At 46.9% G+C, this 108,991-nt stretch overlaps 2 protein-coding genes across 2 annotated transcripts; one reads left to right on the top strand and one right to left on the bottom strand.

The window, feature by feature from the left end:
* Positions 1–3,278: 3,278 nt before the first annotated feature.
* Positions 3,279–4,761, bottom strand: SNRPF (small nuclear ribonucleoprotein polypeptide F). Its single transcript, XM_082491083.1, has 4 exons — positions 4,641–4,761; positions 4,349–4,474; positions 4,013–4,077; positions 3,279–3,441 (listed from the first exon to the last, which is right to left on the bottom strand). Exons 1-4 carry the CDS (start codon positions 4,641–4,643, stop codon positions 3,375–3,377), a joined length of 261 nt encoding a protein of 86 aa, XP_082347209.1. The 5' UTR covers positions 4,644–4,761; the 3' UTR covers positions 3,279–3,374.
* A 43,044-nt stretch (positions 4,762–47,805) lies between these two features.
* On the top strand, positions 47,806–96,593 carry NTN4 (netrin 4). The gene is made up of 10 exons (XM_082498362.1): positions 47,806–47,889; positions 51,498–52,027; positions 69,833–70,120; positions 79,382–79,508; positions 80,836–81,024; positions 87,141–87,357; positions 88,071–88,183; positions 89,344–89,412; positions 91,193–91,363; positions 94,843–96,593. Exons 1-10 carry the CDS (start codon positions 47,817–47,819, stop codon positions 94,977–94,979), a joined length of 1,914 nt encoding a protein of 637 aa, XP_082354488.1. The 5' UTR covers positions 47,806–47,816; the 3' UTR covers positions 94,980–96,593.
* The last annotated feature ends 12,398 nt before the right edge of the window (positions 96,594–108,991 follow it).

Below are 108,991 nucleotides of genomic sequence, written 5' to 3'. Positions count from 1 at the left end.
CACAGAAAGCTACTGATCTTACTTGGCCTTTTAGAAACACAGCAGTCTGTGCAGATTTCTTTCTTTCCATGGCTTGTCCTTCAGGGGATAGTGAAAAAAAATTTGGAACTGTATCCACCTTTAAATGGACTGCTAGACTTTGTGATAAACTATAATTTTTCTTCCTATCTGTACACTACAGCTACTACAGTCTGCTTCTAAAGAAATGTAGAATTTTAGTATGAAAATGAATGAATGAAAGGCAGAGTGCCTGCAGGGTTCTACTGCATTTGGTGGCCAGGTAGCAGACCTGAGATCATGGAATCACGGAGTTTCAGAGTTGGAAGGGACCTCTAGACATCATCTAGTCCAACTCCCCTGCTAAAGCAGGACTGCCCACAGCACATTACTCAGGACTGCATCCAGGCAGTCTTGAAAATCTTCAGGGGACTCCACAACCTCCCTGGGCAGCCTGTGCCAGTGCTTTGTCACCTGAACCGTAAAGAAGTTTTTTCGTGTATTTGAACGGAACTTCCTATGTTCTAACTTGTGCCCATTGCCCCTCATCCTGTCACTGGGAACCATTGAAAAGAGCCTGGCTCCATCCTCCTTCAACCCACCCTTTAGATACTTGTAAGCATGAATAAGGTCTCCCCTCAGCCTTCTCTTCTCCAGGCTAAAGAGTCCCAGCTCTCTCAGCCTTTCCTCATAAGGGAGATGCTCTAATCCCTTAATCATCTTAGTTGCCCTTCACTGGAGTCGCTCCAGCAGTTCCCTGTCCTTCTTGAACTGAGGAGCCCAAAACTGGACACAGTATTCCAGTTGTGGCCTCACCAGTGCAGAGTAGAAGGGGAGAATGACCTCCCTCGACCTACTGGCCACACTCTTCCCTATGCAGCCTTCCATTGGCCTTTTTGGCAACAAGGGCACGTTGCTGGCTCATGGATAATTTACTATCTACCAGGACCCCCAGATCCTTCTCCTCAGAACTACTTCCCAGCAGGTCCGCCCCTAACCTATACTGGTGCTTTGCAAGTGCTGCACGCAGCAATTTCTGTGGTGTCATTTACCGGTAAACGACCAGCCCTAGCTGAGTTTTTGTGGAATTGCGCTCATGACTGACCCATCTCCGAGACTTCCACTTTAAATACCTCAGAACACCGATGGTTTTCTATAGGTGACAAATAATAAGTGTTTAACCTGAAAGATAAACTCATTTGTGAATATCCTGAGGTGTGAGGTTGAGTTTATAGACGTCCTTCGTGTTGATGCCTTATTTCAGAATCCTTCGTATCAAACTGCTCCCGGGAGCGATGCAGAGACGGTGCTGGCACAGAGCTGGTGCTGAGGTCTCCTTGGTGTCCCCAGCACAACACTGGCAGGACCCAAGCCACACTCCGCTTTCAGTGGTTTACTGAAAGCTCATACACAGCACTCTGGAGGTGTTTAAACCCAAGATGGGAAGCTGGCAGTAATACTGGGCTTTTTCCCTAATTATCTTGTCATCACATACCTCCTCTCCTTAGGCAAACCGAATAAGCTAATGACACAACCTGTGGCACGTTGAAAGCTTCTGGAAAACAACTTTTTTCCGCACCATCTCAGCCTTGTGTGCAACTTGCCTGTATGAACCCTGTCGGGGTAGGGGCTAGAGGCTGCAAAGAGCAGAAAAGGGTCCCTTCCTCTCCCTTTTCCACCCTTCAACCATGTCTAAGGCAGGCCAGGACCACAGGAATTTTTATCTTTTGTGAAGCTCCACAATTGAGATCACAGAGATAAAGGAGAAATTTTATTCTCCCCATGTGTAAAACAGGGATAATACTTCTGTATTTGACAACAGTACTGTTGTAAGCAATCACTGATGAGAAAAGGGTCAAAGTAACAACGGTTGTAATTTACGTTCACAAAGTGTACCTCTAGCTGCCGGGGTTCTGGTTTGCAGAACACCTCACCAAACCACATCTTACAGGTAGTGATTCTTGGCTCCATCAGAACCTCAAACAGGGAGCCTCAGACCAGCAGCACTGGCAAAGCAACAACCTTTCATTAAGACATGCCGACAGGTAAGGGACATTCAGTTATTCACAATGTTTAAGAATAAACATTTGAAAACATAGTTGTTGTCTTCCTGCCAAAACTTTCAACATCCTGCACGCCTGTTAACAAAGAGAGACTTTCTTTTTATGACAGACTGGGAAAGTGCAATCCCATTTTGCAGTGTGTTGTTTTAACTCTATTAATGCCACTGAAGTCTATGGACCTCTACAGCTGTCAGGAGGCTTTTGTTTTTGTGGATATTGGCTACAAAGTTGATACAAACCTGTCCTTCCTTAATACCAATTGTACAGCCACACTTCAAGCTTTGTGACTCAAAGCAGCAGAATATTTCTTAGCGACACAGGGGTATAACAGATCTCCACATCTCACTTGCAGTTAAGTCTTCACAACTATTTCCAAGTAGTTTACAAACAGGTGTAAAGCCTAAGTGTATTTAAGTAGTAACTACATACAGTTTGTGAACTCTACAGACTGCCATATCTTCCTGTGTTTCAGATGGGAAGATAACTGCTATTTTGTCCAGAGCCTTTAGCCATTAAAGCAGAAAAGACAGTGAAGAATGAGGTTCCTACAAAACCTGAAGATGAATTAGTTTTTCTGCTTAGAGGTGAAACTTAGCTTCTACTGAAACAAGGCTACAAAGCATTACAGCTGCATCCTCTTAATTAATTGATTCAGAGCTGAAGGAATCATTACCAAATCAGCAGCAGTCTGCAGTAAACACATCAGGGTTATTTTTTAAAAGCTTTTCTGTTGTTCATTCCACAGTCTATATTATCATCATTAGGGAGAGAAAAAGCTATTCTTGCAGCTCCTTCAATCTGCTCCGGGATGCAGCTTAGAATGACACAAGAAACTCACATACAGGGCATGACACATTCTTCACTTTCTATTACACGCTAGTCTGCATTCTGTATGACTACCTGATGGCAAAGCACTGATACTGATGCTAAACTGTGCTGATACATGAATGAACCATCTATTTTCTTTTGGAGTACGCAACTTGGAAGATTTAATTTATTCCAGAAATCACTTAAATTCAGCTTTTTCCCTTGTCAATAACGGTATTTGTTGACACTGGTAGTATTTAAAAGTGGGGGGGGCTGCTTCTTTGTTTTTAAATATTCGCTTCTTATTCTGATATTTTCAGTTTTAAATTGAAATAGTTGCCTATTCCTCCAGCATTAGGTTTTTTTGGACTCCAATAAAAGATTAAAGACCTTCCCAAGAGTTAACTTCCCCATATTAAAATACAATGGGAAAAAAAGTAAACACATTATTACAAAATTATGAAAAAAAAAGAAAAAAAAGAGTTTATTTCCAGAAATACAAAACACCTATTCTCTCATTTCTCCATCTTCTTCTTCTTCTTCCACACCTCTAATGTACAAAACATTATTGCACCTGTAAATAGAAACAGAGTTCCGTTAAATGTGGTTTAATTTTCCACTCCTCATATGCACTATTTAAAGCATTTTCCTGCTTGAGTGTAGCCTGACAACAGCCGAATTCCACATAAATTGCTGCTGTTGAGCTTGTGCACCTTTCCACAAAGTTAATAACAACTGCAAAACCCTCAAGTTTATAAAAGCAGTCACTGGTCGACAATGCAGTACAATACATTTTTACTCTTAGTTTAAGTTACGGTCAAGTTTAATTTCCAAGCATGCAAAATGTTTTCAGTAGCGACACACTAATATACTCTATTAACGCCAGGGGATTAATAAATGTACAATAATCTGGAAAGTTAAAGTATTTAGTTACCTGAAATAGGGATTGTAAATTTACAATACAATATATTGTAAATATTTCAAAATTCGTTTTTTCTCCCCTCAGAAGGGATCTCATAGCCTTCACATAGGAGTTATGTTAACGTTTAGCATCTTAGACAAGAAACACAGCACGTAGCAATACAAGTTCTAGTACAAGTGATGATTTAAAACAACCCTGCCTCTGCCATAAATGTCTTAATTACCTTATCAAAACTTCACCCAGGTGTCCAGACAACGCACCATCTATATACTCCTCTGTGTTTGCAAGCTTGAGAAGAAAAATCAACAAAACTCAGAACGATTATAACAAAAGAAACTTCCCAACGTGCATGGCGGTTCTGCCCCGCAGCCCACCACCTGCCTGCAGCGACCGGGGGAGGCTGAGCGGCCCCGCTCCCACCGGCGAGGCACCGCCGAACCTTCAAAAGCGCCCCTCCTTGCCCCCCCCGGCCCCCCGGGGCCGAGGCTTGGCGCCACCCCCGCCCCAGACGCCTCACCAGGAACCCCGCGGTGGTTCCTGCCCCTCCGCCGACCCTCACCTGCATGTTCATGTAGCCGTCGACGGAGACGAGATAGCCCTTGTACTCCATCCCCCACTTCAGCTTCACCATCACCGGCTTCCCCGTTAGCCCGTTCAGGAAGGGCTTGGGGTTGAGGGGCAGGCTCTGCCGGGGAAAGTACCGGGTCAGCGCGGTCGGTCGGTCGGTCGGCCGGCCGGCCGGCCTGCCTGCCCGCCCGCCCGCCCCCTCCCGCTCCGCCCCGCTGCCTCAGGACCGTTAACAGCCGCGGCTCCCGCTGTCCGCGTGCCCCCCCCCCGCCCCTTTCCCTCACCATGGCGGCGCAGCGCGCAGCAGCGCGAGGAACACAAGTCCAGGCGGGAACCCCTCGTGCACGGCGCAGACGGCGAGAGAATGGGAGGCAGCGCCGCTCCGGCTTCCACTTCCGGGGGCGCCACTCTCACCTCTGACCCCTCACTCCCGCCGAGCCGCACTTTCAATAGGTTGGGGCGCCTCTACGCGCCAGGCGAAAAGCTAGGCTGCCCATTGGCTGGGTGGTGCCGAGAGAGCCCTCTCTTATTGGTCGAACTGGCCGCCCTCCCCCCTTTTCCAGCCAATCATTCGTTCCGCGGGGTGGGGGTAGTGCTACTGTCCCCGGGTGCCTGGGGCCGACATGGCGGCGGGGGACCGGCTTCATGAGCACCTGAAGATCGTAGGCCTTTCCCTCCCTCCCGGCTTGCGACCTCCTCGCCACCCCCCAGCCCCGCAGGCCCCACGGGGCAGGTTTCGCTCCCCTCAGGCCGGCAGCCAGCTTATTTTGCCTTGAAAGTCGGACGGGCAGAGCAGCAGCTGCCTTCCCGGCCCAGGACGGACGCCTCACTTCGGAGCGATCCTGTGTGTGTCCTTCGCAGCCGGGTGTTGCTTGCCTTTCACCTCGGGATTTACCAGCTTTGAGGCGCGTGTTCAGCTCAGCAGCGGTTAGCATGTCGGTGTTTGCGTCTCTCTCGATGCGGGTAGATCTCCACGGGGTGGCAGTGCAGAACGCGTACGACGGCTGTGGCACATAACGGGAGGCCTCTGACAAACTCATCGGATGTTACCTGCGAGCCTTGCAGGCGGTGAAAGTGTGGCGACACCGATTCGTGTTTAAGAATAAATTTGCGGACCAGTACGTTTTCGTTACTCCACACGCATGGATAGAAAACCCCAGAGTTTATAAGACACGTAAGCGATGTCCTTGCCAATGCGTGAGTGCTCTACTCAGTCTCAGTTGACTCCCAGGCAAAGAAGTTGCCAGAGCTTTTCTTGACTGTAGAGAACATCAGCCTGTTCACACTCATGAAACGTCATCCCTGCTGTAGCTTGTAATTTGTGACGCTTAACGTTTGACAGGCAAATGTGTTGAACCAATGTTTGTACTATTTACGAATTTCTCAAATCTACACTGTCTTCTACTACTCTATGTGCAAAGTCATCAAATGCCACAATGTATGTATATGTTCCTGCATACAGCATATTCTTTTCATCTTTAATGTATTGGATGCTGAATGTGGAAAACACACATTCAGGGACTAATCTCTCTGTAACAGATTTTTTTGGTGCACTTTACCTTCCAAAGGTCAGTCTACTGTCCTAGTGTTGAAAACAAAGACATCATCACCAGCTTAAATCTGAATGTTTAATGCTGTTGACTCAAAAACCTATCTTTTCTGGATCAGACTGTCCTCACACACAGTGGTTCTGGTACCTTTAAGGATGGATAGGAGTGAATGAGAGTTGGAACTGTAATTCTTTTTAACTAGCGTGTATCAAAAGTGCACTCATACTTGTTTCCATGATCATCAGAAATGGGTGTGGTTTTCTTTTAGGGTGTATTGGATGGGCAGCAGAGACAATATAAAAATTATGCTAATAGTTTTTCTGATAGCAAGACGCACTATGGGCCAGCCGAAAGAGTAACTAAGTTGCAAGATTTCTGTAAGGAAGTCTGTGTTGAGCTTGTATAGGAAAAGTGTGAACACAATGGGAAATGGTATATATAGCAAAATTTTTCATGCCACTTAGAGTAAATAATAGCTGCTTTCAAGTGATAATATGTACAGTGTGGCAGAACACAATGAGCTTAGCGTGAGTGTCTTGGATAAAATCATACTGTGGGAGTAATTTTTGCACTTTTCTGATAATTGCCAAGGATAAATATGTATATCTGTGAATAGCAATGTAACAAGTTTGGTATGTTATCTGTAAACAGTATTTCTTATTTTTACATATTGAACCAGTTTTGATCACAGTGTCTCCTACTCATGTTGGGAAAACTTTTTGTGTACGAAGAAATACAGGAGCATTTACATTCAGCTTTTAATACACTCTCTTCCTCTGACAGATGAGCAAATACTCCAGCCCTGTTGTTATAAAGTTATCAAAACCCAGAAGAATTTCCCAGGGTCATAGATATCAGCATAGAAGTTAGAGAGGGGGAGTGCTTGAATTCTAGTTTCATAATCAGTGTGTGAATTCACGCATCAGTAATCTCATCAGCTGTAGACTGGGTCTGCAGCAATTTTGTGTGACGGTAGGGTAGGAAGGACTACTGAAAGCACAGAATGCGTGACTACATCTGATGTAGTTAACTGGATAACTTGGTTAATCAGGAAACGAATTAGCTTTTGCTTTTTTTTCCCCCTCTGAGGAATCTGCTGTTTACCTTGTTGACTGAATCATTCTGACTCAGAGACAGTTTGCTTACGCGGGTCTTCTCCTGACCTTCAGCACAGGGGTGAAGTTCACCTTTTGTCCTCTTTGTATTTCCCTGTGTAATAGGGGAAGTAATCATTTGCATTCTTTTCTGCTTTTGGGTCAGGGTATTTAGGCTGCTGCTCAACAGGAAATGAACAGGAAAGAGTTTTTGTCATAGATTAATCCAAACCTTAGATCTTGGGTGGATTAATAGGATTTTCTCTTATGGCTCAGGGGTGGGAATTTAACATGACTGCCTGCACTGTCTTCCTAAGGGAAGACATTAAGCAGCTGGACATCTGATGGCAGCAGCATTTCTGGTGGAGGGACTCATTAGATGGCGTTATCTGTGTAAGTGCAAATGCTTACTGACATCATTAACACACCATGTCACCATAATGCCAGGCAGAGACGGCTAGCGCCTATACCCTCACATCGCTGAGAGAAAGCTGAGCTGCCCAAAAATACCTCCCGATTGAGCCGAGTTTGCTGATAGGAACTCCCTGCAACAACCCCCCCTTCTGCCTCCCATAAACACATTTCTTAAGGAAAATTTTGGAGCTGCCCCATGTTCCAGCTTCTGGGTGGTACATTTAGTGACCATCCCGTGCCTCTTCCTAGCAATATCCCAGTGTAAACGGGGTTTTGATCTGCTGCACTCTTCTCCCACATCCAGCGAGTTACTTCTGATACCACACACTTCATCTCCATCGGAGTAGTACCAGCTTCAACTTTGCCATCACACCAAAGACACCATGAGGTGGGCACCGGTTTCAATCAGAGAACTTAAAGCAGCCATGAAGGCACAGCCCTGAATTAAGAGTGGGGAGAACTGAGTTAACAAAAAGTTCCACCAGGAGACAGTACCTTCAAAGGACAGGTTTGCATCAAAACAAATCCAGTGTAGCAGCACAGAGTTAGCCCTGCTATGCGATGGATAAACCTCAGCTTCTGGTTCTGTTGGGTTCATAATTGACAAAGCCATGGAAGAACCCGTTGCTCTCCCCGTATGAACCTTTCCCAGGTGAAGAGGTACCACCCTCCTTCCCCCCCCTTGCCAGAGTCCCAGACCGCAGTGTCTGGTTCTTGAAAGTATTAGGTGATATGATGGCTTGGTCTAAGCTAGACAGTTGTTAAGTAGCCTTGTGCAGAGCAGGAGTTGATTTCTGACAAGCTCCCTTTTCTAACTACTTGGAGATGCAGTGGTTTATGACTCTCATGGGCCTAGAAGGATTTTGAGGCTGTGTACACCCTTGGAGACTTTTGCTGCTCTAGCAATACTGCTAAAATGTGAAGAGGATCTAGGACTCAGGCCAAATTTTGCCATGAAATAAACTTGGTTTTCCTTCAGCAATAGGCATAATGGAAGATTTGCCATTATAAATCGTACTGTAATGGAAAATTTGCTCACACCCACAAATTTTCTGTAGAAAGTATCTGATCAAATTTCATCTACAAATCTTTTCCAATAAGAATTACAAATTTTTTGTATGTCCAAAAAATCTGTATCGGTTATCAGCTCTTGGTGACTTGGGAACTGCTGTGGCAGTATGTATGGATTGTTGATAGTCCTCACACAAGGTATAATCCTGACCTTCTGATGCTTTTCCAGAATAAACCATTTTCTCTTCAAACAGTATTTTCACAGCGTTCTCTACCTGTAAAACATCTTTCCTCTCTCTATTGATGATTTGTTATTTTAATAGCAGCATCTTTGATCATATCTCCATGAATGAGGTAATAACCATCCACCACAGACCTTCACCATGGATAAGAACTGGAATCCCTGGAGGTATTTAAAGGACGTGTAGACATGGGGCTTAGGGACATGGTTTAGTGGTGGACTTGGTAGTGTTAGGTTAATGGCTGGATTCATTGATCTTAAGGGTCTTTTGCAACCTAAACGATTCTATGATTCTATGGTTTTATGATCCAGTAGGTAGTGACATCAGGCTCCAGAAGAAGAGAGGTCTTTAATTTCTCTCTGACATCCTAGGATCATCAACCGAACCAAAGCCAAGCCGTGCTGTAGAGGTGGGTATAGAGAATCCAAGTGCCAGGGGCCACAAAACTGATCAACCTCTTTCAGGTTTGATCCAGCTGACATGCCTCTTTCTGCATGCTGCCACATTCACATTTCGGTGCATGTCTGTAGCCTAGAATAGATGTTTGGTCTTGCTGAACAACGCTTGGAGCTAGCTGAATGGAAGGACACAAGGGAACCATAAAATCCAAGGGAGACTTACCGTCAGCCCTGCGTGCCTGGAAGTGGCTGGCCTACCAATGTGAGGAAACACAAGCGAGATGCAAAAGTCTGTTTGGGGTGGACTTGCCCAGTGAGCACACATGGTGCAGTGAAGGACTCCCAATGCAGGAGCCAGGGGTGAGCCTGGAAAAAAGGGAACATGGTCACAGTGTCTCTTCTCAAGTGGAGGATTTATGTGCAGTTTCAGATCAACGCAATGCCTTTTGCCTGCAGAGTGGTGTTGGTATGAAATGAGATTTGGGGGGTGGTAGGTAGATGCTATCAAAAGCCCAGGTCTTGATGGAGTCACAAAAATTTTTTGTGCCCCACCCCCCACCCCAAGGTTTGCCAGAGTGGCCCTGCTGTGAACCTGTCACCAGGCTGGGCTGTGCCAGCGAGAAGGGGCATGGGATGGGTATTGTACAGAAATTACAGGAACATTAAAGCCTCCCTTTATGCATATTGAAAACCTTTATTTGTTTGTGCAAATAGTATTCATGCAAATTATGCAGCTACACTAATGGGAGGCCCTTTAAGAATGTGTCTCTGAAAACACAGGCTCCTTTGCCAAGAAATAATGGGACTTCCTTAATTATCAGCTCTTATCTTCTGGTTTTGGCAAACTTTTGTTGCTTTATGTTGTTTCTTTTATACTTTGACATTAATGAATTGGAATTGAAATTTTGTGCTGAGGAAAACAGTGATCTGTATAAATAATAAAATGGCATTTTGTGTGTGTCAAAAAGAGGGGGGATCAAGCATTGTACAGAAGGAATTTGGAAACTGTGCTTTCACACAAACATCTTAATGGAAACTAATAGCTGGCTCCAAATCACAGAAGTGGTTCAAGAGTTGGTGTTTTGAGAAATCTGTCTGAGCAGAGCTCATAAAGTCTGGCTGGTGGTGGAGGCTCTCCATGTTAGGTGGCAAGCTGTATTTTAAGAGGAGCTTGTCTGCTTCTCTTGTCCCTCTGCTTCCAGCCATAGATGACATTCCAGTGATGGTGGTACAAACCTAACGACAGTTTCTAAACTTTAATTGTCCTTTATTCATGCTGAAGCCCTCTCAGACAAACGGTTACCCTGACAAACAGAGGAAAGTAATTTTTAACAGTGAATCTTATGGGTCAAAAGAGAAGAAGGAGTGTTTAGGCAATGGCGCCTGAACACCCTACATGGGTCACCAGGAGATCACTGGTAAAGAGAGAATACATGTTGTACAAGAGGTTCCCTCATTGTTTCAGAGAAAGAGCAAAAGGAAACTAGCTGTTGAGGAGAAAGTAAGAGAGAGAAACACTGCTGGGTTAAAAGAAGGAGCTAAATCCAGGACTCCTGAACTTCTTAGAAAACTCTGTCTGAGCCCAAGCAATATTCTGGAGAGATGAGGCACAGAAATAGGGCCCCAGGCCCCAAAGAAACCAGTGACTCATGAGGGCTGACTGGCAGCTGTAGGAACAAGTATGTCCTGAACTCCCTCCATTACACTGTGAGGCACTGAAAGTGCGCTGTGGTTTTATTAATTTGGCCAGATACATGTATTTTTGTGATAGCCAAAGGGGAGAGTGACTTGAGGTTGGAGCCTCTGCAAAATCTGCTGGGCTATTTGCTGTTTGCACCTCTCCCAGGGGAGCCAGAGCTGATCCTGGGGCAGCTGGGCCAGAAAGTCTCATTTCCAGGAAGGGGCTGCAGACAGAAAAAATCCCCAACCCCCCGTGCTCTGAAAGTGTTCCAGAGGCGATGTCTGCATTTCGTGTTTTACTTGAACCTGAGCCCAGGGCCCACATCTCAGCTGGGAGACAGCAATCACTGCCCTGCATCTGAGACCAGTGACTTCTGCCTCTCCATTAAACTTGTGGTCCTTTTGTGGGGACCTCTCCAGGACCAGGGAGTGGCAAAGGTCTGCTGAAAGTCAAACCTATGCGTACAAACCTTCCTCATGGAGCAGAGTGGAGGAGAAGCTTTTGTGCAGCCAGATCCTGGTCAGCTACCAGAACCTCTGAGCATCTTATTGCATGCCTGAAACAGGCAGGAGTCCAAGCTTGTGTAGGTGGGCAAGCTTTTCTCAGACACCACAAACCCCATAGGGTTAGCCTATCCGAAATAGGAAGGGTTACAGGGACCAGGAATCACCTGTGGGGGTGGTCAGTGGGTTAGGACCAGACACACAAAAGACTGCAGCGTGCTCAAGGCAGAAGTAACTGGAAATCCCATGGTTCAACAAACATCATCTGATACAAATCCAGGAGAGAGAGAGAAAGCATGGCTGTAGCTGTTTATGCTGGTTTTCTGCCAACCATTCCCAAATTACCAGTGCCCTGACTTTCATACTTCTTGGGGCAGTGCCCGGCTGTATGTGCTGGATGCAGTGCCTGTCTTCAAAATGCTTTAAGAGTTCAGTAAGTTGGAGTTTTGGCCAGCCAACTTTGCACTGCATTGTGTCAACGGCAATGGTGCTCTCTGGGAGCAGCTCTACCTGCTTCATTTCTAACCAGAAGGCCATTGATGTCCTGGTGTTCCCTTGGCACAAGTGCTTTCTGTAACGCTTTAGATTGCTATTTAGTTTGCTGTTTCTGCCTTCGTTTTGCTGAGTACTCTGTTAGATCGGTTATACAACTGTTACTTTTTTTTCCCAAAGAGCACAGAGGATGGGAGCTGGCCCCTCTTTTTGCCCAGCAGATGGTTCTGAGGAGGCCCCTGATGTACTGTGGGCTTCCCTGCTCGCGCACCAAGAGCCTAGAGAGCCTCAACAAGCAGTTTCAGTGCTCCCAATGGTGCACTGACAATATCTGATGCTCCTCACATGTCCTAGGTGACCTGGCCCTACTGCCACACCACTCCCTTCATGTCCTTTTCCATTCTTTACAGTCTTATGGCAGCCACTATCGCCTGTCTGTCCTGAGGCATGGGTGGCCTCAGCAGTGTAGCGATTTGTCTCCATTTGGTGCCTTGCTTCTCCAGACCAATGTCTTCTCTGTGGCAATTTACACCACAGGTAATGGGAAGGGTCGAGTGGGTAAGCAGAGGGTGTTCTTGTAGTAGGACCCAGAGGGGGTGATCAATAGAAGAACCCCTTTTCTGCTCAGGAATGCACTGACAAAACACACTTGCAAGGTCACGTACTGGCCAGGGGAGTGAAGAGGAGATCAGGCCCTGACCATATTGTTTACAGCAATGCAGGACAGAGATACTTAAGCTAGTTTGGGTAATAAAAACAATAGAAAAAAGCCTGCTTCTCTGCCAACAAACATAATCTGATGTCTGAGCTGGCTTGCTCTGACCAGCATGTGCAACTACGATAATTTGGTGGATTAGGGTATGTTCAAGGGTTAGACTGTGGCTGCATGTCCATAGATTTTCACAAGCATAGCAAAAGGTGTACCCTTAACAAAGACCATTTATTGCAACACTCAAGTCTTTGCTCCAAAGCTCATCACCATTTTTTTTCCAGAAAGAGCACGGTTTGGGGTTTTGGGTTTTGTTTTGTTTTGTGTTTGTTTTTTTTTTTTTTTTTAAATAAGGAAAAGGAACCTATTTTTTTTTCCCAAGCACCATTCTTGGAAACGACATTCTTGGCTGAAATTTTCTTGAAAAATATCAGCTTGGTGCAGATATTTCCTGCTTCCAGGAAAGCTTTTCTAGAGATCTGCCTCCTGTAAATGTTTATACAAACAGATAAAGGCTGCCAAAGTCATAAGCCACTAAGAAAGAGGAGCTTAGAGTGGAAAACAGTGAAACCTTAATAATAGCATTGCCAACTTCACTTAATAAGCAGATGCATTCAATATGGATTTATATAATAAACACTAGCTTAGATATTAAACCATTGTACCATTTTTTTGCTACGCAATAAACAAAGATTTAGCATATCCATGCACAATGTGGAGTATTTTCTGGCAAATGTTGTATACCTAAAATTATCGTTAAGGTTGTTTATCAGTTGTAGGTTGCAATGGACTGATATTGATGTTCCTTTCATGTGATGCTTCACATAAGGCAAGTGGCTACTTGTTTTGACAGATTGTAAAAGATACGTAATTAGAAGGGGAGAGGGGCTAGTTCATACCTGTGACACTTTATGGGTTTACATGCTTCTGTGAATTGGACATAAAACACTTCAGCTCATCTGCGGTTTTGTGGGTTCTTGCTTTAAACGCTCAAGAAGAAGCTCTTATCATTTTTTATCTCTGGGAAAGGAGATCTAGAGGATTAAATGATGCAATTAAAGATTTATTTAACAACTGATATCAAATCCACAGCTAAACAGTCTTGTCTAAGTTTAATTCGCAGTCCTATCATGTTGAAACCCCAAGAATTTTAATGGAGGTATGATTTTACGTTAAGTAGTTGATAAGATGATTCATGATAGAGTCAAGTGGATGGCAATTCCCATGTCCCTCTGAACTGGGCTGTCCGAGGAGCAGCACGGTCGCGGCAGCAGGTGACCAGCACTGGGACACCAGCTCCCACTGGAAGATCTGGCAGATACTTTACCCATCCAGAAGATAAGAGTGGCTGGAAACCTGACTGCCATGATATTTGTTCATCATTTAATAATTCACTGAATTTAGGTCTGCGGAGGAACTTTCCCACAGGCCATGTTGACAATGACCTTTATAATACGTCTCTGCTTTTCGTGGTGTTTGGGGAGCAGAACTTACCAGACTTAAGAACCTGTATTTTGTGAGGTATCTTTGAGGCTATGTATAACTGTTCTCCATTCCTCTAATACATTATTCATACAATAGTTTTTCTTTATGGGTCCATTACTTGCAGTGCTAAAATTGACAGAATTTCAGGGAGTGTATTCTGAAAATAAAAAGTTCATCTGCATGAAACTGATTTTTTTTTTCCTCTGAATAGTCAACACCAGTAAATTAAGTATAGATGGAAAATACTGCAGAGCAGTGTTTCTGATGCTGAGCAAATATATGAGTATATAATAGCTTATACAAATGAAAAATACCACCTTTTTGACGTTGCCAAGTTTACGCCAGCCTCAGCTAATGGGCTAAAAGGTGCAAGCTAAGCACATCGATTGGAGCGGTAATGTCTTTAGCAAATGAGGGAAATTGAATACCCTTTGCCTGCATAACCTTTGCCTTCACTGGTTTTGCTTTATTCACATTTGGAAGTACACATCATCTCCAAGTGTGTTTAAATAGCAGCAGGATGGAAGTAATGACTGTGCTTTCAAGGGCAGAATGCCCCCGAGTTCCATGGGAACTGGATGCTAAATTATACTAAAAATTCATGGAGCACACATGACTCAGAGTTGAGTCGTGCATCTGAAATGTTGTAATGAAAAGCATAGCTTTATTGTTTGTTTTATTTTACTTATAGACAAGGCAAATCCATTTTATATCTTTTTAAAATATGGTTTACTTCCCATATTTTCTCTGGTTTAATATTCATATGTGTATTTCATATATATGTGATACCACAAAACAGTGCAGACAATACTATGCATATTAATCTATATTTCTCTGCTACATATGTATATATGCTCTATTTTATTTACTAGCAACCATTTTATTTCAGACATCAGAAAAATGCGGGATTCCGCTGTGTCTGAGAGCACTGATTACATTCACAATGGTGAACAGATTAACCATTTAGTTGCAGGTATCAAGGTTGTCACTCAAACTGGCAGCACCTCAGAATAGCTAAAGCTTATCAAAAATTGTCTGGATTGGAAATGACAGCCATACATGCATGAATGCGTCTGTATGGCTGGATGATTGTTGAAGTGTGAAGTGAAGAAGTTCACTTCAGTTTATTTTTTATCATAATTACTGTATTTCATGAGGGAACGTTGACTTGCCACTTGATAAATACAAGGGGGAACAGAAAGAAACTTCATTCTCTTATCATCTTTGTCTCCCAAAGGTCACCACATTTGAACAAAGCGTATTTATTTCATTCCTTATGCATTTACGTAGCCATTTACTGTACTCTGTATAAGTGAAGCAGAATAATTTTTTGCGAGACTAATTAAAAGTTGCATGGTAGAAAATGTTTTTGTGATCACACCACCGTAACGAAATTGAGCTGTCTTTACTGACGTGTGCTCCATTTACTGTTTTTTTTTAAACATATTTCCCACACTTCCAGCAGATTGTTGTTTTTTAAGAGCAAAAACATGGTAAAGTTTTTCATCCTAAGCAAAGTAATATCCTCAAGGAACATATTTAGGAAAAAAATTGTGGCAATTTTTCTCATCTTTGTTCTGTTTGTTGTGCGGCTTTATACTGCTTCCTAGCTCTAGAGTGTCTTAGAAAACTTCCATGTCAAATCAAGAAGAGCCAACTTGCCCCCGACTTGATAGGATTGACACATAAAGTTTATTTGTCTCCATCCAAGTGGCGTTAAAGTCTCCTTCAGTCCCAGCATAAAGTACCAACCTGGTAATTTTACCATGTTCTACATTTCGGATCCCATGTGGAGTAAACATTTAGTGAATGGAAGAAGCCATTAATTTAGTTCTGTGAATTAATTGTAGAGTGTTAATGGACTTGAGTATTGCACTGAGAAAGCCTGGAGGTTTTTGACAGATGGACAAATGCAGGCTTTTATTAAAAAAAAAAAAAAAAATAAATTAATTCCCCCAAGTTAGCTCAAACCACAGTTAATTTTTCCCAAAGACTGCCATAGACGGGGACAGGACTTAGTTCTGTGGCTGATGTTTTTGAGGACAAAATGGTCTACTGAAAGGGGAAGGTACAGTTTTAACTGGCACAGCTCCTCAAGGTGCCCGTTTGGCTTCCACAGAGAATTTGGGAGGTTTTCTTTTTCAGGTGTTATGCACCTAATTAAAATGGAAGAATTAATACTGTCTGGGTGTACACTCAAAGGCAACTGCTGTATCTGAACTGGCCAGTAGATAAAGCATTAATAAGAGCAGAAGTTCATGCTATGCCCTGAAAGACTAAAACATGTGACAGCTTTGATGCACTCTGTCATTATAGGTGTGGGGTCAGGGAATGGTCTTACCACTACTACTGGTCCAGCAAGTGGCCTTCAGCGAGGTCTGAAACTCCTTTTTGCAAAGCAGGGACATTTTTTGCTATTCTGACCATCATCGCATGATTTTATTGATGTTATGATGGCACCTAGAAGGCTTATGCAAGATTGAGGCTCTGCTGTGTGGAGCACCCGACAACCGTGAAGGCGGTGCCCTGCAGAAACACCAAACCGTGGGTGGGGAAAAGGAAGCATCACTGAAAAGGTGGAGAATGCGGGCAAGAAAGGTAACACTTAATGCTCTACCTGCTGTTCAGGAAGTGAAAAAGACATTGCCACAATATATCAGTTTTTGTTGCAAAACTGTGACTGTCTAAAGCACAAAGCCATACATATATTTTTCCCTTCTCAGTGGCTGACCACAAGAGGGAGGGCAAAATGCCTCCCTTTCCAAATGCGTGCAAATGGCTCTGAGATATGGATAGATATGGGATTGTCAACTTCAATTAGTTGGTGAAATGACCTACTGTACTTCTCTTCTATAGGTATTACAAAAGCCGTTCCGCCCATGAATTAGGCGTCGGTGAGAAGCTGAATTTAAGCCCACTATTGTATGGGAATGTCCACTCCGCTTTGCCACACTAAAGACATTCAGGCAGGCAGAACACCCTCCGCCGACTCATTAGGGCATACATTAGAGGCAAACTCGCTGCGCTCGCCATGAACCCATAGCGCTCTCGTGAATGGTAGCCCTTGGTGGACGCTTGCAGGGCAAGCCGGTTCCCACAGCACCCCGCTGATCCCCTGTGAACAGATTCGCAGCTCCCCGCTGGCTGCAGAAATGGATTGCTTGCCCCATCCTCACCCGCCACTGACAGCCCTCATAATAATAACCTGCCCAGGAGGCGAGGGACGGGGACGGGTTTCTGACAACTCATTAGCCTGAGATGCGTTCGGTTCCTGCCAGGGATCACCACCACCACCACAGAGGGAGCAGGACGATGCCGGGCAACACCGGTCAGACCCTTTTCGGGGCCATCCTTTCCCGAAACAGTTACTTTTGTCCTCAGAAAGGAGCACCGGCGGAGTGTGGTGCCGCGAAGTATCCTGAGGGGGGAAAAAACAGAAAAATTGGCAGTGCAAGAAGTGCTGATGAGGAAAATGAGACCAGCAGGGGGTCGTATGATACTACAATGAAACCACAGCTGCTCAGAGGGATGGGAGGCCGCCCTCAGCTTAGGCACACATGCACACATCCTCCGACCTCGAGGCAGCAGTTCAGTTCTGAGGCCTTGGGTCGGATCTCTGTAGTGTTCTCTGTCTTCTTCCTGTGGCTTCACCAGGACATCACGATGAAGGTATCAGTCTGGGAAAAGAAATCAAGAAAAGAGCTGGGAAGACTCTCTTAAATATTGCTTTTCGCCATTCTCTGCAGTTTGTCTTTTAAAATCCAGGTGCACTGAACTACCCTGCGATTTTTTGGCCCAGTTGAAGACTACACATGAGAGTCTGCCTGCTCCCCTGTGTTACTGGAGTGGTACACAGGGCACTTCCGAGTCTGGCAGAAACAGTCGTGAGGCATAACTGGTCTCTGAAAACCACCAACTAGAAGTTCCTCAGGCTGGTTCAGCAGGAGGGGATGTGGAAGGCTGTCCACGAAGAGCCATTCTTTTCTGGCTGTCATGGAATGTTGTTGGCTTACCTCCGACTTGGAAAGTGATGCTTGCAAAGGAGAGATCTTCACTCAAAACACCCAAGAAGAGCCATGTGGAGTAGATTGGTCACTACAGGCAAGAGATGCCCTTGCTTCTAATGGGATGGGAGCAAGACATGTGGAATCTTAAAGGAGGACACATATTTCACCTTTTACTTTCTTTGCTTTGATATCTTATTTGATATCAGAGGCAATTTTCTATGCAAACCGAAACCCTGGACTGCATGTCCTCTGATGTTTTCAAGTTTAATCATTAGACTCAGAAAGAGCAAACCAGTTGATTTATAAGGCCTTTGTCTGTCTGCATACTGGTAGACAATGAAAAATTAATGAGTTTTCTACACGTTTTTGTGCAGAAACAAGAAACGGCTTCACTAAGAGAAGTAATTTTCAGCACTACCGCAGAGAAATGCCATCTGCAAGGAATGGAGACAGTCACTCTAAAGCAAATGCCAGCAACACCCAATTTGACAGCAAAGAAAGTAAAAACCAATTCAGGCCATAAATAAGTAAATAAATAAAAGGAATCATCACAGTGTGTTGTTCCCATAGCTCAGCTGCTTTGGAAATAAGAATGAAGACTTTCTGAACCACAGCTCTCAAAGTACTTGAGTGTTGTGGTCAGGGAAGGCTCACGGCTATTGCTAAAGTTTTGGGGGGATGTAAAATCACAAAGAAACAACTTCTGTTTCAGAAGGGAGGGAAATGGGAAGGGGTGAATCCACATGCAGTGGTCTAAAACTGTGTTATTTTCTTGTTTCGGTCTTCTAAGCAGTCTGTCTTGTAGGCAGGACATAAACTATGGACATGCAGAGATATTCCAGGCACACTGGAGACATTCCAAACCTGCTAATAGTCCCCCTTAGTCATGGAAGCCACAACACAAAGTAAATCATATTGAATGTTTTTAACAACTTTGTTAATGAACTGGAAAGGGAGGAGCATGTCAATGACATTAGTAGAAAATGTTAAATTTGAATGTGCTGCAGGCAAAAAAATTTCTCAAAGGCAAATGTGGAGATTAAAATGACCAAGTAGAATTGATACAGAGTCATTCAATTTTGGGAACTATAACTGTTGAAAAGGAAGTCAAAAATATAGATGTAGGTTTTACATTGGTCCTCACAACACGTGCAGTCTGTCCAGGCAGCCAAAGGAACTGACCTCCTGTAAAAATAGAGGCCCAGCAGATGTACATCATGGTGACATCACCTGCTGGCAAGTGACAGCTGGTACTGTCCCGCTGGCCTAAAATGTAGCTATTGATGGAAAAAGGTGAGAAGAGAGAAAAAGAAATTAAATTAATCCAAATGAAAAGGCTGGCTGACATGGTCTAAGGCTGCGGTGAGATACAGCTAAGTAAACAAGGCATGTGTTGTTCTCAGACTGTCTTGAGAAAGACATGAAAAAACCTGTAGAAGCCATCCTGCATGGGATTCTCAAACAGGAGAGCAAAGAAATGTCTGTGGATGTGGATGCGTACTTTGTCAAAGGCAGGGAAAGTCAGGCCCTGCTGTTAGGATAAACCACGGAAGTATCTTGTCCTTCCCACCAGGAAGGCTCAGCTGCTAGAGGGAGAAACTCTGACTTTGTGAAGAAGGAACTATGATCAGCGGGGTAGGCAGGACTGCAGCCAGTGGTCTGTACACACTAAAATGGTCTTGGGAGGGAGGCAGCCATGTACAGCTCAGAGGCTTTCCTCTGCAAACCTTCCTCTGGGGGATTCGCCAATGACACCAGTGTCCAGTTTTCTGGAGCAGATTCATATTCCTGAATTACCTTTAAGCATACAGTACAAAGCAGAGAACAAGCTTTATTATCTATTTCCAAGGAACTCTGGCTTACCAAACTAATATCAAAGAAGCTTTCTCCAAGTACTAAAAACTTGCTCGTGCAGAAAAAAAATGCATGACTGGAAATGCACATTCTTTTGAATTTATTTTTCTCAAAGTGTTTTGTAAGTAATGATCTTCTTAGGTGTGGAAATTTCCTCTAGGGTGGAAAATAGTGATCTTCCTGGAGATGACTGTGTATTTTTGAATTGCCTTCAAATTTGAAAGTGGTTGCACTCTTGCTAAAGGCTGCTGTTTGAAGTGGTTGCTGCACTTGCGCATGGATGGACTCCAGCTGATGGTGCCACATCTTCCAACAGTACATCCATAACTAGAAAAAACGTGCTTTGCTTCCATGTTCATTTTCAGCACTGAATTTAAAATGGGCTCAAAAGGACCATCAAAAAAGGAAAGACAAAACTTGACTGACTAAGCCAAAAGAGACATAGTCCAAAGGAACAAAGATTTCAGCGTTGCATCTCAGAGCCACTAACAGAGCTGTGCTGGTTGCAGCCCCCCAGTGACACATACATCTTAAAATCTCAAATGAAATATCTGCACTAATGTTATCCTCGCTGTGATCCAGTCCACGAATTTGCAAGTGATGTGGAGTCCAATGTTTGAAGCCAAAAGTGCCTGGTGAAATGCAGTAGTCTGGAGGGAAGCGAGTCAGCAGGAATCCACAGAGGAGGAGGAGCCTTTAGAAGAGACTAATGCTAAGGGCCACCACCTCTGTGAATGCAACAAACAGCGGCTCATCTGATATTCCTCCGGGCAAAGGAGGGAGCTGATGTTACTTTTCCTAGTGTGTGAACAGCTCCACTTTCTGGGTGTGCGTTCGTATGGAAGTATGTAAGACAAGGAAAAAATGGTTTCACATGAATCTTCCCACTTTATGATATGGAGGCTATATATAAAATGTATTTTAATACTGTTTGGAAAGGCTTTACAGCAAGCCATTTTGATGTGTTCCACTGAAACTACTTTTCAATGGGAAAACAAACATGTAAAGAAAAAAAGAGAATGTTTTGCAAACTCTCCAGAAGATGTTTTTGGCTTTTGTACAGTTCCTTCCAAGCCCATTAAGCACTCTTTCCCAAAGTCAAAGCACTTCTTTCACTGCAGCAGGCTGAATGAGTTCAGGAAAGTGGCCGGCCCTAAGTTCTTGGTGCCATTTCTGACCTCTCTTATAATATTTTAGATACCTCAGATATTTCTCCGTCAAGCTCTCTGAAAGCAAGGACTGTTAAATCACATCTGTAAACCGAAGCATGGAGAATTCTTTACGTGTGTAAAATTCCTTCTCATTATATAGAGAGAAATAGTTTACAGACTGCTCTAAGTACAAGGCAAATAACTCACCAGAACAATAGGAATAATATATACAAGCCTCTTAGCCTTGATGATCTTGTTTGGCAACACATGTCTGAATGGCTTGACTGGATTACTTGAAAGTAACTAAATTAAATACTGTCTTTTGTTCATCAGCTGGGAGATTTCTTCTAAGCACTCTACTCCAGTCCTGAAACGTCTGCAGATAAATGAGAGAAAGAAAAGAAGGCAAAATAGCACATAAAGGGGATTTAACTCTCTTAAACAGAAATGCAAATGAAGGGATTCTGGCGAGCTTGGGAGATCCCCACTCAGGGAGATCGATGCTGGAGACTGGACAGGAATTATATGAACATACATTTCTAGGAGCATCCATGTCACTCAGAGCTGCAAAACTAGCAGGGGGGCATCCATGGTCATAATCAGAAGACACAATAAATTATCATTTAGTACTTATACAAGAAAATGTCAAAAGATCACATCAGAATCTCATGTGCAAGGCTGAATTTACACATGTGAAGATACTCTCTTGGAAAGCTAGTCACCTCCTGAAAGCTTGAATTTCTCTCATGAAACTATACTTGAGATATATGGAACATACTGAGCTGTTCACATACGTTGGTGCGTGGGCTTGAGTGCTGACTGACATATTTTCAAACATATCAAGCTCCATGTATTCTTTGTGCACTCCTGCTGAGACAGCAAATCCCTGGATAAATGCTTGCGCCACATCCCTGAGTGGAAGGCTCCCGCATTTTATTTTCTCCAGTCCTCCCTGCATCGTGTCTGTACCCTGGTCAGAGGCAACGCTGCTCCAAGCCCTGTGGTTGCCCAGCCCGTGATCTCTCAGGTCCAGCAACAGAAGATCTGGATCCAGGAGAACAGCCAGAGTGCTGTGTCACAGCCATGGGGTAAACCTCACAAGGTCTTTTTCCTGGGCACTTCCTTTGTTTTCCACCTGCAAGTTTTGCGCGGGTGGATTTTGCCAGCTCCCTCCACGGGCCCTGGATTTCCTGACCTCCCTCTCAAGCAGGGAGGTTGGACCATGCTGCACCTTCCCAGGCTGCTCCATAGCACTGGCTGCTCCATAGCACTGGCCGCTCGTTACTGCAAACGTGCGACGCCATCCCACTGGCACATATTTCTGAGCGGGACGGCCAGGCCTGTGCTCCCTCCCCGCTGCAGCTGAGTGCCACTGCCCTCCCGGGCACGGCAGCCCACCTGCAAGTGCTGACGCCCATCGCGGGACCCCAGGCACGCCATGTTCTTACATGCTCAGAGGTAAGATGTTGAAAGGTGTGTTTTTAGAGTTACTAGCCATTTTTGTCTGAAGCATCTGCTCCGCTGCGTGCTTTCTTGCTGTCTGTTATTCCCTCAAACAAGGAGGAAGCCAAGGTTTTGCGAGCCAAGTCTAATCCTGTTTACACGATGCTTTTAACTCCCATATTACTAGTTCAAAGCGCGTGTCCAAATTTAGAAGCAAGAATAACACAACCTCAGGCTTTGCACTCATCAGATCTCACTAATTAAGCATGTTCAGGCCTGGTCAGTACTGGATGGAAAGTTGTCAAAAAATTATCTGCCTTAGCTAGGAGTGGCCTCAGAGACTGCAGGTGATGCACTTCTCTCGGTAATCAACTACTGTCACCACCACGCTTAGCTCGGCAGTTTTGAATGTCTGGAGCAGAGTGTGATTTAATTACATGCACAGCACTTCATACTCGTTTTTCCACGCAGAAAGGGAAAACCAGCCTGATTTTGAAGACCAGCCCAGGGCTACTTGGCATTTAAATCCCCAAATTCCTGTCCAGAGGACAGAGAAGGATTTTGATGCTGCAGAACATGTGTGCTGGCCATCTGCACAGTGCCATCTCCTCGTGCCATCCCCTGAATACATAATGAAAATGCTGACGGTTCAGGCTGGGCTGGTGCAGATGCTCGTTTATCATCAGTAAAATACTGAAATATTTTTTGCTAGAGGAAGGATGTTGATTGAGGTATCAAGCTCCAAAGAGAACGATTCTCTTCTTTGCTGTATTCTTTGTCCTGCTTATCTGTCTGATCCCTACACTCATCCGGCCATGTTGTTGTTAACACACTTCTCACGTTTGAGTGAAACTCAGCCTCTGTTAAAATGGCTAGTGTGAGACCCACGAATGACCCGTATAAGACTTCAGTATGAACCAGATTTATCACTTCATAGCAGATGATAGCTGAGTTTAGCCCTAGAAAAGGTTTTGCAAACAGCTTAGGGATGGTCATTACAACACAAGTGGTTGTAATAAACCACTTTATGTAGAAGACACTATTTTGCCAATGACAAACGCTCTACAATTGGAGAAGGGTTAGTACATATATATGCAAAACTTTACAGCAGACTTTCTGCTACAAAGTTTCAACAACCCTCTAACTCCCTAGCTATGTTGCAAACACGAGGCTCAGCCCATCAGGTGGCAGAAATACCTACAAGGTCCATCATCTTTGCCACAGAATCAACGTCTGGTCCAAAGCAAGCCAGGATCAATGTCTTGAAGTCATGATGTGCTTCTGATTTCACCTGAATTGTACGAAAGTTAAAAAGAGACAGAAGGTAAAGGGACAATTTACAGATTTGAACCAAAGAAGATTCCTGCCTACAACAGGGTACTATCTTTTAACTCTTTGTTAAGAAACTTTGTCACATTCATCACACCTTTTGAGAGTGTCAACCAGTTTGGCTTTTCAATAGCCAATAAACAGCAAAAGTAATTTTTTTTTAATACAAAGTGAAAATCAAGGTGCTTTTTGCAAACAGTGTCTAATTCTTTTTGTATAATGCTGTCAGATTTAGAAATATGAGTGTTCCCCTTGCAGCTAATTTCTAATTCTAGGTGGGCAGGAACTATCGGTATGTTTTAATTTGAACATAAAAAAAGCTCTCTCTTCTTTGTTAGTTGTCTGCATAATCAGCACAGCTTTGCTCGTGTTTCTCATTGTTTACTGTGAGTTCTAGGACATCTGATTGAACAAGATGGTGTGCTAGCAGTGAAGTGTAATGACAGATCCATCTGCAAGGCGGTAGTCTGATATTATTCCACTATTTCCATTTCTACTTTTCTCCAGTAAGAAAGTACTCATCCAAAACCTGAGTGCCTTTGCAATTGTCAATGACTAATTAACAATTTAAATGCCCAGCCTTTCTCAAGGCACATAGCTTTGAGAGCAAAGGGCCATTTTAGCTTCTAAGGTGAGTAATTCTATAGGCCTGGGGGGAAAGCAAGAAAAGGAAGAAGAAGGTCTTAGTGGTATTGGGAGTTTGCCACTGCAGTTGTAAACTAGCTTTGCTATTTCCCTGGCATACCAGGATTTCAGCAATAACCCCATACAAAGCAGGTATGGAAACATCTTCACTGCTGCGGGGGAAGAAAGTCTCGGTGGGGGAAGGTACCATACACCTTCATTCCTTCCAAACAGAGACATCATCATGTTTCTTGTAAGGTATCAAACTATCACCTTTAAAGGGGGTTGGGCTTGGGGATAACTTTTCCGGTGTGGGTCCCTCCTTCTCCTCTGCTCTGTCTGTGCGCCTTTCGGTAGAAACTGCTTAATCTGACGAGCCTTGCTGTGAATCCTTGCTGTGAATCCTTGCTGTGAATCCTTGCTGTGAATCCTTGCTGTGAATCCTTGCTGCGCCAGGGAAGCAGCACCCTGTCACCATGGGATGTCACCAGCACTGTGGGATGCCCCAGCATGTTTTCAACCCACAGGAGGGAGGTGCACATGCCGGAGGACTCCCGCGCCCTGGCCCCCACTCCACCCCCTCAGGTGGACTCCCCCAGCCTCTCAGCCCACCACACATGCCGTCTCCTTTTGTATACCTGTCAGTCAGGATAACGTCCTTGACCAGGCAAATCGCAGCCACTTTTCAGCTGGAAACAATGCTCGAGCCACAACACGGCATTGTGCTCAAAGCGGATTACACAAGCAGGGCTGTCTGCCTGGCATGATATTATTATATCAATAAGACTTTTCTTTCTCCCAGAAAACGTAAGCTCTGTCATCTTTTAACAAAGAAACCCAATGCCAACCTGCTGCCAGCCGGCACTTTTAGCAAAACACTGCTGCTTTTCTTGGAAAGCGCTAACAACTATGGCTTGTTCGTGACAAAAGCGTCAGGGGCTCTGGCGGGGAGAGAGGGGAGAACTTCGTCACTGGTCTGGATTCCTCTTTCCAAATCTGGTGGTAAGCAAATGAAAAAAAGGGTTCGTGTGAGCAAAACCCTGCCCTGATGCAAACCCCTGCCCTGATGCAAACCCCTGCCCTGATGCAAAACCCCTGAGTGTCGGTAGAAAGCCCCAGCCAGTGGGTGCGTGCAGTGGAGATGGCCCGTGGATGGGAGGGGTTTACATCCCTGCGGCATCAGCGGGGTCCGTGTCTGGTGCTGATGGTGAGGCAGGAGGAAGAGGAGGAGGTCAGCAGTTGTAGCAGCAGAAAAATAGCACTTGCCAAGAAATATCTTTTGCTGTTTCAGGGCTGTGTTTCTTGCCACTCCCAAATGCTGTGGAGACTTCACTGTTGGCTGATGGGGGGTCAGTGACAGCCAAAATATCCCCCCAGGTCAGCTTATTCCTCTCAGTCCTTGGGTTTGTTACATTCAATGACTTCTAGATGCATTTTTCTCCCTGAAGAAATGTTGTACCACCATTGCCTTGCACGTTCTGTTATCTCTGGCTCAATCTGGGCTATTTATTTCTCATGACTATTCCAATCAAGTTTCAGAGGCCTTGATTCCTGTAAAATGGCATGAAAAGGCTGTAGCTGCTGTGCCTACTGATTGTGCATTAAAACAAACATGATTCCATCTGGTTACATCAATCTGTCATGTTCGCCCATCTGTGGTTTTGCCTGCCAGTTAAATTCATTTATCAGTAGAATAAATCCCTTTAAAAAAAAAAGGGAAAGGGAAAGTGAGGCCATTTGTTGGGTTGAGTTTAGTTTAATTTGAGATGCCTGCCTGAATCTACCCAAGGAAATTTGTGAGCAGCATTCCCAGCCCACGCTGGGAAATGTGCCTGTCTTCACAGATATGGGATGTGTCTGTCTGCTTGCACAGGAGGGCCGGAAGACAAACCAGATACGTGCCCAGGTATTGCAGGAAGATAGTCCGAGGGATGGTCTGGTCATATTTGTCTTTGTGCACGTCAGGAGAAACCCTACTGAAATCAGTGCATGGCATTGATATAAAACTAGCATATGCCTCATCAGGAGGCAGTGTGTTCAAAAATGTAAGTCACCCTAGGTCCCATTTTCAAAAGTGACCCAGTAGAAGAGCCAAGATTTACTGGTGCCTATCAGCATCTGTAAATACATATGTACACAGTATAGAATCTATGCTCTTTAGTGTAGGTTTTTCCTGTCTTTCTCTGTTGTTCATCTATGGGTTGTATTTCCAGAGAATAATCCTCTCCCCATTTGAAATGATCTAATCCTAAATCTTGCAGTCCCTGCTGGCCTGGTAGTCTTTCCATCTCCTTCACCAACTTGAATCTTCTCTGTACTGCTCCTTGTACAAGGTGAGGCCACTGGCATTTCCTAATTTGATGGTCATTTGCCACCTTCTGTGTGGTACCTACTCTCCTTGGGTCAGTGTTTGCTGTTTGCACACCTTCCAATGCAGATAGAAAGGGGCTTGGAGCCTTCACACAAGCCAGAAGTCCTCATTGCCTTGAGATGGAGCATATGCATGATGCAGATGAGCACTGGTTCTCCTGTGCGTCCCCGTCTGGCAGCAGTGCTTGTAGCATCCCCAGGCACACACCACCTTCCAGATGTGAAGAGGTGACCCAGAGCTGGGCCAGAGATGCTGGATGTAATGCTGGAATATATTGCTGAGCATGTTAAAAACGTGAATAAGCCAGTCAGCTGTAGTTCATTACCACCTTAGTCATTACTTTGCAAATATTTGGACTTCTGCCAGAATTCATCAACATATTTCTGGATTCCAGGAGTGTCAAGAATTCATACCAGCTGTTCATTAGTCACTGCTCACCACTCAACTTGCTCATGCTAGGAAATGTCGGTGTTTGCTTAGGGAATCAGAAACCACACTGGCTCACCCGCCAGGCACCCCGGTCACAAAGGTTCATTAGTGGAACATGGTAGCCAAAGTTTTGTGGGACATCCATAGCTGAAAAATTATTTGCCCAGATAGTCAGCTAATGTTTAAAAAAAAACTCAAACGTTTCAGAGTCCTTTCCCAAAACAACATACTCTCTGCTGCGTGACTGCCCTGAGTGGCTCTGACCAGGGGATCTGCAGAGGGCTGGTACTAGGCTCCTGCCTGTCACTTAATTGCTGCTCAAGCCTTTTTGAGTGGCTACATGGTATTTCAGGGGTATTTCAGGGTCTAAAGTCCACATTGAACAAGGCTCTGGAGCAGAGCCCCAGAATCAGCTCCTGCTTCATTGCATTGCTGCTTCTGGCTCTGTCTCATGAAGTGACCTGACAGCCTCACCCAAGTTCACTTGTCCCTCCTTGAAGATGAGGCTCATATGCTGAGGTGGCTCTGAGCAGGAGCCAGCTGCTTCTTGGCAAGGACTCCCATTTGATCAGACCATCCTCAAAGCTTACCATCAAGCAGTCATGGGCCCAGTGCTCTTTGAAATGAGAAGGGAGAAGAGGTGAAGCAACATGATCAAAACAGGGTTCTCAGTCCACTGCAGAAGTACATCAAAGTCCCCAGTATGAGACTTGATGTGCAAGCCTTGCACTGACATATTCTCCAAAGACTTGTACACTCCTGCAAGGCTTTTCTTGAAACTGAAGAGGCTGCAGCAGCTTCTCCTTTCATGATATGATCCAAAACAAGTAAATGGCCACCTCCCAGGAACTCTGCTGTGTGCAGCTTAGCCACAGCTGCTGCCCGCCTTGAGTCACCGCAGAGTGGTAACGTCAGCTGGGACATGGCCTCTCCCGTCAGGTGGTCCTGGATGGATTCCATCTTCAAAGACAGCCCTTCACTGGCTTTGTTTAATGCCAGTGTCTCCTTTCTCCTGTTTCACATGCTCCTTCAGTGTCACAGACCAAAGTGCATGGCCCTGGCTTAACACTGAGCACTGCCCAGGGGAATAAACCGTAGCGAAAGGGCACGTGGCCCAGCTCAGCTTCCTTACCTTTGCTTTGGGCATCTGTGGGCCAGTGGGATGGCACCTTCTGCTCTAGGCCTCCCAAGGTTGTACAAGAGGGAGGGTGACTTCTAGGAGATCTCTTTATATTATGAGAATCTGCTGCAACAGGCAGCATTACCCAGTTCTGGTATTTTGGATTGGATGTTTGTAGATGTTGGTCGTTTACAAGGGGCGGATTTGGCTCTGGACGGAATGTCCCCAGCATCTAGAAATCTTTTCCATAAGCTTGTTCATGCCCATCTTTGCTAAAAGATCTCAAGTGGGAAATTACTGAGGAGAAACTAAATGGAAAATGTGGAGTCCAGAGTACTAAATATTTGTGCAGATGAAAGGAAATTGCCTCTATTACAGGGAGATAAAGAAGATACAAACATAGAATTTAACTAAATGGTTGATTTTCTCCAGTCAGTCAAAAGGGAAGCTTTAATTTCCATAGAAAGGACAAAAGAAAGAAAAAAAGCACAGCCCAAGGGAAGGGAGGAAAGAAAGACATTAAAAAACATAAGACAGTATTTCCCATTATGAAAGGGGCTTTTTGGAGGCATAATACTCAGAACTACATTATTACAAGATTTCTTGTGATTTATGACAAATCTTATAGCTGACAGAAAATACTTGACATAATTCAGTTAATATTACAAAAGGTCTTTGGAACAAGCTAGCACAAGCTTTAAACTTTTAACTTAAGATAAATTAAAATTCTTACACCAAGAGCCCGTAAAGACAGCGCATGTCCCAGCAACATCATGAATGTTACGGTTGTTATGTGGACATATGCAAAGTGGTTGCTGGGTTTTGGGGACTGTGCTTCAGTATTCATTTTTAGAATAATCTTGAAAATTAACTAGGCAAAAGAAACCCAAACGTGTTTCATATACACTCTTGCTTGCAAAAACACAAGCAATCATTGCTGCTCACTGTATACTAAAATCTGCTGTCAGACAGTTCACTGTCAATCCCACCGGACATTGCTTTTTACAAAACACAGAGCTTCTGTGCGTAGGAGGCCACAATAAACCCACATAATTACTTACTGAAAAAAACATTGTCCCAAGATAGAAAATATAAATCACTGCACTGAAGATGAAGACGGGGGACTAACCCTTCACAACTGCAATCTAATGAGTCACTGCTGACCTTTCTCCAGACTCTGTTTTGAACCTGTGCTCTTAGTTCTGCCTCTGCCTTCCTTTGCAGACTGGGAGAATTTGATTACTTTCATTGTGTCTGCATTCCTGTTCATAAAATGTATAAAAAATAGTCTGTCACACATCTCTCTTGCCTTTCAAATTTTGCTCAGATTTAGTGATGTATTGCTGCAGCAACAGGGAACATGCTGTATGTTAAATAAAGCAGCAGATAAAAATTAGTAGTACTTTCTGTTGGAACATTTTAGAACAGAAATGGCTTAAAAAACATTGTTTCAGACAAGTATAATTTTTTTGTTGTTTAAGCCCTTATAGAAAAAAACAAGTGACTTTCATTTTGGCCTCTTCCTTCTCTCTGGCCTTTGTACACTAGAAAGGAGAAATAAAGACAATAGGATAAGGGAGATACTTCAGTTTAGATAAGTAAACGTGAAGGCAATATTGCTTTACCCACTGGAGGATGGGAGGAGAAAGAAAAATGCCCCCTTTAATTCCTTTTAAACCATATCAAACTCCCAAACTTGTTCTGCTTCCATCCAATCTGGAAAGGGAATTCATGGCTTGACATGTGTTTGGAAATTGGAAATTACTTTATTATTAAAATCAGAGACCTTTCAAACACATCAACATGTTTTTATCGAAAGAAAAATCCTTTTTCATCTGACCTCATTAGACACCAGTGTGACATGGAAGTCCTCTGTTATATACATGTGTTAAGCTGGTGGCTTCATGCTTTTTTCCATTCTCCCTTTCATCTCCTTCTTCTCTCCTTTGTTCTTCGGTGGGTTTCTGAACGGCAGCTTGTTTTTCTTGGCTGCCTCTCAGGAACATCAGTCGACATTGGATCACTGGATCTCATCTTCTTTGATTTCAAACCTATTTTAAACCCATTAAAAATCTGAACCATTTGTCCTGTGGTGTTCCCACTCCTGCCTGGTTTCCAGAAGCTCAGACATATTTAGGCAGGGGCAGTAAGGTGCCAAAATACCTCCCATTTGGTGGTCTAAGGTTTGTCCTGGCTGTCCCTTCCCCTGCAGGGTGCAGTGCTGCAAGTGCTGCAGTTACACAAGGTTGCTGGAGCCCATGGCTGAACCCTGGTGTGAAAAAGGGACCTGGTGGCACCCCGTGTCCCTGCCAGGGTTGTTAGAAACCCCCTCCCCAAAGCAGCAGGTTCCCGGGGAGGGGGGGGCAGTTTGGGGACAGATAGGGTTCAAAGCTGTTGTTTCAGTCTATAGACTCCTGTAGACATTTCTGTCCAGGTACCTACAGGGGTGTTAACATATCACTGGCCTATAGGAGCTATGGGAACACGTTCCCACCACTTGGATCTGCAGTGGTCCATGTGGGACATGGGGAGAATTTTGTTATCCCCTTGCACTTGGGAAATCCTCCCCTTGCCAACGGCGAGGTAAAGCCCTGGCTGTCAGGCTGTTTCCCTGCTATACTTCTGACAGCTTGCGTCCACGGCTCTGCCCAAGTCTCACAGGCACTCCAGCTGTTAGAAATATCTAAATTTATCCTTTATGAAATGTGAATAAGTGGCTTCTTATCGGCTTGTATCTTTCCAGATGTTTGGGGATCTCATCTGTCAGGAATGTATTTAGAATTTTGTCTGAAGCCAAAATCGCAAAGCTATAAAAAATATTCCCAGCCTTACTAACTCCTGGATCATTCTGAATTTTCCTCTTAAGCATTGCTTATCTCTCTTCATGCTTTTCCAGTGCTTTCTGTTTTTAAACTGAGGAAGAACATTATCTCAGTCATAATTCAGTCATTCAGTGTCCCATCTCTGAGAATGGCCGAGACCTGGTGAAGAGCCAACTAAGCCCAGAATGGAAAACTATGAAATGATTTGACCATAGTTAGAGATATTCCCCAGCGTTTAGTATCTGCTCTGTGTCTTAAAAAAGTTTTTGATCCTGCCTAAAGCTACAGACTCTTCATTCATATGCAACTATGTAAGTGTTTATTTGCTTGCCTTAAAAATCTTAGCTCTGCAGGTCAGCACATTCTGGTTTGTGGTCTGTAAAGATATAGAAACTGGAGATGTAAAAAGGAGCCTCTCTTCTGTCTCACTCTCTGAGTGCTGTGATATTGCTATATTATCCATTATTATGTTTTTTAATGGACCTGGAAAACCCCTAAACTTCTCTCATTTCTTCTTTCATTTCATTTTTCCTGGCATTCGGTTATGATTTTCTTTTGCTCACTGTACTGCCTCGAACAACCATATCATGACTCATATACCATCAGTATACCATCAGTATTTCTCTCCAGTTGTTGGTCAGCCAGATCAGACTTGGTTCTCTGTCCATCTAGCAGAGGTCTGTCCTCCCCCTTTCATTCCTCCTGCTCTCATACAGATTCCATTCAGCATATCAGCATCTTTCCAACCTTCCCAAGGTGGTGAACAGCCCTTTAGATCCTGTCTAAGGAGTTTTTCTAGTACAGAAGAGGTCTTAGGGCATAAAGAACATTAATTCATTGCTTGTGTTGTCAGTGGGCAGTGAGCCCAATCCCCCTCACTCAAGCTGACGGACCAGGATTGAAAGGCTTAGTGAGTAGGAATGCAGTTTCCACTGGGACCAGGGCCACAAATAGACAGAAGCGTTGCAAATCTGAGCGTCCTGTCATCTGCTTTTTTGGCATCTTGCCATCTTCTTGTCTGTATTGTCCTGAGTGAGCTGTCTATGCTCCCTGTAAGGGGTTGGAGAGCACTGGGTGCCTGGCAATGGGACTACAGGGTCAGGGCATTAGAGATCCAGGACATGAGCAGGTCATGCTAGATGGATCAGTAGATCAGAGCAGCATCTACCCTATGCACGTCCAAGGTTTTTTCTTTGCACTGTAATGTCCCTGTCATGTATGTGGCTTATAGCTGCCCAAAGGACTGGTCGTTCGTGTGATCCCGTATGCGCCCCTGGGTGCTGGAGGACTGCTGATGCTCACCTGGAGCAGAGCCTCCGGTTTAGTAGCTTTCAAAGAAAATCTTGTTCTCGTGTGACAGAACTGCTCTGCAAATCCAACCAGTGAGCAATAAGTGGAAATTATCAGAGAATTTGTTTACAAACTGCACTACTACTCCTGCAGTGCCAAGACATCTTTGTCTTTCAGAGATTTTACGGGCATAAAGGTGGAAACATGCCACTGCATAGCTGGACTTCGTTGTTTTCAGATGCTAAACATAACAGTTACTTTGTCACTGCGGTACTGTCCTGTGAAGGAGGGATTTCAAGGCTATCAATGGACACTTTCCAAAAGGTCTAGGCTTGTTTTATAAAGACAAAGCATAAAGAGTGATTGTCTCACATTTTTTAGTTCCGCAGATCACTTGGCATTTGGACTCATGCTTTGCAGCACGAAGTAAGAAATGTTATAATGACCCTGAAAAGTATGGTCTGCCATGCTTGAACATTTCCTTTATTACTTGATTGTATGATATTCCTTAGGGGTAATTTCTTACACTAATTTGGTAGAAAAGGTACCAGCAGAAGGGGAATGAGGGAAGAGAAAGGGATGGGGATGCAGAGGACAGGGATGAATGATCAGATCAGGGATGAGAAGACAGATCTTAGGTGTAAGCTACAGGGGTGGGATTGGTTTTGTCAACCGGAGGGAATTAAAGACCATGATGACAGGAAGTAAAAGATGGATCTAGGCTGCAACAGGGAAAAGCAGAGAAAGTTTGAGACTCCAGAAGAGCTGATAGTAAGGAAAAAAACAAGAAGAGGAGATAGAAAGGAAAGCTCATTTATTTTTATTTTCCAGCCCAAACAGACCTTTTTTTTTTTTCTCCTTATAGTATATGATACATGTTTCAGCTGATCAGTTTAGGACAAGGAGAAAAAAAAAAATCCCTGTCAAAGCTTTCATTCACTGAAAGGCACAGTTTGGAGTAGCTGAAAAGTTTTGTCAATTAAGCACATAGATTTGCCTATAACAAGAAATAATGATTTGGAAATGCTGAAATAAACCTTTTCATAGTCTCCACAGCAACTTTTATTACTCATTTGTGATAAAGGCAAAAGTTTACAGTCAAGCAGTAACAGTATCAACACTGACTGCTACTGGTGTCATCCCAGTTGAAATAGCAGTGCATCCAGGATGCATCCTTCAGGATGCGGGAGACCTTGGTTCAGGCCCTTTCTCTACCTGCAGAGATTCACACGTGTCTCCTACCACACTGCTCTGGGTTTTGGTGGGTGTTTTGGGGTGTGCTGCTTTTGCTTGCTTCTGCTGACACTGTGCCTCTTTGCGTATACATTTGCTTTGTACTTGGATATATATCGTTGTAGAGATGGACTGTTCTTCCTAGTGTGGTACCCAAAGCACCAGGTGTTGAAGCCATCCTCTCATGCACAATCTCTCTGCTGCAGCAGGCTGTGAAATTTGCTGAGGAAATCTAAATAAGCAAGAAAAAACACTGAGAACTATTCAGCCTACAACAGCTGGTTGGTTAGGATGTTTTCCTGAGAAGGACGTTTAATTCTGCCCAGGACTCAAACCAATATTATCCTATTTGTGGGTGAGAACACCTTTCATTCCTTCAGCAGCTATGGGTGGGTACTTGATGTTTCAGTATGCTGAAAACAGCAAATAGCAAAACTTTCAGGGACCATAGCCAGTAACAATATCTAAAGATATGAAGAAAGGTGCTCCAAAAATCAATGATGTTCAGATTTTCATTTCAGGAATAAGAAACTGGTATGATTAGCATTCTTTTTAACATGTGGTTATCCAAGAAGAAAACAACTACATTTCTGATCAGATGATGAACGGAAAAAGCAGCTACTGACTCAGTCAGGAAAAAGCAGCTACTGACTCGGTCCTAGGTAGTGGTTTTGATTTTCTTGAAAATGATGCTTCCGTGGCCTTCAAGTGCTACAGAAGCACCCCTGACCTTCAGTGATTTCAGGGGCTCGCCATTTAAATGGCTTGGAAATCCATGAGGATTGACAGTGTAATGTCTGCCAAGGACCTTTAGCAGCCTCAGTAAATGAATGAGCTGGATCTCCCCAAACTAAGCATCGAAAGCAATCACACCTTAAAGGGCAGCTGTGCCAGCTGAACCCAAGCAGAGACCTCACCTAAGGCTTAACAGCAAACTTGGCAGGGAACCAAGTCAAGAGCAACAGCAAAAAGAGAGCAACCCCCACCCCCCATTTTTGGCATGTCTCATTCTAAGTGTACATAGCAACTCAAACTCCTTCTTCAAAAATACTGCAAAAATGTCCCAGTTCCCCGTGGAATTAACATACCCTTATGAGCAAGAGTGTCAGGCCTCTTTATAAAATGGTCTCCATTGGTACAAACTAAGTAGCGTCTGGCTGGTATCTGTCCCTTTTGGTGTGCTTTTTCCTCCCCTTCCAAGCAGTCACAGCATCAGTGATACTTGAAGGAGGAGCCAGTTGCCCAGGAAAAGTGGTCTTCAGCCACCAGCTACCAAAATTACCCTACAGATTTCAGGCAGAGTTTAAAGCAATCACTTAAAGAAGGCTTGCTTATTGAAATGTCTTCGTTTGAGTCCACAGGTCCTTGCTGAAAGACCTAGACAAACTATTGCACCTGGCTGCATTCAGATCTGGTGGTGCCTTCTGCCCTTACGCGGGACCCAGGCAAAATGGGTGACGTCTCACTAGTGTCGAAAGCCCATTTGCAGAAGTAAATTGGGCATTTAAGGCCTCCCTACCCTATAGCAGCTATACCCTCTGTTCTTTCTGTTAATTTATCAGATCAGCCTCTGTCTATGCTGGGTGAGAAGAGGCTGTCCAGATAGAAGCTGGCTCAACTTCTCTTTCTCCTCTGGGAGCTCCTCCTAAACCTCTTGGGTAAAGGCACGTGGCCAGCGTGTCCTCTGGTAACAATCTCTCATTTTACTGGTATGTACTTCAAAATGTCTCCAGATCCCCATGTTCCCACTGGATGTTGTGGAATCAGAGGCACGCACACCAGGGCCTGGAAATCTGAGCTGCTTTGAGAAGGATGGAGATCCCCCAGAGGACTCTCTCTGAGGAGATCGAGCTTCTTTCTGGCCCTGCTGATATTTCATGTCTTCACTGCTGCCTGCAGCGTGGTTTAGAGGTACCAAAACTAGCTGTAAGCAAGAGCTCAACACAGGCTAATTTAGCTTAATTGCTCAATTTTCAATCATCAGAGCAAAAGTCATGAGGCCCCTGGCATCTTTTAACATATACTGGAACAAGGCAGCTGGGAATAGTGTTACTTAGGCTGGTTCCCTGGCTGTTTTCCCACTCCGTACGTGTCCTACATCCACGGACACACTGAACAACCAGGGCTGTCATATTTAACTACCTATAAAAAAATGACGTTTAAAAGCTCCCTAGTGATCCAAGCTTGGAAGCAGCCAAAGGGTGACTAGACTAAATGCAGACTCACATGCACGAGCTATGTGAATCTGTAGCTCTGCTACACTATGCTGCCACAACAGTACAGACACAGCACATTGCACATTTATGGAGTCCTTTTCATTTAAAGAGCTATGTGGTCTTCCATTTCCACTTATAAGAAGGTAATCCATTTGACTCCAGGAAGTACTCCAGATAATTTGCTAGATGCCTGTTAGATGTACAGAAGAAGAAATCCCCTTTTTAAGGTGTATTTTCCACTATAAATTATGCCAGCATTCAGTGGATACTCACACCCAGTAACCTGTAGCGTGAACTACAACTGTAATGAGTGCACGAGGTTTTTCCGGCACAAGTAGTCTTTCTACTACATCCCAAGCTGATGAATCTTACTGTACACATTTTCCTGCACATCAGTCTCATGTGGGTCAAGGAATCATCAATATGAAATGGCTTTGTCCTCTGCCTATGAAAAGAGAAGAGATTATTGTCAGAGACCAGAAATAGCCATGATGTCACCCTGCGTGTACATCCAGCAGAAAGCAAAACAAAGTCTAGAGCGGGTGGAAGGGCTGCCAAGACCCCAGAGCAAAAGCAACATTTTAGCTGAGATTTTGATGCTGAGAAAAGGGGCATGGGGATAGACAGACTTCTCTAACATGCTGGAGCTCCAGATTTTAAAGACAGCCTTGTGGTTTGATCAAGAGTGCAATTTCTTTACCCGGTATATTATTGACACTCTCCTTTTAGTATATACAAACTATCTCAGATGTTTAATTTTCTGGTGGGGATGCTGAAGTCCCTTCAGATGTAAATACCATAGGAAGCACCGATGATACTACTGCATCACATGCATTACATTTTGCAACTTACTTGCACAAGTGTTACTTATTTTGTATACGGAGAAATAGAAATGTAGCCAAATTCAGTCCCACTCTGTAGCTCTCAGATGCATAGGATGACTTACCTGAGCCCAAAAAGAAGATTTCACTGTGCCTATGTGCCTGCATGGGTGTCCTCCTCTGTGTGCAAGAGGTTCCAGTACATCTCCAGGCTGCATTTTTCTGGTTCCCAGTATGGCCACTCTGCCCAGCAAATCCATAAATGCTGGCGGTAAAAGTGTCATTTTGGACCCTGAGCTAACAGAGCAAAAGATGATGTTGACCCAGCAGGAAAAATCACACCTTTTTGAATCTTCCACCTGCACAGAAGGCATAGCTTGAGCCCACTGTCAGATCCAGTGCCCGGTGCTCCACCATATCCGGGCTGCCACATTCCTTTTCTCTTAGCAACACTATGCGACACTTTCATTTGCAAGTGTACAAAGGGCCAAGCACACAACACTGAATTAAAACTTTGTGTGTCTGGGGATAATGCAGGGCTTTTTCTCGAGTCTCATGGAAAGGAGCAGCATTAGCAGGAAGCCCTCTGGCAATGGGCACCTTCCACCATGCTGGGGCTCACCAGACTGCACAGGTAAAGAGACTGGGACTGGTAAAAGTGACTGTGTGACTAAGCTGATGCCCCAAAGAGAGTTTCAAAAACAAAGAAACCATAACAAAATTCTCACTAGTGAAAAAGCAAAGCAAGCAAGCAAGGAGTGGACAAGGACAAAGGCCAAGGTTTTCCAGCTAGGCTTGACTTTCAGTGCCTGGCTTTTGAATGCCCCACCAGAGACATGAAGAGGGTGCATGCAAATTGTGAACTTTCACACTGCATATGCTCATTTTAGGTACCTGAAAATGGGGACATTGCAGTATGACTGAAAGCCCTAGTGCCACCATCAACCACCATCAAATCTTTCTGCTGTTTCTGGCGTGCTGAGATCAGCAATTCATGGCCAATAACTGCTCTCACTGTCATGCCAGGGTCACGTTCAAAGGAGTATTTTTTAGACTGTTCTATGTTGCGTCCAGCACATCCATGCTCCTCGCTGATACTGGGAGACATGAGTGATGTGCACTGGTTGGGCTGACACTGTGAAGGATGGCCTGGAGTCTTCCTCTGAACAAGATTAACCTGAAATCCATGTTATGAGCCTGCAAATAAGGCCTGAGAAACAGCCAGAGCAGGACAGCTGTGGGGCCCAGCTTACCTAGCCATGTTCTGTATGCTCTGCATCTCCCAGGCAGCCGCCCGCTGCATTCCCAGAGCATGCCTCCATGACACATTGGCAAAGACAGTGGCAGGGCACAAAGTCCACTGTGCTTATGGCTACTTAGAAGCCAGACTGTCATGCCAGCACAGGTGCAATCGTTAGAAGAAAGGGTCTTTGTGTTGACAGTGCTGGTGTCCTCCTCTGAGCCAGAGCTCTGGCTCTTTTGGGTTCTTCCTGATGTCCTAGCTGAAGATACTTTGTTTTCCAAAGAAAGGAGGGAAAATAGACCTTCTGCAATACACTTCTCTGTCAGGAGATCTTTCCCGACAGCACAGGACAGACATCATTTCTGTCATACTTTCATGGAGTCTGCTACGCAGAGGGGAAGGAGGAGGGCAGTCAGTCATGTCCCTGCCCCGTCTGGCCATCCTGTCCTCCTCAGGACCATGGCTCCTTCCGTCTTTGTTGCTGGTTCACGGGCACAAACTCCCCATTGCTTCCGTGTGGGGCTCTGCCAGTTTTTGGAGGCTGCACCACATGCCCTGCAGTGAGTCTGCTGAGCCTCTGGGGCAGGAGCCTTTGCATTGCTTTCCAAAGGGATGCAGGCTCAAGAGAGGACCAACGCTCTTAGACCCAGGGAGGAGCTCTCTATTCCACCAGCTCATTCAGTCAAAGTGCAATCATTTAGTCAATGTTTTTCCACATGTTTTCTGACAGTCATTTCTGTTTCTTTTTCAATGGAGTTCAATGAGATCACGAAAAAATAACCTACTTTCTCTAAATGCTGCCTTTATTGCTATGTTTGATAAAATGTCATTATTTAAATTAACCTGAAATGCCTGAAGGGGGTGATTTACAACCACCTAACCCTCCCCAAGTTTGCTGTGAAACCACTGCTAAATGCTTCTTTGAGCATTTCTAAACTCAGTTTGTCAGATTTTCATTGCTCATCCTGTTGATCAAGCAGACAGAGGCACATTTTTTCAGTCTTGCTTTCTACTAATACCATCTTTCATCCGCATGAGTAGTGATTGTAACTGAAGGCTATTAAACCTCATTTAATTCAGATGTAATGTGGTTCTCAAACAGTCCTGCTGGGGAGGCAGGTTCAGCAGCGAGTCACTGTCCTGGAGGAAGTCCTGACCTCCAGTGCCTACTTCCGACTTAAAAAGCTATATTTCAAGTCCATTTTCTAAATGCATTCTGTGTTTGGATTTCAGAGTCCATGGGGCTGTCTCTGCTTAATTACCTTTCTGTAAAATGCGCTGCAATAGGCTTATGTGCACACTTTAGCACCAAATTCCCATCCATCAGGTCACCATGGAAGAGCTGGATGCTGTGACAGCCCACAGGGCACCCTGCCTGCTCAGCAGCCCAGGGGTGAGGAGGACTATGGAAGGATGATGCTCAGGGACTGAACCTAAAAGGCAAAAAGCAGATGCCAAAAGGGGCAGCACAGGTCCACCAATACCTGTATCCCTGTAAACCTGAGATCCTGCAAGTGGGTCCTGCTGGCAGATGCTCTGGTTAAGAGGTGGGAGAAACACAACTGCCCTGCCCTCCCTTCCTTCTCTGGAGAAGGCAAAGAGGGGAGCATGGCATGGTGGTTTCTGTCTCCACACAGTCCTGGCAGAGGACACCTCCCTCAGTCTCCCTGAGCCCCAGCTTTCAAGGTTTGGCTCGCCTTACATCAGTGGTGAGGCAGAGCAATGCTGAGAGTCATTCCCTTGCGAAGAACCGAGAAACAGGCTGCGGTACGCCATGGCCAGCCGGGTGTTTCTCAGAGATGCAAGATGTGCTGACCCTGCTGCACTTGGTGGCTTTCCAGCACAAGGCAGCATCCACACCATCTCCCTGTAGGGCTCATAGGGTGGCGGAGAGATGACAGCAGACGTCCTTGCCTAACCCTTCTCCCTCTGTCCCCCCAGCTCACTCCTCCCGGCCCCACATCCCACCACTGTGGCTGCTGCTGGCTTCTGGGCTGCCCTCCGGCACCCTGCTCGCAGCTTTTGGGGTGGGTGCCAGGGCTGAAACAAGAGCCAGCCAGAGCCCGGGAGGGATGTGACCAGCCTCATCCCACTGCCAGCCCCGACGCTGCCGGCCATGGATGGCTGCCTCACCGCCCTGGCCGCTGTCCCTGGCTGCCAGCAGTGTTTCGGAGGCTTTCTGCCAGCTAGATGTCGAAGTTGGCAGAGGTGGCATTCAGGAAGCAGCAGGCAGGTTAATCCTCCTAATAATTTGTAGCATGCAGGATGGAGCGGAGAACTGACGTAGAAAGCCTCAGTGCCATGGGTTTCTATGGCATTTAAATTTCATCATTGTCTTGATATCTGCATATCAATTAGCCAGGAAAGGAGGGAAGGAGGAGGGGCAGAGGTTACATGGCAGCTAAGAAAATAGTGACGGCAATAATCCGGCAAGCGCGGGTCCTATTGCAAAAAATTATGCCAGCTGCCTACCAATACTTTTCCTTCTTTAGCAAGTCCTCCCCATCCCTTTCTCTCTTTTGCTTTGCTTTTTTCCCTCCTGAATCCCCTGTAAATGTAACATGGGAAGATTAGCTGGTTCCCCTTCATTCCTGGTTGTCCAAAATGGATGGTAAGAAGAGAGGGAGAGAGAGAGAGGGAAAAATAAAAAAAAAACTCAAAATGCCTGGAGCCATGGCTTGTGGATAAAAACCAGCTGCACGTGAAAAATAATTGATGTGGTTTTTGAGCTACTATGGTTTGGAGAGTAAAATGCCGGCTTCACCCCTTACTTCCAAAAAGACAGCAGAACCTTTAAAAAGTATTGTTGAAAATAGGGGTTTGGGTGTTGGGGTTTTTTTTAGCAGTGGATGCAGAGAATCTAATGCACCTGGGTCCAGCCCTGTATGCTGCCAGGCAATCCCCTGTGGCTCTGGGCTCGGAGGGTCACCCTCCTTCCTAACACAAATCCCTGTCAAAAGGCATTTTGATGCTGTTAATCAGAGAAGTATAGCAGCTATCGGACCTCCTGGACACCTGCATGAGACTTAACCCTCTCATCCCTCCCTTGAATCCCAAGAAAGAACTGTAAGTAGAAGCGATACCTGATTTCATGACCAGGTGGTGGTCCTTTCTAGAGCACAGGGGCTCATGACCCTTTCTAGAGCACAGGGGTTCCTTTGACTGGTACAGGGAGACCCTTCTGCACACTAAAAGGATCAATGCTATAACCAGAGGAAGAAGGATTAAAATCTTTACCAGATTACATAGTAAATGGGTGTGTCTGTGCTCAATAAAGGGATTTATCACTACGTGCAATGTGCAAAAGCTCACCCAAAGACTGTGATGGTCTCAGCTTTGCCCCCATATAAAATGAACCTCAGTGCGCAACTCCAGGGTTGCTTCTTCCTCTCTTTTTCAGGTTCCCTACTGACCTTTTGCATTTTTCTCCATGGTGGGCAGAAATAGGGTCCTTTCCATCCTCATTACAGGCTTCTGAAGAGCAGCACTATCATTGCTGCAATGCTTCTGTGACTTGACTTCCAACTACTAAATCCCATGGAAGTGCTCTCATTCTTGTATGCGCACTGGTCCGGCATGCAAAATACTTGGCTCCAAAAAGTCGATCACTGGGTACAGGGAAAAGTAAGGGCACTTTGGTTCCCTCATTTTCTCCAGTTGTCTGTAGGGTGATGCCTTATATCAGAACTCAGCTTTAACGGGAGCTTAAACACGGAAATATGAAGCTTGAATCAGTAATTATCGCTCTGGATAATCCTTGGGTTTATTTTCATGCAGAAAACAGGAATCAAGCTGTTTCAAAATACGATGAGTCACTGAAATGTTTTCATTGCTCATTTGATGATGGTTGGAAGGTTTTCAGTGATTTTCAAACAAAATGGAAAAGTGCAAGGTCTAACAATGGGTTTTAATAGAAAGGATCAAAGATGTGATACCAAAACAGGCAAGAGGGAGGTGGCTTCAGACCCCGTCCAAAATCCACTGATCAAATGTCAGGTGCCATTGACTTCAGTGGACTTTGAATCAAGACCATGTGTTTTCTTGAAACAAATTTCCATTCCTTTCAACAAAGCCCTTTTAACATGTTTAAATTTGTATGTGGTACAGAATCACAGAATCACAGAATCATCAGAGTTGGAAGGGACCTCTACAGATCATCTAGTCCAACTCCCCTGCTAAAGCAGCATTGGCTAGAGCACATTACTCAGGACTGCATCCAGGCGGGTCTTGAAAATCTCCAGGGAAGGGGACTCCACAACCTCCCTGGGCAGCCTGTGCCAGTGCTCTGTCACCCTCACCGTAAAGAAGTTTTTCTGTGTATTTGAACGGAACTTCCTGTGTTCTAACTTGTGCCCATTGCCCCTCGTCCTGTCACTTGGAACCATTGAAAAGAGCCTGGCTCCATCCTCCTTCAACCCACCCTTTAGATACTTGTATGCCATAATAAGGTCTCCCCTCAGCCTTCTCTTCTCCAGGCTAAAGAGTCCCAGCTCTCTCAGCCTTTCCTCATAAGGCAGATGCTCCAAGCCCTTAATCATCTTAGTTGCTCTTCGCTGGACTCGCTCCAGCAGTTCCCTGTCCCTCTTGAACTGGGGAGCCCAAAACTGGACACAGTATTCCAGTTGTGGCCTCACCAGTGCAGAGTAGAGGGGGAGAATGACCTCCCTCGAGAGGAGTACATTAACCTCTGTTCATGGTTGGAGGAGTGGATCATCTCCTGAGAACAGCCACCAGATCTGGATCAGCCAAATTTTCTCTGAAGTCAAAAGGACACTTTCTGCTTTTACTGTCTTCTTTAGAGACAGTAGCATCACCATCTCCCATGCGGTACCAGTGGGAGACCAGTACCATATGGTTTGATATTTTATGTTGGTCACCCAAAATCTTGGGAAAAGGCAAACCAGACCAGTGAAAATGATATGGAGCAAGGTATGGCTGCCATGGGGAAGAGCTCTGTACTGGAGTGTCACAGCTCTTCTTGCACAACACAACACACTTTGCACCACTGTGGAGGGGGGATCCTTTCGCCCCCATCTCTCCCACCAGCAACCTACTGCTGAGCAATGTGTGAGGTATATCCAACCCTGTCCACAGGACACCTGAAAGGGCCCCTCAGTGAAAAATAACTAAAAAACTAAAAATAAGAATCTCTAGAGCTAAAGCATGTAAGTAATTGTTCAGTTGGAATTGCTGCTCTGCAGTTACGCTCCTCAGTGGAGAGTGCTCTGATCCGGCCTCTCATTTTCCCGCTGAAAGGCAATGGTCCATTTGGGTATCACCTCCGCTCCCCGCACAGAACCAAGTGGGCCATGCCCAGTCCATGGAGGAGCTCTGAGTACATGGGCAGGTGCAAGACGGCACATGTGACACCACTTAAAATAGTCAGGCACGTCTGAAGGACTGCGTCGGCCCCAAGGGCCTTCGGTTAAACTGTAACAGGAGTCCTGCATACTTACACGGATGCCAATAGAGAAAATGGTGATCTTTGAACAAGCCTCTAGTTAAAAAGTTAATCTGATCTTTTGAGTTTGTGAGATTTTTTATGACAAAAGTCTAAGCCAGACAGCTGTGACTGGGCAGTAGGTGAGGTGTTCTCCTCATGGTTTGCTTCTAAAATTAGCTTCACACACTGACTTGAATCCAGGCTCATCCCTACCCTTGGCAGGGGGCTTGGGGGAAGAGATTCACTGAGGATCTGCTCTCATCGCCCAATTTGGGGGCCAGGATTTCACCTGGCAGAAAAGGTCCAAAGGGCTTCTGCTGCCTCTCCCCAGGGATGGCATCACACCCCTGGGGACCTCTGCCAAAGCAGTGGGCTCTGCTCTTTCTTCCAGGTTACCTCCCCAGCATCTCTGGGGAGGCAGAGACCATCCCCGGGGCCTGTCACCCCTGCTTGTTCCGCTCTGACTTACTGGGACACATATACTCAGGGAATATTATCGCTCTTTAAAGATTTCTTCAGTGTAATTGAGAAATGCAGATGCCAGATAAACAGGTCATCTCCACATTTCTCGGCCTTTCCACCTACCTGGCTACCATTGCAGGAATGACAGCTGGAAACACCTCTTGCTCCTCCCTAACCAATAGTACAGTATGAACCCCAAAGGCCTATGATCCTGAAGAAAGTTCAGGGCAATTGAACTATAATTCTTCATAACTTCTTCATAACTTCTTCATAACTTCTTCATAACTTCTTCATAACTATGTGATTTTCTCTTCCAGCACCTCAAAAGGCAACAATGACAGACAAAGAAAATAAAACTGTGCTGAAACATCTTTCTGTGTTTCCTACCCTCTGCTGAAGTCCCACCAGCCCTGCAACGCAGCAGGCAGCCATGCCTGCCCTGGGAAGATGCCCACATCTTGTGGCCATGCACAGCTCTGCAAGGGGTATTCACTCAGCCGCCAGGTTGGCTGCAGTCACGGACATGTGTTTGTGCAGGTCCCATGAGGTGACTAAGAGTCACGAGGGGCTGTTGGGAGGATCCGAGTTGTTCATGGCCAGAATTGCAGACTGTATGGCCTCCAACAAGTAAAACAAATTCATGTAGGAAGATCAAACAGGTTTTATCAGGTTGCAGAGCACTTCGCTAGGCAGGGAAGTGCGTGCAACCCAATTATATTTAGCTTATGAGGACCAAGGCATGTGAGCCAGTGCCATTTCAGATGAGCAGGCTTATGCTCCCAAGGTGAGGGCAGTACAACAGCTCTTCATTTTTGCACACTCCAGCTGACTTTTTCATGTCCTACCTGGTAGGGCCCCTCACCACAAGGACATTGAGGCGCTGGAGCGTGTCCAAAGAAGGGCAACAAAACTGGTGAGGGGTCTGGAGCACTTGTCTTATAGGGAGCAGCTGAGGGAACTGGGGTTGTTTAGCCTGGAGAAAAGGAGTCTCAGGGGAAACCTTATCGCTCTCTACAACTATCTGAAAGGAGGTTGCAGAGAGGTGGGGCTCAACCTGTTCTGTCAAATAACAGGTGATAGAACAAGAGGAAATGCCTTCAAGTTGCACCAAGGGAAGTTTAGATTGGATATTTGGAAGAATTTCTTTACTGAAAGGGTCGTCAGGCATTGGAACATGTTACCCAGGGCAGTGGTAGAGTCCTCATCCCTGGAGGTATTTAAGGGTGGTGTAGATATAGTGCTTAGGGACATGGTTTAGTGGTGGGCTTGTCAGTGTTAGATTAATGATTGGACTAGATGATCTTACAGGTCTTTTCCAATCTAGGAGATTCTGTGATTCTGTTACCGGGAAATTGTCCTTTATTCTTATTGATGATCAAAGGACTGGGAAGCCTGCCATATGAGGAAGGGCTGAGAGAACTGGCTTTGTTCAGCCTTGAGAAAAGCAGTCTTAGGGGAGACTTTATCATCACATGCCAGTATTTAAAGGGTGGCTACCAATAAGATGGAGACTCCGTTTTTACAAGGAGTCACATGGAAAAGATGAGGGGTAATGAGTACAAGTTACTCCTGGGCAGATTCTGATTGGACACAAGAGGAAAATTTTTCACAATTAGAACAATCAGCCTTTGGAATAATCTCCCCAGGGAAGTGGTGGCTTCTCCAACATCGGACACTTATAAGATTCAGCTGGAGAGGGTACTGGGCCATCTTGTCTAGACCGTGCTTTTGCCAAGAAAGGTTGGACCAGATGATCTTTGAGGTCCCTTCCAACCTGGAATTCTATGATTCTATGATTCTCTCCAATTTTCTATGCAATGGATCTGTTTCAGCAGTATCAAACCTCCCGCCCCTGCCACTTCTGTAAGCATGTCCTTACCACACATTCTTTCTCTTTCCTATGCCAGCGGTTCCTTACCCACCATGTAGCCTCTCTCCTCCCATTTTCTCTCGCTGGCCACTGCTCTTCCCTATCATTTCTAACTCCAGCTGGAGCCTGATTGCTCTCTTTCTCTCCAGTCACTGATACCACCATCCATCTCCTCCCTCAGGATTTTGTTCCGCAGTTTTTCAGTCCAAGTCATCTCCTTCCCTCCTGCCTCAGGGATTTCTCCAGAGCTGTCCTCTGCCCAAGTCAGACCTTTCTTCTTCTTTCCAGACAATAAATCCTCCTGCTCATGGATCTCAACCTGCCCTATGGTCCTGATACCAAATGGGTTGACCTGAGCTCTTGTTCAGGTCCGCCCAGACTTATCACCCTACAGCAGGTTTGTCATGTGGCAATTTTGACGTAGGAGGAACTATGAGCGATGAGCTACAATGGAGATAAATTCCTTGCCCGTGGCTTGCACTTTCACTTTCCTAGCCCTCCATAATGTGACTGCTGCAACCTGGCTGTAGCCACAAAAATTCCCATGTGACTCCTCAGCCACACATCACCCTTTTGCGAGACATGAGGTAGAAATCCTGTGGAACATCTTTTTTCTCCATGTCCACTGCCCTGAGGAGGCTCAGAAGTGTGGGTGCAGCCCTCGCCGTGATGGGCATGCTGCAGGACAAGCAGCCCGCAAGCAGCCGTGGTGGCTCGGCGGGTTGCCTGGGGGCTGGAAGTCCCTGTCTAGACGCGCTCATCTGTAGGGCAGAGAAAATGACAGCGGCAACGCGAGTAAAAATGCTTCTCTGTGGTATGTCAGTCAGCAGTGAAAAATTAGAAAGATGACAAACATCAGCCTACCTGTACCCTTTAAGGTATAGAGATAACACCATCCCGTGAGTCAGATGTTCAACTACTATCAGTAGATTATAGACTAAATATCTCTCAGGGGGCATTTAGGTGACCATATAATCATGAGCAGCCCCAAATGCATGGTATTTTTGAAATGTGTTGCAGAAGGTAGCACAGTGGCCTTAAGATACCACCACACTGGGTTTTAAAACAGAACTGTTCTTAAGTTATCTCAGCTCAAAGTGCAGAGGAGGAAGTATGAAACATTTTGCAACGCTTGCAATGTGCTCACCCCCCAGATTAGATTCAGGTAAGTAAAAAAGTGACTGCTCAGAAGCGCTCCACCCTTGCTCTCCTAACGTTCCTCTGCTGAGATCTAAAAAGGTAATGATGTGGTGGCGAAAAGATAGATGTCACTGTCTCTTTTCCTATTTTCAAAGCTCAAAATTCTGTGTAGGTATGATGACCAGTGCTATTGAATTGATCAGGCTATATGGGGCTAACCTGGTCTAGTGGGAGGTGTCCCTGCCTGTGGCAGGGGGGTGGAACTAGATGATCTTCAAGGTCCCTTCCAACCTAAACCATCCTATGATTCTATGACTTAATGGCCCTTAATATTGTGAGCTAAACCACAGATTGCCAACTCCTGGGAAAGAAGGGAAAACCTCTTGCGTTGACATGGCTCCATCGCTTAGTCCTTCCGTTACCTAATTAAACAAGCTAATTAAACAAGAGAAGTCTTCAAAGTTTTGAGCAACTCGGATTTGGCTAGCGGCTAGTTGGGTCGATTTGTCAAAGCCAGGTCGGGTCGAAGGAAGGCTGCATTTCAAAGCAGGGACCTTCCACCCTCCCCGCCCCGACGGCGCGCCCGGGCTGGGCAGCCGGTGCCTCCCGGGGGCTGGTGCGGGGGAGGCCCAGCCCCGAGGCGCGGGTCTCTCTCCCGGGTACCTACCCGCCCGCCCCGGGGGCTGCCGCGGCGGAGCCGCTCGGGCTGCGGGGGTGGGGGTGCGCCCTCCGCTGCAGTACCGCGCCTCGCCGCGCACCGGCAACCGCCCCCCCCCCTCCTTCCCCGCGGCGGGAAGGGAGGGCAGAGCGGCAGCGGCGGCGGGGCGGGGCGCGGTGGGCGGGCGGGCGGCGGGGCGCTGGGGCGGCGGGCGGCGGGGCGGGCGCGGTGCGCGGCGGGCGGCGGGGCGGGCGCGCGCCCGCCCGCCGGTGCCGCGCGGGGCGCTGATGCCGCGCGGGGCCGGTCGCGCCGCGGGGCGGCGGGGCGCGCGGGGCGGGCGGCCATGGGGCGCGGGATGCGGCCGGCGCCGCTGTCGCTGTCGCTGCTGCTGCTGCTGCTGCTGGGCGCCGCCGCCGCCGCTGCTGCAGGTGGGTCGCGACCGTCCGGTGCCCGGCGTGTTCCGTCCTCCGCGGCGTACGAGGTAGATACGGGGCCGTATGGACGTACGTACACGTGTGTGTATGTATACGCGCGTGTGCGTACGCACACGTGTGTGTGCAGGCGCGCGCGTGCATAGAGTGTCGCATACGCGTGTGCGCACTGTATACACACGCGGGTGTCCGCGTATGTGCGTTTCTGTATACACGCACATATGCGTGTACATACGCATATATATGTACGCACGTGCTGTGTATGCCGATGTCCGCACATATATGCCTGCGTCCGTACGTGCTATGTATGTAGGTATGTGTGTATGTATGTAGGGGGGCAGGAGCGCTGCGCTCCGCTCCCCAGACAAAGAGGGGGTCCGGGCGCGCCGCTCTTCCCGCCGAGGTTCCGGAGGGGCGGCGGGGGGAGCCGGGGCCGGGAAGGGCGGAGGGGACCGAGCGGGTTCGGCCCCGGGGGCGCTGAGCGCGGGGGAGCCGGGGGATGCCACCGGAGCGGGGATCGGCCGCGCACCGCTGCGGGATGCAGCGGCGGGAAGCGGAGGAAAGACGGTGTGGACTTCGCAAAGCGCTTTCGGGCGGCGGTGTCCCCCCAGGCCCGGCCGTCGGGGGGCGGAGGGCGGCGGGCAGGGCAGGCAGGACGGGCAGGACGGGCAGGGCAAGGCGGGCAGGGGTTTGAAAGCCCCTTTCCCGCAGCATAAACCACTTTACCCTGAGATCTGCCCACAGCGGGGTCCTGCCGCGCCGCAGCAGAGACAACCGGGCATAAACAGTTTGCATAACGCTTCCCCGGCCGGTCGCAAGCCGAGTGCCAGTTTTCTTCTTTAAAAAGAAGAAAAAACCCCAGATGGGAAACAAACATTTAATCAGGCACAAGATATAAACGAAACATCATAAGGCAAGTGTTGCTAAAATGCTTAAACAGGAAGCATATGATTTTCCATGGATGTTTTACAGGTGAGTCATGGTATTAGCTACATGCTCTTACTCATTGCTGAAGATCCCAGTCCGGTGGCATGTACAGTATATAGGATGGGAGTATTTAGTCGGGCAGATTCATTAAGTGCAAGTAAGGAAAAACACCTTTTCCAGGGCTGCAGCAGGGCAGTTATGAGCTTGGAGCTGACGACACGGAAATCTTTATGCTCTCATTTGTCCTTTTCCTGAATTCCTGTGGCAGCCAGCATTACACTAGAAAGCTGTCACTTTTCATAACATGCAGTGCTCTGCATCCGTCATGCAACTCTTTCCAATTCAAGTGAAAACAAACACCCTTTCAAAGGGGGTTTCCTCTCCCCCCTTCCAGCCCCTGGGACGGGAAGTGGGGTCTGCGTGCCAGCAGCGTTTCTCAACTGCTGCTGAAACCAAGGTCCCTGGCCTCAAATCTGGCCCCAGGTGTGGAAGAGACCCTCCGTGCCTGTCCTGAAGACAACTGCAGTCAGTGAACGTGTGTGACCGGAGCTGGGGCATACCAGTAGCTGGAAGCAATCAAATACTCTCAGCTCCCAGGGTCTCACATGGGAATTTGGTAGCCGGGCTACTGGCAGAGCCTTGCCCCCCACCCCAGGGGGCTACTCCGAGCCCTGCCACCATCGCAGTCACTGGGAAACCTCCCACTGACCAGGTCCTCCTCCACTGCCTCCTTGGGGGTGGTAATCAGTGGTGTGCAAAAAACCAAAAGGACTTGATGAACACAAACAATAGTCTCGACCTGTCTCAGGGTGCTGGCTGAGCCGGGCTCTGTTTACCTCTTCTCAAATCCGCCTTGCAGTCCCACAACTGAGGGAACCGCAGTAAATGTTCATCTATTCGTTTAGCGACTAACTGTGCTGTGTTACGTGTAGCCAAAGAATCCAGGAAAGCAGCCAAAGACATAAATTAGGCCAACGTGTGGCAAGCTTAACTGATAGTATGATAATAGCACTTACTTACCTACCCCTGAGGAGAGCTATGTTGGTTAATGTTTATACAATGCTTTGAAAAGGATGTTCAGGAGATGTAAGTGATATTACGTTAATTTTGCAGTTAGATTTGTTTACTTTTCTAGAGTAAACATGTTCTGCACAGTTAATACATACCATCTCAGACACAGCTTTACCAGGCCCCTATAGGAAGCTAACTTGACTGAGCATTTCTTCTTCACTAAAAATTTCCCAAGACTCTTCACCCGGTGAAATCTAGAGACTGGGTTCAGAAGTGCTTTGTAATGGATGCATTAACTAGCAGTGGTCCACATCTGTTCTGAATAACTGGTATAGAAAACCTGTGTAGACCTTTGGTGGCAGAAATGTTTTCTTTCCAGTGTGTTTCTTGAGGGGCAGAAAGAGTGGGGAATGCTGTCAGGCTCTGAAGGCTTAGCCTCTGCTAGTGCATAATATAGCTTAATCGCAACTATGACACTCTAGACAAAAGTTGAATAAACCCCACATAAAGGATTTATTGGATGCTAAACTGAAACAACCCTTGGGCATAACAAAAATGCCAAGAAGAAGCTGTAATAATTGGTGCACAAAGCTGATTATGTATGACTGGCCCGGTGATAAAGAAGACATTATGCACCTCAGATAGCTTGGTTTGCCCCCATCAAGTCATCAGAGTTTTGGTGTGTTTTTTTTTTTTTTTTATGTTAAACAGTTATGCTTCATCAAATACAGCCTTGACCTACTGTTACATTTATTAATAAAGAAGTGGAGAGCCCCTAATCAAACATTCCTGCACCAGGAGGGTTACATTGCAGATGTTTTCAAACCAAACCCCATGGTGATTTTATTTTTTTTGACACTTTAACTGTGGATTTTTAAATTGACAAGGCTTCCAGAGAAACTTGAACAAAAACCACAGAGCCTCAGCTGCAAGGCAGCTTGCCAGCATCATTTCAACCAAGGATTATTTATTTTTTTTCCCCCTTTACACACATCAGTGACAGCCTTCCCAAACTTAAGCGATGCTTTGATTCAACCCTGACCTTAGTGGTGGCAGTTTTGGTGTAGGGATGGAGGGGTGGGAAAGGGGGTGAAGATTTGAGGTCATTGGTGGCAGGAGATATTCCTACCAGCTCTCACGCCTCTGGTACCTGATCTGCCGCACGGTGGGCCAGGGCGCAGCAATGGTGTCCCCCATGGCTGTCTCCTCGCCTCCCACCAGCATGCTGCCTTGGCTACCCCAGTGTCACCAGCAGCCCATCTTTCTTTGCTTTTTTTCCCCTTCCCCAGAGCCGCCTGGATCCCCTTGGAGGCCTCAAGGCAGGGGTGGCATGGCCACAGCCACAGTACCCTGGACCCCCAGCCCTGCTCTGTGTCCCTCGAGGCAGGAGGGCGAGGTGGAGTCATCTCTCCTCCCATGCCGCCTGCTCTGCTCTCCATCTCTTGGTAGGGATTTTCCCAAGTCCAGGGAAGCCCTGAGGTGGTTTTTTTTTGGTTTGGTTTGCTGTTATAGACAGGCTGAGCTCCATGCAGGGGTAGAGCTGAGCAGCTGTGCTGCCATCTCCCTGGGCCTCTCCTGGGGGTCTTGGTGGGGGCAGCGTCCCCCAAAAATGTGCTTCCCCACCTCGGGAGTCAGCTTCAGCCTCCCCCCTGCTCTCTGCCTTGCAGGTCTGGGCAGCGCGGCAGGAGCGGGCAGCCCCTGCGAAAAGGCCTGCAACCCCCGGATGGGCAACCTGGCGCACGGGCGGGCGCTGCGGACGGAGACAGCCTGTGGGCGCCATGCTGCCGAGCCCTTCTGCGCCTACACCGAGGACGCCCAGCGCCGCTGCAAGCGCCCGGCATGTGGCCGGTGCAGTGGGGCCCACGCCGGGCTGGCCCACCCTGCCGCCGCCATGGCCGACTCGCCTTTCCGACTGCCCCGCACCTGGTGGCAGGCGGCCCAGGACGCCCCCCGCGAGACCATCCGGCTGGACCTGGAAACTGCTTTCTACTTCACCCACTTGATCTTGGTCTTCAAGTCGCCCCGGCCGGCTGCCATGGTGCTGGAGCGCTCCCAGGACTTCGGCGAGACATGGAAGCCTTACAAATACTTTGCTGCTAACTGCTCGGCCACCTTCGGGCTGGAGGATGATGTGAGGCAGAGAGGAGCCATTTGCACTTCCAGATATTCGAGTCCCTTCCCCTGCACCGGAGGAGAGGTAGGTCCGCCGGGGTCAGGAAGAGAAAGCTTTCGCTCCAGCTGCTCCCTTTCCCTCTGCAATCCCCACTCCGGTGTTTATGCTTCTTTGCTGCACCACCATCCCTTGCCATTGAATTTATTTCACAAGGTGAATTAACATAATTCATTCCGAGGTGATGTAGGCACCGCCCTGCCCCTCGCTTTGCTGAGGAGCTCGTAACCCCCCTCTTTTTCCTAAAAACTCCTCCCCTCATGCTGTGAAACTGCTTGCCACAACTGCAAATGAGGTGGATGCTGCCGATTCCTCAGGAAAGCCGAAGGGAATGTCGCTCTTGATGGTCTTCTCTGGATCTTGCAGTCGTGTGGTTTTGGGGTGATGCAAATCAGTCCAACATTTTACAAGGGCATGTAGTGATAGGATGAGGGGTAATGGCTTCAAACTGAAAGAGCATAGATTTAGAATAGATATTAGGAAGAAATTCTTTACTCTGAGAGTGGTGAGACACTGGAACAGGTTGCCCAGAGAAGTTGTGGAGGCCCCGTCCCTGGAAGCGTTCAAGGCCAGGCAGGATGGGGCTGTGAGCAACCTGCTCTAGTGGGAGGTGTCCCTGCTCACGGCAGGGTGGGGTAGAACTAGATGATCTTTAAGGTCCCTTCCAACCTAAACCATTCTATGTTTCTATGATTCTATGAAAGGGCAATTATGTTAAAATTAATGGTCACCAGATTCACTTTTAATAATGACCACCTTCACTGAGAGGTAAGGATGTAACCAGTCAAAATAGCTACTAACCACACTGAGGTATGGTTCCCATATTAGCCAGGTAATTAAGCAGTTTATACCTTGTCTTTTTTTTTTTTTTTTTTTTTCCCCTGTGCATACTTATTCTCATGTGAAAAGAGGTTTGAAAAAATAAAGAAAAATGTCACATTTGTTAAGAGGAAAAATATATGTGAAAACATCAGAACAGAAACAGCAGATAATAAATCGTGCATTTGGAGGTGCTACCAATAATACTCTTCCCTTCAATGCCTAAGCCTGTCCCACGGTGCTGGAGAGCCTCCCCTGGGAGCCACGGCCATGGGGCTGCCCTCCGGGTTCCCCACTCATGGGGATGCATCCCCAGTGACCAGGTCTGGACTTTAAAGGCTGCTCCCTCTAGTGGCCTCATTTAACGGGCTTGTCTGAAAGTTTAATGAAACTTAAAGTTGCCCTTTGACCTAACACAGAGAAAGGAGCAAATTTGATTAGTGAATTGGGTTATATCATTTTAGATTCTGCTGATAGCATGTTTTGAGGTGAAAGCCTGGTTCTTAGAGACCAGCATTCATGTCTGAGAAAAATGACCTTTTCAGACCCCTTTGCAGTCATTCGGGGTCATCTCTAGCCATGCTCTGGCTAGGAACCCGCTCTCTGCAGAAATACCGAGAGCTGTTTGTTCACCAAAGTGCATCTCTTAGCTGCATCTCGGGAGGCAGCTGATGTCCTGCTCTAGGAGAAGCTGCTCCGTGCACTTATCAGCTCAGAAACAAGGATCTCCAGACCTGCCAGACTGACCCGGGATGACAGCTGGCGAGAAAAACTGCTGTCTTCCTCTGTTCTCCTGCCTCCCTTTGCTCATGCTCCCAAAAAGCTTCCTGAACTCCCTTTCACAGTGAAATATATAAAAGAGATTATAAGAAAGATGGAGAAAGACTTTTCACCAGGGCCTGTTCTGACAGGACGAGGGGCAATGATTTTAAACTGAAATTGATTTAGATTGGGCATAAGGGAGCCATTTTTTACAATGTGGGTGGTGAGACACTGGAACAGGTTGCCCAGAGAACCTGTGGATGCCCTGTCCATGGAAGTATTCAAGGTCAGGTTGGACAGGGCTTTGAGCAACCTGATCTAGTGGAAGATGTCCCTGCCCATGGCAGGGGGGCTGGATTAGATGATCTTTAAAGGGCCCTTCCAACCCAAAATACGCTGTGGGTCTGAATCAGGGCTAACTACAAAGTGCGACCTACAAAAGAAACAATGGATGTAACCTGCTGGGAATTCTCCAGGCCCTCAGCACTTCTGCCAGCCTCTGTGTCCCACCACCTGAATGATAAGGCTATGCCAGCCTGTGATACAGGGCAGGGGCTGAAATCTATAGCTCTTGGGCCAGCCAGCAGGACATGTCTGCAGTTCTCTGACTTGCATGCTCCTTTTTCAGCTTTCCTAGGGTTTGTTCTCAGGGTTGAGAAACTCAGGGTGTCATTTGGCGTGGTATTTGCCTCATTTGTCCGGGGCCCCATGTAGTTAGCACCCTAGTGTGGTTTTCACTGTGGTCACCCCATTGATTTACCTACACGCCAGGACAGGGACTATGCCTGGTGAGAACCTGTGCAAATCCTGACCTTGAGCCGTCTCCTTTAGAGGCTGGTGCAATGCATGAGGACAGTAGGATTGAGATCTTGTGTGTAGAAACCAATACCTGTCTCAGGAAGGAAAGGAATTTGGTGGTGTTTGATACATTTGTGGTAGCATCCTGCAAAAACAGGCTATTTACCGAGCTTGCTCCTGTGGGATCTCTTCTTTTGGCATCACTTTAGTTCGTGTTATTACAAAGAAGCTATAAAAGTCAAGGTCATTTAATTATTCCAGGTTTTAAACAAACATTGAGTCCAAGGGGCTGGAGCTTATAAGATTTTATTTGTAAGGCACACTTCAGTTCCCTGCACTTAAACACCACTTTTTACCTGCAAAGTAATAACAGCGGCTTTCTGGTGACCAGATGGCAAGCCTGCATGCTTAGCAAATATCACATTTAATTTATTACAGCGTGCTACATTCCAGCAATTACTTCTAACTGCCAATAGCAACATGTATCTCACCTAAAGAAACATCAGAGTTTTGTGTTCTGTTTGGAGTTATGTTGTGCTTTACTCCCACTTCTGGTAGCACCTAATTTCAGACATATGGAAACAGTAATTTCACTTGAAACAGTGGTTTCAAATATGCAGTCATCTGAAATGTCCAAGTCTGAAGGGCATTATTTAATTGCGGCTCAGTTGCCGCAGTTTTCTTTAAAGCACAAGCATAAATTCTGCGAGTGCTACTGGATTTCTTTGTTAACTTTTTAAAGTTGTTTTGAGTTGCAATGTAACAACTGTAACTCATGATCCAAACTGTGTATCCCACCATCTATATAGCACTTTCTCCCACTTCAAACATTTCAATGCCACATGCGCATTTCCAGGCACGGAGTCAGGGCTTGCAGGGTTTTGCGGGACAGTGAGGTCTCTACACGCTGCTGGCAGCTCGGTCACCGCCACCTGTCCCCCTGGATGAACAATTTGCAATGCTCAGGGGAGGCCTCAGGAGACGGCGGCTCACCCCAAATGGCACTGGAGCCGATCCACCTGCGTTTCTGCCGAGCATTGCAGTGACTGCAAGCTCTGTTTCAAGGCAGCAGCATGCAGAAGCTCGTAGTACTCAGGGGCATACAGCCTCTTTTTAATAAATCACATGTGCTAATTTGGAACAAGCGTGTATCTGCTTCAATTTTATTGAAAAGAAAAAGTGGGCTTTTTGCATTTCTTCTGCCCTCATCATCATGAGTCATTCCTTAGATGCCTTGTTCAACTCTTATGACAAAAATCCTCCCTCAACACAACTTTGCCATGATGTTGATTTTGAGGAGATTTATGTTGCCGCAGAAAGCAGGCTGCCAAGCCCCTGGGTTCATTTCAAAGACCCAGAGCTCACAGCTTGTGGAGAGATGAGAGATGCTGAATTGGCTCTGGAAGACACCTTTCATCTTTCTTCTGTAGTAGAGTGGCTCTGGGCTTCCCTTTGCAGTGGTGGGGCTGGGGTGGTGAAGGGCACTGGGAGAGTGGTCAGCGCTGGGAGAGTGGTCTGCACTCAGAGGGTGTCACCATGCTGCAGTCACCCAAGCTGGGTGCCACCACAGCGGTGGAAGAGGTAATGTCACCCACCATGTATGGCACTTAACAGGTCTACTGATGGGTAGAGTCACCTCAGCAGGGACTTGGCAGGTCTCTGCTTTTCTTTGCTACCTGTCCCTGATCCTGTAAAACCACCAGGCATGCTGTCCTCCTCTTAGTATGGATCTGAGTCCTCTGCCCTGAAGCAGGCATGAGCTGGAGGATCAACAGCCGAATGGTGGGATTAGGAAGGAAAGAGCAGATCTGCACAGAACTGTAGAGGAAAGAGGTTGAAGGCTGTATGGCACAGTGGTGATGTCAGGAACATTGCACTGATGCCCTGGGTTTGGTCTTAAAAGGCCTTCTCGGTGGAAGTAAGCATGAATTCACAGGTCAGCACATACTCAGAGACTTTGCCGAGCTGAGCCCCATGCTGGAGCAGCCTGGCTGTAGTCTGGCTTCATGCGAAGAAGAACAACCCTTTCAGCAGCCAGGAAAGCAATGACTTCTCTGCAAGGGTCCAGGAGCCAAACAAAACATCTGAGCCCCTCCTCAGTAGGCAACAGAGGAAAAGAGGTAGATGGCGGGTGCCCACCTCCTGCCCCAGCATCTCCTGGCACTCAGTGAGTCGTGCTCAGAAACCCACCCACAGGCTGGCACTGCTTTCGGGGGCTCTCGCCATTCAGTACCGAGGGCCAGGCTGTCCCCCGTCGTGGGGCCCATCCAGTATGGGTGAAGGAGAAGCGAGAAGGAAACTTCGGTACAACTAACCCGGGTTTACAGCAAGCTTCAAGCATCTGCCAGTTTGAGGGGTCCGATTTGCAACATTGATCAGCTGCCCACAGAGGGGTCGCTAAAGTCTTCCTCGATCCTTAATTTAGTGAATTAATTGTTTCACAGCAGCAGTTAGTTTAGCATAGGCAGAAACCTCTAAATGCTGGCCTTCTATCATCAGAGTTTTAAGAGAAAGGTTAAAGCCAAGTTTTAGCCTGGATCATAGAAATGTGCTACAAATCCAGAGTATTTCCACTCTTTTCCAGGGTGTAACCCTTCAGCCACGTTATTGCAGGGGAAATCAGAACTAGATTCACCAGCCAAACATAATCTGATCTAAGTAAACAAGATGCAGAAATAAACTCTTTCAGCGTCATGCTCAGACAGGAACGCCAATTTTATTAGTATGCATAAAAGGGTATCTTCCCTCCCGTATTTCAGATCATGTTAATATTTCTTCCTTTACAGCCTAATCTGTTCACTGTTAAGGGCTCATCGAGGAGGGGCCCTTAGCAGATGTTAATTCTTTAACTGTGAGCGAGAGTGACTGTCCACTCTGCAATGCAATTATCTCATTCACTTTACATTCCCATCTGTGGTCAATTCAGATTAGCTCGCCTGAGTGTCCCCATTTAGACAAGCTCCAGGATAAAAGGACTTACTGAAGCAGAGTCTCCTTGACAAGATTTTAGTAAATTAGTAACTTATTTGAGTGTTCATCTATTCAGAATACTGCTAATAAATCACTTTGAGACTTCAGCTATTGTTGCTGTTTGCTATAAATAGGAGAGACGTATTTGCAGCTTGACTATATTCCAGCAACAAATTCTAACGTGCTTTTAAGTTTTGAAACATCACATACTGCTGTTTTACTGTGGGGTGTGTGTCTTACTGAGCGTTTTATTGATCTCATGTGCCTCTATAGCAAAAAAACCTTCAAATGTTTTGACTTGCACTGTTATTGTGTGCAGCCTGCCTCTGTTCCTTAAGGATTTGGACACTAGTCCTACTGGTTCTACCTGAAATTAGCTGTGTAGAGGAGAATTAAATTGTGTCGTGCTACTCACAAGTTTGGCCCTAATAGACAGTGAGAAATTGTAACACTTACTGACACAAGCAGAAGTGTCTGAGCAAAGATGCTCAGTGATTTTTATTTCAGAGCCCTAATTTTGGGTTGTAGAAACATTCTGTTGCAGCCTAGAAGCTTTTGCCCATTTTTTTGCTTGTCTTTTAGGCCTGAATAAGTTTATCATTGCTGTCCTTAACTGAAGCTACATCTCCATTGCTCTGAGATCCTCCAAGGATCTTGTGGGTCACAGGAGATTTGGGTTCAGTCACTTGCAGGACTTGGGACTCCACAAAGAACTTGGGCAAAAATGCAGGAGTAACTTCAAAACAGGTCGGGATGTCAGCAAACAGCTTTTTTAATTGTCCTGTCCCACTGGTGTCTGCACAGAGAGAAAACAAACACTAAAACTGACCAGAAGGAAAGAGGGATCCTGGCTGGTGTTCAATGGTGTTCAGGACACGTGAGGATGGGGCCACAGAAGTGTGTTTTCAAGTCCTATCTCTACACTTTTTAGAAGTGCATTTTGTAGAATAAAAAAACCCAAACAATTCTTTAACAGCATCTTCCTGATTATTCTGTCTTTGGGAAAACACAGATTGTCGGGCTCTGTACAGAAATGCCACATGCAAAAGAGAGTCTGTTCAGCTGGGGGCCAGGGGTGATGGGGGTGATGGCCAGACCAAGCCCAACTCTTTGCATCATATCCGTGAACTTAGCAAAACATGGGGGCCATTATTTCATAATCAGAAGAATAACGATTTCTAGGGAAAAAGTTAACGAGACGAAGTAAACGATGTCAGGCCAGAGTCAATGGAATGATGTAGGAACCTAGAAATCCCAGGCTGTGGCAGCCGGCCATTCAGCGGGGGGTGGCTGGGGAGGGTTGGTGGGAGCCGAGCAGGATGCCTGCCTGCCAGCCAGCACAACACCGGGCTCGCTGTGAGCACCAGTGGCACACCAGCAAGATGCCGTCCCTCCACCAGCCACTTTGCTGATGGCTGTGGGGAGGTGCATCTCTTGGCTTGGCCCCTGAGCTTTCCCTCCTGGCAGCGAAGCCCGTCTTCCCAAGCCCTGCACGGGGTTTCCACTGGTTTTAACACAGTGGGGTAGAGGAAAGCTTCTGCTTTTATATAACAGGGCAGAAAAAAGGGGATTCAGGGAAAAAGGGGAAACCTGAGCTTAGTTTTTAATCTGTGCCTGAGAGGACAGGAGATGAGGGCAGTTCTGGGCACATGTGGAGACAAACCTTCAGTCTTCAGGGAATTTTACCATGAAAGGTTTTTTCCCTCTAGAGGTTGGGCACCATCAGGGCTGAACAACACAACTGCTGTTTTCCAGGCACCTGCTTTTTAAGCTTTCCATATGTGGAGTACCGGGGGTGATACTGCCAGATCTCTGGACCAGGTTGTGTCAAAAACCTCCCTCTCTGCCCACAGGCCGTCCCAGAGCAGCAACACATCCCTTTGCTGGGCCTCACAGGTTCTCAGCACCTCTGAAGAATTCTTCAGCCTGCCTGGTGTTCCTCCGCATGGTTCCCCCCCGTTGTAGCTAGCCCACAGGAAGGTCTCATCATCTCCTTTTCTGCCTGGCTTTCCCAGTCCTTTTGACACTTGGAGGTTGGTCCTCCGCTTGGCCAGCTCTTGAAATGCAGCCTGCCCTGGGATGGAGCATAGCCAGTGTTTAATAGTGCATATCGGCGGTCCTCCATTTAGAACAGCAAGTTTCTAACAACTGTGGATCAGAGCTTCTGGATCAGCCTCCAATTATGGCTAAAACAAATTATTCCTCAGAGCGAGCTTGACCGGTCTGTGAAAGGGGGCATATTGTAGGCTGCCAACAGCAGGAGGGAATGAGTCCCAGGGCTCCAGGAGACCCTTTCCAAACTTCTTATGTAGGAAGTGAAGAGCACTGTACCCACATGAAACAAGAGGAATTTGGGTAGGCAGAATTTAATTCTCTAAATTGGCACCTGGCCTTGTTAGCAGGACTATTGCTTCCCTTGAGAAAAGTGCCGCGGGATTTTAGTGGTGCAGCCAGAGCCTCTCTTCAGGCACTGCACCCCACTGCTTCATTTCACAGTTCATTTTTGGCATGAAGGGATGACTGGCTCACTTATTCAGCTCACAGTTCACTGGCTGGAAAGTAGGGCTGCCATGTTTCTCTTTGGGATTCCTGGATACAACCGATTACAGGGGAAGTGTGTAACCTAAAGCAGTGAATCGACACATCTCAGAAGTTTTTGATCAAAAGCTCATGGGGACTTAATCTGAGATTAATCGCCATGCACAATGGGTGTCGGCATGAGATACCCAGTCTACCAATGTTCAAAATCCTACACAAATGGTGAGGTCCTCAAATTCACCATGGGCAACATTTCTATGAAGAAAAGAAGTTAATGTCCAAAAACAAACTCACTAGACACATATGCCGTGACTCTATCACCAGTCTGTGCAGTGTCACTCATTGCTGTGGTCAAAACCTGTAGCCATGAGTTGAAATGGCAGTGCTGTTTCTCATGGCCTTTTTGACTATGCGTATTTACATATAATTCAGACAGGTGTTCTTTTTCTCAAAATTAAATGTAGCTTATGGTAAGTGGATGGTTTAAGAATCCTGCTCAATAGACACAAAGCCTTTTCATTAGAGACAAGAGCAATTGAAAAATATTCATGAAATCGGGTTACTCTTAGACTGAAAGAAATCCTCTTGATCCCTTGTACTGTCGCAGGCATTCTTGCCGAAACACTAACCTGCTGCCTTGCAGGCTTTTGCAGTGCTGCATCTCGCTCAGAAGCTGTTAAAGGGGTTATTTTGCAGCTCTGGGGAGAGAGCCAGCTTTTCTTCCAGCCCTGCCTACAAACAAGCAAGTCCAGTTCTCTTTCTGGCTTTTTGGAGGTAGCTCCAGGTTTTCTTGGTCTTCCATACGCATAACAGGTAGTGCCGGTAGGCCAAGGCTGAGAACATAAATCTTTGTGGGGATAGGGAAAGGAGGGGAATTGCTGGAGGGAAGAGTATTTAAATACCGTCTTTCTTGCTGAGCGGTCAGAGGACTTCTTCATGTCATCAGCTGAAATGTGCTGGTTCATTTTCCTATGCGGGATAGTGCAGCCTTGGAAACAGTGATTCTGAAGATGAAAAAAAAAAAGCTATAATTATTTGCCTTGATAGTGCATAGCCAATGATATCATGCATCTGGAGGATTTTGTGGGCCAGGAAACTAAGTGTTTCTATCTGCTTGATGAGTGAAAATAGTGATTAGGCAAAACAAAACCGTTGTGGAATAAACTATCAGTCCTTGGAGAAGCACTGTTAACTGGAGGTGAAGAAATCCAAATGTTTTGAGCTGTTTTGAGCTGGAGAGAGATTTTTCTGGTAAGAATATTACTTCTATGATCAATGTCTGCATGAAGATAGGTATGACCTAACAGTGTTTCATTTTCATCTAATGAAATTGTGCGGTGGGATGTTGAAGGGAAGCAAAGATGGCTTTTGTCTGATTGATTATTGCCAGAGATGTCAAGAGTCCTGAAGAAATCCCAAGGCACTTGCCTAGCTCTCTCCATGCCTTTTCCAGCCCCCCACCAGCCGGATGCTGCGCATGAGTAGGACCTCATCCTGTACAGCTTCTTGCTGTTGAGAGTGGCATAAGAATGCCTTGAGTTTCCCAAAAGATAAAAGTTGCCTTGGTATAAATTAACTTGCCAAGGCCCCCACAAGGGCTGGTTATTTGAAGTAGTTGCATTTTCCTCCTGAAGTCTTTGTAAGATTGCCTAACTTTTGGATGGTGAGACAAGGAATTATTTGCCTTTTTTTATGTGCTGTAAAAGGTCGCAGAAGGGCTGTAGGCATGGGCCAAATGCTGTCCTTTGTCAAAACATATGAAGCAGCTGTAACAGCTGCAGGAGTGCCATTTCTCCAGTGTCTCAAGAAGCTCAGGGGCTGCTGCTGGTTGTTCACAGCGTGTTTCTGTCACCGTTGCTTGGGGATGTGGACAGAGTGCTTCACACTGTGGCCCAAAAGACAGGCTCCACTGCTCACTGTGACCTTTGTGTCTCTGGTGGTCACCTCTCTGCAGTGGCAAGGCAGGTTTCCCAATTTCTCTTGCTGTTTCATATCTCCAGGTTGATGCTGAAGGTTGCACCCTGAATGTGCACATGCAGGGGATGGTCAGACCTCTCCGTGAGAAAAAGAGAGGCTCTTCTTCCCTGCACTCCACTTGGTCTGACAGGCAGAAAACCAAAGTATATTAGAGGAGCTGGTGGGTGATACCTGCCCAGTTTAGGCTGATGAACTTCCCACACCATGTGAATTATTTACAGCATCTGCCAAAAAAATCTTTTTTTAGCCTAGTGTCATTGCAATGAACATAGCACAGAGAGGCACATGGATTTCTCTCTTAAAAGCTCTTTTGCTTGGTGTGGTAATACAACAAATAAGTCTGTTTCGTCAATAGGGCGTACCAGCATTGTGGCTCTAGCAGCCTTCTTCACAGGGGGAGGAGTCCATGAGGCTTGGCTTTGTGAAGGAATGCGACTGTTTTCATAAAAATTTTAAGAGCTTAACGCCTTTAAGATATATTTCCCAAATGTGGTTGAAGTTAGCCAGCAGTTTCAAAAGTTTTTAGGGTGGAATAACAGACAGACGCTTAGTTACAAATGCAGTGCAATGGCACAAGGCCTATTTCAGTAGGGAACTAACCTAAAATATACGGGAAGGCTTCGCAGGCGAAATACTCCTCTGCAGGCACAGCTCTCCCTCCAGGAAGAGCCAAGGAGAGAGCCTGGCAGAAGTTGACCACACTGATGCAGAAAATGCTGTCATGGGGTTCAGCCCTCAATACTGAAACTGGGAGACAAGAAAAGGCTATCTGCAGAGTGAGTCTCACCGCTTGGCACAGCAAGCCTTGAAAGTCAAGCCATCCTCACATATACAGTGAGACAGTCTCACCTCTCAGTCTTTCTTACATGTGTTGTTGGGTGTTAGGTTTAATTAGGCTTAATTACTCTTTTCTGGGAAGGTGCAGAGGGATGAGCATGGGGCAGTCTCAGCCCCAAGGCTCCTCTGCACCACCAGGAGGTGACCAAACAGGGGTGAGCGAAGGAGGTGTGGGGACACCCTCTCTGGAGCAGGACCACCTGGCTGGCACTGGATTTCCACAGCTAAATTTATATCCGATTCCCTCTGCAAGTGAAAAAAATAAAACTTTAATCAGGCTTTTGTGGTGATGGTGCAGTTTCTCGGGTGGAAGTTGAAATCAGACACTGTGGCAGGTTGATGTTATAGAAAGCCCCAGTGGGCACACACATGTTGCATCATTATTACTATTCTTTAAATTACCCATTTCTACAAATCAGCCTTATTGCCCCTTATGAGCTTTCTGTAACACTTACCAAGAGAAATTATGACTTTAAACTTTTACATCTGTTGAGAAGGAAAGCTTAACTAGCTCAATAAAATTTCCCAGCTGAGTTTCTCTGAACAAGACCAGCTGAAAGCAGTTGCCACTTTTGGGTAGTCCCTATGGGAGAGGGCCTGGGCTGTTTGGTGGGCTGTCCTGGCTGTGAAGGGAGGCGTGGGGGGATGTGGCATGGGTGCCAGCACACAGCAGCAGGGGGTGGCAGAGGTGTACCGGGCAGCAGATATAGCACAGAGCATCTCAGCTTGAGTTGCAGTTGCGTGCGACTGGGAGCAACAGCTGGGGCCTGTGGGCACCACCAGAGTGAGGCGATGCTGGGCACGCCGCCGGAAATCCTGGGTTTGGGAGGTGGGGAATGAGGGCTCCCATTCACCTTAGACCCAGCGCCTGGCAGGCAGTGCCTGACCTCAGCCGTGTGCCAGGCTGGAGGGAAATTTTTCAGGAGGCAAAGGGATGAGGTGCCAGACACGCTGGCAGAGCTCCACCACCGCCTTTACTGCCTACATTTTCAGGGCACTGTCCAGGCACTAAATAAACCAGATAGCTTCCAGTGACATGGAGATTCAACAGCGGCCCGTAATACAGGCCAATTAGCCACATTTGTTTAGTGCCTGTATAACAAGAGGCACTGCAGACTCCTAATGCAAACCTTAACTTTTCTGTTAAACACTTACCTACACATCACATGCGCTTTTGTAAGGTGGTGCATGCCCCTCATTGCTTTTGCTGTCTCTCTGTTTGGAGAAGATAGCAAGCGTCATATTCTTTTTATGCTTATTATTTTTTTCCTCTGTTCCTGTAAAATACATTGAAAGGAATAAAACCACCAGCAAAAATCAAATAAACTGGTCCTGAATTTATCAAATGCCCACGAGCCAAAGAGGTGAATCACTAATATGGATAGGTCATTGTTATAGACTGCTTATAGATGCATTTTCATACATCCAGGTCGGATGATACAGGGTAGAGTCCATCAGTCTCTTTTGACAAGAAACCACACACCACTTCATGCAGCGTTACCACCTTGGTTTTCATTTAAAACCAAATAAAAATGTGGTTATGTTTTTAATATTTGTTTATTGCTTTTATTTCTGCTGTATCCCCATTTGTTGACTTGTTCTCACATGTATATGCTTCTTGAGCCTCCCATCCATTTGTTCCCTCTCTCTTTAATTTGGTAGTGTTGTCATTTTGTAAACCATCTCCTGATGGCTTCCACGCTTAGAGGGGAGAAACTCAGGCCAAGGCCGGGCTCTTGGATGGAGGTTGGAGCATAGCACCTCTAGCCAGGTGCCAAGATCCAGGGAAGGGGCACGTGTGTGTGGGCTGCAGGTCCCTGTCCACAGCTTCTATGGCTGTGCCTATTTCTGAAAGTCTGTGTGGAAGAAGCTGCTTCTGGATCATGTGTCGTGGGCATTTGCAGCACAAAGGTTGACTGTGGCTGCTGTATCTTGACAAAGATCTGGGCCCCTGTAGCTGCAGTGGGTGGAGGTTCCAGTGGTCTGAGATGTGCCCATGACTCATCGAGAAGGCTTTGCTGATGGCAAATCTTTCATTGGATTTGTTGACTTCCTCAGGCACCTTTGACTTCAGAGCCTATTTTATTGCTCTCAGCATCATTCATTACCATTTTCCTTCCCACTGTGGATATATATAAAGATGTCCTTTCATCGCCTCTCGAGTGTAAACATACTAGGGTACTTCTTGCAAAGGGACTTTTATGTATTTATAAATCGAGGTCATTGTGGTGCAAGCGGTTACTTGAGTGCACCATGTTCATGGCTGCTGTTTTATTTATATACAGGGCTACATTATTGCATCTGTGGAATGGCAAGTAGCTAAGGCTTCTTGCGCCACTAAGACAAAATAAAGTGAAGTAATCAACAGAGCAAGAATTGCTCATGACAGCCCATAAGGAAATTGAAACGCTGGGGAAATTTATGAGAGGGTGTCTATGTAATGATGTGCCCAAACCACAGACAACTGGAGCGCTCTGGCTGAAGAGCAGAATATTTTTACTCCATGGCATGCACAAGGCGCTGTGGGGCAGCTTCTCTGCTCCCACTTCCCTGGGAGTGGAGTGGGCTCCCTCCTGCCACCACCGGGCTTCCCACTGGGGGATCAGGTGAACCCGACCCTCTTGAGGCATATCAGTGGCATTCCTCACTCAGGGATTGCAGTCTACAGTTTCTGTTTGGCCGTGTAGAGAGACTTCTGCCCTGCCAAAAATAGCCCCTTGCAACTTTTAAATCCCTCCTCTGTTGATGGTGCTTCATGCAAATGTTGCATTTATAGGACATGGGATCCAACATGGAAGGAACATTACCCCAAATGCTAAGTATTTTGTTCTTTTTGTTTGCCTCCTGGTTTGTGACATTTGCTGCTCAGATATGAGATATTGATAGATATTTAGTTTTAAATGGAAGCTGAGATAAAGATTCAGTTCCTGGGACTGTGTTTAAGAATAATCCCAAATATCATAAGATTTAGAGTGAGCTAGCATCACTGGGACTGAAAATATCTTTCTGATAGGATATATTATGGCATGTCTAGCATAGAAGTGCTGTGGGCTTTCAATTTATTACTTCCTATTTGTTCTACAAACTAGAAAAGTTGGATTACTGCATGCACTAAAGAGCTGCTGATGTAAAGATCCAGGCCTCCCACCCTTTGCTGTCACACATGGTGCTGATTACTGGGAGAAGTCACATCATCTACTTGACATTGTAATGCTGGGGTTTGACACATTGTTGGTAAGACACATACACAGAGACAGACTAGAGTAGGAAAGCCAGAGGTCTGGTCACCATGGGGTGCTTTATGGTGAGGCTTGCTGCATGCAAGATGGCCATGTTCTGCTGCCATTGCTCCACCACCAGGGGAGTGTTTTCCCCTGTGTGTGGCGGAGCTTCTGGCAGAGGCCTCGCTCTGTGAAAGCAGGAACAGCATCATCTATCAAAAAGGATGTTCTCCTGTACCTCTTGGAGCTATTTATCTCCCTTGTGTAATCACAACATGGCTCTTTGGCAGGACCCTCCGGCACGGCTTCTGCCAGAGCTTTTGGGATAGGAAAAGTAATGGACTTGATGGCTCTGCAAGCAGCAACTTCTCTGGGGGACAGAAGAGAACTGCCATCCCCCCATCACATCTGGCAGAGGGGCTGCCCCAACAGCTAAAAAACTGACATGACATGTGCCCACATCAGCCAAGACCATGACTGTGGTGGCAGAGCCAGTAGGGAAAATTTCTCTCCCCATGGGTTGAGCCCGGCACGCATGTTTTCTGTGTGGCTTTAGCAGGATAAACCCAGAGGGCTTTGGGAAACTGTCAGAAAAAGGAAATGATGGCTGTGGGTTGGGCACATCAACATGAGCATCCCAGAGCGGCTGGGGAGTGCTGGCTCAACAGAGTCGACCAGAGGAGCCATCTGGCTCTGCCTGGGCAGCAGGACTGAAGTCCTGCCCAGTGACTTCAGGGAAATGATGGGCTTGTAAAACCCGACCATCAGGTGCACATGCGTGTCAGCAGTGCGTTCTTCTCAAATCCTGCCTATATGCTTCCCCTGCACAGGGAAACCTGCAAACTAAAAAATATTTCGGTTGAGGACACCTCTGACTGTGGTGGCCAGGGGCTGCTGGCAGAACCATAGGTGTGAAAACCCAGTCAGTTTTGCTGTGCAAACCATTGTTTGTTTGTAGACAGGATGCTGCAACCCTGGGCCGGTCCTATCGGTGGGAGAATTGCACAGAAAAGCCCCAGAAGAGGTAAAAGCAGGAAAGCTGGCACCTACATGTATGTATACATGGGGCTGGGGTGCTGGGCAGCACAGGGGTGCAGACCCATAACAGCTTTATGAGGGTGTGGTGGCCCCAGAGATGTGCTGACTTCTGAGACGGGCTGGAATATATCAGCGAGGTTAACAACTGAACAGGGAAATCTTGCTGGCAAACACATCCTTGACCTTATTATGCAGCCTCTGGGGGCTCCAGCTCAGTCGGTCGGGGCAGAGCGGAGAATTGCTGTTTGTATGGCATCCGACATGTTATAATGACTGGTTTGTATTTTATTAAAACAGAACCACTAGCGTCTGGGACAGAGGGACAAGTGTGTTTACTGTGTTGGCAGCACTGGGACCAGGCTCACCCTGTTTCACTGCCCTGCTGCAGGGTGCAGCGGGGCTCTGGACCTGGGGCCAGGGCTGCTGGGCACGGCAGGAGCGATACAGGGCAGCCGGGGGCAGCGGATGAGAGCCTGCAGCCCTTGGGAATTACAGATAGGGCTCGTGTTTAGCATCACTGTTTTCAAGCAGCCATAAAAAGAAATGTTTGTAATGTTTTTAGGGCCTGAGAGGGAATACTGGCTCCATTGAAAGCAGTGGCATAACTCCCCCTGAATTCCACACAGGCAAGATTTAACTCTGTCAGTGCAAAGGCGCTCAGGGTTATTGATTTCCTTGCTGTGATTGTCTTTACTACAGCTACAAGCATTGGTCACATGCATTAAATGGGGACAGATAAACAAGAAAAACTGAAAATTATGAGAAGAAAGTCTGTAGTTAAATCTAGCGTAAGTTGTTCCCGTTTATGTATTTCCCTTGACGTTTTCATCTGAATCAGGATGAACAAAGAATTCTCTGAGATGCAATTTATGTAATCTGAAGGAACCCAAACTGCTAGTTTTTACTGAAAATTCTCAGCATGACATTTTCCATCATCTCCACTAAAAGGAAATCAGTGCCTCCAGTTTGGATGTTTCCCTAGGAATTTTCTTTCCATATCTGAAAGCATCTTGTGTTCACAAAGCCACTAACAAATAAATGTGATCAGAATGACATTGATTTAAATTTGGGTAAATAACAAGCCTTGGGGAGAGGTGCAGGACCTGATAGTTGGGTTCTCTTAGGTTTCTGTTCATATCTGCTTGATATTTTTATTTTAGGAAAGCAGAAAAAACTCTGTATGTTCCTGAAAGAGAGGAAAAACAAAAAAAAACTTTTGAAATGTGTTACTATTTATTAATATCCCTCATCAGACTCAACACTCCCACACAAGGGGAGTACCACTCACCAGCCTTGCCCTCTGACCTTATCCCTTATCGATGTCTTTCTGGCAGAAGATGCCAGAATACTTTTGGGAAAGAGCATCTGCGGGATGGTGGTGCCAGGCTGCAGCCACAATGTGCTTGCGCTGTGCACGGTGTCCAGCACCAGCACATCCAAGTCCCGCTGTCACTGGCTTGCTGGTCAGGACCACGCTTGGCAGGCCGATGGGACGTGCAAAAGCACACTGCCGCCATTCAGCTCCAAAATGAGCTCTAAATCTTCCAGGCTGGGACAAAGCTTACTTTGGGCGGATCCTGGCAGCTCTGGAGAAAAGCCAGGTCCCAGCCAGAAGTGGTGCCAGCAATGGCACGGCTGGTGGAGGTGGCAGCCGGCAGGCAAAGCCCAAGGGCAGGCAAGCTGGCAGCACTGGGGTCATTATTGCCAGGATATGTGAATCCCGGTGAAATAAAATTCATCATCTGAAGTGTATCAGCCACATCCTTCGGGAAGAGTGGGTTTAGGGAGAGAAGGTTGTCATTCCCCTAAGCGGTGCTGGCAGGCTCACGCGCTGCCTTTTGCCGTCCTGGCAAGAAATTATATGTTCACCCTTTGCTGCCACACACCTCCTTGCTGTCCATAGGAGGCATTTCGGGTGGCGTGGGTGGTTTGAGGAGGTTTTAAGCCGCTGCTGGGAGCAGCACATCAAGCCATCACACTCCTCAAGTGACTGATTGAACGTTGCTTACAAATACTGTAGTTCATTGAGCCTTTGGTGGCTACTCAGTGAAGAGCTATTTAACTATTTAGAAAGTGTCACTGTAAATGAAATGTACAAGTAACTGGTACTGGTGTTGTTAATATGTCATTTTATGTGAACGGTAGCTGTATGTATTATAGGCTGTTTCTGATGTCACACTGTAGGCAGCTAGACCAACACTTTTAAAATAAACCTCTTCAAGAAAATTGGTTGTTTTTATCGAGTGCTCTCAATTTTCAGTTTGAGCCAATATTTACCTATTCAATCAGGCTGAAGTTAAAATAAAGAGTGACTGATAAGTATTTGTTTAAACTTCAGAAGCCCCCTGCTTTTCTTTCTTTCTTATCTCAGTTTTCTCAACTATCAGCTTGCTGTCACTAATTGCCATGCCTAATCACTTTTCCACTAGGAAGCAGCCTGGGACTGATAGGAGCCAAATATTTGGAAAACTGAGCTTTATTTGTTAGAAAAACCCACCCATTCTCGGGGAGGGGAGGTTAATGAAGAGTCCTCCACCACAGCATCGCCTGCAGGACCGCCATCCCTGCTCTGGGCCATGCCACGTACCAGCGACACCGACCTCTGCTTTATGTTGATGGCGAGATGTTGCTTCACACCCAAAGGGTCTGGACATCATGTGGAACGGGGCATAGGGGATCACAAGGGGTCACTTCCCACACACTGGGGTGGAGGTGGATTTGCTGCTCCCACCGCTTGTGGAGGGGAAAGAGCATCATGAGACCCTGGTGCGTGCTCCTGGGGGATGCTCCCACTGCCATCCCACCCCCCGGCCTGCCACAGGGCTGGCTGATGTCCTTCTTTCTAATTCCCTTGCTGCGTTTCTCTGTCCAGGTGATATACCGAGCCCTGTCACCACCTTACGCCGCGGAGAACCCCTACAGCACAGAAGCCCAGGCGCAGCTGAAGATCACCAACCTGCGGGTCCGGCTGCTGGAGCGGCAGGCCTGCCCCTGCCTCCCGGCCACCCCAGCTCCGCAGCCCCCGCAGCCCCCGCCGCCCCTGAACTACGCTGTCTACGACTTCATCGTCAAGGGCAGCTGCTTCTGCAATGGCCACGCTGACCACTGCGTCCCTGTCGCTGGATTCAAGCCTGTCAAGGCAGCCGGTGTTTTCCACGTGGTATGTACACGTGCCCAACAATGTCTATGCCGCAGGAGAGAGAGTTTTAAAAACAGTAGGGAACAGTATAGAGTATGGTATATGTCCAGGTATACGGTATTTGACATGTGATGCCCTGAATTCCAAGCACAGTGAGCAAAAGCGGTCTTTACAAAGGAGGTGGTTTCAGGCTGAGGTGCTGGGCTTCCCTTGTGCCTTGGTGGAGGATCCACCGGGACTCTCATCCTTCAAGGGTGCTCCACGGTAATTTAAGTTTATTTATTTCAGGTGCATCCTTAAAATAAATTAAAATTGGTGACTCCCTTCTTCCCCAAGATGCTGACTCTCAATAACACAATATCTAAAAGATAATAAATGCAGGGCATTTTGATGGTAGAGAGGGAGGAGAGCTTCCTCAAATGTACTAGTGATGTGATTGCCATTGCTTTTGAAGGACCATCAAATACTGGGTTGGTTCCTGAACTGAAAGGAAGGAGAGCTGGGATTTGCTTCTCACTCCCAGTGCTTTCCATTGCACTTTGCAATACCTTTCTCTGGATAAGAACCCTGTGCTCCAGTTTTGAGAGGACTCCCATCAGAAGACCTCTGAGCTCAAATCCCTTGGGACTGACCAAGACATAAACCCCCGTCCTCCCACATCACAGAGAAGCGAGTGCCACTAACGTGTTGGGGAGGTGATGGGCACAGCAGCGACCAATGTGTTGGACACCTGCGGCATGGTGTGCCTGCACCCTGCCAGTCCAGGGACACCCTGGTCTCGCTGCCCTCAACACATCTTGTCCTTTCTGGCTGTCTTTGCTGGCTCTGAAAGTCCTGGTTTTGCTGACGGAGGAGCAGTAGGGAAAGCCAGAGCAGTCAAACATATTGCGCTGAATAATGTTAGAAAGAGAAAGACCATAAAAAAACCTGTAAGGCAGTTACTCGAGGTAAAGAGGTCTGGCATCTGTCCAGCTCTTCGGGGAACTCTCATTTCACTTAAATTATGGTCTCAGACATGAAGCAGACAGCATGTTTCCCTTCTAATAGAGCTAGTCTTGCAACAGCTTGAAAATATAGCAATTTGAAAACATGCAGCGCTATGATTGATAAGGCTGTTTCAAGTAGCACTGCTCTGCTTTCCACAGATGTTCCCTGAGTGAAAGTCTTTGAAAGGGGCTGTTTGCATGGGATTATTTCAGTGGGATGCAATTGCACAGGAGCGTGCCCCGGAGCACCGCTGAGAGTTGTAACAGAGACTACAGCCAAATACGCTTCCAGTATGGCTACAGCCTATGGAAACCGTAGTGCGCAGGTAACAGGCGGTGCTGTGGGAAGGAATCAAGTGCCAGAACTGCACCGAAAACCAAAGCAAGGAATAGCAACAAACCCCTGCGTCAGCCCCGAGGGGACTGGAAGTTCAACTCCGGTTATAAATGTGTATGTGCCAGGAGTCCCAAAGGTGACGTTTTTGCAGTGAGGCTGACTCATTTTACTGTGCCTTACAGCTTATTCTGCATGTCCGTAAGGGATGTGCCAGTGTAGGGATGACGTAGCCCCATGGTTTGCAGGGCAGGGCAGGGAGTGGTAAGATGTTTCTTCTCCCAATACCACTTTTTCCACCAGAGGACTGGGGCAGCTGGGGCTGAGCCCGGTCCGTGCCAGGTTCCTGTCTGGTGCGAGGCTGCAGTGATTTGGGGACTGCGGTGGCACACCAGTCATGCATTTTACCTGAAAAAGTCAGTTACATAAAAGATAATTCTGAAGAATTATGGTCAGTCATTCAAGTGTAAGATGGGGACTTTAGTATTCTTGTCTTTATGTAACTGTATATATATGGGGTTTTAGCAGAGCCTTCACTATAAAACCAAGGACAGCAAAAGCTGGGAAACACATTACCATTTCTCAATATGATTATAAAGTCTAGCTCCTTTTTTATGCTTGTTTTGACCAGAGCATTCCTGAAGAATATCCCCTAAGTTAGAGAGTTAACATCAAAATTTAAGCAAGTTTAAGAACTTTAAAAAAAAAAAATTAAAAAAAAGTATACACTAGTTTTCTTAACCCCCTACTGGTCTTAGCCCACAGGCAAAATCCTAACTGCAGGTTTAGTTTCAGTCCCTGCTTCCCCCAGTGGAAGAACTGGATGTGATATATTTGTTTTTCTCTTGCACTGCTCTGGGCAGTAAGCTGGGGTGTCTGGGCAGCACTGGGCGTAGCTGCCAGGTCTCAGTCAGATCTCACTGAGCAACCAGAAACATTTCAGCCATCTCACCCAGAGAGGATCTGACAAAGCCACGTGGGGATGCAGGGTTGCTGGTGGCTGCTGCTCGGGCAGGTTTGGTGCAGGAGCCTGACCCAGGGGACCAGGATGCTCCACTCAGCTTCGGACATCGGCAAGGCTCGCTGCCATGGGATTCCTACCATCCGATGCATTTTTTCATGACAGCTGGGAGTGGCTGAAGGGAAACTAGAAGTCCAGCTTGGCCATGAGATAATACTGACCCAGGACATCTTCAGGGCATGGGAGTGAAATGCGAACAGGGTGGCTTTGTGGACAATGGGGGGCTCCTTCCACCCCAGCAGAAGCAGCTCTAGCTTCATTCACTGGGGTGGGATAACCTGCTTTGTGGTCCCTCTGAGTCAGGTCAGAGTAAAGGGGGACTTTACAGAATCCAAACATTTGCTGTGAGAAAAAATTGTTTCACATTAGCCCCGCCAGCAAAAAGCAATAGCCAAGACCTGGTAAGAGAAGAGGTTTGTTTCTGTGCCCTCACCTCTGGCCAGCTGCAAAACTCTTGCCTGTGTCAAGAATCGGACCTGCTCTGCAATCTGACTGCGATCTGAGTAGAATCACAGAATTGTTGAGGTTGGAAAAGACCTTTAAGATCATTGAATCCAACCATTAACCCAGCACTGCCAAGTCCACCACTAAACCATGTCCCTCAGCACCACATCTACACATCTTTTAAATACCTCCAGGGATGGTGACTCAACCACTTCCCTGGGCAGGCTGTTTCAACGCTTGATAACCCTTTCGGTGAAGAAATTTCTCCTGATATCCAATCTAAACCTCCCCTGGCACAACTTGAAGCTGTTTCCTCTTGTCCTCAGGAACCACCTGGTGTCCCCAAGCTCATTCCATAGTTATGAAGGGGGTGGGGGGATACAGTATGGTTGGGATCCCGGGTACACTGAGCTACTGTGCTAAAGCACTTCTGTATAGTCAGGTTGGGTGAATATTCCTCCCCTTTCCCACATGCCTAACCCAGTGGCTGTTATAAATTGTTATCATGCTACTGACATCAAAAGATACTGAAGGTCTTCTCCGGCAGCACTGACAGAAGCCTATTGTACAAGGAATTAAAAAAAAAACACCGGACAGCCCCCACACCCTGGACAACAAGCTTTGTATTCTTTCACAAGAACAAGATAGGATATGAGAATTTTCTCATGCATAAATTTGGTTGTCTGGTGCTTTGGGAAAGAATACCTCCCCGCATGCTGACAGCAGCCAGTAGGCATCGGTTCTAAAATTGGCACAGTGGCTACAGTTTAAAAGCTATCATTACAGAGTCAACATGAATGCCGTGATTTTCCTTTCAGCTGATATCGTGCCCATTTTCCATGAAAGTAAAAAAAAAAAAAAAAAAAAAAAAGAGAAAATACAATTTTAGCAGTTCCAAGAAAGAAACTCTATTAAAAGCAGTTGCCCCTCCCAGCTATTTAGCCTATTTAGACTATCAGGTCTTTGGGACATTGATCTTCCTTTAGTGTTTGTTTGTGTTGGATTCTATATAGTGGGTGAGTTCTTGCAATATAAATCAATTCATAACAGGTGACTGAAAGCATTTTTCCCTCAACATAGCATTTCTTCTCACTATCCAACATTTTGGAACATGATAAACAAGGAGGAAAGTATTTTGTAAGATTCAACTAAAGAAAAAAAAAAAAAACATGTATTTGCAATCTGAAAGGAAGCGCTGGAAGGTTATAATTCAGCAACAAAAGGCTCTGGAAGGAAGCATGTCCTAGCAACTGTCTTTGTAGAGAGAAATCAGTCGCTCATTTATCTTACAGAAGTCAACTTTTGTAACACTGTTTGCATTGTGCCCTCTAATGACTGACGTTGCGACGGGGCTGTCGAGCTAAGAAGGGAAACAGTGTGAAAGTGAACTGGATGTAAAGACCCATGACAAAATGAAAAATGGTATGAGAAGGCTTTGCCGCTTAAATGAGTCAAGAGCCGTGTGAATGCTTAAAGGGGTGAGACGTTCTGGGAATTGTGTTTGTGTACTTAGCAATGCTCCAGAATGACCCAAGTGGGTACGCCTTACAGTTAAATGTAAATCGAGGTGAATGAAAAGGGAGGGAAAAACGCCTTCTTTCCCTTGTTGATGCGTGGGGGTCACATTTTACCTCCAGAAAGGTGTTGAGATGCCGGAGAAATCTCCGAGGTCAAGTACATCATTTCCCTGCTCTACCTTGGGTGCCAGAAGAGCTGCCGGGCTGGTGTCTCAGCCCTGGCTCCCAGCCACTCCATGGCACGACGGGGAATTTACAGGGCATCACAGTCTTGCATCTGGCCCTCCTACAGCTCTTACGGGCATTCATTTCACCCAGTGCAGACAGTCCGTTGGCTGTATTTTGCCTGCCACTGCTTCTATTTTCCTTCTATTACCCCTTCTTCTTGTCCTTTCTTTTTCAGCTGTCAGTATTTCTTTGTAACTAGAAAAAATACCTGTCTGCCTATAGGCTGCAAGAAAGGGCTTGCTAATATTCACCTTCTTTTGTTGTTTCCGATGCATAAAAATCTTTTCTGTCATGCTGGAATTATGTAGAAGACAAAAGAGATTTTCTTCAATGAGATAAAGCTAGGATGGAGAGATGTTTAAAGCAGAGCTCTTTTGGGGGGTAATTGTTATAATGCGACTGAAAGAGAATAAATACATCAGCCTGAGGCAAGGTTTTGGAAGCACTTAGGTCCGACTTTCATTAAATTTCTGGAAAAAAGCAATAGGCAATAAAAAGGTATTAGCTAAGCAGTTGCACTGGGGAACAAGTTATTAAAGAGCCTGTTCTCCCCCCCCCCCCCCGCTCAGTTGAGCTGGGCCATTTAGCTGTTCAGCTTGTTCATTAGCAGGTCTGCACCCTGCTCTGCCTGGCTGAGAGGGGTCAGGGCCACCGTGGGACCCAGGAGAACCTTGCAGAGGCAGAGTTTTCTCAGGGTCCAACCTGTTTGAGTAGCGCCACTAGATATCTACTCATACTAGGCAAAGTTTTTGCCCCACAAAGGAAGAATCAGGGATAGCACTAAGACCGTGAGTGATCTTTACAGACTCAGCACCCCGGGAACTGGGAACCCAGCTGCCTTTCCCAAAGTTTGCTCCCAAAGGCCAGAGCCTGAGCATCAGATGCAGAAGCAGGGCCGGCCAGGCCGTCACGTCCTGTGCCCCCATGTGGATGCTCACCCAGACATGAGTCCTGCTGAGATTATGATTCCCTTGCCCCGTGGCAAGCAGGGGCACACTGGTTTGCAAAGAGTGCATGGCAGGCTGGGCCACTGAATGGCCATCCCATCCCACGCCAGGCTGAGCAGCTCCTGCAGAGGGGTTGCAGGACCCACTGCAGGATCTGGGCTTGGGAGGGAGCACCTGATGAAGATGCTGAAGCATCTGGTTGTGATAAACCCTGGAGGAAAGGAGACTGCAAAGCAGCGCCCTTACGATAACGATGGGGAACACGTGGTTCCTCCTCACCCAGGTTGCAACAGCCCCCGCCAGGCGCTCAGCACTGGCCGTGGGAGCAGGTTTCCAGCCCCACCGAGATGGCTGGGGAGCCTGCACCTACAGACCTCTGTGCTGCTCCTGCACTTGCCATTACGCAGAAGTCGGAATTGTGCTATTCTGTTATTTTTTAAGCTTTCCAGCCAGGCCGTTAGTTTTCTTCACCCTAGGTGCATCGTACCTTTATAAGCAATCAATACCAGGGACATTATGCCCTGCTCTGCCTTGGGGACTCTCTAAACACCGGCTGGCTTGATTTGAACTATCTCCAAATTTGGTTCTTTGCAGTGCTCCTTGCCACAGCATGTGAGAGCCCACAAGCCTGCTGTTGCTGCAGCAGTTTTTTTAAGTTTATAAAACCTCTTTCTTTAGCATTCACATACAGATTAAGAAGTTGGCGCACAGCTATTCAGTGGTTTACTTATTAGCTCTGCATGCCAAATTAATGGCTGCACATCAGGTTCTTGGGATACCCGTCCTCTTCTGTTTTATTTTCCTCCACCTCCCCCTATTCTGGCAACACGGCATGCTCTATTATACAGTACTTGGGCTTTCAGAACGTGGAGGCTCTTGTGCCTTGGGACTGTGAATGCTCCTCGGCAGGGAGTTTTGCCCAGCTCTGTGCTGGTGTCTTGGGATGCTTAATCCTTTGCGGGATTCTTAGGTGCTGCTGAGTTTCAGAGTTGTATATTATTAATGCTGAGCAGCCACTGGCTGATTGATTAAGTCCCCACTGATTCTTTGTGCAGCTTTGGCAAGGGGGAAGCTGAATTTGAGGGGTGAGGCTGCATCCTGCGGGCCCAGGCAGGGGGAGCATGAGTTCCCACAGTAATCCCAAGAGTCACCATGGCTGAGACATACCCCTGTTTGCAAGTCTTCTCCCACATCTCTTTTACTTTGGCATCATGATCGACAAATCACCAAAGGACCACCTGTTTTTGACCATGGTACCCTCTGGTTCCTTCAGGTCACCCTCCCATCCTGATCACACATATCCGAGGTCTGATTTGTCCCTCTACCCTCAGACCTGGGTCAGTCTGAAGAGGAACAAGCTGAAGGATTTCTCTGGCCACAGAGGTTCAGGCTACTACAGCCTGTTTAACGATAACCACTCAATGGCCAAAGGACTTGCAAGAAACCCCTACCAAAAATAGCATCAAAGAGTTAGGGCTCCATCAAAACCACCAGGACATGACCACATGACTAATAAAAGTTTAAGCAATTTCTGTTTCCATGCAGGTGGATGCTTTTAAATATGTGTAAAGTAGCTCTGTAGCATTGGCAAAGGTGTAAGCTTTGCCTAAAAAATACATGAGAGAGAGAAATTTTGTTGAAGAGTGATAATTTAGGAAAGCAAGGCATCTGAGAGTTTGAAGAAGAATGCTTTGTAGGTGGTAGCAAAAATGAAAATATGAAAACATGAGACACACTTTGAGAACTAAATATTCCCTCTGCAAATTTTTGTTTCTTTTCTGTATTTGCTTCTCATTCTTTTCAAACATTAGCACACTTTTAAGCACATATCAATACAATAAACCAAACGGACCAACTAGTATCTGTGGTGAGACCAACTGATCAATGTGATGAGGCCAAAACAGCACAGAAAGCGATGTTATCTTAGTATTTGTGCTTTAGCTTAGATACTTGCGTGTTCTGTCTGACTCCGTCTGTATCTGTCCATTGCTTATGCAGTCCAGTTGCTGTACTGTATTTTGCTTATTCCTGCTTTGATGATCCAGACATTTTAATAAGGCAGGAAAGGATCACTTGAAAAGTTTTCAAAATATTTTGCTATTGGCATTGCTGCTGAAAAGTCTTTTAAGGACCTTCAAGGTCAATTTTGAAGTTTTATCTGTACTGGTTACATCTGACCCTTTTGAAATATCAGCTAAAATCTACTCATTAAAAAAAAAAAAAAAATCGGAAAGTCATGGTTAGCCGGGGGGAGGGGGGGAATGTGAGGGGGTGGGGGGGGTGCACCTACGTAACAAGCAGGAGCTGTTTACAATGTGCTCAAGGTCCTCTTCTGTTTTGTTTACTGATTGGGTTTTTCACAGGAACCTTTTTCGTGGCAGGTCTCGGCAGCAAGTCATACAATTAGGAACAGCACACTTGTAAAACCATAACTTAAATAGAGTGAAAGGCAGCATTTTCCAGTAGAAGTTAAAGCCGTGCCCCAGTTCTGGGCTGGACCACTGGCTATCCCGACCACCCTGTGTCGCTCCCGATGATGAAAGCAGCCGGTAGCCCGTGCAGCTCCCCAGCTCCATTGGTTTTTGGTTTTATGGCCAACCTGTGGCATGAGTACAGGGCCACACCGGCAGGGCAGGCTGTGGTCTCCGGCTTCTTACAGAGCAGCAGAAGAAGCTGAACCGCAGTCAGTTTATTGCCTTCCTTTCTCTATCACCTCCCCTGCGACTGGTGAAGGAAGGACACCAGGGTGGTGAGGCACCACTTGGCTTGTGTTTCGTCAAATGCAGGACACTGTTCCAGCCTTGAGCCCGGCCATGTATCAGATGTCTGGAGGGACTTGCAGCTGAAATGCTTTTAGTAAAACTGTATTTAAAAGCAAAAAGTCGAGCAGAGTAAAGCTACAAGCACAGGCAGCCAGCAAAATAGCTATGGTAGGTAGGTGCCCACCACTCTCCGCAGAAAAAGGCAAGGCCTTCAGCCTTGCAGGCAGAGCCATGCTGCTTCAGAGCTTGATTTCATTGCATCTAGGGCCTGCCTGGCTGCTCTTGCCCTCTGGCTACGTCCTGTTTTCTTTGGATTTGCCAACAGTGTAATGCCAGAGGCTGACCGGGCAGCTGGCGTCGAGTGTGCTACACTGGCTTTTCATCTCTAATTACCCTGTTACACTAGGCTGTCTAGCTGTTAAATTACCTATCTGTCATGAAGATATCCGAGTATAGTCACTCATGGTCTTTGTGCTATCCCTGGTTCTTCCTTTGTGGGGCAAAACCTGTGCCTAGGATGAGTAGATATCTATGTTTCAGGGGTCTGAATTTCTTTTATTTTCATGCTTATTTATGTTGGTGATGTCTGGACACACAGAGCTGGGTACTGAGGTTGTGTGTGCTGTTGCTGCAGGTGTGCAAAGGTGTATTGATGTTTGGGAGGGTGAAAAAGAGAAATGTTTTACAGTGTTTCCCAAGGATGCTTTGGATCTTGGCTTCTTTTAATCTCTCCAGGAAATTCATGCTGCAGCTAGAAACTCTCTGCTAAAGGTTCTTTTAGATGCAAAAAAACCCAAAACCTGCTGTGATTATACAATACCATGACATACAGATCCACAAATACTGATCTAATTGAAAGTGTAACAGCAGAATATTTGCCTTTGACTGAATTAGACACCAAGACGGACATCACGCTAACCCTTTTTCTTGTCTATGTAATAGCATCTAGCTGGTGTGGTATCTCCTGTACATGGGCATTGTTCATGCCCCAGAGACTCTTTGGGCTTTGCTGTGGGTGATCCTTGCTCTCTTTCCCCTACTAGGTCCATGGGAAGTGCATGTGCAAGCACAACACAGCAGGGTCCCACTGCCAGCACTGTGCCCCGCTCTACAACGACCAACCTTGGCAGGCTGCAGATGGCAAAACAGGATCCCCCAAAGAGTGTCAGTGTAAGTAGCCAGCCAGGAACAACATCTCTAGAGCCTCTGTGGGAGTGAAACACTTCCTCCTTGTGTGCCTTTCTCCTCTGTTTCCAAGAGGCAGCAGATACTGGGGTGGTGGGCAGGTGCTTGTGGAGCAGCTCAGCGAGTGGAGAGCCAATGCCACACTCCTGCCCAGCACCCACCACATGCTTGTATGGGGGGAACAGCCCTGTTCACAAAGCTCCTAGCTTGGACATCCTCACAAGACCATGTTGTCTGTTGGTTGGACCTTTCTGTGGGACCCAAGTGCATCTCCTTGAGATATGGTCTTCTGCTGCAGGCAGACTGCAGCCCACCAGGGTGCCTTGGAGGTGATGGGAGGCCAGCATTGTCCCCTCCACGGGCACCTCTGACAAACACATTTGCGGGAGGTATGGCCTTCTGCTGCTGGACATGGGCTCTGCTCACCTCCTGGGGACTGGGGGCAGCAGGTCCCCTGAGCTCTGGGGAGGTTTGGGGATTACTTCTGTGGTGCCGGGGAGGGATGCTCAGGGTTAGTGCAGGCTGCATGGGACCGCAGAGATCACAGGGAAATCTGCTTCAGTAACAGCAGCAGTCTAGCCAGAAGGGTGCTGAGGGTTAACCACGCCACCCTGGAAGTTTTGCAGACGTGCCGAGTGCCATCTCACCGCCATGGCTATGATGCTATCAACACTTAAGCTACCATCAGCCTGCATATGTGGGCTGCAGTCATACTGCAGTATGGGTGTTCCCCAAGGGAATGACAGTGAATCCCTGTTTGCACCAGCAGCATTTGATGAGCAGGGGTTGGAACAGATCTCACCTGGCCCCTGACTTCAGGCGTGTGGGCATCCAGACTGCCTCCACTGCCAGCACAGGGAAAGGGGGATGCTCGCTCTTTCTCACACACCTCCACTTCACCTGCCTTTTCCCTCTGTCAGATGCAAGGAGCATCCTGGCAGCACCCATGTGGCAGATGCTGTACGGAGTACTGCTGATTTCTAAAGCAGGGAGGGAAGGATCCTGCCCCAGCAGGACCAGTCAATGTGGGAGGTCTCCCTGCACTGGCCTAACCACGTTGCTGTCCTTGTACCAGGAAACCCATACTGGAAATAAAAGAGTCAAAGAAATTATTTTTTCTTGGATGTCACTTCTAGAGGTTGGAAAGCGTGAATGAAAATGTGATGATACTTCATGCATTTGAATTAATAACAGGTTCATAGGTCAGGCCTCCCATTCCAAAACATGGTTTGGGTTTTTGTGTCTCCTTTCTGTAAATCAACATCTTTCACTGCCTTAATGAGTCTTTCTGTTCCCTTTGGCTTTGTCTCAGCGTGCAAGTGTAATGGGCATGCCGACACTTGTCATTTTGACATGGATGCGTGGCTGGCATCGGGCAATCGTAGCGGCGGCGTCTGTGATAACTGTCAGCATAACACGGAAGGGCAGCACTGCCAACGCTGCAAGCCGGGCTTCTATCGGGACCTCAGGAAGCCCTTCTCTGCCCCGGACGCCTGCAAACGTAAGTCAGCAACCTTGTACTTAGTAATATGCTTCTCAAATGGGAGAGTGTCAAAGAAAAGGGGAGATCTTCCTGCCTCTCCTTGGAGCAGCCTTCTTCCATCAGTAAAGGACAGGGAGCTCTTTGAATTACCTTTCTGATGCTGTTTGCAAAAAGCAATTGTGCAGTTTGCAGGGCAAAAACCTGCAGATGCTGTTGACAAATCTATCCCAAGTACCCTGTAGCTTAGGGGCAGGGGAAGAGAGATGATTCATTGACTTTCTCCTGCTATTTTTGGAGGGCAAAAGCTGCATCATGTTTGCATGTTCTCCTTGTTTGGTGATTACCGCAACCTCAGAAGCAGGGTTCCTCAGCCAACATGGGTGCAGCTGATAAATAGCATCGCCTACCAGTGCGTGTTCGTGGCAGCAGCAGGTGGGTATGGAGGGAGAGACGGGAACACGAGTTAAGTGATATTCCAGAAGGCATGACACCAAGGAGGTCGGGCCAAAGGCATTGACTTGGCCACATGTGAAATCAAATACTTCCCAAGCAAAGGCAGCGATCCAAAAGCCACGCTCCCCAGGGACCACTGTGAGCAATGGTGACTCACTGTGGGGGACTCCGGATCCCCAAACCGGGCCGAGCACATTACACCGGTCAGCTAAATATAGGGTGCAGGCGTGCTCTCTGCTCTGCGCCTACAGCCACCCACCAGCTTCGCCAGATTTCTCTTCGCTGACCCAAATCTGGAGGAGGACCGTCATGGGTGGCAAAAAAAAATCCCACTGACACCCTGCTTGTGTCATTTGAGGGGACACTGAGCACATCTCTCTCCCATCCAAAGGAGAAGTACCTGCGTTTAAAGGAAGAGAAATCCTTCTGGGGTGGGGAGCTGCAACCTGGGCTGGGAGGGTGTGTGCAGTTTCACTTTCGTCTACAGGGTCTCGTGGGGAACAATCACTTTTGTCCTGCTCCCTTGCTGTACATCATCCTTGTGAGACTCCCAGTGGCCCCATCAGCCTGTTGCAGAAGTCCTCCTCTTCTCCACCTTTCACCTTGTTGCAAGGAGGAGCAGCAGCAACAGCTGAACCGCCTCTTTTACAACCCTAATTCTCTTTATGAAAACAGAATTGACCACAGTTCTCCATTACTTGTGTAAATAATTATTTCGCTGCTGTAGTATGTACACAAATTTGGATTTTTAAACAGTGCATTTAATGACTTTTTAAAGTTCCTTTACCTACTTGTGTACACTGAAGTCCCAAGTCTTCTCTGAAACATCACTTCCCTCCATAATTACTGGCACAATTTATGCAACAAACTTTTGTTTTGGGGTCTGATTAGTAAAAGAACAGGTTTAAATCTTGCACTTCGACCCAAAGCAGGGGTTTGAGGGGTTTTTCCTAACACCCGTAGATTCAGCCTTGTTGATAAAAAAAAAAAAAAAAGGATTAGTTGACTCCTGGCAGATAACACAGGACAAAAGACTGAAATAAATTCTCAAGCTTCAAAACATGCTTTTACTGGGGTTGTGCTACCTTCACTAGGATTGTAATTCCTGATGCTCTTTACGTGCCAGTTCCCATGAGGGAAGAGGACACACTTTTCTGAGGTCATTGAAGCCAAGCCAAGCTTTGGCACTGATTTGAGTGTGGTCTTCTGAACAGCTGAAAATAACTCTCTTCACCTTGGAGGTGGTAGGAGTGGCCGCCATCTCCTGTGATGTCTCATGCAGCCCATCAAGGAGCTGGAGTTTCACAAGGGACCCATCATAGGGTTTTCCTGGTGCCAAAATGCCCAGTCCAAATCCTGTGGCTGTTTGGAGGGTCTGAGAGGAAGTCAAATGGCACCTCCTGGGCTGGCCAGCATGGAGCCTCCTTCCTTCCAAAACCAGATGGAAACAGAGGTCTCAGGACGTATCGATGCAAAACAGCCACAGCTCGAAGGGAAGGCTGCCAACAGTGTGCGTGTGCCTGTGTGCAAGTTAGACCAGCACTAATGAAGTCAGGCATAACAACACCTCACGGTAGCCAAATCCCAGGAGACTCGACTAAAAAGTTTCTCCCAGCCCTTCTGGGCAGGAGGAAGCTGTAGAGATGAGATGATTAACGGATATTTTTGTTGACGTGCTTGGTCCTCTCGGATTTCTGCATTCATGTCTAAATCACTGGCCTGTGGCATTCCACTTTCCACATTTTTTCCCCCAAAAAAGTGTGCCTGACATAAAGACTATAAATTTGTTTCTGTTACTCTTTAATGCAACAATCCGGCCTCTTTATGGACCACTATGTATTCATGAATTCTGATATTTAAAGGCCAAGGTAATATATGTTTGACAAGAACTGTAAGATAGCCTTGAGTACAGTGAGAAAAAGTCTATATTTATTTACCTTCTGCACTAAGTACATCTATCTTTTTTTTTTTTTTTTGGTGTTTATGAATTACAGAGCATGAAGTACTCAACATCTCAGGGAGACAATTTTCCACGGCATAAACTGGGTTCCCTAAAAATGTAGGGGTTGTCTGAATGCTTTGCTTTCAGAGACCTTATTGCTCCAAACACACAGATTATTTCTCTCTGGGCTCTTCAAACCCTCACAATTGCTCTCCTCCCCAAGACCCCTTCACCATTTTCCTTCTCTCCCTGCACCCAGGGACCCGGCATCTCCAGGGGAGCCCGGCAGCTTGCAGGGCAGTAGCAAATGACTAATGACTGTTAAATTAAATTATATAAGACCGATTACAGTCTATGCCTGGCACATTTCCAAGGGCCGGGCCATGGTCTGCAATAACAAGGGACGTGTGTGGTGCCCGGCTATTTTTTCCTGGGAAGGCCACGGCATTGCCTGCTCGCTCCTGGCTCAAGGCACCGTTATTGCTCAACCACGGCGTAACACTGAAAATTTAAAAATGCCAAGGTCAAAGTAAATAAAGGAGTTGTTAAGCCATAATCTTTAAGGATACTTTAAAGATTCTTGTAGGCAGAGCGTATATAATATTTGCTCAGGAGTAGGTGTGTACCCGATAAAACGAGACGTTCTGCCATTTAAAACAGCAATCTGATGACTCTTTCCCCCTGCCATACCTATCGGTCCTTTTCTTTACACCCCTCATGAATTTTTAAGCTTCAACTACAGTATAATTGCAGACAATAAATCAGGTTTTATAATTGCTGAGTTTATTTTTGGTTTTCCACTGTAGATTTTTGAGGGTAAATATTTGTCATTTCCAAAGGTTAGCTGGCTGCTGAAGAAACCACAGCAGTATCATCGATCCAGGGTGGGGGAAATCCAGCCCCACTGAAGTCCCACTCACTGGGTTTCAATCCCAATCAGCACATGTGATGCTGGGACAGGCAGCTGTTAATCCATATGTACATGGAAGTCACATGCAAAATATTGTTATGTAGTACAGGGTGGCAAATTGGCGTTTTAATGATGCTGCTTATAAATCGAAAAGAAAGCAAAAAGATGGAGCTTGTGGAAGGTTTCTCTTGGTCCCAAGCTAGTGGTGCCCAGTCAGCCCTTCTCTCACTGGAGCTCCCTTGGCCATGGCAACCCCCAGCCCCCCCAGCGGGGTAGCCACGGCACACGAGACAGGCACTGTCCCAAAGCCTCACACTGCAAGTCTTGCACTCTGTGCCTGTGTATCCACCGCAAAGTGCCATCCAACACTGTCTGTAGCTTCTTTATCTGCTGCTTGGCTGCTCCTCTCACCTTGCTGGAGGTGGCTCTCCTACTACCAGTGCTACAGTGAGGAGCAGATTGGGTGGAAGGAGGAAAGTGGGGTCTAAATCCAACACTCAGTACCGCAGACCATGAGGGAGCTGCAGCTGCCAAAATATTGTATACTCAGTCTTGGAGTCCTTTTCTTCCTGTCGTTGCCATAGTATGGAAGCACTTGGTCCTATTTTCATACATTTTTTTCAAAGTTGGTACACGTTTACTGTGTTGTAAATCTGCCACCCAAAGCAGCCAGATTAACACCACTTAATGCCATCGTGGGCCTCCACCCAAGATGCAAGACCAAAAACCTTCAATTCATTGGCCGCCGATGGAAAGCAAGTTGACGCTTTGGTAGCTCATTGAGGAGCAGCCAGGAAGGAGAAGGGCCATGGAGGGGGGTGTGCAGCCCTTGTAAAAATGACCAACCTTTACAACACATCTCTTTGTAGCTTTTCTTAAAAACTATAGCCAACTACATTCTCATTTTTAGTTGCCATTTTAATTGCCTAAGAGCTTGCTGCTCTATTTTTTGTAACAGCTTTTGTAAATTTAATATTCTTGCCTCACCATGGTGGTGCCACTGCCATTAAATTTCCATTAGGAAAAACAATGCGTAAAAGCATTGTCTAAAACATAAAAAACACCAACCCCCAATAGGGTTGGGTGTAAAACTCAGCTGAAACCCAACCGAAACAGGACCAAATCTCTCTCTGAGCAGTGGGTTTAGCTCCCTGACTGCAGCGGAATAGAAAAGCTTTAAGTGCTTGATATTTCCCCTGAAGGGGCTGAGGAATGCCAGAAATACCCACCGCATCTAGTAGGAAAAGAGAGCATTTGGCTATATGTGTCAGGTGTAAAACAATTCACAGACTTCAGGAGAAAGGTATGTGAGTCTCGGTGAGCGCTGTTGAAAACTATGCTATTAAAGGTACTGGAGTTCACTGCCTGCAGCTAGTTATGCAGTTTGTGGAGAGGCTTTCTAATCTTTTAATTTTATATAATTATATTTGTTTGGGAATCAAAAGGGTGGGGAAAATTTGGGGATTACTTTTAGATTTTAGAATTGTAGTCGCTTCTAAGTTAACTGCCAATATTAATCTATCCTTTAATATTTTGAAACGACATTCCAGGTATGTCAAATCCCTGAAACCACAAAAATGTTGTCAGAGCAAAGTTAAAAATATGTACGCAGCAATAAGTATTTTAAGAGAAAGAAAGATTGCGCTGCATGCAATGGCTTTTCTGCTTTATCGCCTTCACAGTTGCAAAATAGAAATATTTGTATTAGAATTTGGTGAAAATTTTCTCTCCAAATGAAATTTTCTCAGGAAATCCAATTTTTATGTAAATGGAGTTTTAGACAAAAGTCAGTCAGGAGGGATTTTTTCACCATAATGCTCAAGGCTGACTGTAACACATGGTGGTCAGAGAACCAAACCCTGAGGGAAGGAGAACACAAGTCACTTGGCTACTGGTCCTGCAGGGCACTGCATTCCCAGCTGGCCAAGCCAAACGGTCAGAGGTTTGGCTCACACTTCTGATGACTGTATTTCTGACCTTTGAAAAGATTAACATCTTTGGGAGAAAAAAGGTTGTAGTCTTGCAACAGAGACAAATTACACCTATAGAAAAGAAAAATCCTAAGAAGTATGCAGGGAAAACTTCACACCACCTGTTTTAGGGTATACTTTCTGATTTGTGAGAATGGTCATTTATCCTAGAGTGTCCCAGTACACTTCCAGTGCATCATTCTGCTGCAAGGGGCTACAGGGAGAGGAAAAAACAGCAGCCGGTGTTCTGAGATGTGCTTTGCAAACCTGTGTCCCAGAGTGTACATCTCTGCATCTCTAAGCCATCCACGGCCTTGTTCTTTTTTAATGTTTTGAAATGATGGCTTTAAAAGAAAATCAGACAAAGACAGAGGGGTGCTTTTTGCTCAGCCTCCACTTTAATTAAACGACCATTCTGAGATGGTTTTTTTTAACCTCCTGGCAGCAAGACAGCTGTTATTACTTTAGAAAGCAATTATGTGCTGATCCATTTTTTGGAATGAAGCACCTCGACCCTGATTACACAGCTGCTTAAACATCTACCTCAGAGCAGGCACATCTCTGGGTACTTTGGATTGGAGTCCAGATGTTGTAAGGGAAATAGTAAAGGCCTGTCTGGCAAAACATAATGCAAAACAAAGGTGGTTTGACTAATTAAGATACGTCACAAAAGTTAAAGCCGTATGGTTTCTAAAGGGAGATTCTGGTCATATTTATATAGGCAAGAGGAATAAAAAAAGCCCAGAAACATCATTGGCCCTGGGCAGAGCGGCAATTTCGCAGGCATCTCCTGCGCCTTCATCCCATAGAGCTTTTGCACTCACAGATGCTCTCTCTTCCCCCACGGTGTCCCCTGCAGCCTGCTCCTGCCACCCCCTGGGATCAGCCGTGCTACCCCTGGGACCCCGCACCTTCTGCGACCCCAGCACCGGCGACTGCCCCTGCAAGCCCGGCGTGGCGGGGCCCCGCTGCGACCACTGTCTCCCCGGCTACTGGGGCTTTGGTGCCTACGGCTGCCGCCCCTGTGACTGCGCCCGCAGCTGTGACCCCCGCACCGGTGACTGCCGCAGCAGCAGGTGAGCTGAGGGGTCCTGGTCACCCCCTCTTCAGCCTCAACAATCCCCCCACAATCTCCATCCCAGGGAAGGCAGTGCTCCAACCCAGTTTATGCATGGCACGCAGCCTGAAGAATATCCATTATATAAAATATTTGGGGTTTGGTATGGTCAGGAATTGGGGGTGGAGCGGGAGCTGAGGTTGCAGTTCACCTGGGTGCCTGGCACATGGTGGCAGGCACCGGCGAGGTTGGATCATTGGATCTTGGTGCAGGTGTTAGTGCATGGGGGGCTTTCCATAACCTTCATCATTGCTTCATCCCCATGAGCAAAATGTGAGTCTTGGGGAGATCTGAGTGAGAGGAGACCACAGGGTTAATATTGTTGCTGTTGCAATTCAGCTTGCATTGACAGCGCTGGACTTAGAGTCAGCCTCTGACTTTTAGAAGACTGTGCGTGTTAATAATACCCCACTCTACAGAGCATATATGTGGCTTTTTTTTACCACGCTGGGGATATTTATAGCATATAAATCCCTATACCATGTTTTAAACCCCACTGACAACACTGACCCACTCTGACAACAATCAACCTGGTCACTTTCCAAAACTGCCCTTTACATTTAACACCACCAAGATGTGCCACCACATTGTGCCCAGAGGACACGTTGGTGGTGGCCCAGCTTTCTGCCAGTGCCAGGATGAAGGCTGACCATCTCCCTTTTCCCCCAACAGCTCGGATGTGACCTGGCACCATGAAGCACCACCTTTCCAGGCGGTGTTCAACGACAGCGAGCCTGCCTGGGGCTGGGAGGATGAGCAGGGCTTCTCGGCGCTCCGGCACTCTGGTAGGGTGACGGCTTCACACATGTTTCCCTGCCCCGTTCCTCCTGCCAGCAGCCAGTGTGGATACAGTCTTCTGCACTGGCTTGTAATTGGCGCCCTGGCAGTTGCAGGAGGGGATGGACGTTCCCCCGTTAATGTCCTGTGCAACCACCTCCTTCCCCTCCATGAGCCGGAGGAGCCTTACAGCTCGTCCCATCAATGTAAGGACGTGCAAACTCTGTAGGGAGATGCTCCATGCTGAAAGCCGGCACCCAGCATTTAGCTGGCGGTAAGGCAAGAGTTGCCTGCCTGAATTTGCAGCCCCAGCTCTGAATTTCAAGGCTGAACATTCTTTATTTTGTCCACCGTGTTTTAAATGTGTCTTGTGTATTCACCAGAACTACTACATGTCGGACAAACTAGCAACAATATTTGGAGGGTGTTTTTTGCCTCATCACAGGCAGGGAATTGGAAATTTCCAAATAAAAATTTATTTCCCCAGTACCATGTCAAGTTTGGCCTCAGTTGCAGCTTATGGTGCAATTCGAGCATGCCTGGCATTTCAGCTACAATGTCAGCAGGGGAAGTTATTTCCCCCCCCCGAGTCTGAAGGAGGCGGGTGCTGAGTGAGTTTGTCCCCACGGCGCAGCGTCAAGCCGTCCTCCCTTGCAATGGCTGCATGCAAGCAGGCAAGCGTCATTTCCTGCATTTTCAGAAAGTGGCATGATAAAATCTCAAAGATACAATAATTGAGTTAATTGAGGGGAAAGCTCTATCATTTGTCTGGACAACTTCATTTTAAATGTAAATAAGTATATCATGTTATTCTTTGTTCTAAGATCACGGAAGTCATTAATCTGCCTTAACCTTTGCAACATTTCCTTTCAAAATTTTGTCTGGGACATTACGGTGTGGAAAATACCGTGGGGAAAGACATGCGTGTTATTTGCATCTCAAGGCAAAATAATAAGGCCTTTGTTTCCCTTCTCTTCAAATTGTAAACAAGGAATCATTGCCCTTGGACTAAGATTGTCTATTCAGCCTGGATCTGAAAATAGGGGTGGTTCTTTGCATGGGGCTTGTGAACCACGTGAAAACCTCTGGCAGGTCCCAGGCTCTGCCTGTGAAGGCTCCCATCTTTTAAGCACAATCCACAGCTTTTTGCTTCCTTCTTTTTCCCCAGGTAAATGCGAATGTAAAGAGCAAGTTTTGGGGAATCCCAAGGTCTTCTGTGGGATGAAGTACACCTACGGTGAGTTTTGGGTGAGGGCGTAAAGGGAGGTGCTGCGAGGCAGTGCAAGAGTGTAAAGTGTGAGAGGTGCTGCTGTGTGCACCGTTCCATCCCTGCAAACCCATGGGCAGATGTTTGGCTTTTCCAAAATCTGTAGATATCATGGTGCCAAGTCAAGGTGGGTGATGCGTCTTGCTCTGTTACCCACCTCTCTTGCTACCAAAATACTCTTGTGCCGAAATCATGGGAGGACAAGAGGTGGAAGAGTCCCTCAGAGGTTGTCTAGGTCCAAGACAGACTGGAAAGCTTTCTTAACAGAAACGAGTCACTAAAACTCTGTCTGTAGACCAGGTGCCCCAAGAACGGCCTAGAAATCACTAAATCTGAATTACACCGAATGTAAGGAGAGACAGTGGTCACCACATAAGCCACTACATGGAGAAAACGGCTCTGGCAGCTACTGGGAGCTTCCTCCTGTCAACAAAGTTCAGCTATTGCAATGGGAGGATGTATATTGTCTATGTGTCTGTTGGATTTAAATGAATGAGAGGAGGCGCTTTGTTTCCAAAGACGTCTCCGGTGCGTGCCAGTGAACCACCTCCTTCATACCGCAGCAGAGCGAGGAATGCTCTGTGTAGCACTCCCTTCCTTTCAGTCTTCCAGCGGTCTCTTGCACCTGTTTCGTCTCGCACTGGAGTTGAAAATGCACAGAGAGATAACCCCTACCTCTGCAGGCTGCGAACCAACCCACAAAGGGAAGTTCAAGGGGCCGCCAGCTGTTGAAATATAGCCCTGGTTTAGCGATATTAGGAAAAAAAATCTGATTCTGCTTTGCTTTGCTCCCTGGCCGCGATAGTGACCGTGTTTAATCTTGCAAAAGATAAGAAATAAAAAAAAAAAAAGTCACAAACCCCCCAAGTTCATAAATCTTATCTACAGTGCACTCAGGCTTCCCACCCTTTTATCACTCGACATGCAAAGGTGTCAGCTACACTGGAGAGACAGGTGAATTATGGGGCTCATCATGAGCTTCAGGAGGCCATACTGTGGGAGTAGAGGTTTCTCTGAGCTTCCCAAAGTGCAGCACTGAATAAAGCACCACCATATGGTGACACCTACCACTATAGGCATCAGCATGGTCAGGGGGAGGCTCACGCATGGGACCTGAGCCCTGAGCCTCTACCGCACAGGGGCTCAGCAGGTGGGATACCAGGCAGAGAGAGTGAGCCTGTGGGTATCTGCGAGCTCAAAATGCTCCGCGATTTGCCTCAGTCCCCACCAACGTCTCAGTCTCCGCCATTGAGTTTGGATTTGGTGGTTCTGCAGAGCAGGAGGACCGACAGTAGGAGTGCTCACCAGGGCGGGATGGGGGCAGCCCCTTGCACCCCTGCCTGCTGCCTGGCCTGCCCGGGCTGAGGCTGGCAAAGCCTCCAGGTCCAGCCCTAAAAGCAAGGCTTTCTGCTTGATTTCCGAAAGTGCTAAGGAAGCCAAAGTCTTTGCTGAGCTCTGGGCGAAAATGGGGCCCTCACAAGTTTTGAAAATCAGGTCATTGGACCTCTCCCGCTGCCCATGTGGCAGGTCCAGGGGCCATGGCCATACCAACCGGCAGCATTCCTGCACTCCCCTGGCCGCTGCACTGACCCAGGGCTCCCCAGCAAGGAGCATTGGGCTAGCTCCACTGTAATGAAGTAATTGTCCTCACTACTTAGCCCAAACACCTGCATTATACCAAAAAAAATAAAAATCGAAACAAAAAAGACTGTTGTAAATAGTTCTTGGGTTTGAATTCATGTCTTCCCAGTGATCAAGACAAAGATCTTGTCAGCTCATGACAAAGGCTCCCATGCAGAAGTCAATGTGAAGATCAAGAAAGTCTTGAAATCTACAAAGCTGAAGATCCTCCGGGGCAAGAGGACACTCTACCCTGAATCCTGGACTAACAGAGGCTGCACTTGTCCCATCCTCAATCCTGGTAGGTTCAAATCCCTGAGCAGTTCATCCCCACCACGTTTACACAGATTTCATTCCCACCCCTCCGTCCCCTCATGCCAATGAGCTGAGATTGCAGCCTCGTGTTGATTAAATTATTGGCTGTTACATCATTTGTATTCCAACATCAATATCCATAAAATGTGAATTTGTAGAGAAAAACTTGTTTCATTCTATAGACTTTCAAACATACGATTCTCTTTATGAAGCATAATGACAGTCTTACAGCTTTACCAGTCTCAGTCTGTTCCCAGAGGGAGGGAGGTGCATATCACACCATGACTACATAACATATCTTTTCAAAACTAATACTAATTTGAATCCATAAAAATGCATTTAAATCTAATTTGAGTTATGATATTGTACTGGATTTCTAATCTAAACTCAAGGGAAGATGTCTCTTTGAATGTAAGGCTAATTTGCATCTGCAAGATTTGGAAGAGATTCTCTTACACAGTGAGAGGGCAGCTTTGGCTTCACAGTTTTTTCTCATCTTCTTTCACTGAAATGGAGTATAACCAGTGGTGGGTAAACAGTGAGTGCACTCTCTGGTATGGACGAGGAGATGCGGACTCAGGGTTTTCTTCAATAACGCAAAACTAAGCTCCAGCTGACACACCTTTCTTTACAATTCCAAGATAAACCAACAGTTACCAACTAATTCAGATAAAGGGTTTTCTTTCCATGAGGCACACACATCACTTGGAAATCACCGATTGAAACGTCGACTTCAGTGCTGAGACATCCCTTATGTGTACAGCACTCGGAACTCCCTTTGGGGGGAAAGTGCTGTCTGTGAGGCCAGATCACGCAGAAAGGTTATTCATTGATGAGGTGTTTGCGGTCGTCTTTCATCTCCACCGGAGTCACTGTCTTTGGCTTTGAAGGCAAGCTGCCCTGATAGCACAGCTGTAGTCGGGAAGTCTCGTCAGGCAGAAGGGTCAGATCGATCAGCAGCGTTAGGCAGGACTTTACTGTTTAAGCACAGTAAGACTTTGGATATTGGTAAAACACCATAAATCTATAATTAAATAGATTGCAGCTGTTTTATTTTCCCATATGCAATGCAAACACAAGCAAGAAAGCCTTAATATGAACCTGGAGGAATGATGTGGAAGCTGTCAGATGCTGATTGTGCAGGGCATCCCCGCAGCTGACACCCAACTTTGCAACTCCAGTAACTTCAGAGGAGCTTCACTGATTTTCCCCAGCAGAGAAAAAGACAGCAGTAATCACAGAATCAGTGAAGATCCCTTGGGCATTAGCAGAATGGTGGAGGTGCAACTATCTTTAGGGACACTCCAGGCATCTGACACATGGGGTGTTACCCCCTTGCCAGCTCTCATGATTTACACTGCAAAGCTTGGTATTTGTTTGAAATGCAGCTGATGTAGTCCCATGAGTATAAATTAATCTCAGCTTTCATGTTGGAAAGAAGTTGTGAAGTTGGGTCCTAACAGGAAATTTGAAAACATCAACTGGGTGCATCTTTAAGATTCAATCATTGCAAAGTGGAAAAAAAAAGGATCCCAAATCTTTTTAAAAATTTCATTATTTTCTTCAGCTACCACATTCATTTCTGGATGGTCAGCAACACTATATTAGTAGATTTAACTCTCTCTCAGAGTAAGAGCTTATGACCTCCAGATGAATAAACCAAAACCAGACAGATAAAAAGCCAAGCTGATGTAAAACAATTTCCTGACTTATAGCTACAATGGAAACTCCAAGCATTTATCAAATCTCCATGTGCTGTTTTCAGACGATAAATGTGCTTATGTTCCTACGAGAGGATATTCAATACCCTTGCACACCTTCCCCTGTGCATGCACCCACAGAGGCAGGTTGGACTTCTGGAGGGACACTCAGCCAAAAAGTTTAAAGGTCTCAGCTGTCCGCAAGGTCCCCTTCTCGGCTCTGCCAAGCACAGACACAGATATGCAGAGAGCTGCCTGCACCACCTGCACCACTCACAGCCTCAAGTCCTGGCTTGCAGCATCTCAGTCGTTTGATTCCTTTTATTTTTACACTCCTGTAATGTCTGGTTGACAATCTAGAAAGCCCTACTGAATCAGCAACCACAGCAGTATTTTCTTGCTCTCTGAGGGTGCATGCCACGTTTCTGTCACAAGGGAGACAGATTCAGGAGCCCTTGAAGAGTGACGTTTATAACAGCAGGCTTGACATGGCCAAAACAAATGTCTTGCAAAGGGTGGTACTGCCAGGCACATACCCTTTGTTTACTTGGCAGAAGAGATGTGTGTCCCCAAAAACTCAGATGAAGTAAATAACAAATGGTATTGAATTAAAGAAAAACATGCTTGACCTTTAACTAGGGGACACTCTCACTTTATTCTGAACAAAATGAATACCCAAGAAAACATGAGCAGACTCCCCGCTGTGGCCCGGATGGAGCGGGTTGACCAAGAGCACTGGGAAAGACCCATCTCGCCCAGGCTAGTTCATACCACCACGTGGTGCTCCCCAGACCAGTGCGAGGAAGAGGGTGTAGTTGGGAGCTCTCATGCTTGCTGTACCACAAGCGTGCTTCAGTGGGGTGCTGGCCCTGGCAGGGAGCTCCTCCTGCCACAGGAGGCATTACCCTCCTTGTTATCCCCATTTATGGCACGTTTGTGGCCCATTTTAGCTGTCAGGGTCTGTGACAGTGCTTCTTTAGCTAATTCAAGCCAAAGACTTCTCTCTGTCCCCAGCTTAGCAGTTATTGCCTGGCTCCAAGCTGTCTTTGGGTCGTGCCCTGAAAGCCAAGTGCAGACCTTGATGCCCGGGGCGAGCCTTGTGGCAAGTGCTGCAGGGATATGCTCCAGCCCTTTCTGGCAGCTTCTGGACACCAGGCAAGGCTTCACCAGATGCTGCTGTCATGTCTCTAAAGCATCTGGTGGAGGCAGAAGTTGAGGCATCTCTTTTCAGTGTGTCTGACACCCTCTCAGGCTCTTCTGGGGTGCTCGTGCTGGCAAATCTAGTATTGCCTCTCATCAGGGTCCGGTGTGTCGGGGACATTGGCCATATTGAGCAAGACACCAGCACTGGGCCATCCTGCACAGTCATTGCTGGAATGTGCTGAACTGACTGATTCCCAGGCCCAGGTATATTCAGGGAGGCGTGAAGTTGGTGGCTGCCAAATGAAGGCTATAGCAGTTCACAAACGAGGTATAAAAACTTGTAGTGCAGCCCCAGACCTCAGCTTCCATTTATATTTAGAAGCCAACAAAATCAAAGTTTGTATGCTGCATGTCACTGACTGATATGCCACAGAGGTGATTTTGCAACAGATACAGACAGAGGCATAGATACACAGATATATGAAAGAAACAATATGTATAAATATTTGCTTCGTATAAGTGCTTTTTTAAATGGGACTGGATATCCAGGCTGAGTTTGCAGCATCAATAGGCCTTTTGAGCATAGTGCTGTGCAGTTCCTGACCACTTTGCTGCTTTGCAGGCTTGGAGTACCTCGTGGCAGGACACGAGGACGTCCGAACGGGCAGACTCATTGTCAACATGAAAAGTTTTGTCCATCAGTGGAAGTCGGCTCTTGGAAGAAAGGTCCTGGACATTTTGAAAAGAGACTGCAACTAGAGGTGTGCAACCACCTAGGGGCATTTCTTTATGCACAAAATGCAACAGACTTCACAGAGAGGAGACCTCTAGGATGAAAACTGGAATGTAAGAAAATAGTGCCAAAACGTGTAGCAAGGCGTTCAGAGTTGTAAGCGCTGTCTAATTTAACCCTTCCTGGCCAACGTTCATTGACTTGCCTGTAGCTTCCTTGCCAGGGGCTTGCCTGAGCCCAGCTCATCACTACATTGAGGGAAACAAAAGGAAGGGTGGATGCTTGTCTTGCTCCAGTGAGATGTTGGAGCAACTCCAGTGAGATGATGAAGCCACTGATTGCCCCAGACTAAATTACCACTCTAGAGAGGGAAACCATGCCCACGAGCTAAAGCTGAGAAGCAAATCACTGCTGCCAGTGCCACCAGCACAGATCCTGAGTGACTTCCAGAGGCTCTTGGAGGATGCTGTGGATGCTGAGGATGACTGCTGCAGCGGCGGATGGGCACTGGCGACAGCGTGGCAGTGACAACCACTTTCTAGAAACACACCCTCGGATTAGGACGTGGCACCTGTCAAAGAGAATCGAGCACTGCGTGCTTTTAACCAGGTCACCCCTCTGAGGGTTTTGGGGGCTACATTCTCTGCCAGTGCTGGTGAGAATGGAGCTGCTGGAGTGAATCAAATCCCTCTGCCATGGCACAAGCAGAGGCCAGCCCTCCACCCACCACACAGCCACAGAGAACAGCCTGCTCCCAAGGGTGCAGCATCTCTGAGCTTTTGTCCTTGAAGTGTTAAAAAATGAACCTAGCCCTAGTGTAAATATTTCATCGTATAAAGCACTTTACTACCTGCCACTTCACAGTGTGGGAAGTCTATTTGTGTTGGGGAAAGAAGAGGTTGAAGGCAGCACGTGAAAAAAACTTCCCTGAAACAGAAGCACTCCTGAAGACACCCCCCCCCAGTTGGATGGCGTTAATGGTATAAAGGGAACGGCCAGCCTGGCACTGGCCACTCAGAGTATCTGAGGACACAGTCTGAAAGATAAAGTATTTGCACTGAAGTCCCAGCTTCAGACCAGCACTTGGACCCCGTGGGCAGGACTCCAGCGAGACTTCACAAGCAGCGTGAGAAGAAGAAGAGACTTTGAGACAAAAAATGCAATTGCCAGAGGAGAAAAACTCTGCCTGCAGGAAACGGAGTGGATGCGGAGAACAGAAAGGACTTGCATTCACATATCACAACCCAGTGATTCATGGTGGGCCTGGAGTTTATTTTATTTTTATGTTAGTATTTAAAACTGAACATTTTATGTTTTCTTCTGTGTTATTGTTTGCAATATATAGGGCCATTATACTTCCTTATTAACACCAGTATGAAATATAGCACAGTTTACCACAGTTTTCAGCACTAAAATATATTTTTTCTGTAAAGCATTTTTCAACCACGTTGCATAGTGTATTTTGTTCATGAGTGTGAGGGGAAAGGAAAAGAAGACATACAACACCAGAAAAGACACGAGTCTACCAATCCGCTTTACGTATGTATTTTTCTTTCAAGGTCCTGTGGACTCACAAAAAAAAATGATACTATTTTGGTAATTTGTTTTTATATCTCATTTATGTAATAAATATAATATGATTCCAACATCTTCATCTCCTGTTACTGCTTACGCCCCTGGCAATGCAGTCTTTGTGCCTGCACTAGAGAGCACAGCGAAGGTGAAGCTGGGTAGGGAGAAGCTGCCACAGGAGATAGTTTCCTCTCTTGGGGGTTAATATTCACCATAAGGTAAAAAACCAAGCAGCATGGATGGCTTTTAGGAGGCTTAATCATAGGCTCTTCTCAGAAGAAGGGGAGTTGCACCTAAATATTTTCAAAGCTGGCCAGATCCTTGCATCCACACAGGCCTGATGGCTGAGCTGCAGAGCAGTTACCCACAAAAAGCAAGCAGGGCATGACGGAAATCGGGCTCACTCCCTACATTTGAAACACTGGAAACTGTAAAGGTGGAAAAAAAGGCTGTGAGAAATGAGTGCTGTGGCAAAAGGTCTATAAAAACACTGCAGAGTGAAGTCAAGCATCAGAAATGAGCAGCCAGGGGGGTCAAGGCATAACCCGCAGTGTGGGCAGCAGCTCCCCGGGCAGGAGGTTAATCAGTGACCACCAGCGCAGCACGCTGTGGCAGCACCCATCTCCCCAGCAGAGGAGGAGAGAGCGTTGAAAGACTCCTCCTATGGTGGCACTTAGAGATTAAGAGCCTCCAATACCTCCATTTTGGTTTAAAACTTCACGGTTTTACCTTCTTGATATATTTTAGCTTAATTTTATTTTAATGCCATTAGAACTACAATTGCAATGGCCAGCTGGTTAATGTGGCATCGTGAAATCTGGAAGGTGTGAGCGGAGAGGCCCACAGCCCCAGCGGGCTCGAGCATCATGGGGAATGGGGATGGCTCCAGTGGCAGACACTGCTTATGGCACGTTGTCTGACCGCTGTCCTAACCTTGGGTCTGTGCACTGGTGGTTTTATGAAGGAAAGGGATTAGCTTCTGTAGGGCAAATCTGCCCATGAGGGACTTCTGTGAGAGGATTTTGGCTGGAAGGAGAAATGTCCCTTTACCAAGAGCAGGGCAAGCTGCACTTCCCTCCATCCATATGTGACAAGATGGCCAGCCAAGCCCTTCTCAGCAAGAAAAGCTTGTTCAGACAGTAAATCTTTGCAACTGAATTCATGGAAGAAACCTGCCTGGATTCTCTGTTTAATCCTGTCTGTTACACAGATAAGAATAGGATGTCTTTCCCTGCCCACCTGAGCAGATTTATTGTTTGACAACTCCAGGAGTAGCAATGCTTTCACCGGTCCTGCTGTGTGGCAAAAGTCAGTGGTAGGAAAACCAACCTGGTCATAATCAAGAGTTGGCAGAGAGCCGGTTTGGGTGCACAGCAGCATCCACAAAAGGCTCTTTTCTTCCACAAATACCCCTCTGGCCTTACAGATAAGAGTTGCTGATGGAGGCAAACCTGGCAACTTCCCAGAGGCTGAGCTGCCCCTCTCTGGACCATGCTGCTCCTGGCAAGAGGAAGGCAGAGATAGGTGCCAGGGTTTCAGGGACCAAAGTGGTGGCAGTGGCACCAGGAGCTGCAGCAGCTCTCCTTAGAGCATGCCCATGCTGTCCTCATGCCTCGCCTGCACCTAAAGATCAAGTACCTCCCTGCCACTGAAGAAAGCATGGCAGAATCTTTGAGCATCCCTGTTCCCAGTGCAGGAGGCTAGATGTAAGCAGTGGCCGGGGGTCAGTGATGGGGGCTCGGGCTGGCTGCCAGAGACCCTGTGCTCCTGTCAGCATTGCAGGAGTGACTCTCAGCTGGAGACATGTGCTTGGGTTGGAGGAGGTAAAGCGGGTGTGTTGGAGCCGGCTGCTACCACAGCACAGACCCAAAGCAGACATGGCCAATACAGCCCCTCCAGTGTGTCTGCATAAGATCCAAACCTGCAGCAAATGCTGTGGTGCAGAGAAGGAGAACATCCACCCCCAACAACAAGTTTTCAGTCCCTCCTTCCACAGTACATCTCTCTGAGCTCACATCCTTTGCCGTGAGGGTCATCAGGACCAGGCACTAAGCTAAATCCATATGCTGCTCTGCAGGTGAAGCTTTCTCCACTGTCCTCTGCCACCACTGCTACTTGTGAAAGAAAGCTGGACGAGCCACCCAGATCTGCCCGTTAGTTTTCACTAACCTGAGGCTTGGGTGCTCGGAGGAGGTTGTACTCAGAGGTGTCCCACATCCTTCTTCAGGGAGGTCACCTCACACACATGATTGCTCACAAGTAAACATCTGCAAATAAGGTGAGCTCTCCCGTAGCTCTGCAAGGTCTGTGGGATGGGTGCTTCTGCCCAGCCTGTTCAGCAGGAAGCAGGAGGTGACTGGACAGAGGTTTTTAGGCGAAACATCTGCTTTTATTCTGTTAAAGAGCATTTTGCTCTTCAGACCACCTCAACAAACACCAACCAGGCAAGGAGGGACGGGGGAGAAGCCGCCAGCAGCCCCGGCCACATACTTCCCTGCAGCCACAGCTGACCATAGGGGTACTGGGCAGCCCATGGACCCCAACAGCATGTCCCATCACCTCCCAGGAGGTGCTGCTGACAGAGGCTGCCTCCATCCTTGGCACCTCCCAGACCAAGCCCTGGCGAGCTGCAGAAGTGGTGTCCCCTTCTGCCACCGCAAAAGCTGGGAGAGGCCTTGGGGCTGTGCCGGCTGCATGTGCATGGGACCTGTCAGGCCAGCCGTCGCTCGCCCCGGAGGAACGTGATCTTCCAGTCACAGTGGAAAATTACAGGCATGTTTAATATAGTTGCTCCAGCGGGCTAAATCTTCTGGGATATGACCATGTTGCTGAAAGTGACTGAACATCTGGTACTACCGGCCTGCCGAAATGGAAAGCCGGGCTGGTATGGGTAAACATAACAACTTGGGAACAAATAGCTGCAGTGTATTTTTTTTTTTAATCTTTATTTTTAGTTATCATATTGACTTCAGTATCAACACTGGATAGAATAAACATCTCAAAAATGTCCGGTGGCTGCTACCCCAGCATCCCGAGGAGCCCTCTCTCCGATAAGGCAGGAGGAGATCGGCTGCCTGTGGGCCTTCTGGGCTGATGTGTTGATTTTTCGATGACGGTGTTTCCAAAGCATGCCCTTGCCCAGGGGTCACAGCTTCTTGCTGCTCTTTTCCCACAGTTCAGCACAGAAAAATTACGAATGCCTTTTATTGCTTCGGGAGAAGGCAGTGAGGCCTTGGCAAGGCTCACAGGCTGGGAAATATACTATATATGGGAAACTTGTTGGCATGTTGAAAACGTTAGCATGGCCAAGAGGCCAAGGTGCCATGGCGGGCATCGGGAGAGCCACTCTCTATGCCCAGCCCAGATCCAGGCTGTGCCCATCTCTTCACTTCTCCATCACTCTGGTGGGTCCTTGGGAGCAAAAATAATGCTGGGCTGCTTGCAGATGTGATGTGCTCACGGGTGTGACGTGCTCACAGGTGTGACATGCTCACAGATATGCTTAAGCCCAGCTGATGCACGTAGCCCAGGGAAAATTTTGTCGTGCCCAAGCCTTGTTGCCTACAACGTAATCTGCAGTTCAAGGCATCTACAAGCTCTACCTGGGCACTTTCTCGGCAGTAGAAGATGCGTAAAAGAAGTTTATCAGGCTGCTGAGAGGTCTGGGGGGTGTAGGCATGGGTGCAGGTGTTTTCATGTGTGTCCCCATGGGACTGCTGGCTGCTTCATTTCCCAGATGGCGTTTCCTCCGCTCATGTCTCCGAGCTCCCCCTGACCAGGCATGTTGCTCACACTGCTGGCATTTCTTTCTTTGGCCTCTTCTCTCAGTCTTATACATAGAAGTCATATATACTTACTGAGCACAGGACCTGGATTTTAAGTCATCTGAAAAACAGGGCTGGGAAAAGGCCCTCGGATCTCTATGAAAATTGCTGAGAAGAATAAAATTGTTTCTAAACCCAATATTGGTGAAGTTTCCCTGAACTGACTTGCTGTGGATGTGGATACACACCCCTTTCAGCAGGTGCAAAATGCAGGCCAGCTGTAGGCTCAGGCACACGCTGAGGTGCTGAAACTAAGGAAAAAGAGATCAAAACTGAGCAACCAGCCATTAGGCTGGTGTTAACCCAGAGTAAAGAACATTCATCACTGTATTTCCCACGCCTGATCCACACATGTCATCCCTACCTGGTTCAGTAGGAGATATTTCTAACATTATAAACATCATAACCTTAAAATGTACGGCTGCAAAAAAAAAGCGGTTGCTCTCTGTCTCTGCTCTTTGTGGGAGCTGGTTCTCCTCTCCTTTGTTTGCATCAGGTGCAACTTGCGCCTGGACCTTGAGCATTGGTGCAGCCTCTGTGTGGTCAAATCCACTGCGTAATCTCTACTTGGGCTTTATCAGAATAACACCTGTAGGAGATAAGGAAACATTATTTCAGGTACACAAACAAGGACTGGAGATTCGCCCCACCTAACGTGAGGTGGTGGTCTTGCAAGGATGCCCTGATCTCCCCAGGGTTGCAGAATAGACCCACGAGCACCCCAAGGGGGCCATTACAGCTGCCCAACTGCCCCACAGGGGCAGGTCATGGAGCAGGAAGATGCATAGGTACTTTTGTATCTCGAAGAGCATCACCAAGATGCTCTCAGCAGAAGAGCAGGGGATTAAACACATCTTCCATAGGGGCAGGGAACTTAAATAGAGCAGAGGCCCAAGCAGGGACATCGTCAGCTTCTTCTGCTGCCTCTGCAGCTGCAGGCAAATGCAAGGACAAGGGACCCCAGTGGTGGGAGATGAGGAAGCCTCAGCCATCGCTGCTATAGACCCTTCCCTGGCATGGCTGACAGACCTTATCAGTCCCTTCCCCCAAAGATCTGTTTCTTGATCTGCAAAGCAGGTCCTCAAAGAGCTGCTGGGGTGACAGGAACAGGGAGGACAATTTGAGGGACCCCGAGCCTGGTCACTGCAACGCATGCCGCTGGCAGCCACCTACGGAGTTTGAAAATGCTCACATGGAGCCACGTGTGCAAACTAAGTGTGTCCAGGGCCCCTCTGCAGAGCAATCAGCCCCCGTTGGCGCTGTCAAACACCTCCAAAACAGACATTTCAGGAGGAACCTCAGCCCTCTGTAGCACCCAGGCCAGGGGGTCGGGAGGGGACGCAGTGGCACAGACCAGAGCTGTGCCAGAAGCCGTGCTAACAGCTTGGCGGTACGGATGATCACCTTCCAGTGCCCAGAAAAGTTCCTGAAAACTATGTAAATTATTCGCATGTCCGTGCCTCCCGGAGACGCAGCACATCCTGCCCCGTGACTTGACCCTGGCAACAGCCAAAAGCTACAAAGGCAGGAGGAAAAAAACAACAACAAGAAAACAGAAGCCAAGTTATGCAGCAAAGGGGGGGTGGGAGGGGTGGAGAATATTTCCCTGGTCACAGCGGGTGACCGACAGAAAACCCCGAAAGGCACTGTAAATACAATGCATTTGCAGCACGGACAAACAGCCTGGCCTCGGCTCTCCTTCCCCATGCCCCAGGAGCTCAATGCACCGTGGCAGCGCGATGGTGACAGGGATGGTGGGACAGGCCAGCACTCCCAGTCCTGCTCGGGGACGTAAACAGGATGTCCCACCCTGGGGCTGATACTGATCAGCTGGACGGGGCAGAAGAGGGAGGAGGCCGGGCCCCCGCTGCGCCCTGGTCACCTCTGAAATGACAAAGCAATATTGCAAGTGACAAAATACGAGCAATATCGCAAAGCGCTTCAAGACCAAAGGGCGAGAGGAGGAGATGGCCTGAGAGACTTCTGCTGCAGACTGCAGCGGGGTCTGCTCCCTCTCCCGCGCTCCGCGCTGGTGACTATTTAACTTTGACACATTAAAAGCAATAACGACTGAATTCTTTTGAGCAAAAAAGGACTTATAATTGGATAATGGCCACTGAGCATCAGTAGCTGGGTTGCCTAATGCCTGAAGGAAAGCACGAGAATTTTTTTTCCACCCACAGACCTATTATGAAGCTGACAAGGTCCTGCTCTCTGCAGTTCCCATTAATTTTGCTGCTGGGCTTGAGGATTTATGACAGCTTTGTCTGACATTCATGAGGCAGACAGGTATTGTTACATGCCGACATAACCCAGGTAGCAGCTACGGGTTGTTCTCCACAAATGACTGCACTTCAATCAGCTTTGGAAAACTCCCGGCTTTTGTACAGGGAAATACTAAATAAATAAGAATCTCTCTAAATTCCAGTCTCCCTTTCCACCCTCAGGGAAGCCCTACACATACCAGAGAACAGGGATCACTGCTCGTCCTCTACTCAAACAGCAGGCAAGCTTAAATCCTTAGAAATCCTTGAATACCCGGCAGATGATGACATACACCATACCTGTCATTTAAACCCTCTGTGATTTGGAAAAAATCAAAGATGCAGCAGTTATATTAGCCAGGGGTAAAGGAGGAGTGACCAGCTGGCATCCTCATTCTTCACCTTTCAGGACTACGTTTTCTCTAGCTGTGCAGAGGCATTTATATATATATATATATATATAAAGTCCAAAATAGAGAGAAAACAAATAGAACTAAAATAGCAACAGTACAAGAGAAAATACCATTAGGAGTTCCTGTTCACAAGGCTATCCTGGCATTTATCTGGGGCTGTTGACATATTTAACAGCCATCTGGCCTCTGCCAGCTGGATGCCAGCTTCAAGCTCGAATCCACAACTGAGATAACTTCTTACTTCATGCTACAATTTCTGTGCTGTTATTTTTACTGTAGTGTGAGTTAGCAGTGTAGCGTATTCTGGGGGACAGCTTATCCGAAGACATCCTGAAAAATAAACCTACACGGCCAACCCCCGAGTTTCCCTCACCCAGGGAAGCAAGGATTTTGCTTTAATATTATGTTAAGGATGGGTTTTTTTCAGAGGGGATTGCAATGAGGAAAGCCTATTGCTTTGCTGGTAAAGGACTGTGAGCGTTACCATGATTTTAGTATTGTTTCTGAAATCTTCGGAATGTTTCTTCATTATACTGAGAAACATTTTCATTTTAATTATCTGGAGATACACCCATGGAAACAGGCTGGGGAGTAACAGACCTATAGTCTTCCCAATTCCCCCTCCCCAGTCGGTGCAGCAATTGCACCCAGCTTGTTGGTGGAGGCTGGTGCTGGGTTATACTAGGTGCTGCCCAAAGAGGTTTTCCCCCAAAGACTGAAGGGCCTGAGGGCTTCAGGGAGACCAGGGCTTGGGGGAAAAACGTTGTCCCCCTTGCCTTGCTGGGAGGATTTTGTTTTCCTTCCCTGGAATTACTCAGGAGCAGAGCAGGGCTGGGCTTTTATGACCAACAATGCTCTGATGATGAGACCACCACAAATCTCACTTGCTGCAGTTCTGACACAAATTTTGCAGAAGGTTGAAAAGCTCGTCCCCTTCACTGGCAGGCCACCATCGAGCAGCAGGTGCCATGGGAGCAGCAGCAGAGCCCACCGTATGGCTGCAGAAACCCAGGTCCTGGGGAGCGCGTGTCCTAGTGCCCAGCTTGCTGGTGACAGCTTAGTTGCCATGAAACAAGCTTGCTAAGAACCAGTAATATATGGTAGTAAAACACTTCAAACTCTATAGGGTTTTAAGTCCACCCACCTTCTGTTTTACAGAGCCCATGAAAGCCATGACAAAATGCAAAGCATGGATCCAGAGCCCACCACAGCCCACCTCTTGTGGGCTTGGGGCAGGGAGGATCCCTCTACTGCAAGAGTGTGGAGGTTTGAAAGCCAGCTGGGGTCACCAATTGAAAACCAGAGGTGCTACGGGTCTTACTTGCTGTGGCCAAGTGGGTTTATCCTAATGACTCACAAGCTGCTGAGCACTGACCTCCACTCCAATTCTCTCCTTGCCGCTCCTTCAATAAACCCTACATTAATCATAATGAGCCATAGATGTTCCTGACTCATCCTTCCTCTTACAGTTAAGGAAATGAATTCGTCAACTATCTTAAGCATCACGTAACTCAAAAAAAAAAAAAAAAGAAGATTTCTCTCAAGGGCTCCACTGTGCTGCCCCTCATAAACTGAGAAACAGCCTTCAGGTATCAGTTCCCAGCCAACACAACATTTGTACGTGTTATAATTAGATATGGGTTTTGTTGCTGCACAGTCCTGTGGTTACGGTGCTTTCCACTGTAAACCCACTCGAACTGTGTGCCTTAGCCAACAACTCTGACCTTTTCTCATCAATGAAATACAATATAAGTTATTTTTGAGACAGCTGGTGCCTCTGCATGCTTTTTTTCTTTTGATGCTGTCATGCACCCACAATTACTTTATTAAGCACAATTACTTTATTAATAATAACAGTGGCCTATTGTATATACTGGAAGCATTTTAATTTTTTTTTTAATACAAGCGGTACACAATAAAATCCTTTTTGATTCTGTATCATGTTATGTGACAAGATTGTGAACAAACAGAGATAGCTATGCTTCCCATGCAAACAGACACAAAATAACACAGTTAATAAAATTTTTCCTTGACTTTGCCTCCCTCACATTCACAGCCTTGGAGCCCTCTGGTATCTGTAGCTGCTGATATGGTGGCAGCTCTGACCAGGGTGACAGTGAATCACCAGTCCCCATGCCATGCCTGTCCCTTCAACGCTCACTGCCCTGGGAAGGTCCCTCCTGGCACTGGCTGCTGTTGCATCCTTCACACAGAAGCACCAAAACGGGTCCTTAGAGCTGTTTATCTGTGACGTTCGCAGCAGCTTAGCACATGTTTCAAGGCACCCTGGTGCAGGCAGCAGCCCTGCTGGGGGACATCCCTGCAGGCAGCGGGAGGCCACCAGGATCCACAGTTCTTGGGTGCAGGGGCAGTGCTGGTGCTGAGGGTGAGCATGGGATGCGCTGCTCTTGCTGAGTGTCGGGGTGCTGGAGTGCTTCCCTAAACCCGTGACTGCAAGCAACAGAGACAGGGAAGGAGGTAAAGTGATAATAATGTCCAAATAGGACAGATCTGATTGCTGTAGGCAGAAATGCCCCTGCTATGCGTGAGCACTGTGCATGGGCATGGTGAGCTTTTTAGAAGAGGTCATGTAAAAATATCTTTTAAAAGAGTTAGAAGAAAAGTGGCAGACATCCATTGGTGGCAAGGAAGAAGTATGGCAAAAAAACTAGAAGTAGGCAAAAAAACTAGAAGTAGGCAAAAACATTAGTCAAAGACATTAGTCTCCAACTCTGGAGACATTCAAAACCTGCCTGGACCCCATCCTGTGCAGCCTGCTGGAGGTGAACCTGCTCTGGCAGGGGGGTTGGACTAGATGATATCCAGAGGTCCCTTCCAACACTGACCATTCTGTGATTCTGTGAAAAAAGACAAGTGTTCAAAAAAACATCTCTAATAACCTAACAGGAGCTGGTACCCAAGAGTTTGAGCACTCAAAAGAGCTGAATATCTGTAAGTCTTGTTTTGCTCTCCATTCCAAATCTTCCAGTTGCTTTAGAAAACAGTGAAAGCTTGTGGTTCATGTTTAGTAAGGATTTTCCTTGGCAGGTCTGAGAGGTGCACACACTTAGGGAAAACTTTGAGCAGTGATCTCAGCACAGGTGCCCAAAGACTTATCATTTTTTCAGCTATCCCTCTTGATTTAGTAAAAGTTGTCACTCCTTGATGTGCACCTACTTTCACCCTCTTCCTTAGACCACCACAGACACCACGTTGATGTGACAGCACTCCAAGCCGCAGCTCTTTGAAGGCAGAAGTGGTTTCACCACATCACCACCACCACCTGACCCCACTTGGGCCAGGGGCCGGCTCCTGCCTGCGCTCAGCCGTGTGCAAGCCGGCAGCCATGTCGGCAATGGAAACAGCGGCCTGGCTGGCGTCTCACCGGCCTTGCTGCAGGGCAGCCGAGGGCAGAGCTCAGCTCCTCAGGTCGAGTGCCGCACCAGAGGTCTGCAGGGCAAATCTCACCACACTAACCTGGCGCTCAGCGGGAGGCATGGATGTGCAGCCTTTGGCCCGCAATTTACATTTAAAGAATTAATAAAAATTCCAGGCCAGAGAGCTTCTGTGGGGTTTATAACCTTGACATTTTTTTATCACCCCCTGGCTTGTTTCTTTTTCCCTTTATAACCAAACAAACCATACAAATTAGTATTTAAAAGTATGCAATTAGCAAGCTGCTCCTGCAGCTATGCAGTTCTCCTGCCACCCAGTTTCCCAATGGGGGGAAATCAACAATAAAGAACAAAGAAAAGAATTTGCTGCCTCATATTAATGACTGCTGTTTGAGGACAGCATTTGTATTTTAAATGAATAGCTTGCTGAGGACAAAAAGGTCAGAACTGCATTTTATGGGAGCGATAGAATAGCAGGAGGACAGAAGAAAGGCGAAAGCTGAGAGCAGACAGGCGGAACAACACGCTCCGCTTGCTGGAGAGGCTGGGACCAGCGCCCGGCCATGCTGAGGCCATGTGTTCAGGAGTCAAAATATGGGCACAGTCCTGCAAGGTGGTGAGGACGGCAGTGGGAAGGGAGCGCACTCACCTCCCAGCCAAGTCAATGAGCTCTGTGGCACACAGTGTGGTTCGGGTATGATCAGCTCAGCCCAGTGATCCCCCCATCTCGCCAAGTCTTTCCTTTCTGCAAAGCCATATGGATCCATCTCCTTGCACGTGGAATTTTTTTTTTTATCAGGTCTGACGCCCTGAACGTTCTCTGTCCCCCAAGGCACTGCCTGTGGATATGCAGTAAGACCCTGCCAGCATCCAGCAAAAAAGCCTACATGTTGAGCACAGCTACCTGAAATGTGCCCTTTCTACATTAATGTCTTCAAATTGCCAAAAGTTAAATCTGAATTGAGAAACCCAAATGAAACTTGATGCTGGTTCAAGCTATACTGCAAAACTCCAGCCCTCCTCTGTGGGTACTGATCAATACCTTCAGGAGAACTCAGCCTGCTGGGTGTCTGAGGCTTCAAGATAAAGATGAGCCAGCGTGCGCCTATTTTAACCTATAATATGCAATGAAAATGAAATAGCCACACCAAAACTTATGATAAAGCTAGCCAGAAAGGAAAGCCAAAGTCTCCAAAAGGGCCATGGGGTCCCTGAGGAATCCCAGAGCAGAGCAGCGAGCTTATAGCCAACTTCTGCAAAGCTGTTGAGAGGAGTAAAAGCCTTCTCCAAGTGCAAGGGCTTGTGCCACTAGCCTTTCCCGATGCAAAGCAAGCCCATGAGCCCTCTGGGTCACAAGGACTGACTGGATCCCCCAGGGCTGTGTCTGTGAGGTATGGCTGACTATTGGGGTGCCAGACCCCTGGGCGAGAGGTGCCATGCGTGGCCCTGGCACCCGCAGGCCGTCTGCCCTCCTGTGCATGTCTTGCTGCCAGGACATCCCCAGACTCCCAGTGAGCCTCCTTGACGCTTTGGACTGCAGCGCTGGGTCTGTGCAGCTTTAGCGAGGACCATGCTGGTACGCCACCAGAGGGAGGGTGAAACCTGGCGCCTTGGCCCCCCACCATCCCTTTCCATTTCCAGAGGTTTTATTCCTGGCACTCTTTGGTGCCCTCTCCTCCTCTTTCTTGGGCTCCTTCCCATTGCTGCTGTCACCTCCTGCTCGCTGCACATCTCCTGGCTGCTTTCCCGGGTGCCCACAGTGGCCAGCGGGGTCCTGGCGTGTTTGCACCCATGTAGAGCATTCCTTGGAGGACAGATGTCCATCTTGCCCCAGCCTCACTGCAGCTCTGACTCCAGGGCAAAGCTTTTGAGGAAAATGTAGGATACGTTAAAGCTGAGTGACTGCTGAGCTCTCTTATTGACTATAATAAGATGGAGAATAACATTTCATTAAGTGCATGTTTCTGCCAATGTAACAAGCCCTTACCTGCAATCGTGTGTGAACCACAAATGGCCTAAAGGCATCACACCTGAAGGAAAAATTCCAGTCCCTTCAATAACATATTAACATTTTTAGCATACATTCAAAACGTTTAATGCAGTAGGAAAAACACATGTTCTGGTCTCGGCAGCCTTGATAATCCATAGGAGACAAGAAGGAAGACTGCACTTTTTCATCACTGACTTCTCAGCGTGCATCTTTTTTTTGAAAAGTTAGAGCCAGGACAGAAATCAGAAAATCAGCTGGGAGACAAGGATGGGCAAGGAAAGAAATGCAGACTCGTTCTGAACGTATTCCTGGAAAGAATGACTGTAAAATTGTGAGCCAGATAAAACCAGTCCTCTGCCACCATGACCCCCACATCCCAGTGCTTCTGCTGCAACTGGATTACCCAGCGGCTGAGAGATGGCTGAGAATCACTCCTGGCTGCTCTCCAGACACTTCAGCTGTGAAAAGGAGTAGCTAAAAAAGTATCTCTCTAAATAGGTGTTCCCATGGTACAGGTTGGTCCTTGTTTTGAGCAGAGCTGGCAAATAACCTTGCTCTGGGCAGGGAGGGGTGGGAAAAG

This window comes from Vanellus vanellus (genome assembly GCF_965231255.1).
Source record: "Vanellus vanellus genome assembly, chromosome: 1".
NCBI lineage: Eukaryota > Metazoa > Chordata > Aves > Charadriiformes > Charadriidae > Vanellus > Vanellus vanellus.
The sequence above is the reverse complement of the archived record's forward strand: the minus strand, read 5'-3'. Positions and strand labels throughout refer to the sequence as shown.

Excerpts from the sequence above, each read along its gene's own strand:
- NTN4 (XM_082498362.1), top strand. The coding sequence starts at position 47,817 with ATGCGGCCGGCGCCGCTGTCGCTGTCGCTGCTGCTGCTGCTGCTGCTG. Across the intron at positions 52,028-69,832 it reads TCCCCTGCACCGGAGGAGAG|GTGATATACCGAGCCCTGTC; the intron begins GTAGGTCCGCCG and ends TTCTCTGTCCAG. Across the intron at positions 91,364-94,842 it reads TTGTCCCATCCTCAATCCTG|GCTTGGAGTACCTCGTGGCA; the intron begins GTAGGTTCAAAT and ends GCTGCTTTGCAG.
- SNRPF (XM_082491083.1), bottom strand. Across the intron at positions 4,078-4,348 it reads ACGGCTACATGAACATGCAG|CTTGCAAACACAGAGGAGTA; the intron begins GTGAGGGTCGGC and ends TTTCTTCTCAAG. Across the intron at positions 3,442-4,012 it reads CTGGGTGAAGTTTTGATAAG|GTGCAATAATGTTTTGTACA; the intron begins GTAATTAAGACA and ends TTCTATTTACAG.